General features: G+C 44.0%; 1 protein-coding gene across 8 annotated transcripts; it reads left to right on the forward strand.

Annotated features, from left to right (window-relative positions):
• The first annotated feature begins 1,965 nt into the window (after positions 1–1,965).
• Positions 1,966–78,939, forward strand: ACSL3 (acyl-CoA synthetase long chain family member 3). Of its 8 annotated transcripts, none has more exons than XM_045481448.1 (17): positions 1,966–2,075; positions 22,340–22,397; positions 35,871–35,975; positions 42,296–42,713; positions 51,649–51,826; positions 53,315–53,424; positions 55,188–55,326; positions 57,546–57,696; positions 58,948–59,071; positions 59,300–59,371; positions 61,616–61,755; positions 64,538–64,710; positions 66,357–66,431; positions 67,996–68,187; positions 69,730–69,844; positions 71,444–71,601; positions 76,794–78,939. In XM_045481448.1, the coding sequence occupies exons 4-17, from the start codon at positions 42,336–42,338 to the stop codon at positions 76,949–76,951; spliced, it is 2,163 nt and encodes a 720-aa protein (XP_045337404.1). In that variant the 5' UTR covers positions 1,966–2,075; positions 22,340–22,397; positions 35,871–35,975; positions 42,296–42,335; the 3' UTR covers positions 76,952–78,939. The 8 variants fall into 8 exon arrangements, 7 of the variants coding, with proteins under 7 accessions (XP_045337404.1, XP_045337402.1, XP_045337407.1 ...); XM_045481446.1 differs by having other exon boundaries at positions 35,871–35,940; XM_045481451.1 differs by lacking the exon at positions 35,871–35,975 and adding an exon at positions 50,555–50,615.
• Positions 78,940–144,179: the final 65,240 nt, after the last annotated feature.

A 144,179-nucleotide genomic window follows, 5' to 3' on the forward strand; every position in this document is an offset into this window, starting at 1 on the left:
CACTTTTGAACATCAGCTGGCCCTGGTTTTACATTATAATGATTATGGAAAATGTTAGCAGTAGTTAGCCAGGCGGTCACAGACTATTTCTGCGACCCTTCAAATAAAACAGATCATTAAGTGTTCTTGAGAATTACAAAGACATTTCCCTGAATTCCCCTGTAATTTGGAAAAATAACAAAGCTATAAAAGGTACTGTTGGATGCTTTCATTTCGTTGGCCGTTATAGTTTCTGAATTGAATTTTTCTGAAAGGAAGGAGAGCGAAGGCAAATCCTATAACTCTCAAAAGCTCTAGATAAAAATAAAAACATACTGAAAACTTTTTTTAAAATAACTATTTTTAAGTTTGTTTTGAGAGAGACAGAGAGAGTAAGAGCAGGGGAAGGAGGGAGAGACAGAGAGAGAGCCTGAGGTGGGGCTCGAACCCATGAAACTGTGAGATCATGACCTGAGTCGAAGTCGGACGCTTAACCGACTGAGCCACGCAGGCGTCCCCAGAGTCCATCCTTTGATAGCATTTCTATAGACTAGCAGCAACTGAACATATTTCCTAGTGGAAGAACAGGTTGCCTGAGTCAGGTAGCCATTCCTTTAGGTAGCTAAATTGGCCTGGGGCCCAAGGTGAGAGAGCTTTCTTTGCTGTGTGCATCAACGCTCCACCGAGTTCAAGTTCAGACTGCTTCGCTGATTTTAGAGATTCTCTTGGGAAGTGCGCCCTTGCTTTTAGCCTCCGGCTGGCTCAGAAACGTCACCTTTCACCTACTTAAAGAAAAGTTTTGCATAGCGGGGAGATTTACTATTCAAGTAGCTATTTCTAGCTCCTTCACTAAAAAAAAAAAAAAAAAAAACAAAAAACCCTCCAAATCAGTTTTATTTCCTGTGGTATCACATATGACTTATCGTTATAACTTTGTTCCCAGACCAATTAAATATTTTGTTGGGTTTGAAAAAAAAAAAAAAGCCCAACCCTCCTACTAGTGGGTAACGAAAGGCATCTTTTTTTTCAGAGCACTGTAGTTTTTGTGTTAGTCATTTGTGTTTTGGTTTGCATTTGTTTGCTTGTGGGGAGGCAGTGTACCTGCACTCCTGTCCTTTTTGCTTTGCAGTGTTTAAAATGAGATATAACGACAAACTCTTTAAAATACAGAAACACTTCTGGATGCAGAAGAAGAATGTCTAAAAACAATAATGTGGAATAAACTTTATCCCTTGAAAACAATCAAATCTTGATGGGCTATTTACCGGGTTAAGTGGGGCCAAAACAAGAGAAATAATAAAGGAGCCCCTCTCGCTTCCGATTATTTCCGAAAATCATTTTATTTTACAAAATTTGCCAAAAACGTGTGCAAGAAGAAAAGGATAGTGATGCGCTTAAGCATGAAAAGAATACGCGTATTAACGCATGGTCGATGTTAAGATTTAAACACCACAGCAGCAACAGTGCATTTCCAGTTCTTTTCTTGGGGAGGGGCGGTCTTTTCCCCCTGAGGGGGCGGCCCTACTGCAGACCCCGCTGGACCCGCCTGTCCTCCGCCCACGTCTCGGCCGCAGAGCCCGCCTCCCCTCCCCCCGCCGCTGCGGTCCGATCCCTCCCGCCGACCGGGTCCCCGCCCCGCGCCGGTGGCGGCTGGGTCCCGTCCGCGGCGGCTCCGCCGAATGACCCGTAGTAACCCCGTCCCGCCCCGGGCCGACCGCGCCGCGCTCCCCGGCCGGAATTCGATAGGCCCAGCCCCGCACGCGCCACCGCCCGCGGGCCAATGGGCGGCGGCCTCTCTGCATATGCAACGAGCGCCGGCCGGGGGTGCGCGTCCCGGGCGGTTCGGCTCAACAGACGCTGGTCTGCCGGCGCCTGCGAGCGACGCTGCGTGTGTCGCCGCGGCCGGGGCTGGGACGAGGCGGTGGCGGCGGCGGCGGCGGCGGCTGCGGCCGGGGTAGCAGAAGGTCGTCCTGTCGCAGTGCAGGCGCGGCGGCTGCGTCGGGGTCCCCAGGAGGCGGCACGGGGCGTGAATTCTCTGGGGCGCAGCCAGGCCTGCGCGGGCCCGAGGCTGGAAGGACGGGGGCTCCTGCGTCGCGGTGAGTGCGGCGCCCGTTGTGGGCGCGGCGGGGGCCGGTCGGCGGCGCGGCCTCGGCGTGCGGCCGGGCTGGGCCCGAGAGCCTCCCGGGCTTGGAGGTGGGACGCGAGCGGCCCGGGGGGCCCCGGGTGCCCGACGAGGCCGCGGAGCCGGGCCCCGGGGGTGGGCGCGCAGGCGGCCGCGGGGTCGCGTGGCGGCCCGCGGCGTAGTGGGGGAGGCAGCCGGGCAGGGTGGGAGGCGCCGCCGTGGGGTCCGGGAAGCGGGTGACGTGGGGCCTGGGCCGAAGGGCTCACGTGAGCTGGGGGAACCGCAGCGCGGGCGTCCGCGCAGTCCGGGGGAGGAAGGATGCCCTGGGTCCTTCCCGGCTCTGTACGGGCGGGCGGCTTGGCGGGCAGTGGGGGGTGTGGGGGGGTGCTGGCATCTTCCTTTGGGTGGGCCTTGACGCGGTCCCTGCGAGGATGTAGCCCTGCGATTGCGGGAAACCCTGCTGGAGGGACGCGCGGGGGTGTCTGTTGCTGCCGGCTGGGGGGCAGAAATTGGGTGGGTGAGCGGGGTCGACCTTGGTATTTGTTCTGGCCCCCTGGCTGGTGGGGCCACGGTTGGCCGATGGTTGGGGTTGAGAGTTGCAGGTTTACTTTTCCGTAAGTGCGTTTTAATTACACATCCAATAATAGAATGTGTAACGCTGAGGTGGTGCTCGCTATCAGCAGTCCTGCGGGGGAGTAGTTATCGGGCCCGCTCCATAGGTGAGCCACCTGAGACGCAGCGACATTTAACTGGTTCCCCCGGTCTGGATTTAGAAAATGTGCTCTAAGCTATTGTATGTATGGCCCCTCCAACATGGAAAGGGTAGAACAACGTCTTTAAAATTATATGGCAGCTAGAGAGGGAATAGGCCTTGCGAAAGCGATTACGGCTGAATACAGTGACAAATAGTTGACATTTATTGAGAGTTTATTACATGCCGGGCTCTGTACAAAGTGCATTATACGTGATGTCTTCACACAGTTAACAGCCCTCTGTTGTGGTGCTCATTCCCATTTTACAGCTAGAGAAACCGCAGTTTGGACACATAACTTGCCCCAGATCACAGCAAGTAAGAGAAGCTGGGATTCAGACTAGGCTGTCTAAAACTCCAGAGCTCTTGAATCTAACCACTATATTATGCTGCCTCTCTTTGGTGGCTGGCTGAATTGTTGCCACGGTGGATTTTGGGGGGGGGGGGGGGGGCGGGCCCTGGAGAGCTGTAGTTTGAAGACCTTTCATGACCACTGCAACCTTGTTTGTTTCCCCAGATTAGTCCTGGGAGGTGAAGGTTGTCGCTGAGTTGGCTCCTGAAGCGAATTAGAAGGTTATTACAGGGAAGAGGTGTGGTGACGTGGTAGTCAGTTGCACAGACTTCATCCTTTTGTTTTCTGGCATCTTCTTGCACAGTTCTGACCCTTAGGGATGACTAAGACTTCTGTAGTCACTGTGGCTTGTTCTTTAGGCTTTTCGTGCTGTCTCTTCTTTTATGAGCAGGGTCCAGGTGACAGGTCACCTGGTGTCTTTGGGTCTCAGTTACTGGATTTATTAAGATGTCTGGTCGGGATTCAAAGCTGAAATATTTTTTCAGTCTAAAATGTCCTTGAAGGGAGGAAGGAAGGAAGGAAGGAAAGAAGGAAGGAAGGAAAGAAGGAAGGAAGGAAGGAAGGAAGGAAGGAAGGAAGGAAAAGGGGATGGAGAAACGAAGGATGGATAAATTATGAGCGGAAAATCATGCCCACTGGTTTGGGGGGTCAGATTTTAGAGCCTCAGGATCTTTCTCATTGCTTATGTGCTTTCCTGCTTAAATGACTACTTCTGTTCCTCATTCAATTAATTGCTCAGCTACAGCCTTTTAACTCCTGTTATATTTTAGGCACCATGTAAGTGCTGGAAATATAGCAATGAACAGAATTGAGGTGATCCTTGCCCTCATGGAGGAAACGTATGAAGCAAATCATCCTACAGATAAATATATAATTACAGGTTATGAGAAGTGCAGTGAAGGAAAAGTGCTGTGTGAATGAAGAGTATAATGAGGATTGTGATTGAGATGGAAATGAGGGAGTTTTTTGAACTGATGTGGTGAGATTTTACAGTCTTGCGTTCTGAGTCTGTAATCAAATGTACATAAAGCGAGAGTTTGAGAACTTTTGAACGATAACATTCTTTTCATTTCACGGTGTTGGTTCCTACCCAGAGTACTCTAGCTCACATTGCAAGATAGAAAAATGAGATGGGGAACTTTTTGAAGCATTCTGCCTCCCGGCCTAAATGTTCCTGTAACACTTAAAATTTCCCCTCCCAACATGAACGTTTGGGAACCAAGGATCTTTAGGTGAGCTTTGGACTTGATGGGATTTGGGTGTTGTCAGGAACGCCAGGCCAAAAAAGGTGACAGGGTTTTCTCACTTTAGATAAGCCAGCATCATAATGATCGAAGGTAACCAGAGTAGTTTACGCTTAAAATTCTCACCTCTTAGGAGACAAAATAATAATGTGGTTTGGGAAATACAAGCTGTTAAGTATATGAATATTTCAGTTGAATGTGTATTAAGCCAATGCAAATAATGCATTGCCGTACGCTTACTCATTGCCATCTGCCTGCACAGCACCGTTGGTGTGCCGTGTGGAATAAATAAAAAGATGAATTTGATAAAGGCCCTGTTTTCAAGGAGATTTAAATTTAATGAATACTAATACTCAGATTTAAGTCCCCCTGTCTCCCTTCAAAGTACTATCACGTTAGCCCGTTTGATCCTCTTAAGAGCCTCATATCATGAGCAGAAATACTGAGAAAAAGGAAATTTGGAGGTAGAATTGCCAGACATGGTGATTAATAGTGTACAGGTTGAGAGAAGGAGATGTCCAGCGATTACTAGTTTTACTGTTTTGGAGCCATCAGTGTGGAGGTGGTGGGTGAACCCTCTGGCCTGGGTGAGATTGCCTGTGAAGAGACTAGAATACGACCTGGCGGAGGCCTGGGATAGAGCTGGGTAGAGGAGGCACCGCAGATGGGAGGAGTGGCCAGGGAAGTGCGGGCAGAGTCGGAAGCAGTGTGCCTGCAGGGGTGGGGGCTCCGATGAGAGGGGAATTGAGTATTGTTTAAATTTAAAAGCCGATGGGAAGGTGTTCCTTGGAAGGGAGAGGTTGAATACAGATGAGAAAAGTGCTAGCTTCTTTGTGCAAAGTTCCTGAGAACTTGGGAGGGGGTGGGGTCCAAGTGAGGCCAGCCCCTTAGCTGGGAGGAGGGACACCCCTTCTGTAGTAGCCCGAGGAAGGCCTGGAATTGATTTTTTGCGAATCAGTACCTTCTAGTGGAGCCCTGGCAATTTCCAAAAAATTGCCAAGAATTGTTAAGTTAAAAATCAGCCCATCTTTAGCTGGCTGATAGGGTCTTTACAAAACCTCACTATAGAAGCATCATGTGAAATTGATTTAATACATGGTTTAGTTTTGATTTTATCCACTTTAATAGGGAAAATCCTTTCATCTGACTTGTGATTAGTTCTCTTCTGAAAAAGGAGAAAAGGAGAAGATATAAACATTAAATCTTGTGATATCTTCTCGTACATGCTATTTTTAGTTTCATAAGAAAGTTTTTAGACTACTTTTGTTTCCTTGACATTTTAAATGCCTTAAGTTCTTTTAATTTCAAGTTTAGCTTCTGTTTTCACTGGAGTATACCTCCATACTTCTAATGTTTCCCACTTTAAGGCATAAAGAATTGGTAGATAATGGGGCACCTAGGTGGCTCAGTCAGTTAAGTGTCCGACTTTGGCTCAGGTCATGATCGCATGGTTTCATGAGTTCGAGCTCCGCATCTGGCTCTCTGCTGACCGCTTAGAGCTTGGAGCCTGCTTGGGATTTTGTGTCTCCCCCTCTCTCTGCTCCTCCCCTGCTCACACTCTGTCTGTCTGTCTCTCAAAAATAATAAATAAACATTAAAAAAAATTAAAAAAAAAAAGAACTGGTAGATGATTCAGTGGTTTCAACTGATCTGCTAATTCTTAAATAGAACTGAAGATACCTAAATAATCTTTTGGATAAACCACCTCCAAATACAGGTTTCTACTTGTTTCTGAAGGTATTTGTTATAAGAGAATATAGTGGAATTGATTTATTCATTCACGTGCGTATTTAGTGCCTATCTGGCGACACACTGGGCATTTGAAAATGATTGCTGGTCTCTGTTCTCAAAGAGGTCCTCGTGGTTCACAAAAAGAATGAGGTGTATGGACATTATATGGTGTAGGCGAAGAAGGTAAGCGCAGATGGATTGCAGTATGGTACGGTACAGATGGAGCAGAGGAGGGGAAGGGGGAATCTCACGGTGGAGGTGATAGCCTGGTTTTCTTTTCTTTTTTTTTTTTTTTTTTTTAAATTTTTTTTTTTCAACGTTTATTTATTTTTGGGACAGAGAGAGAGACAGAGCATGAACGGGGGAGGGGCAGAGAGAGAGGGAGACACAGAATCGGAAACAGGCTCCAGGCTCTGAGCCATCAGCCCAGAGCCCGATGCGGGGCTCGAACTCCCGGACCGCGAGATCGTGACCTGGCTGAAGTCGGACGCTTAACCGACTGCGCCACCCAGGCGCCCCAAGCCTGGTTTTCTAAGATGAATTGGGCTGACAGGTGAACAAGGGAGCCAGGGAATAGCGTTTTACCTTGAATTTAGTCCAGGTGTGTATGTGTGCAAATATGTACACACTGGAGATGTTATAATGATACCAAAGACTATTAGAAAAATAAAACGCTTCCCCTGCTACCCTAACACTGACTGCGTGGGAGGTGAAAGAGCTGTCCATTTTCCTGTCCTGTCGTGGTCAGCTTTGTTATCCCCTACTTGATTTAGAAAGTAACCACAATTATATTTTTCTGGTACAAATCCTGGTTTTTCTTCTAAACTAACGGTCTTTGGAAGAAGGCTAATAGCCGACACCTTTACAATAATTAATACTCCCTCTGGTCAGATGCTCGTTCTGTTTTCTTCTCAATTTTAATAGTTTTTTTTTTTTTTTTTTTTTTTTTTAAATCCTTTTTATTTCACAGATGAGGAAATTGAGGCCCAGGGGATCTAAAGTGACTTGCTTAAGGTGTGCTGGATCTCCTGTCAGGCAGTTTGGTCCCAGAGTCTGTGTTATTAGCCCAGGCACTGGACCTCCTCTGGGGCTCTTCCCTCTGAAGACACCATTATATCCAGGAAAGGAGCCGTGATGACATTCAGGACAATATTTATTTTGATTACACATAGTTTTACTGCCCTTCCCCAGCCCCCACAGCCCTGTTTTTACAGGGAGAGCATAAATAAAGAGAAATGAACTGAATTGAGAGAATTTAACTAGAATTTTCTTCTTGTACTTGAATGTGAATACTTAAGGATATATCCTCCTGTTCAGGAATCATTATCATTGCCCTTTTGGAATTTTTTGGATCAGGAATATAATGCAGTTTGGAATGCCATAATCTAATTATCATGTTCCTTTTTTATTTTCTTTCTGTTAAAAAAAAAGAAGTGCTCTCTGTATGTCTGAAAAGTATTTTATAATGTTTAATCCAAAGAAAGAGACCTGTTTCCCTCCCTCAAATCCTCCAGTTAACCACTGACATGAACTTGGTGATCTGAATTTTATTATTTGTCTGCATTTCTGTACAGTTTTACTATCCCCCAACAGTGTATAGTATTATGTGTTTTTAAACTGCAGATAGTATTGTATGTATTTTGCAACGTACCCTTTTTCACTCCTTATCACTTAATCATTGTGGTTTCCTCTGTTGGATTTCATCAGAGTAGGTATGTACATATCTGTGTAGTTCATTTCTTTTCACGGTGACGTGCTCTGACATTTCAGGGCTAGACCACATTTTATTTCCCCTTTGCTCTGTTGCTAGACCTTTAGGTTGTTTCCTTTTTTCCTTCGTTTGTCCTTCCAAATATTAGCGTAAGTGTTCCTGACCATCATCCCTTGTGTCCTTCCATTGTTGACACTGTAGTCATCCTTGCTCTCCTTTTTCTTTGTTCTGTATATTTTTCCTAGCTCCGCTTTCCTCCAGTCTTGTCATTGTTTGACTTAAGTTGTAGTGCAAAACCACAGTGGATGCTTTTCCTTTAAAGTTCTTTTTAGTAACTTTTAAAAAAAAATTTTTTTTTTAACGTTTTTATTTATTTTTGAGACAGAGAGAGACAGAGCATGAACAGGGGAGGGTCAGAGAGAGAGGGGGACACAGAATCTGAAACAGGCTCCAGGCTCTGAGCTGTCAGCACAGAGCCCGACGCGGGGCCTTAACTCACGGACCGCGAGATCATGACCTGAGCCGAAGTCGGATGCTTAACCGACCAAGCCACCCAGGTGCCCCTCTTTTTAGTAACTTTTAATCAACCTTGTTTGACTTTCTTCGCTTTTCTTTTTTTGTTCCTAGGCAGTTTTGCACATATTATACCTAATATTTCATTGTAAGTTTCATAAATGACTGTAGGGATAATTCATATGTGCCCTTCCCCTTGGGAAATTTTTGTGAATCTACTTTTGATTTGGCCAGTTCTGCATTTTAGTGCTTGTTTAAATCATTTTTCTCTAAAATGTGCTCGTTTCCATTGTAATTTGGTGTGTCGGAATATGGACTCGGAGTTAAGATTGCTTGGATTTGAGTCCCGGCTCTACTTCTTATTAGCTGTATGACCTTGGGCAGCTTGTTTAACCTCTCTGTGACTCCATTGCTTCTTCTGTAAAATAGGGATCATAATAGAACCTACCTGTAGGTTGTTATAAGGATTTATATGAGGTAAGTGTCTGCACACAGTCAGCACTTCATAAATGTTAACTATTTTAACTGTATTTAGAGTATGCAATATATTCTAAGTTATCCACTTTTTTTTTTTTTAATTTTTTTTTTTTTTTCAACGTTTATTTATTTTTGGGACAGAGAGAGACAGAGCATGAATGGGGGAGGGGCAGAGAGAGAGGGAGACACAGAATCGGAAACAGGCTCCAGGCTCTGAGCCATCAGCCCAGAGCCCGACGCGGGGCTCGAACTCACGGACCACGAGATCGTGACCTGGCTGAAGTCGGACGCTTAACCGACTGCGCCACCCAGGCGCCCTAGTTATCCACTTTTTAAAAAATGTTTTTAATTACTTTTGAGGCCGAGAGAGACAGAGCATGAGCAGGGGAGGGGCAGAGAGAGAGAGAGAGAGAGAGAGAGAGAGACAGAATCCGAAGCAGGCTCCAGGTTCTGAGCTGTCAGCACAGAGCCCGATACGGGGCTCGAACTCGTGGACTGTGCCTGTGAGATCATGACCTGAGCTGAAGTCGGCCGCCCAACCGACTGAGCCACCCAGGCGCCCCTATCCACTTTTTATTATTGCCTTCTCTTCTGAAGCAGCATTATTATCTTTGCATATACAAATAATACTTCAAAGAAATGTCTAATGTATTGTAACCTTTAGTTAGGGAAGACTGAAAAGAGATATTGTAAGTAGGAGAAAATTGAGAGGGACATTACCTAGTTTATTGTATTTTAACACTAGTAATTTAGGATTTATCTTGTGCTTTCATTTTCCAGAAATGTATATAAAGCACATTGAAATAGGTTGACATAGTATACTTCTCATTCAAGTAACTTGTTAACAAGAGTCCCCTCTTGTTTTAAATACCTTTTGTGATATGACCTTGATAATGATTCAGGTGGCATTCCTAAATACATTAATTATCCTATATCATCAACTCTGCTGTGGAGTGGAGAAGGAATCATTGCCAACCATGTGTATAAAACTTGCTATGTAAATTTGAGCTGGTTCCTTAACCTTTCTAAGCCTTTCATTTCAGTTTCTTTAACATAAATATTTTAATTAACATAAATATTTTAATTCTCCCTCACGGAGTTATCGTGAGCATTAAGGGAGACAACAGATGGTAGTTCAGGGCACACAGTTGACCTCCTGTGTTAGTTGCTTGCCTTTTTCTCCGTCTTCTCGTTTTCTTCAGTTTTTTCTTCTTTGTTCTTCCACCTTCCTTTCTCTGCTTTTTAATTGATATACAGAAATCTGCATATATTTAATGTATACAGTTGGAGTTTGTACATACATACACCTATGTACCCGTCACCACAGTCAAGGTAATTAATATACTTATCACTTCCAAAAGTTTCCTTGTACCTCTTTGTCTTTTGTTTGTTTTGTTTTTCTGTGTCCTTCAGGAGTAGTTTTTTGGTAAGCAATAACGAGGTATTATGAATCCAGTATGTGAGAGAATCCGTCATATAATAAAAGTGTACGTCATTTAAAGAGGAGTAGGAACTTTTTCTTAAAGACAAGAATGTTCAAGCTGTAGGAAGATACGCACGAGATGTGGTTATGTTGAGTGAGCCATGCAGAGGTCAGAATGGTTGTGTTTGGCCAGGGCATCCAGGGAAAGGTCAGCTGAGCAAAAGGAGACATAAGTTGGATTTGAAGAAAGAGTTGAGTTTGAGTTGGGTGCACAGATGGGATGTCCAAGGCAGTTGGGGAGGAGCAGGGCTGGCAGATAGAGAGGGAACTAGGAGAGCTGTGTGGATAAATCACAGCCCCGGGGGAAGCACAAAACAGAGGGTGGGAAAACAAAACAATTAAGAGCTTGTGAAACTTTATTCATTGATTCTTTCAATTGAGACAATAATTGCTGAATGAATGGAAGGTTCTAGGAGTAGGAGGGAGACTGTACAACCAGCAAATGAGGAGGCTCATGTGGGCTCTGAGTTGTTGCAGAAGAGCATTGGGGGTCTGGCCCAAGGTGTTTCTAACCCTGTCACCATGGCTGCTGATGTGCACTGGCCATATCGTGCCTGGCGGTGTGGTGTTTTCCACACCAGTTAGCCTTTCTGGAGTTCAGTTTCCTTGTTTGTAATCCTTTCATGCTCAGTAGTGTCATGATCTTCTCCATGAGCGTTCTTTTTCTTCACCTTCCTTTCCTCTTCCTCTTGTCTCAGAATTTTTGTTATCTGTGCCCTGTTTCTTTCTTTGGTTTCTTTGAAATTTTATTAGTTTGCTTTGTGCATTTCTCTGTGTGTTCATTTTATGTGTTTACTACTCGGAATTCGCTGGGGTATTTGCATGGGTTTTATTAGATAGTAACTATGCTGATTGCTGCAATAGATAGCTCTTAACCTTTGAATATTATTTCAGTTCTAAATTGATTTTGTGGAAATGTAATAGAGCTCATTTTTCTTCATTGATGTTTCTGTAAAATATTCAGTATCATTTTGGCCAGGATCTTCAACCATATAGGTTTCTTATTCTGGACCTTGTAGTAATCCTCATTCTGGACCTTGACTTTTTTTTTTTTTTTTTTTTTTTTTTTTACTGTAACAGTGAAACAACCAGAAATTCCTCTCTTCCCATTCGGGACCGTTGAACTCTGGACTTGAAACCTCCTGTTGAGTTAAAAAAAAAAAAAAAAATTTTTTTTAATGTTTATTTTTGAGAGAGAGAGAGAGTGAGTGAGCAGGGGAAGGGCAGAGAGAGGGAGACACAAAATCCAAAGCAGGCTCCGGGGTCTGAGCTATCAGCAGAGCCCTATGTGGGGCTTGAACCCATGAACCACAAGATCATGACCCGAGCCGAAGTCAGACACTTAATCTAACTGACTAAGCCACCCAGGCACCCCTGAGTTATTTCTAAGATGAAGCATGGAGTTTATTTTAGTTCATAGACGACCAGAATAAACCACAATTAATCTTAGAACTGTATTTGACATAATTTTAATGTAAACAGAATTAACATTAATTGAAATTATACCACATGGACCATAAAACGTGTGTCATTATTTTTTTACATATCCATAGTGAATATTTTCTTAAGTCATTTTCCTTTTGAATTGTAACTCCTGGTGTTGCTGACATGCTAGAGTTTAAGAATTTGTATTCATCATTTACCCTGAAACTAAGCCTCTCTTTGTAGACTGTATGCTTTTTTAGACAGCATAGCACTCTCTTTAGAAATTCATAGTGTTTGGTTTGTGTGTCATTTACTGAGGCATAAAAGGAATTCCTGTTTTATCTAGTAGCATCTTGAGGTGGGAGCATTGTGAGAAGTGGCAGCCGGCTAGGAGCTTGGTGTGAGGTCAGGGAGGGAGCTCATGGGACCCCAGGTGTAAGGAAGGAGATTGGCCTGGGAGAAAAGGGTGATGAAAAGCTTGAGCTTTGGGACCACACTGTTACTTGAATCCCCAAATCTAGTTTTGTCTCATTTTTATGAGCACAGCAAACTCCTTAACCTCTGAGCTTCAGTTTCTTTCGGATAAGGATGAGCCTTTCCTGTCGGGTCCTTGTGTTCCAGGTGTGTATGCAACCCATCGCTAGGGTGCAGGAAGAAAAGGTTAGAAACTTTACTTCTTTTTAAGAATTTCTATGTTTTATGCATGATTTGTAGTATTTACAGTATGCTAGGACAGTAGTACATATACACAGCATTAAAGGTACACGTGTTTGGAATACCAGTAGTTTTTACCAAAAGGGGCTTGTTGTGATCCTTCAAGTTTAGAGACTGAACTCTTAGACTGAAGCTAGGTCGGTGCTTGGAGGCTTATTAGTTTGAGGCGGCTTCAGAGATGAATCGAGTTTGGGAAGAGTTTCAGGAGCTTTGGTTAATGGGCTCTGGGAAATGAATTGAAGGGTATTGGATTTAGGGAGCATGTCTCTGCAAGTTCATTTGAAAAGTGGTGCACATAGTAAAACTGGCATGTGTGATGATTTGAGTTAGTTTATGAGGTCTTAAAACTGTATATTTTCACACTATATCGTGTTAGAAGACTACATGGTAGAAGTTTGGATGGGATATAACCCAGAAACATGAGTCACTATTAAGGAATTGCTCTTGATGCATTGATAGTTTACCCAGGTAACTGAGAGCTGACTGCATGTGTGTTTAAGTTAATAGTGTTTGTTTGTATTGTATGATTTCAGTGGACAGGCAGGTTCACTGTAGGTGATTAATTATAGCTTTGTATTTCTTGTTACTGATTGATTTCACATTGGCTTCATGAAATAATCAATGTGTTTGTTATCTTGCTAGGTAAGTCTGGAACATGATGTGTTTCTTTGGGGCTCCTTAGGGGACAGTAGCTGTGTTTAATGTATCCCTGTGCTAGAAAGAAAGCTCTGTGAGGACAGGTATATTTTTGTGTTTTATCTACTGATGCACACCCAGTGCCCAGCATATAGAAGTAACTCATATTTTGTTGCATGAATTAGTGTTTGCATCCCGGCACAGTAAAGGGTGTGAGATAGGCTCTATTAAATTGAGTTGAGAGACTTGAACATAACACCAGAAAAATTTTGGAAGGCCAACAACCTGACCCAAAATGACCAGTATATGCTTATTAGTGGGAGCTCAGGAATTCTGAAAGAGCGGACTTACTGTTGATAAAATATGCATTTGAATAGCTAGCTGGTTGAGTAATATGTACAGATTATAATTTAGAAATTTCCTGATAAGGAAGGTGAGAAAGTGTGATAGATTGTCTCAGGCGAGGCCAAGTACTTGAGCATTAATATTATATCTACTTGTTGCCTTCTCTGTAGCCTTTGACACTCCTGACAGTGTCCTTACTGACCTTCATTGTCTGCCCTTGGTTTGTAGAACAGTGTTCTTATTTTTTTTTTTTTAATTAATTTATTGTTTAATTTACATCCAGTTAGCATACAGTGCAACAAATGATTTCAGGAGTAGATTTCTTTTTTTTTTTAATTTTTAAAAATTTTTTTAACGTTTATTTATTTTTGAGACAGAGAGAGACAGAGCCTGAATGGGGGAGGGTCAGAGAGAGGGAGACAGAATTGAAACAGGCTCCAGGCTCTGAGCTGTCAGCACAGAGCCCGACGCGGGGCTCGAACTCACGGACTGCGAGATCATGACCTGAGCCGAAGTCGGCTGCTTAACCGACTGAGCCACCCAGGAGTAGATTTCTTAATGCCCCTTCCCCATTTAGCCCATCCCCCCTCCCACAGCCCCTCCAGCCATCCTGTTTGTTCTTTATATTTGAGTCTCTTCTGTTTTGTCCCCCTTCCTGTTTTTTATATTCTTTTTGCTTCCCTTCCCTTATGTTCATCTGTTTAGTATCTTAAATTCCTCATATGAGTGAAGTCATATGATATTTGTCTTTCTCTGACTTGACTAATTTCCCTTAGCATAATGCCCTCCAGTTCTATGCATGTAGTTGCAAATGGCAAGATTTCATTATTTTTGATTGCTGAGTAATACTCCATTGTGTGTGTGTGTGTGTGTGTGTGTGTGCGCGCGCGCGCGCGTACATCACATCTTCTTTATCCATTCATCTGGACATGTGGGCTCTTTCCATACTTTGGCTATTGTCAATAGTGTTGCTATAAGCATTGGGGTGCATGTGCCCCTTCGAAACAGCACACCTGTATCCCCCTAGTAGTGCAATTTCTGGGTTGTGGGGTAGTTCTATTTTTAGTTTTTTGAGGAACCTCCATACTGTTTTCCAGAGTGGCTGCACCAGTTTGCATTCCCACCAGTAGTGCAAAACTGTTCCCCTTTCTCCACATCCTCCTCAACATCTGTTGTTGCCTGAGTTGTTAATTTTTAGCCATTCTGATAGGTGTGAGGTGGTATCTCATTGTGGTTTTGATTTGTATTTCCCTGATGATGCATGATATAGAGCATTTTTTCATGTGTCTGTTCGCCATCTGAATGTCTTTGGAGAAGTGTCTATTTTTGTCTTTTGCCCATTTCTTCACTGGGTTTATTAAGTGTCTGGGTGTTGAAATTGATAAGTTCTTTATAGATTTTAGATACTAACCCTTTATGTGATATGTCATTTGCAGTTATCTTCTCCCATTCCATCGGTTGCCTTTTAGTTTTGCTGATTGTTTCCTTCGCTGTGCAGAAGCTTTTTATTTTGATGAGGTCCCGGTAGTTCATTTTTGCTTTTGTTTCCCTTGCTTCCGGAGACGTGTTGAGTAAGAAGTTGCTGTGGCCGAGGTCACAGAGGTTGTTGCCTGCTTTCTCCTCGAGGATTTTGATGGCTTCTTGTCTTATGTTTAGGTCTTTCATCCATTTTGAGTTTATTTTTGTGTATGGTGTAAGAAAGTGGTCCGGGTTCATTTTTCTGCATGTCGCTGTCCAGTTTTCCCAGCACCACTTGCTGAAGAGTCTGTCTTATTCTATTGGATATTCTTTCCTGCTTTGTCAAAGATTGGTTGGCCATATGTTTGTGGGTCCATTTCTGGGTTCTCTATTCTGTTCCATTGATCTGAGTGTCTGTTCTTGTGCCAGTACCATACTGTCTTGATGATTACAGCTTTGTAATAGGTCTTGAAGTCTGAGATTGTGATGCCTCCAGCTGCGGTTTTCTTTTTCACGATTGCTTTGGCTATTCGGGGTCTTTTCTGGTTCCATACAAATTTTAGGATTGTTTGTTCTAGCTCTGTGAAGAATGCTGGTGTTATTTTGGTAGGGATTGCTTTTTTTTTTTTTTTTTTTTTTTTAACCTTTCTAACTGGCTTTTGTGGCGTCTGTCCTTATAGGTGAATATACTATTTTTGAGGGATTTCATGGTTTGGACTCTAATGCGGGTAGGGTCAGTGATGACTCTAAAATCCACATCTACACCTACAGCTCTGTTGGAAGCCCCAGTCCTATGTTTCTGACAAAAATTTTGAATATCTCTCCTGGTCATTCCCACACACTTAGTATCCAGCCCTGTCCTCGTGCAGTCTCCCATGTGGCTGCTTTTCCTCTCATTTCCTCATGTCTAGTACAAGTCACCCAACGTTCTAGAAGTGTTGATGCTAATCTTCCACGATTAATCTTCACATCCCCCATATCCTATTGGCTTTACTTGAGAAAAATCTCTACAGTTAATCCTTCTTCTGTAACTATTGCCCTAAACTTTGGACCTCTTTGTCTTTCACTTGGGCTATTCCAGTAACTACATACCTGGAATCCTTTATGGTTTCTTTTCTGTGATAGCCCAAGGAATCATGATAAAACAAATTGGATCAACCAACTGCTTTGCTTAAAAAACCCATCTCATTCTATCTGCTACCTGTTTCTATATTTCATTTTCACTTCTGACTTCCCTCATTTTCTGTGTTGCATCTGTCAAGCCACTTGGGATTACTCATTGTGTATTTGTTCATGCCTCTGTGTGTTAGACAGGAAGGGAGGGGGGATGAGTCAGCACAGAGGGGTCAGTGTAGCTCTGTCTGTGGGACCGAGGAGGACCTCACAGAGAGGCTTCAACTCAATCTTGAAGGACAAGTTTACTTTGGCAGGCTTTTTAGCATCTCTTAATTCTTGCAAATTCTCTTAATTCGACTCCAGTTTTAAGTTCTGGAGAGAATATTCTCGGATCAACACGTCCATGTGTTTGATACGGGCCTCCTAGCTCATAGGCTGCTGGGTCTCTGTGAATGTCACGTTTGCTGTGGTTCTCTGGGGTAGAGACGGGAGCGGAGCGGTGTCACACACTTTGGACAGAAGCAGTGTTTCTCTTCGCAAAAGTTGCAGGCCAGGCACTGGGCTGTGCAGGCTGCATTGCTAGCACGGGAGAGGATTCCGTAATCAGAAAAAAGACTTAGAAACAAATCCTTTTTGGGACGTGGGAACTGTGGAGGAGAGGGATTGCCTGGCTGATTGTTTGCTTCTCGGATCTGCCCCTCAGCTTTCTAGGACTTAAATCCAGCCATTGGCTCAGTTCTGAGTTTTCTTTAATGCTGCTTAATTTATTGAATAATCTTTTAACCACTGCTCTGAAATACTGCCATTGTCAAATATCAAAATCCAGTGACTGTTTCTGGTCTTAAAATTCTGTGCCAGAATAGTTAGCGTTCCTTTTGACGTCTAACAGGGCAAGTATGTACCAAGTATTCTTGTTCTCACGTTTTATTAGCAAATCTTTTTTTTTTTTTTTTAATTTTTTTTTTCAACGTTTATTTATTTTTGGGACAGAGAGAGACAGAGCATGAACGGGGGAGGGGCAGAGAGAGAGGGAGACACAGAATCGGAAACAGGCTCCAGGCTCTGAGCCATCAGCCCAGAGCCTGATGCGGGGCTCGAACTCACGGACCGCGAGATCGTGACCTGGCTGAAGTCGGACGCTTAACCGACTGCGCCACCCAGGCGCCCCTATAGGTTAGTTTTGGCAGAATTAAAATGATCTTTGCTACCCAGGAACTAACTGGTCTGTTTTTGAATTTAGTGTCCATCAGTAGCATTTTATACCTGTGTGCATGCAGACACTCATACGTTTAAGTAAGGTGTTGTGTGCATGAGGTATTTTAAAGTTGCTTTATTGTTGTGGCTAAGATCTTTTCTCTTTTCATGATCTTCTTTTTTTAAGTAAACTCTACCCCCAACCTGGGGCTTGAACTCATGACTCCAAGATCAAGTGTTGCATGGCGTACCGTCTGAGCCAGCAGGTGCTTCCCTCTTTCCATTTTCTCACTGGTTACTAGAGGTATATAGAAAAACCACAGACTTTTGTTATTTACCTAGTGTCCAGATATCTGAGTGAATTCTGTCTGGATAGTTTTCGAATGATTCTTCTGGATTTTCTTGTCAGACCGGCAATGATGTACAAACAGTGAAGGTTCTGTTCTCCTTTTCCAGTACTCCTGCTCCTCATTTCTTTTTTTCACCATTGCACTGGCTAAGCTGCAGTGCTGGGCTCAGAGAAAGGCAGTGAGAGCCACAAATATGAGCCACATACATGACTTTAAATTTCCGGTAGACATAGTAAATAGAGTAAAAAGAAGCAAGTAATTTTAATATGTTTTATCTAATCAGTGTATAGTCGTGCCCCCTGAGCTGAGTTTCGCTGTCCATGGTTGTAGTTACTCGTAGTCAACCATGGGATGCTCCTGCCCCTGACCTGTCCTCGGAGGGCAGTGGGAGCTGGAGGCTGCCTCTCTTCCACACCTCTCTTCATCTGATCCCTTAGGCATTTGATCGTCTCGCATCATCACAAGAAGGGGGAGTGCAGTATAGTGAGATGTTTTGAGAAAGATTACATTCACATAGCTTTTGAAAATTAAGTTTTTAAATCTTAATTCCAATATGGTCAACGTAACTTTCATTACAGCATGTTGTTGTAATTGTTCTATTTTATTCGTTGTTGTTAAAGAAGACGGTTCAACCATTTGAGTTGAAGACCTAATTCGTTTTATTAAATGATTCACAAATCAGGCAGCATCCCCCCTAGCAAGGAGCGGGGAGCGCCAGGGAGTTGTACCTAATGGAAGATTTGTTTTTAACGTGACTGACATGATCGCACTTTTACCTCCTACTTAAACTGCTAATGTAGGGGCACTGGGTGGCTCTCAGGTCATGATCTCACTGTTTGTGAGATCGAGCCCTATGTTGGGGCTCCATGCTAACAGTGCAGAGCCTGCTTGGGATTCTCTGTCACTAGTCTCTCTGCCCCTCATCTCTCTCTGTCTGGAAAAATAAATACATAAACTTAAGTAAAAATAAAAATAAGCTGCTAGTCTAGAGAATGATAACAGAATTCTGCTGTGTAATACAAAAGTATGTTTGGTCTTTGTCCCCACTGCTGGTACCCAGCTCCTAAGACCCTTAAAGTTTCCCTGAATGATAGGAATCTTTTGTTATTCATAAACACTCCCTTTGATCACACCTGAGTTTATGCTAATGAAATGACTTAGGGCGTGGGGGGGGGGGTCTCTAGATAGCCTCAGGATGGGGCTGGTCACCCCAGAGACCCAGTGATTAGAGGGTTTAAACCTATAGACCCACACGTTGACCTCTGAGGAGGAGTGAGGGGCCGGAGATAAAAACTCTTGAACAATGAAATTGGTTACGCTTCCGGGTTCACCGGGTTGGTGAAGAGCCGGTGCTGGGAAGGTGGCGCACCTGGGGAGGGTTTGGAAGTTTCCTGTGTCTCTCCCTCCCCCATACCTTGCTATATGTACCTCCCATTTAGCTGCTTCTGAGCTGTTATTCTTTATAATAAACCACTAAACATAAGTAATGGGTGTTCCTGAGTTCTGTGAGCCATTCTAGCAAATTATTGAACCTGAAGAGGGCATTGTGGGAATCCCTGATTTATAACCAGCTGGTGACTCATGACTAGCAAGTGGGGAATACTCTTGTGAGACTAAGCCCTTAACCTGTGGGATGTAGCTCTTGCAAAATAGTACAAAACCATCGGTCAATTCTAGCTTTAATAAAATTGTCTTTAAAACTACTATCAAGGGGCACCTGGGGGGCTCAGTTGGTTAAGCATCCAACTGCGGCTCAGGTCATGATCTCATGGTTTGTGGGTTCGAGCCCCGCGTCAGGCTCTGTGCTGACAGCTAGGGCCTGGAGCCTGCTTCGGTTTCTGTGTCTCCTTCTCTCTCTGCCTCTCTCCAGCTTGCACTTTTGTCTCTGTCTCTCTCTCAAAAATGAATAACACATTAAAGAAAAAAAAACTATCAAAATAGTATATGCACATGGTGGAGGACTTTTTAAAGTAATTTCTTAGCAGAGTTTGTTTGCAGAATAAGTTTCTTAAGTCTTTGCCTGTCTGAAAATTTCTTTATTCTAAATGCAGCTAATGAGGAATTTAGCTAGGAGTACAACTCTAGATTTAAAATTCATTTCCCTCAAAACTTTGAGGGCATCCTTGACAGCATTTAAGGCCCGTCTCATAATCCCAGGCTGCTCCCTCTTCTCCAAACCCTTAATTTAATCACGTCTACAAAGATGCTTTTCCTAAATAAGGGAACATTTACAGGTTCCAGGGATTAGGGGCTGATACCTGTGGGGTCATTTATCAGCCTGCTTTTATAGGTACTTAGGAGTTCCTGAATACCTCTGCGCTTCTGTAGATGCTGTTACTACAGCCTGTCATGTCCTCTCTCGCCTCCTTTGCCAAAGATAATGTGGATCAACTATGTTCTTAGCCAGCCTTCCTTGACCTTTTCCCCCTCCTGGACAGAGGACTGCATTTGTCTGTTCTCTTAATACAGCCTGTGGACTTACCCAGCAGTTTTTGCCACGTCAGGCCTGTTTGTCGTTTCTGCCTCTGCCACAGGAGTGGGAACTTTCTGAGTACCGTGGGCACATTTCCAGAATGGGAAGCATTAGGTATGGAGCCGAGTAGGCATTCACTAAATATTTGTCGAGGAGATTCAACATTTATTAAGGGCCAATTAAATACTGTGACCTGTCACGTTGGACCATTTAATTAACAAAACAAAATAGGGTAAAGTAAGTGTGCACATGTGCCAGGATTTCTCCAGGGCAAATTTTTCTAGAAGGGATTTGCTAGGTCATAGGAACTTACATCTTCAGCTTTGTCTGGGTGCTGCCAAGTTGCTCTCCAAAGTGGCTGCACTTCCCCCAACGAAGCCAAGAGAAGCTTGTTTCCTATATCCTTGCCAAGGCTTGTGATGTGTTTTTTTTAATTAAAAAAATTCAATAGGGGGAAATGATAATGTTTTTATTTGTGTTTCTTTGATAACTAGTGGGGCTGACTATTTCATATTTGATGGGCATTGAGGTTTTTTTTTCATGGCTATTAATAGCCTGTGTTTTCTGCTGAGTTGTCCTGTATTTATAGAAATCCAAATATTGTGGATATGAATTGTTTATATGTTGTTGTCCTTATTTGCATAGGGATAAACTGGCACAAGAACTAGCAGGTAGATTTATAAGATTCCCCCCCAACCCCCGAAGGATAGATGGGTGAGTAAATGAATGACTTGTCTAAAGTCATAGCTAATGAGGAACAGAGTGGGGATTTTGGACCCAGGGATATCTGGTTTTAAGACCTATTCCTTTTTTTAGTATATCTGGCTGCCTTACAGGGAATGAGGAAATTAATTAACTGTTAGTTAGCTCTTACAGGCTCTGTGAGTTTGGGCTGATGTTAAAATATTTCTTTAATGACTGTGATGACTGCAAATCTATTTGCTTCACAAGCAATTGAGCAAATCATTGAAATAATGGATAAAAGTGTTGTATACACAGTGAAATACTGTTTATAAGTTTATTTTTGCAGAGAGATGGAGAGACAGAGCGTGAGCAGGGGAGGGGCAGAGAGAGAGGGAGACACAGAATCTGAAGCAGGCTCCAGGCTCCGAGCTGTCAGCACAGAGCCCAACTTGGGGCTCGAACCCACGAGCCTTGAGATCATGACCTGAGCTGAAGTTGGATGCTAAAACGACGGAGCCACCCAGGCGCCCCGAGACTTTATTTTTTTTGAGCAGTTTCAGATTTACTGCAAAATTGAGCAGAGGGTTCAGAGATTTTCCTGTAAACCCCCAGCCCTCACGTATGCACGGCCTTCCCCATTATGAGTAATCCCACACCAGCATAGTACATTTATTGTAGTCAGCGAACCTAGACTGATAAATCGTTGTCAAAGACCTTATTTTACACTGGGGCTCTCCCTTGGTGCTGTACATTGCATGATGTTTTGACAAATATGTAATGATACGTGTCTATCTGCTGTTATAGCATACAGAGTGGTTCCACCACCGTAAAAATCCTCAGTGCTCTGCCTCTTCATGCTGCCTTCCTTTCGGCAACCTTTTAGTGTCCCAGTAGCTTTTCCTTTCCCAGAATGTCATAAATTTGGAATCCTACAGTATGTAGCTTTTTGAGATTGACGTCGTTCACTTAGTAATATGCATTTAAATTTCCTCTGTGGCTTTTCATGGCTTGATAGCTTATTTCTTTTTAGTGCTGAGTAATATTCCATTGTCTGGATGGACCACAGTTTATCCATTCACCTACTGAAGGACATCTTGCTTACTTCCAGGTTTGGCAATTATGAATAAGGCTGCTATAAATGTTTGTTTTTTGTCTTTTGTTTTTCTTTGACACATAAGCTTTCAACTCATGTGGGTAAATATCAAGGAGGCTCAGTTGCTGGATCATATTGTAAAGAATATGTTTACTTTTGTAAGAAACTGCCAAACTTGTCTTCCAGAGTGGCCGTTCATTTTGCATTCCCACCAGCAGTGAACGAGTTCCTCTTGCACCGTATTGCCAACATTCGGTGACGTTAGTATTTTGGATTTTGGCCATTATGATAGGTGTATAGTAATAAACCATATGCTTTTTTCAGTGATAAAATGTCATTTGCTAGTGTGATAGATGGTGTTTTCAGAAAAAACCCACAAATTTTTCTGTGGGTTTTTGGAAGTAAAAATATTTCTAGGAAAAGGCTGGTATTTGGCTCCGATTAACTAGACCACAAGTAGTAATGTTTGTCTCTGTGTGTTTTGACAGATCTTGAAGGAAAGGCGCATACCTTGAAGGCACTAACACGTCCTACCGTTGTCAACTGGTAAAATGTTAATTTTTTAATTATAAAATATTTCTCTTAGGCATAAAATGTATTAAGTTAAAATCAAGTGTGTAGAAACGGTCTAAGAGAAAAATGTTTATTAATTCTTCCCATTTTGTGATTGTAGAATAATGAAAGTTAGAAGGTAGCTTTCCTACTAATTTTAAGTCAGTACAAACCCATTGGAATATTAAGCCATGTTATTCACCGATATTACTGATTTTCCTTTTCTCAGTTTAATTTCATTTAAGTATCTGTGTGAATTTGAACTCAGTAGCCTCTTTATTTTGTGAAGTTTAGCACTGATTAGAGTGGTATTATTTCAACATGTGGTAGTCATTTTTTTATTATTTTTAAATTTTTTAATATTTGCTTTTGAGGGACATAGAGCGTGCAAGTGGGGTAGGGGCAGAGGGGGACAGAGAATCTGAAGCAAAATCACAAACCATGAGATCATGACCTGAGCCGAAGTTGGACGCTTAACCAACTGAACCACCAGCCAGGTGCCCCATGATGGTCATTTTAAATTTGTGTTAGTGTCATTTTAAATTTCTAAATGGATATTTTAACAGAAGTTGTAGGTGCTAGGCCAGGAAAATGGCTGTGGGCTTTTTGTTAACCTGCAGTTAAGTTCTGCACGTCACTTATAGTTGTGATGGGATAGAATGTAGAATGTTTTATTTTTTTCCTTACTGTGGCTTCTGAAGTGAATTAGTGTTTTGAAATTTTGGGGCAAGAATTTGGGGATCCAGTGAACTGAAAATTTTCATTGTAAAAGTAAAATTGGATAGAACTGTTAAAAGGAATAGTCTGTGTTGATAAAATGCTTTGAGAATATAAAAGCAATAAGCATTTTTATCAATTAGAATCATGCTGGTTGATATTTATTTATCTTGTTTCAGAAGATCATTTCAGAGTCTTTGCTCCTTCCCCCCACAATCTTTGTCCATATCGGCCAAATTTACTGATTTTTATGTTATCTACTGATTTTAAAAAGAATCCAAACAGGGCACCTGGGCGGCTCAGTCAGTAAAGTGTCCTACTTCAGCTCAGGTCATGATACCACAGCTCGTGAGGTCGAGCCCCACGTCGGGCTCTGTGCTGACAGCTCAGAGCCTGAACCTGCTTTGCATTCTATGTCTGTCTCTCTGATCTTCCCCTGCTCGCACTCTGTCTGAAAAATAAATAAATGCTAACAATAATTTTAAAAAAGAATTCAAACAAATATTATGTCTGTTATTAAAAGCTAAACAGTATAGGAGTGTGTAAGTAGCAGATAACTTTGCTGTTCCCATGGTTCTTTTGCAAGGGTGTTATCCCTTACCAATTTGGAGTGTGTCCTTCTAGACCTTTCATGTGCATATCCAAGATTAGCATCTTTTAATGAAGCAGGTGTGATGGAAAAAGGAATATTCCATGCCCATTGATGTGCCTTCACTTTATTTTAGACCTTTCTTTGCCTACAGTTTCTTGAGTGGTGTACGTGGCCGCATGAGGGGTGCTTTGAACTAAGTAAATGTCAGAACACGGTAGGAATCTCTGCAGGTTCCTTTTAGTGATTAGTGGGTTTTGGAAACTCCAAACTTTGAATTTCTAGCTAAGAATGGGTCAACAGAATTCAGATTTACAATGAAATTGAAATCGCACATACAATTCACTGTGTATTAAGCAATGGGTATTAAATAGTAAGGCATTTATATAAATGACTACAGTTAGTATTGCCTTTATAGAGGCTCAGCTGGATGGGGTCAATGGGGAAGTGGTTTTAGAGTTTAAGTATCTATTTGGGAGATAGGAAAAAAATGCTGTGGCAAAGGGACAAAAGTAATTTTGTCTCTCATAATGTTGCCTAGACTTGATCAGGTACCCAAAAAGGGAAAGGACATTTGCCATTGTATACAGGTTAAGTATATTGTGAAGTAAAAGGAACGTCCCAGACGGTTTTGGGGAACCCAGTGTCTTGAATTCTAAAACTTAGAACTCCTCCATGTCACATTGGCAACTGCACATATTCAGAAGGCCTGTGACTTCAGAAATGGTGTTAAAATTGAACTGATTCACATGCAGAGATGTCCATAGTGTAGTTGTTAGATTGCAGTGTTTTATTTATACTCCTTAAAAAATCTGGAAGAGCAGAGTTTGATTACAGAGTTTTATCTTAATGCTATTTATTGGTTAGGGACACCTGGGTGGCTCACTCGGTTTAGCATCAGACTTTGGCTCCGGTCATGATGTCATGATCTCGAGGCTTGTTAGTTCGAGCCCCTCATCAGGCTCTGTGCTGACAGCGTGGAGCCTGGAGCCTGCTTCGGAAGTCTGTGTCTCCCTCTCTCTCTGCCCCTCCCCCACTTGTGCTCAGTGTCTGTCTGTCTCTCTCTCTCAAAAATAAACATTAAAACATTTTTTTAAATTAAAAGATAAAAAGGACATGTAGAATTTGAAAGAGAACATTAACATAGAATTGGGCAAAAATAAATTTAGAGCCATTACTGTAGCTATTATCTAGTGTTTTAAATCTATTATAGATGCTCAGCAAGTTCATTATTCTTATTTATTTATTTTTTTAATGTGAAATTTATTATCAAATTGGTTTCCATAAAACACCCAGGGCTCATCCCAACAGGTGCACTCCTCAATGCCCATCACCCACTTTCTCCTCCCTCCCACCCCCACCAACTGTCAGTTTATTCTCAGTTTTTAAGAGTCTCTTATGGTTTGGCTCCCTCCCTCTCTAACTTTTTTTTTTCCTTCCCCTCCCCCGTGGGTTTCTGTTAAGTTTCTCAGGATCCATATGAGAGTGAAAACATATGGTATCTGTCTTTCTCTGTATGGCTTATTTCACTTAGCATCACACTCTCCAGCTCCATCCACGTTGCTACAAAAGGCCTATTTCATTCTTTCTCCTTGCCAAGTAGTACATATATTGATTTTAAAAAGTGTATTCTGTCAGTGATTCTAGTAATTTACATTTAAATACTTTCTGGTAATTTATATTTAAAAATTTTCTTTTTTTTAGTGTTTGTTTTTGAGAGTGAGAGCCTGAGCGGGGGAGGGGCAGAGTGAGCGGGGTCAGAGGATGTGAAGTGGGCTCCGTGCTGATGGCAGTGAGCCTGATGCGGGGCTCAAACTCATGAACCTTGGTATCATGACCTGAGCTGGAGTCGGACGCTCAACCAGCTGAGCCACCCAGGTGCCCCTCTTTAAATATTTCCTAGACTAGACAAGTTCTGATGGACTTCAGGACTTCATCTCTCATCCTAATGATCCAGTGTTACCCGTTCAGATGGTAGCAGAGAGAGTTATCTGCGTGTAGCCATGCAGTAGGGAGGAATCATTCAGAATAGTGTCACTTGTACGTGAAGGTGATCTAGATTTGAAGGTTGGAAGGAGGTGCGGACAGCAGCAGGTGTGCGGCTTGTTGTGGCTTAGCAGGAAAAGGCTTCTTTGAGTTAGGCCAAATATTTCTCTTAACGGTTGAAGGTAGATTCCTTTTTCTTGTGCCTTCTATTTTTGTTGTTGTTTTATTTTTTATTTTTTTAAATTTGCATCTAAATTAGTTAGCATCTAGTGCACCAATGATTTCAGGAGTAGATTCCTTAGTGCCCCTTCCCCATTTAGCCCATCCCCCCTCCCACAACCCCTCCAGCAACCCTCAGTGTGTCCTCTGTATTTAAGAGTCTCTTCTGGTTTGTCCCCCTCCCTGTTTGTATATTATTCTTGTTTCCCTTCCTTTATGTTCATCTGTTTTGTTTCTTAAAGTCCTCATAGGAGTGAAGTCATATGATTTTTGTCTTTCTCTGACTGACTAATTTCAATTAGCATAATCCTTCCAGTTCCATCCACGTAGTTGCCAATGGCAAGATTGCATTCTTTTGGATTGCCGAGTAATACTCCATTGTATATATATACCACGTCTTCTTTATCCGTTCAACCATCGGTGGACATTTGGGCTCTTTGCATACTCTGGCTACTGTTAATAGTGCTGCTATAAACATGAGGGGGGGGGGTGCATGTGTCCCTTCGAAACAGAACAGCTGTATCCCGTGGATAAATGCCCAGTAGTGCAATTGCTGGGTCGCAGGGTAGTTCTATTTTTAGTTTTTTGAGGAACCTCCATACTGTTTTCCAGAGTGGCTGCACCAGCTTGCATTCCCACGTGCCTTCTATTTTTAAAACAACAGTTTAGGTTTTGACCACGTGTGGAAAAGCTGCAGAGGCCAGAAAGCTGGGCACACTGGCGAATGGAGGAGAGGGAAGACTACTCTTTATCTTCATAGCTTTAATTTTGAAACTACTTGTTTGAGAAAAGCTTCCTTAGGGGTAAAATAGGCCGTTTATAGGAAGAACATTTATGTAAAGAGCTAAAAAAGGAAACATAGAATGAGATCATATGAATAAAATGAAATATAGTGAAAACTAAGTATTGACTATAGGAAGTATTGCATATTTAAACCTTATTCTTAGCTCTTTAATGTTTAGATAGTACAAATAATGAAGTTGATCTAATGTTGGTTGGTGTAATGCAGGTTATTTATCCTGTAGTTCCATATTTCCACGACTTATAGGTTCTTCTTAGTATTATTTGCTTTTTCTTAAGTTTGTTTTTAACTGATATGGCAAGATAAGGGCTTTTGGGTTGAGGGGAATGAAGGAAAAGATAAGCAAATAGGTAAAGAATCTTACTGAATCATTTATAAATCTTTGAAATTAAAATGTATAGATTGGGTAGACTTAGTGTAGATTAAAATTATCTTGAAAATCTTAATTTTGACACTTTAATATCTTGACATTCTCAAAGGCTAAACTTTCCTGAGCTGCCTCTTCTCAAACACGCATACTTTATTTTGCTGATTTTATGCACATTTGCTTTTGCTGACATATTTCACATGCTTGCAACTATTTAGCCTCTGGCTTTTGAATTTTCTTTAATTTTGTGTTCTATTCTTACTGTAGGGAAGAAAATAGTTAAGTTCAAAAGTGAAGTTGTTAATTGAACCAGCAACCAATCCACTCGCTCAGATTTAGGTTAATGTAATACTCAGTGAAGTGCTTAGCTGGATTGGGTTGAAATTGCTAAGACCCTCAAGTACCGACCAGCCGAGCTGATGTTATTATATAATCTAATAGTTTAGGGTCTCCTGAAATATTTATATAGGTGGCTCTCATTAACCATTTTGGAGATAATTGGAATAAGTAAGGAATTAGCACTGAAAGGAGTACATGGTCCTATTTAATATTGTTCTAATATGGTCCGGGCATTTAAGTCTTGGCTGTTTAGGACACACTGGTGAATTTGTCAAAACAGTGCTGTGAAGTAGGGCTCCAGGGTTTAAGTTCTCTGCCCTAACATGTGGATAATATAAGAATGACTGAACATGCCATTCTCCCCATTTCCCTTCACTGCATCAACCGTGAACAAAATTATCTGATACAACAAGGTGTACTTCTATATAGAGAATCTCAGATTACCTCTTCTGGGTACAATCATTAGAGGGGAGTTACATGGCTTGGAAGACGAATAGAAAGCACAGTAGGAATAGGTTTTCCCTTAGATGAGGAAGTTGAGGCAAAATGATTCAGAACCCTGAGCTGGGGTGTGTGTGTGTGTGTGTATGCTGTCTGGCTGGAGGGTGGTTGGGGATTGTCACATGACAAGATTGATGAAGGAACAACAGAACCACTTCTGAGTACTCTCCTGTGTATTGCTGAGTTCTGGCATGAGGTTGTTAAGGGTAGACGGGAGACTCTAAAAATCCTGACAGGGAAGTTTGTTGAGGATCATCTTTTATAGATGTATGGAGGCCAGATAAGTTGAGTTGGTTAAACAGAGTTGGCCCTGAATTATATTCTATGTGTATTCTTTACCTTTGGAACTGGAGTGGGATCCACAGAGTGGGATCCAATAGTTCTGTGTCCAAGGATATTTACACTTCACATGGAGTACTAGACATGAGAAAAAATGTTCATTTTTGTTTGTTTTCTTTTTTTTATTAAACAAAATTTTATTAATGTTTATTTTTGAGAGAGATAGAGTATGAGCTGGGAGGGGCAGAGAGAGTTGGGAGACCCAGAATCTGAAGAAGGCTCCAGGCTCTGAGCTTTCAGCACAGTAAAACCAAGTAATGGTCTGCTTTGAAACTCTGCATAAAGAGAACCCAAACCAACTATACTAATAAGTGGCATTTATAATGCCTTTGCATTTTCCAAAGTCCTTTATTATTTGCTGCATTCCATTTTATCCAAATGATGACACATATAGGAAAATGAAGTATAGAAAAGTTGTTTCATAAACAAAAGATCAAACTTAACTAGTGGTGGAATCGAGGCTATAATTTGTTTGCTTATTCCTTGAGATGGTTAATTGTAGAGTGACCAGCTTGTCCAGGTTTGCCTAAAACTTTCCTGGCTTTATTCATTTTTTATTAAAACAATTTTTTATGTTTATTTTTGAGAGGTAGGGAGGAAAAGAGAGAGAAAGAGAGAGACAGAGTATGAATGTGGGAGGGACAGAGAGAGGAAGACACAGAATCCGAAGCAGGGTCCAGGCTGTGAGATGGCAGCATTTAGCCCGATGTGGGGCTCGAACCCACAAACTTTGAGATCATGACCTGAGCCAAAGTTGGACACTTAATTGACTGAGCCACCCAGGCACCCCATATTTTTTATTTATATTCTAAAGTTTATTTATTTTTGAAAGAGAGAGTGAGCGTGCATGGGTATGTGCAAGTCAGGGAGGGACAGAGTGAGAGGGAGAGAGAGAATCCAAACTGCCAGCACAGAGCCTGACTTGGGGCTTGATCTCACGAACCTTAAGATCAGAGATCATGACCTGAGCCAAAATCAAGAGTTGGATGCTTAACTTACTGAGCCACCCAGGGACCCCCAAACTTTCCCAGTTTTAGCACTGACAGTCCTGTGTCCTGGGAAACCCCAAAGTCTGGGCAACTCAGAGTGGTTGGTCATCCTAATTAATTGTCACACTTTGTGGTCACCTGGGGATGGGAGTACAGTTGTCAAATAAAACAGAAGAAGGCACTCAGTTAAATCTGAATTTCAGATAAAAAACAATTAAAAATTTTTTTTAAAGTTTATTATTGTTGAGAGAGAGAGAGAGAGAGAGTGTGCATAAATGAGGGAGGGAGAGCGAATTCCAAGCAGGCTCTTGCACTGTTAGTGCAGAGCCCGACATGGGGCTTGAACCCATGAACTGTGAAATTATGCCTTGAGCCAAAATCAAGAGTCGGATGTTCAACCAACTGAGCCACCCAGGCGCCCTCGACTGAATTTTTACTACGTGATCCAGATCCTGCATGAGACATATGTACACTAAAATTTGTTCATTGTTTTTCTGAAATTCAAATTTAACCGGCTGTCTTCTGTTTTTGTTTGTTAAATCTGACAGCCTTAAGTAAGAGTAAAGGGATGTTCTGATATGTAAAAAGATCACTTAGCTGCTTTTGTGTGTAGACCTTAGGTTTTATACACTTATTTGCTTAAATAAATGCAGCATCTGGTAGTATTTGACTCTTGTTCTTTTAACTTTGTGGCTAGAGATGCCAGAGTTCAGGATGAATATATGGAACCGTATTGTGCTCAGTGCGTCGAAACGTGTGTGTGTGTGTGTGTGTGTGTGTGTGTGTGTGTGTGTGTGTGGGTGGGTTGGTTTGAAGTGGTTCTTCACTTGGGAGGAAATTTAGCCAAGACGGATCGAGCCTTATCCCATCTTTGCTGGATCAGCCTGTCAAACACGGCACCTTCTCACAGACTGCCCATATTGCCTCTAGACTATGTTAAAAACCGCTGTTGTTAAGATAGTGCATTCACGTGATTCAACATGAGAAGGAAGTAAAGGCTTTCCTTACTCGCTTCTCGGACCTCTTCATTTGCCCGCCATGGAGATAGTCTGATCTGATTGGAAAAAATTAGAATTTTGGAAATAGACCTTAGAAATCTTGTTGAGTGGTCTTGCTTTTTTTTTTTTTTTTTTTTAAAGCAAGGGAACGCTTGCTCTACACCCCCCCCCCCCCCACCAAGGGGGAAGAGTACCTTATGTAGAAGACAGAAATAGAATTGGGCTCCTCCTACATCTTCAATGTTTGATGGTTGTCACTGCTCTGAAATTGATTTGGGAGCCCTTAGCATCAGTACAGTTTAGTCTTACAGTAGATTTATTTGAATCCCATCAACATTTATGGTGAGAAGATTACAATTTGTTGACTTGGACAGGGTGTCGTGGTAAGTGGTGGCAGAGCTGGGACTAGTATACTTGTGTGTGTGTGTGTGTGTGTGTGTGTGTGTGTGTGTGTGAGAGAGAGAAATCCCCGTTCTATATCAAGCTGAGAGAGGTATAATAAGTTCCTTTGCCTAATTTCTATTTCCTATTTGATTCATTCAAGGTTCAACACTTTTCTTTTTTTAAAAAACATCTGGCTCAGACGTTAGAAAAGGAAGATAGGATAAAAGTAGATTGAAAAAAAAATGTGTCTTAGCCAGTTAGGGGAGTCAGGGGACTATATTTGTGGTTCAAAGAGAATATTTGAGGCCTACTGTTATTTCAACTATTATGATAAAAGGATTGAAAAAGCTTAAAAATTACAGTGAATAACTGAAGATTATGTAAAGTTAGTTGACTCTGGTCAGCTGCTTTTTAATTTTTAATGTAAATATGTTTATGGCAAAGACTTGCTGAATTTTCCTCCCTCTCTCCCTCTTTCTTCCCTTTTCCCCTTCCCTCCCATTTCTTCCTCCTTACCCCCCTCCCTTCCAGTGTCTTCAGGGCCAGAATTTCATTTCCTGTGGTTAGAATAAACACAAGTTTAGGAGTTGTCTTAAAAAGAAAAGGACACAATTCTTATTTCCTCATAAAATTTTCTAGTTGTGAATTTGGAAGTTAATCTAATTCAGATGAAAATATGACTCAAACCTCTAATAATGCTTTTAGTAGACTTCCTGGTACAGAATTTCTTCACTTTTTTATTTGTTGTATTAAGGGAGTACTTAAATGGATTAATGGCCTCGATTTTTCAGCTATACAATCTAATAATCCATAGACCAGTAACAACTGTGGAGTCAGAGTTGAAATTTTCCTAGTTATTAATCACTGTATTAATATTGGAAGTTTTAGGAGAAATCCTTTGTGTTTCTTTCATTAAAAGGAAGGGTGAGGGGCACGTGGTGGCTCAGTCGGTTGGATGTCTGTCTGATTTCGGCTCAGGTCATGATCTCGCAGTCTGTGGGTTCGAGCCCCGTGTCAGGCCCTGCACTGACAACTCATAGCCTGGAGCCTGCTTCTGATTCTGTGTCTTCCTCTTTCTCTGCCACTCCCCTGCTCGTGCTCTGTCTCTCTCAAAAATAAAGAAAACATTAAATAAAAAAAAAAAATTAAATGGCAGAAGCTTTGAGGAAAAACATGTTAAAAACAACAACAACAACAACACATCCTCCTGAGCCAGAGATGCATTTTGTCATATTATTTCTATTACGGTTTTAGCCTGGGGAAGCAGAGAAGCAAGCGTCCTCCTCAGAGCCAGGGTCCTGCCTCTAAAGAAACTTTTTCCTGAGAGCAAGTCATTGCTGGTTGCATTTCTCATTACAACTCCTTAGAGCCTCGCTCTGGGAAGGAAATCTTTCTTTCTGCCCTTCTTGACCCAGTTTCTTATTTCAAAACAAATAATTTAGATAATTTTTCAGGGACTTTTTTGGTTTATGTAAAATGTGACTTTTGTGCAAAGGAGTGTCTCTAAAGTAGCGAAGGACTCCACTTTTTTCCCTTTTATTATTATTAGTTTTTAAGTGTATTTATTTTGAGAGAGAGAGTGAGAGAACGCGCGCGAGCATGAGTGGAGGAGGGGCAGAGAGATGGGGGAGAGAGAATCCCAAGCAGACAGCATACAGAGCCCCACTTGGGGCTTGATCTCAGGAACCTCGAGATCAGGACCTGAGTGGAGATCTAGAGATGCTTAACTGACTGAGTGACCGAGGCGCCCCGTCCCTGTTTTGTTTTTAACAATAAAGTATTAAGCCTAGAGTTCAGGGAGTGTGGAGGAATTAAAAAGCTTGGGTGGGAGTCAAACATACAGGTTAAAATTCTACTTCATCTGTTAGTTGTAAGTGCCTCTGGGCATGATCTATTTGAAATTGGGTTTTTGTAACAATTCAGTGAGATGATATAAAGCTCCCCACACGGTGCTTGCGTTATTGGTACTCAGAATTGCTCATTTATTTCAAGTTTGGTGAAAAATTCAAGGCATATTTCACGCCAGCAAACACAGATACCTTGATATCCATTGGTGTACAATCCCCTTATTTATATACTATCTTAGAGATAACATGCTAAGCTGTACTTTTTTTTCCAGATATAAATATTTCTGGAGTGTCGATGCATGTTTGGGTTTTGTTGGCTATAAGGAAAATCCAGGTGGAAATAAGATTGGGTAATGGGCAGGATTAACCAAGAAATTGTGGAGAATCAAGATACCCTTCTGGAGCATTGTCTCGTTGCCTCCCCTCTTTCCTGGGGTGTTCTCTCTGCTCCCAGTGGGTTTGTAGGAGAATTTCTAAGCGTTGGGCTTTTGCCCCTGCTCTGGGAGTTGGAGCTTGCGGGTGGTGTTTTGGAGGGAGGTGGTAGTGAGCAGACAGACGCGCTGTATTAGCGGAGTAACGTAATGGTGTTACTGGCCGCTTCCCTCCCGTGAACACTGGAAGTCGTGGATTCTGAGCCAGACTCCTATTTCCGTTGGTCAGTCCTGCGGCGCATGGAGATGAATGGCTTGAGATACTACTGTGCCCTCTCTCTCCTGTGCCTCAGAGGTTCTTGAAGTCTCTGTAGGCAGTTGCAACCAGATCTAAGCAGGCAAAGCCATTTAATATGTGCGTATGAACGTGATCCTTGTGGCAACCTACTTATTGGTTTTCCCTTCCCCCACAATACAGGCATTTACAGGTTTTTTCCTATTACTAAAGCACATGGTGTCTGTGGAAGCTTTTCATATGACTTGTAGCTTTTTTTTTTTTTTTTGGCTTTTAAAGAAAATTGGGGAGTTAATACAGGTTGTAGGACTATGATAATATTCCTTAACAATTTAAAACATAAAATTTTACCTTTTTTTTAAAGTTTATTTTATTATTTATTTTGAGAAAGAGAGAGGAAGAGAGAGAATCCCAAGCAGGCTCTGTGCTGTGTGCCTGGAGCCCGGCGTGGGCCTTGATCCCACAAGTGGTGAGATCGTGACCCGAACCAAAGTCAAGAGTCGGACACTTAACCGACTGAGCCACCCAGGCGCCCCAAAATTTTATCTTAACATCAGAATTTCATATGTCTCCTGAGTGTATTATTTGAGGGTGATTTTGTAGGTGGGTGTTAATCTCCATTACCTGATGCACAGTTATTTTCAGAACCCCAGCTGCTCTGTCCTCAGCTTTCTGACAGTTACACAAAATCCTATATGCCCTTCCTCCTCCTCCTCCTCCTCCTCCTCCTCCTCCTCCTCCTCCTCCTCCACCTCCACCTCCACACTTCCCAGGTCTCCTGTGTTCTTCCTCTCAAGTGGTAGAAGCCACACAGAGAAGGAATTTTCTTAAACTTGATCGTTAGGATGATTTAAAGCAACTAACTGCTAAGGTGATGCAAGATGTGAGTGAATAACTTCTTTTGATGTAACAATCTCATTTTACGATTGTATTTGCTAAAAAAAAAAAAAAAGATTGTATTTGATGGGTCATTTTCTTTTAATGTTGTTAAACTTGAGTCAGCTTGTTATTTTAATTAGCAGTTCTGGGAGTATAGTAAAGATGGAAGTTTTTATATTCTTTATGGTGGGAAATTAATGTACTTTGACCCAAAATAGCTTCCTTTAAAATTTATAAGTAATTGCTTAAAAACCTTGACCTGTCCATACTGTTGTCAGACATAAACCATGCAGGCCCGTATATACCTTTTTTTTAAGAACTAGCAAGGTGCATGGAAGTCCCTTCAGGTCAACTGCAAGTACATATAACTAGTTTTAATGGCTGCCTCATCGTTCATACTGCGGATGTATATGTTCTTCAGCTTTTCCTTTGATTGATTTAGATCATTTTGTTTTCAGTTGTTTAGAGAAAATTTTCCACGAACAATTTACTGATACAGTAATTCATTCATCAGGCAGCATCCAATGAGTAGATAGAAAGGAGCTCCAAAGAGCTCTGAAAGGTGAGGTTTCTATAGATCAAAGGGAGCAGAAATACGGAAGGTATACTGGGCATTTGCTGATTGTTTAAGGCAGGGTTACTTTTCTCATGTGGAGCAAAGGAACGTCTTGGAGCCAGTTCAGGTAACTTGCTGAGAGGGCAAGTGCCGACTGGTTGACCCAAGTCTTCTATTTCTCTGTGAGCTAACGGTGGAAGCTTAAGTTTTGGGTTGCTGACTTGGGTTTAGCCTGAGTGACTCCATCTTGGGCCTAATCTGGTTACTTTAACACAGTTTTTTGCCTCTGAAGTGATAGTGGCATGTCCTCCAAGCTTTGCCTTTAAATTGTACTGCTTACTGTTCCTTCTTGTTGCAGTCATCTATCCCCTTATTCCTGAAATACTTGAACATCAAGCTATGACTCTGCTTCTATCCTGTCATGATTCTTAGTGGTTTCAATATCTTCCCAGTTGAATTTCTTGACCTCCTGTCCTTAAATGATCTCATACTCTGCCTTTGCTGTCCCTTTGTTATCACAACCTAGTCCTCTTCATGAACAATAACTGTATGCCTTCTACACTGTTGGTTTCAAGCATTCGATTCAGACCATCACCTCCTTTTAGTAAGACAGTTCCATCTTGCTCTCTCTTAGTACCTCAATGCCAACAGTTCTGTAACCCAACGCAGGACCTGATTGCCTTGATCTTGTCTCTTTTTCACAAACCCTTTACCTCCTTAGGGGCTATCCTTCCCTTGGCTTAAAACTCCCTGATTAGTCATTGTAGCCACTGCCTTGGAAATAGCCTTCATTCTCTTGTCTTCCTCCCCTTCCCCACGTTTTGTTCTGGTACTTGCTGGTAAAACCCTCTCCTGGGTTAATGCAGCTCTCTGTCTGATTCACGTTTGTGCTCCACCAGCCGAACTTGGCTGGGAAGCACACAACAGCTGGGTGGGTCTCTCTTTACATCAGGACTCAGACCTCAGGCGGGCTTTAGGCGCTGCCAAGGGAGCCTACTGGCTCCTGCTCCGTCTATTTTCCTGTTCTCCTAGATGATTATTTGATACTTTACTTCTCCTTAATTTTAACTTTCTTTATTTTGAGAGGAGAGAGAAGGACGGAGAGAGAGAGAGAGAGACCCAAGCAGGCTCCGTGCTGTCAGTGCAGAGCCCAACATGGGGCTCGAACCCATGAACTGCGAGATCATGACCCCAGCCAAAATCAAGAGTCGGATGCTTAACTGACTGAGCCACTTGGGTGCCCCTTTCTCCTTAATTTTCTAATACCTTTCTTTCTTCCTCCCTTTCAGCCAGTGATTTTGCTTCCTATTACTCTGAGAAGATAGAAGCACTCAGAAAAGAATCTTCTACTAGCTCCTGGTACCGCCCACATGCATCTGTGCCCCTGTTCCTCTGTAAGGCCAGCCTCTTCCACTTGTGTGCTGTGTCTCACTCTCCGTTCTGCTTAATCTTCTTCTTCCTCTACTGGGTCATAGCCCTCAGTATGAAGACAAGCTATAACTATCTCTTATCTTTAAAACAAAAGAGTCTGCTTTGTCCTGTCCTAGTATCCGCTTCTCTGTTCCTCTTTAAAGTGCTCCACCTCTTCTTTCCTAAACTCTCTCCAGTTGGGCTTTGATCCTTAACACAGCTATTTTCAAGGTCAACAGTGACCTTCACACCTGTATGCATTTTTTCTTTTGTTTTCCTCTACGACGCATGACTCTTTTTTCTTTTTAATTTATAACAGCTCTGTATATTTTGTCATGTGTTTTTTCCTTTTGATTTTCAAATAGTTTCACCAGACAAATGTTAAATCTATAAAATTTATGTAGAAGAGTAAATCTGTAAGAATTGATAAGAAAGTTTTGAAGCACATGCAGAGTGTGAGTCTTACTAGATATTTAAAATAGTAGTTCTCAAACAGTGCACATAAAACTTACATGGTGGTTGTTTAAAAGTGAGTCTGCCAGTAGAGTTTTCAACTTATAGGGTAGGGAGGAAAGAATGGGAAGACCTGTCTGAGGAGCCTTCTGTTTAAATACACTCTAAGCAATTCTGGTATGATTGGTCCATGTATCACAGTTGAGAATCACTGTTGTAAATCTACTGTATTTGGAGGCATGACAAAGCAGTAGACAGGTCCAAGGAGCAGAGTAATGTCTAGACACAGATCTGGTTGTGAACAAGAACTCACTGTTGAAGATGACGTTTTGGTCATTGAGAAAAATGGGGTTGATTTAATAAGCAGTTCAGGTAATTCATCTGAAAGAAGAAGTTGGCTTTCTCCCTTGTACAATGTGGAAAAACAAACTCCATGATGATTAAAGGTCTAAATGTAAAAATTATGTAAATCCTGGAAAAAATACAGGAGGACAGTAGTTTAACCCTGGGATGGACGAGGCCTTCTTAAAGTGGATTGGAAATCTAAAAGTTGTGAAGGAAATGAACAGATTTAATTGTTCAGGTTTGTTTTCTGAAAGGTGATACTCATTCTAAGACGAGGCAACATAAGAGGGTACCTGTGCCTGCTTTCCTAGTTCTAGATTTTCCACAGCCCCTTCAGCAAATAGGATGCAGTTGGCCAAAGGTTTGTTACTTTACCTTGTTTGTCTAAAACATTTTAGAAAAATTAAATGTCTTAATTGCATGTGGCTGGTACATGTAGGCTGCGTGTGATGCTACTGAACGCTTCCTCCTCGGCTCTCCCAACCCTTGGCTTTCACGGTCCTGCCCTCTCCAGGTTCTGCTTTTATTGGTCTCGCCAGTGGGATTTTGCTCTTCAGTCTTGGCTTTGGTTTCCCTACAGAGTTTTCTGTCCTTGAACTTGATCTCGGAGCTTTCCTACCTTGTCCTCCTCCATCTGATTATGGCTCTAAAAGGTGTGCTTCCAGCTCTGATCCCTCTTAACTCCCATAGTTTCTATGTTTGGAGGACTCACAGGCATCTTAAACTCCTTAGTGTCAAGACTTGCATTCGTCTCCTTCCCACCAGCCATCCAACTGCTGACCAGCTACTTCTCGTGTCTCTGTCTCACTTGAAGGCACCCAAGCCATTTCCCTTCTTTCACTGCAGCTCCTCTCATTCGGGACTTTCCTCTCTAGGATTCTGATCCACCTGCACTGTGTTAAGAAAGATTTCAGTTGTTGGGAAGGCCTGGAGGAACAGTGGCTGCTGCCACCCTCTGGGCAGTTGGGCAATTGGGAGCTGGGAATCCTAGCTGCTGGCTTCCCGTCACACACGTTAGTCGCCCTACTCCCAGGAGCAGAGGGTTATTTTCAACTCTGGTTCATCTGATCGCCTCGCCTCATGTTTCTGCTGCCTTTAGCTGACAGCCGATTTTCTTTCTTTTTTTAATAATTTTTTTAATGTTTATTCATTTTTGAGAGAGAGAGAGAGAGAGATGGAGGGAGAGAGAGGGAGAGAGAGAGAAAGATAAAGCATGAATGGGGGAGGGGTAGAGAGAGAGGTAGACAGAATCCGAAGCAGGCTCCAGGCTCTGAGCTGTAGCTGTCAGCACAGAGCCCGACGTGGGGCTCAAACCCACAAACTGTGAGATCATGACCTAAGCCGAAGTCAGACGCTGAACCGACTGAGCCACGTAGGCGCCCCATGGTTAACTAATTTTCTAAAACACCGGAATGCAATGTACAATGGAACGCCCATGAAGTTTCTTCTCAGCATTAAAGGACCTAAGGATTTGACTTTAATGCCCTGCCCCTGTCTCCTCACCCCCACCCTGCTCCACTGGAACTCCTGCTGCTTCTGGTGCTTATTCAAATTATGTGGTGTCCTTTGTTTAAAAATCTCTATCCCCCCACCCCTCAATCCCTTTGCTAGTAGTACTACCCTGTCTTGATCACTATTGCTTTGTGCTGAGTTTTGGAATTGAGATGTATGACCCCTCCAGCGGTGTTCTTTTTCAAGGTTGTTTTGGCTGTTCTGGCTACTTTGAATTTCCATGCAAATTTTAGCTTGAAAGATTCTGTATCAAAGCCAGTAGAGATTTTGATAAGGATTGTGTTGAATCTGTGCACCAGTTTGGAGAATGTTGTCGTTTTAACAGTAGTAAGTCTTACAGTCCATATATAGCAGATGTTTTTCCATTTATTTAGTCTTTTAATATCTTTAAACAGTGTTTTCTGGTTTTCATAGTAAACTTCTTGTTATATCTTATCCTAAGTATTATTTCTGATAAATATAATTGCTTTAGCCTAATTTTCTGATTGTTCATTGCTACTGTATAGAAATACAATTGATCTGTATGTATTCATCGTCCACGCTGCGACTTTTGCTGAGCTGCTTATTAGTTCTATTAGTTTTTTAATGGATTAGTTAGGATTTTCTGTACAGTCATCATACAGTCATTATCTGCACATAAGATTTTTTTCATTAAAGTGTTATTTTTTAATTCAAAACACAGACATGTGAAATAAAATTTCAGGGAGAATACTTAGGTAACATCCTTCCCCTGGATTATTGAGATACATTTTATTCTTTGCAGCTCTGATGTCCTGGAAGTAGTAGGACCATTTGTCTTTTTGTTTTGTTTTTAAATGTTTATTTATTTTGAGATTGAGAGAGAGAGAGAGAAAGAGAGAGAGAGAGAGAATCCAAAGCAAGCTCCACATTGTCAGCACAGAGCCCAACATGACACGGGGCTCAATCTCATGAACTGTAAGATCAAGACCTGAGCCAAAATCAGGAGTCAGAAGCTTAACTGACTGAGTCTCCCAGGTACCCCAGGACCGTTTATTTTTTATTGTGACGTTTTCCTAAATAGAGACTTTCAATGGGTCCCCATTAATGGCATAAATCTAGATTCTCTGGACTCTTCCTCCAGATGACTTGTCAAAGAAAACAGTGTGGAACAGTGAACAGAGCCTGGGGACTATTTGAGGGTCGTGACTTCTCACCAGCTTTGTGTGGGCAAATTTGGAGGTGTTCTGTATCTTGTAAAATTGCAGAGTTGGACATCTACTTTATTTTTGAAGGTTTTATTTATTAAAAAAATTTTTTTTTAATGTTTTTATTTTTGAGAGAGAGGCAGAGTGTGAGCCGGGGAGGGGCAGAGAGAGGGAGACACAGAATCTGAAGCAGGCTCCAGGCTCTGAGCTGTCAGTACAGAGCCCGACACGGGGCTCGAACTCACGGACTGTGAGATCATGCCCTGAGCCAAAGTCGGACGCTTAACTGACTGAGCCACCCAGGCACCCCTTTAGGGTTTTATTTTTTAAGTAATCTCTGTACCCAGCGTGGGACTTGAACCCACAACCCTGAGATCAAGAGTCGTTTGCTCTATTGACCAAGCCAGCCAGGCATCTCTGGACTTTTAATTTTTTCCCTTAGTTCTTTGAACGTGTTTATGATAGCTGCTTTGATGTCTTGTCTGAGTCTGACATTTGGGCCCTCTTGTGGACAGTTTCTGTTGCCTGCTTTCTCCCACTGTGTTTGGGTCTTCCTTTGCTGTCTGTTTGTATGCCCCATAATTTTTTGCTGTAAGTTGCACATTTCAGCATTTCTGAATGCTGACTCCCCTCCCCCTTTCCCCTGGCTTCTTGCTGTTGTGCTGCTTGCTTGCCTATTTGTTTAGTGACTTGGCTGGCTTATTTCACTGCAGTTCCCACCCCCCACCCCCCTCTTGGGAGCACACAGAGTGCCCTTGAAGTGCCCTCTTTAGGGGATGACAGCATGGTTTTAGTAGGACGCTCTTTAACTATTTTCTTTCTCTGATCTCCTTGTTAAACTTCTGCCACGTTCACGCCCAGCAGTTATTCTCCGCTGATAGCTAGCTGATTGCCTTATTGGACAGAGCCCTGGGCCGTAAATTGCCTCACCGTGTGATCCAGTCAAGTTATATGGCCTTTGTAAAGGGGCTGTGTTTGAGGCCACTCTTTGAGCTGTCCTGACTCCAGAAGGGCTCTTCTTAGGTTCTCTTTTCCCTGATTCCGTGAAACTGCTATTTACTCTACTCCTTCCTTGCTCTCTTGGAACTACCAGCTTCGGCCGAATCGCTCCTCACCAAGGTCTCCATTGTTTTCCTCAGCGCCACTAGGCCGGAGCTCCCTGTTCTCTGTTCTGACGAAAGTCAGCCCACTTGGGGGTTGCTAAGGGGCTCTCTGTCCTTACAGCCTGCTTTGGCCTGAGCGGAACGCGTGTGCCATTGCTCCAGAGCCAGGGGCAGGGACAGCAGCCTGGCCTGTGTTCTGGGAGTGAGGTGCTGGGCTGCGGCTGTCGCCACTGGTCTTCTCTGGAGTTTTGCTCTCTGTCTGGACGTTATCGACAGGCTGAGGCAAGGGTAACTGGTGCCCAGCGTTCTTGGCCTGCTGTGCCCGCAGTAAAGCTTCCTCACATTTCTTGGCCACATTTGCCTGGAATAGAATTTCTACAGCATGGAGTTGGGGAGAGGAGCTGAGCATGCTAGAAATCATAACCCCTGGGTTTGAAGCTGGATGGAGTCAGTAGTTTGCTTCAGTTTCGTTTCTTCAAAAATGATGTTGTTACCTACCTACCACACAAAGGAGTGTTTCCTCTCGAGTGCTCAGTTTCCCTCCGATAGGCATGTGGCCCACTCTCTCTTCCTTGTAAGCCTCTGCTCGGATATCACTGGCCCTAGAACAGGGTTCTCCTACAGAGAAACGGGACACCGGGGCTTTCTTTGTCCAGGAAGCAACTTTGTTCGTCGTGCCGGCACGGGCTCAGTGGGTTCGTGCCTGAAAAACTGAGCCCCGAGTACAACGGGTTGTAGCCTTTTATGCAATTTCTACTTCTTTGTGTCCCACATATGGTGACGCATATAGTCCGATTGGACATAGTCCAAGTTACAGAGTTGTGTCAGAGCTATGCATATGTGTAGAGAAGTTGATTGGGCCACACTGCACGTTGCCTTCCTTTGTTCTGAGAAGGCCTTACCGCGTTCCTTAGAGAGGGACCCTGCCACAGCCCGGGTGGCTCTTGTGGGCCCCTCATAGAGCGTCTCTCCAGCCTTGCCCATTCACCTCGTGTTTCCCTTCCCTGGTTCATTTTTCCTCCAGGGATTTGCCGACACTTGGCATGCGTACGTGTATTTGTTCGTCCGCTGCTCCCAGCGACTGCGTGGACTCCATGAGAGGAGGTTCACTGTTGTATTTCCTGTACTTAGGACAGTATCTGACACATAGTAGATTGTCAACAACTCTGATGATATAAGTATAAAGACCAAGGTTTACAGCCTCCTTGCTTCACCATCCAACCTGCCTAAATTGGAAAATATCACACAAGAAGTGGATTCTGTGTTGTTTGCCAACTCCAGTTGCTTGTTGCTGCCTAGAGAGAGGGAATGGGGCCCACTGGGAAAGAATGCAGTGATTATTTAATAGTGGCTGCCGAGCCACGAGGGAGGAAATGGTGTATACCGTTGCGTTCCCTAGGGAAGTAAGGAGATTGCCAGGAAGAGGAAATCGGTACGTTTTTGGTGTGGATTCTGATGTAGGTCTTCTGGCTTGCTCCTTCTTCACCACTTGGGGTTAGGTTGGAAAAGCCACCTGTTTATAGAATGATGTGGAAAGAGATACAAGACACTTGGAAGACACTCACATGTACTGTATCGGGTGGACAGAACATTGCTGGAGGCCAATACTTGCTGCTGCTTGATTGGAAAAAAATATCTTCATTTGCCCACCTAATATGAAAGATTTTTCTTTAAAGTTACTTAAAAATGATGTTGAACTAATACCTTTCTTTCTCTTCCTTCTAGATTCTTATGGAAATCTGTTAATTCTACTTTTTGAGCACTTATGAATAACCACGTATCTTCAAAACCATCTACCATGAAGCTAAAACAGACCATCAACCCCATTCTTTTGTATTTCATACATTTTATAATATCACTTTATACTGTTATAACATACATTCCATATTATTTTTTGTTTGAGACAAGACAAGAAAAATCAAACCGAATTAAAGCAAAGCCTGTGAATTCAAAACCTGAGTCTGCATACAGATCTGTTAACAGTTTGGATGGTTTGGCCTCCGTATTATACCCCGGATGTGATACACTAGATAAAGTCTTTATGTATGCAAAAAACAAATTTAAGGACAAAAGACTCTTGGGGACACGTGAAATTTTAAATGAGGAAGATGAAGTACAACCAAATGGAAAAATTTTTAAAAAGGTAAGATGATCTTTCATTGCCTTTTGTTTTTCCTCTGAGTAAAGTGTGCTTGTAGAAATGGCGGCAAGGGACAGGTACAGCCTGCTTCTCTTGGACGTTGCTGATGTGGCGGGAGGAGCAGGGTAGGAAGGGGACCTGACTGTGCCCTGATCTCCTTCTGTACTCTCTTGCACAGATTGGTCTGAGTTTTCACAAACCATTGAGACTGCCCACTGAGCCTGAATGTCTAACGTGGCTTGGAATAGAATGTCTAGAGCAGTTTTGGGTCTGAAACCATATTCCTGGGTAGTTACACAAGCGCTTGTGTGTGCTTGAGATGGTTCTGGGTTTTGGGATGTGGGGCCTGCTGTTTCTGATTTTAATGTAGGTTCTGTTGGGGGCTTTATGTCTTGGTACTTTGACAGTGGCACTTGCGTGTTTTGTAAAGAATTTTTTTTGGGACGCCTGGGTGTCTCGGTTGAGCATCTGACTTCGGCTCAGGTCATGATTTCATGGCCCGTGAGTTCGAGCCCTGCATCAGGCTCTGTGCTGACTCTTTCAAAAATAAACATTAAAAAAAAATTAGAAAAAGAAAAAATTTCCATAAATATAGACAAGCCTGCCATTGTTGATTTGAAACAGGATAAAATATCCTTAGAGAAAATATAAAGATAGTGGTTAAGAACCTGGATTCCAGATCCACACTGTGGGTTTGGATCTCAGCTTTGCCACTTAACTAGCTGCGTGACTTTGTAAAAGTTATTTAACAAATCGGCCTCAGTTTCTTTATCTGAACGTGAAGATAATGATTATTGCTGATATTTATTAGCATTTCGTAGCAGTCAGGCTATTTTAAGTGTTTTACATATATCAAGTTATTTAAGACTTAAAATAGCCGTATGAGTTAGTGTTATCCTTGTTATTTGACAGATGACAGCACAGAGGCATAGATGGAGAATGTACACGGGGACATTTCAGTTAGCAAGTAGTAAAGTGAAGATTAGAACCTGCTCCATACTTCGTAAATGCCAGCTCTCAGACTTATCAAGAGGATAAATTGAATGTGTGTGCACATATAAACACATGTGTGTAGATAGCTTGTGGCATCTGGGGTAAATGCCCTAGATTGCATTAGTACTATTGTCTTGAGAATTTGGTGGACAAAATTATATGAATGAATATAGTACATATCACCAAGCAGTACAACACTCTGAAGGGTAGGGAGTACAGAAAGGGCATGAAAATGCTGGTTTTGAATTTGGATACAGGATTTTTTTTTTTTTTTTTTTTAATGTTTATTTTTGAGAGAGAGAGAGAGAGAGAATGTGAAGCCCAATGCTGGGCTTGAACTCACAAACGGAACCGTGAGATCATGATCTGAGCTGAAGTCAGACGCTTAACCCACTGAGCCACCCAGGTGCCCCGACACATGACTTTCTTATAAGCAGTTCTTAAAGTTCCAGTAGGTAAAAACTGAAGATAATTTTTTTTATTGTTTTAAAGTTTATTTTGAGAGAGCACACGAAAGCAGGAGAGGGGCAGGGAGAGAAAGAGCGTGAGAGAGAATATCCCAAGCAGGCTTATCACCACCACCAGTGCAGAGCCCAACAACAGGGCTCGATCTCACAAACCCGTGAGAGCTGAAACTAAGAGTCGGCTGTTTAACCAACTGAGTCACCCAGGCGCCCCAAGATACACAATTTTTTTAGAAGCAGTAAGATGATCTGTAGCTGTTTGACAATTTGGTCAGGTTATATGTTTAGTACGTATGTAGGCGAAGTTGTTCTTTCCTCTTACTCTTTTTTCCATCCACATCCTGATTCCAGCTGCTTTTTTTTTTTTCTGTTAGTCACGAAGGAACCTCTCAGGTTTGGGGGAGAGTTCAAATAATCACACCATGGAATGAAATACTCAGAGCTTCTCCTGGGATGTTCCTTAACTTACCAGCCTGTTAATTTCGGCACTTATCCATACAAATTCTGTAGTCCTTTTCTTCTAAACATGAAGGAGGTGGCAAGCAAGTTAACATCAGTAACTCCTAGAAATAAAAACATGATTTTAAGTCTAGACAACAGAACCTGTAAGTGTTCATCCCCTCTAAGCAGAGTGATCTTTTATCTTGTTTTGCCTGGAGCCGTCCTTGTTTTATCTTGCTTAGCCTGTCACGTTAACGGTGTAGTGGCTTGGGGAAATGATAGGGTCACTCTACTTTTAAGGCATATTCGCTCTTCTGCTGACTTAGATGAATTGTTTTCTATTAAGTTCACTTAAGGTCTATCTGGAGTTAATAGCACATTTCTTGAAACGGAAATCATAAAGTTACCTATGTTTGTTTATTCTTCTAGCCTATAGATTTTAACTTATAAAACATATTTTATCATAATGGTATCTGATATTTAGTTGCCATATTTACTTTTTATGAAATACCATCCTTGATTTTGTCTTTGAGAGATCTGGCAGTTATACAGGGTACCAAAAACACTTAACACTTTTTTAGGTGCTAAAGTTTTCCACTCCTCTGCCTTCTCTTAAAAACATTCATTTTGTTTGTTGATCTAATGCTATTTGAATTCAAAGATTGGTTCTTTTGTTTTTAATCTCAGCATATGTAGCAGAAGTCCTCCTTTAGCAGGAGGGTTAATTTTTTTCTCCAGAATTGCACATGTGTTATAGTCATTTTATAAGACTGGCACTATTTTTCAGTCCTCACAGTAGCAAACTAGCTTCCAAGTATGTGAACAGGAAATCAGTATGGTAGACGTGAGATTCCTTCTTACTTCAGGTATCAGTGTAATTAGGACAAAATAAAATCCTAGAGCTATCAAAGTTTCTCCTTCAACGTGGCCAGATAACAACACAACAGATGCAAGGAAAGTTTTTCCCTGTCGTGTGTGTGTGTGTGTGTGTGTGTGTGTGTGTAGCCTTTTCCTCCCTGTCCTGCCTGCGGTGTCTTTGTTGTCCTCATTTACTCAACAAAGAAATATTTGAACTCAGATAGGAGAGTTGAAAAGGAAAACACTTGTAGTCAGCTGCCTTCTCTGTCTGTATCATGTTACTGTCAGGTCTGTCTGCCATGTGATGGGCATTTGTGATTCATTGGACTTTTTCGGGAGGGCTCTATGTAAATAAACTCTGATATAGAAAATGTCGTATTTGAAATGAGGCTAATTGGGAAAAAATTAATTTTTAGGTTTCGTGTGTAGTAAACGAATCACATGTTTTCTCTTAGCCTTACTCAAGAAGAAAGTGCCACACCACTGATTAGCTAAGACTCTGGTTTTCTCGGTCTGTGTTGTAACTCTAACATTGGATTGTGGGTATCTCAACTGGGTGTTATAAACATGCTGGGGTTTTTTTCACGTTTTGGTTTCTTGTTTACACCCACTGTATTGCAGCAGAAGCAGCCTCTGCTCTGACAGAGTAAAAGGGGGACATTTCACAACAGGTGTTTAGGTAGATGTAAGAGTGGAGTTGCTTAGGGTAATGTGGCTTCTGCTCGGAATGCTTCCCAACTAGAGCGCAGACGTGTTTGTAATGGAACGTACCGTCATTCAGTAGTTTCCCTATTTGACAGTAATCTTGAATTGGGAAAGCCAGCCAATGATGTAGCAGTATCTCTACGTTTCCTTCCTTCTTGTTTTGGGGGCTGAGCTTTGGGGATTAACCCTAGAATGTATCTGATATAGTTGAAACAAAGATACCCAGACCTTTATTTCAAATAAATGAACTCTGAAGCTTTGTTTCCATCATATCCTAAGTCAGTTTTGAGCTCCCAAGGGAAGATAAGCAGAGAAGTCAGTGGTGATGATTCTACTCTGATTATGCCCATGGTAGTGTGGCCTTCTGCTTCACTAAGACCAGTCTCTTTGGGGGGCACAAAGAGAAAAACAAAAGGCAGAGAAGCAGAGGCTGCTATGTTCTTGAGGCTTGGCAAGCTTTTCCAGAAGTCTCCTCTGGCTGTATGAAACTACGGCGGGGCTCTGAGCACCTGGGACCTGTGTCAGCCTCTCCCAACACCAGCCTTCCTGGCCGCGAATGCATCGAATGCATCGTACTAAGGTCTTTGGAAATTAAGAACAGTGAAGGATTGATTTCCAGAGTGTCTTTAAAATACATGTACCTGAAATAGAACAAAGTTGCAAAGAAAAAAAATAATTTTACAGTGAAATAAAAAGGAGCATGAGGCCAGCTCATTTAGTAATCTACCCACCAGAAACACTGTATTTTACACACATTAGAGAGAAGAAAGTAAAAGAGATCATATAATCATAGTGCTTAGAAAGAGAAGATTTCACTATGCTATCCTATTCTTTGTAAATTGATCCAAAAAGATCATAGAAATACTCGTTTCTGCTCTTGGAAATTGACTTAGCTTGCCTCTTCCGCAGTGCCTACTTTTGTGTTATTGCTTATTCCAGAGTCATTCATATATATATATGAATATATATATATAAATCTATTTGCATATGTGTATGGTATTTATTTTCTGACCCGTTAGGACATTTACATCCTAATTTATAGAAAAAACAATGGGCAGTCTCTTGGCCAGGGTTCGTGTTTCGGTTGTTAGAGTGCTCTCCCCAGCCAGAACCTTGGCTTTCCTTTCCATGCTTGTTTCTCTCCTGGTCAGCCCGTTTGTGAGAGGCACCGCCGGGTAACAAATGGCTCGAGCCAAAGAACCAGGAGTCTGATTTTTTTCCCCCCTTAATAGTTCCCCCATCCCCCTTTCTACGGGTCTTCTGCTTCCACGCTTGCCCCTACTCTAACCCACGCACACTCAGCAGTTGAAAGGATCTTTTACAAATGTCAATCAGGCCACTGTTCTCACCTGCACAGTGACAGCCGCCTCCTTCTGTAGCATCCTCGGAGCGCTGTAATTTAGTCCTTAGATTCCGGAATGAGCCTGTCCGGGTTCGCATTCCGGTCCTACGTAGGCTGTGTGATTTTTGAGCAAGTTATGCTTACTCTCTCTACGCCTCGGTGTTCTCATTGGTAAAATAGGGCTAATAATACTGTTTCTCAAGAGTTAGTGTGAGAGTCTTACAAGCTGCTGCTGCAGTGTGCTTTGCACGGCGTGAACACTGGCAAAGGTTGGCCACCCTCCTCCTCATCGTCGTTCTCCTCATGATCATCACCCATCATCCAGACCTGCTGAATATTTTCACCCTCTGGCCCCTTCACAATAAATTGTCATAATCTTCATTCGCACAGAGTAGGGCTAAATGAAACCAGGTGTACTTTGTGGAGGAAGGCAGGAAAGTGTTCATTTTGAAGTACTTCTCTTCTAAATGGCTAAAGTAGGGGCGCCTGGGTGGCTCGGTCGGTTGGGCGTCCGACTTCAGCTCAGGGCATGATCTCACGGTCCGTGAGTTCAAGCCCCGCGTCAGACTCTGTGCTGACAGCTCAGAGCCTGGGGCCTGTTTCGGATTCTGTGTCTCCCTCTCTCTCTGACCCTCCCCCGTTCATGCTCTGTCTCTCTCTGTCTCAAAAATAAATAAACGTTAAAAAAAAATAAAAATAAATAAATAAAATAAATGGCTAAAGTAAAAGAAAAGTTGGTACTTCAACTGGTCAAACCCTTAGCTACCGGAAAACTTGACCTTTATTTGGTTGTGTCATTTGTCAGGGTCCTGAATAGTTAAGTATTGTGTGCTTTTATTTTACAGAATTTTCTGTATGTTACCTCCACTTTATTTTTATAGTTTATCTTTTGAGATAAGAGGCCCTCATCTTAGCATCATCAATATGTTCCTGAACAAAGTCAATTATTAAGTTTCTCTGTTCTGGGCAGTGTTAGTCTGAGTGATAACACTGATATTTACACATGTGTATGTCACACCTGTCACAGAATAAAGATAAGCCAATTAAATGTGAGAGAGGAAACCACCCGAGGAAAGCAGCCGTAGGGCCTATCTTAACGTTCCCCCTAACTTTACAAATTAGGAAACTGCTCAAAGGCTCCATGGTAGACGTTTACCTATCCAGACTAGTCATTCCTTTTCCTGACTCAGAGTCGGGAAAATTGAACAGATTAGTGTCTCAGGGGTCATGGATAAGAATATATGGTGTGTGTAGATGAGTGGGGGAGGGGGAGAGAAGGAGAGAGAGAATCCCAAGCAGGCTCCAAGCTGTCAGCACAGAGCCCGACGTGGGGCTCGATCTCATGAACCCTGAGATCGTGACCTGGGCTGAAATCAGGAGTCGGATGCTTAACTGACTGAGCCAACCAGGCGCCCCATGGATAAGAATAGTTGAGAGGTGGCAGGCAAAGGATGTGCACAATGGAAGGGTGGCCAGAACAAAAGTAGCTCGAGGGGTTAAATGATCAGGTGGATGTGGATGTTTTTAAAAGCAGTTTTTTCAAAAATGAGGCTTCTAGAGGAGACAGGGGTCAGAAGACTCTCTGAAGGCCCAGAGTGAATTGAAATTGTGTTTAATTAACACTGCTCATTCTATGCGTATAGGAAGTAATGACTGAGTGCCAGCTATACGCCATTAGGGAGACAGTAATGAACAGGACACACAGGTTACCCTTCTCAGGGCTCTTACATTTGTATTGGAGGAAGAGCGACAATAAGTAGTAAGTTAAAGATTTAATATCTACTGTGAAGACATAATGCTAATTGGAGATCAGGCTTAGCCTCTCTTAGTGGAGGTCTGAACAACAGAAGAGCCACCTTTGCGAAGATCTGGGTAATGAACCTTCCGTGTAGTGGGACGGGGTAGTGCACTCACTGACTCTAAAACTGGAATGCAGCCTGTTGGGTGAGGCATTTGGGGTGCAAAATGGAAGGAAGGTATTCTGACCCTGAGAACGAGCACCTCTCTAAATTTTGTGCCCATGGCACCCATCTTGCCTCATCTTAGCTCCTTCCCTGGCCCAGCCTGTTTGAAGGACGGAAAGGGCAAAGCATTTACAGGAAGTATTGAGTTAGAGGAAGAGGGTTTGATATGAGCACAGAGACGCTGGCAATGGCTAGGTCCTAGGGCTTTGTAGGCCAGGGTAAGGTTTTTGAACTTGGCTATGCAAGTAGAGGTGGTTAAGGTTGGAGATAGAAGTTTGGGAAGCGCCTTGAAGTAAAGTCTTTGTAAGTTTGGCTTTTGCTAGGGGTGCTTCAACCATTGTGATACGATGAGATTCTGCAGAGACCAAGGACACAGATGTATGTAGGCTGTTAAACTTGGTGGTAGGAAGATAAGGTCATTCCTGTTGCATTTCTAATTTCTCAGTGATCTATGAGATCGTACCGTCAGCTGGAAGTGGAGAAGCGAGGGAGAGAGGGTGGGGCAGAGGATATTTGAGTGGAGAGAAGGTTTCAAGTAGCCATTTCAGAGGGAGTGAAAATGAATACAGCAGGGAAGCATAATAGGATTGCTGGGTCTATGATCCTGGATAGAATGAGGTTGGGTGTTCTTTTTAGCAGTGTGGGCAGGGAGTAAATAAATGAATTTAATCTCAGGTTTGAGCTAACCATAGGGACAAAGTTAGAATTGGAAATTTTTTCCAGTAAAAGACAAAATTGCAGGGTGGGTAGGGGCCTTTAAATGGAATCTTGATGGGAAAGATAGAAGATTCAGTGGTTTCAAGAATTTAGTGAAATTCAGTATGGTTACACTTCAGTTAAATTTGTGATTTGATTTCTTTGCCATATGGTGGCCCCATTATATGGATTTAAATACTTGGATTATACAGGTAATACCTTTCAGAACACACACATTCTCTGAAACTTACAAAGCTCATCATTTAGATTCTGGAATCTAAGAGGTAGCTCATGCTTATCTTTGGAGTATAAAATTCTTAATAATTGTAATCCAGTTTGCACATTTTGGCCAAATTCTCATCTGTCTTCTCACCCCCACAGAGCTCCTTTTGAAGTCATTGGAGCTCCCCGTGCTGAGCATTTCATGGGGGTGCAGAGCAAGGTGAGAGTTTGGAACCACTGAAGTTAAATAAATATTTTAAATCCAGTTGCCTTAACCATCAAAATTAAGAATTTATTTCTTAAGTACATTGTGGAATAGGACACTAGAGGGCAGTATTTACCCCCCCTTTTTTTTCCTTTTTGTATCTTCGCCCAGCCTCTTATTTCTAGAACTGTCTTAAATGTATGCATTTTTGAAAATGAATGTGGTTAGATGGTTTTAAGGTGTGTGAGAGATGTATTAGTGAAACAGCCATGTTTGGGAACTATATGTATATATTTGTAGTGTGAGGAGGTTTTTATCCAATCTATAGGTAATTGGGGATTTATGGTATGATAATAAGTTGGAGAAAATTCCTAAAGAAAAGTGTTAGCCAGTTCTAAAAGAGGATTATTACTAACGTAGACTTATGGTAAACACAGATAAAACGTTGAAAGCCCAGTGGTGCCAGTTGGTACTTAAGGCTTAGATGAATAACGTAACTAGTCCTGGTTGGATACAGCAATTCAAATTGAACAGCCATAAATATGTCTATTTTCTTGGGTCTGTCCAGTTTCTGTTTGTGAATCATATTGTATCATTTGATATTAAAATCTGGGAATTCATAAATAGAAGGAAAGGAAAATATTGGTACCCTTAGTACTTGATATTAGGCTAAATTTTAAGCTAACATCTATATTGTTTAAGTTAATGATCTATAAGTGAATTAATAATGTAGGATCCTTTGGTCAAAAAAATTGATCTTTAAAATCCTGTCAAACTCTGAAGATTTTTGAAAATAACCCCCCCCCCCCGCCATTACAGTGAAGGATTTAGCATGCGATTTGTCATAGAAAATGTCACAAAATAGCTAATTTTCAAAAAGGTTTTTTTCACTTGAAACACACTGCCTAACTTTTGTTAGAAAGAAATAGTTAAATTACATGCAGACGTAACTCTGGTTTGTCCTAGAACTTGGAGCAACTCTTGGCTTCTTTCTAGAAAACAGTATTTTGGTTACATTAAAGATATTTATATGTTTTTTGTTTATCAGGTTATTCTCGGACACTATAATTGGCTCTCCTATGAAGATGTCTTCGTTAGAGCTCTTAATTTTGGAAATGGCTTACAGATGTTGGGTCAGAAACCAAAGACCAACATCGCCATCTTCTGTGAAACCAGGGCCGAATGGATGATTGCTGCACAGGCGTGCTTTATGTATAATTTTCAGCGTACGTAGGCTTTCTGATCTTCTGGAAGAGCAGACTTGACTTACTGTGGGACAGAGGATATTGTTTGTTTATAAATATTTCATTCTTAAGAAATTAAAATCCGGAAGTTAATTTCACCTTGCATCTAATCAGGGGAGAATTCTGTTACAACTTCGAGTTGTGGGTCTACTTTGGAAAAGGAATCAAGTGTGGAACAGTTGGGGGGCCGGTGTGGTAAGGGGACTGGAACGTATGACTGCGGGGCTCGGGGCCTAGCGAGTGAGGCCTACGCCTGTGGGTCAGGGAAGGCTCGGCCGGTCCTCTCAGGAGCTCTCTTGTGAAGTTAGTGTCACTTTGTTGTGCCATTTCTGTTAGCAGTGACAGGTGACGTCAGTACTCGAACCCAACTGCAAGTTCATTGATAGGGAGTTTTTATATTGTAGTAATTCAAGTGGCAACCCTGAGGCCCCAGCCCGTGAGGTCGTCCCGGGAGCTTAGCTCAGAGGCCTTGGTGCCAAAACGTGACGTGACGTCTGGACGTTGACTTACCTTTCAGATGAAACAGAAAAGATGACGCTTTTATCAGGTTTCCTGCTGTAGATATTTTTTTTAAAAAACTGACATACCCTTTGGCTTTCATAGGTTCGGGTTTATGGTATGCTTCTTTTGAGAAGCTTTAAAATAATTAGCTTTCAAAGTCACTTTAAGTCTAGCTTCTGTCAGTTAGGCAGAAAGCAAATAAAAGCCCACAGGATCATCATTAAATGTCAGCGTTTCTAGAATGTTTTTCTTTAGTTTTCTACTTTAGAGTAAGTAGTACTGCCATTTGTTCATGTTAACATATCACACCATCAACCCGGTACTCAGTGCGTCTTACTGGTTTATTTTCTTTTTTCTTATTTTCGTACCAAGTAGTTAACTAGGGCTTTGACGTTTTAGGAGTCAAATATAATCCCTTCCATTGTGGCATCCCAGAGCAACATCTGTAGGGGAAACAAAACTTAAAAAAATTAAAGAAAAAAATTTTTTTAAATTATATTTGAGAGAGAGAGAGAGAGAGAGACAGACAGAGAGGGAGGGAGAGAGATACCAAGCAGGGGAGGGGCAGGAAGAGAGGGAGAGACAGAATCCGAAGCAGGCTCCAGGCTCTGAGCTGTCAGCATAGAACCCGATGTAGGGTTTGAACTCGTGAACCATGAGATCATGATCTGAGCCAAAGTCAGATGCTCAAATGACTGAGCCACCCAGGCACCCCTCAAATTTTTTTGTTATAAAATATTGGAAATCTTGGGGGAGCAATTAGGTAGGAAAGGGTGAGTGAGTGGGCATGTTTATTAGTATATTGAAATAATTTAGAAAATCGTAGCACAGTTATGTGATAAGCCGTGGATTGTTACATTTAGGGCTCAGTATACCACTATGATTCATGACCACTTTCAGAGACTTTGTTTATATTTGGTACTTCCATGAAATGTTCAAACACTTGACTTGCCCTTCTTTTCCCTGTAGTTGTTACATTGTATGCTACTCTAGGAGGTCCGGCTATTGTTCATGGATTGAATGAAACAGAGGTGACCAACATCATTACCAGTAAAGAACTCTTGCAAACAAAGTTGAAGGTGAGGACTGCAGTTATTTTGTAACTGTCCGAAACCTGAGAATTTTCAGTGTCTTGGGCTCTAATGCTGATGCTGTTATGACCTTTCAAATCCTGAATATCTTTGTAAACTTTTAGGAATATCATACTTTATTCCTTTCCTTTAGAAAAAGTAGATTTTGCCTGTATTTATGTATAAGTAGTGCATAGAGTTTCAGAGTGATTGGTAAGTATAATATATATGCCCGTGTCTAAGGGGAAGGGGTCATAACTTTCATTGTGTTCCTTTGTGTTCTAGTCTATTTTCAGTAAATTTCTAATTTTGAAAGGTTGTTTCTAAACTAGTAACTCGTTTTATATCGGAAGCATTGGGTCATTATGAGGTTTTAGAATTTTTTTAAGGAAAAAGACTTTATGAAACTATAGGAGAAAAGGGGTTTAAGTCTCTAGATGACTTCCTGTGAAAACAGTAATGTCTGCCCTTTTTTTTTTTTAAGTTTATTTATTTATTTTGAGAGAGAGAGAGAGAGCACTCTCAAGAATATGAACGGGGTAGGGGCAGAGAGAGAGAGAGAGAGAGAGAGAGAGAGAGAAGATCCCAAGCAGGCTCCATGCTGTCAGCACAGAGCCCGATGTGGGGCTCAGTCTTCTGACCCCGAGATCATGACCTGAACCCATGTCAAGAGTCAGACAGTTAACCGACGCCCCTGGTGATTTTTTTTTTTAAAATTTATTTATTTATTTTGAAAGAGAAAGAGAAAACCAGTGGGGGAGGGGCAGAGTGAGAAGGGGACAGAGGATCTGAAGCCGGCTCTGAGCCCGATGTGGGGCTCAACCTCACGAACTGAACCGTGAGATCATGACCTGTGCCCAGAAGTCAGATGCTTAACCACCTGAGCCACCCAGGCGCCCTTTTTTTTTTTTTTTTTTTATTTAAAAAAAAAAAATTTTTTTTTTTTAACGTTTATTTATTTTTGAGACAGAGAGAGACAGAGAATGAACAGGGGAGGGGCAGAGAGAGAGGGACACAGAATCTGAAGCAGGCTCCAGGCTCTGAGCTGTCAGCACAGAGCCCAACGCAGGGCTCGAACTCACGGACCGTGAGATCATGACCTGAGCTGAAGTCAGACGCCCAACTGACCAAGCCACCCAGGTGCCCCAGGCGCCCTTTTTATATGCAGGTTTGTAAGTGAATCCCCCCATCTTTGTTAGCCTCTTGAAAACATGCGGGGCGGTGGCTGCTCCATTGTTCCCGAGGCCTGTGTTTACACGCCTATTTTGTAAGGAAATGACTTTGTTGATTAGGATTGTACCAAAGAACAGGGTACACAGTAAGTCTAATGCCATAAAATAGCAATGTAAATTTCCGACCGGTATTTCTCCATCTGAAGGAAGTGGTATTCATACCAGTGCACCCCCTCACCCTTTTTAACGTTTATTTATTTTTGAGACAGAGAGAGGTAGAGCATGAACGGGGGAGGGTCAGAGAGAGAGGGAGACACAGAATCGGAAGCAGGCTCCAGGCTCTGGGCCATCATCAGCCCAGAGCCCGACGCGGGGCTTGAACTCACGGACCGTGAGATCGTGACCTGAGCTGAAGTCGGACGCTTAACCGACTGAGCCACCCAGGTGCCCCCCCCCCCCCCCCCCCCGCCACCCTTTTTTGGAGGCAAGAAATGAATAATTCTGTGACTGCGGTGAACTACTTTTCTCGTGTCCTGGACTGGCTCTAAGCTGTTTGCTGACGAACAGTGAAGAACGTGAGGCACGTTTGTGTTTTTCCAGGATATAGTTTCTTTAGTCCCACGCCTGCGGCACATCATCACCGTGGACGGGAAGCCACCGACCTGGTCCGAATTCCCCAAGGGCGTCATCGTGCACACCATGGCCGCGGTGCAGGCCCTCGGAGCCAAGGCGAGCGCAGGTACGGCACACCCCCGCCAGGTCCCTCCCGGGGTTCTGCAGCGGCTGTGCTCTCCTGAGTCGTTCCAGACCCTGAAGTCAGGTCAGGGACAAACCCACTTCCTAAACTGTCACTTTGGGAAGTACGGCCACTCTACATCTACTGTTTTCTGCCCTTTGAAGAAAGGTTTCAGGAAGAACCCACACATTAATTTATTTGTATTCTAAAAAGTAGTACGTATTTGAGATTAGTTGGAAAGACTTTTATGTTCTACAGGTTTCCCGTTTCTTTTTTCTGATAGTTTTGAGTGGTTTGAAGTTAGTTTCGTAAATAGTGGCGTCAAACCAGTGCTATGTGAATTATGTGTAAGTATGAGCAGATGGCTGGAGTGGCTAATCCTGGATTCCCCGCTTTCTTTCCCGGCTCAGACTCTCCCTCTTCCTTGCAGAGGGAATGTCTTCTCATCCTCTAGCTGGAACACGTGGGCATGGTGATGCTGGAGGTTCCCACTCTCAGTGTCAGAAAGTGTTAGCGTATTGGGATTTGGGAATATCACAGAAGCTGCTACGATGCCGGGACTGGATTTCCTTTGTAGCTGGAAACATAGTGCTTATTTAGATGTAAGCACTCAGCTGTGGAATGGGAATAGGGCTGTGCTGACATTAGTGTTGAGCATATGGAATTTTCAGTGCTAGTGGGACATTCAGTGTAGCACTTTTTTTAAATCTTTATTTTTGAGAGAGAGAGACAGAGTGGGAGCAGGGAGGGGGCAGAGAGAGGGAGAGACACAGAATCCGAAGCAGGCTCCAGGCTCTGAGCTGTCAGCACAGAGCCCATCGCGAGGCTTGAACTCACAGACCACGAGATCATGACCTGAGCCGAAGTTGGATGCTTAACCTACTGAGCCACCCGGGCGCCCCTCAGTGTCGATCTTTAGTGGGGGTATGGCATATACTCTGGAGCTAAGTTTGGAGTTAAGAGATTCAGAGGCCAGAAGCACTTAGGTTTTAATCGTAGCTGTGGAAGTACGTGAGGTCACCCACAGAGAATGGTGCCTCTGAAAGCAGCAGAGCGTTGGTCAGAGAAGAGGGAAGAAACCATGCTGTGTGGTTCCTGGAATCCAAGCGAAAGGAGCCCATCCTTTCGGAGTCGCCAGCGGGAGTCAGCGGGAGTCAGGTGACACTGGGGGACTGCAGGAGGACCGCCTCACAGCAGTTCGTAGGACGCGGTGGTGATGGAGGACGGTGCCTGGGATGAAGGGCTGAGTGGCAGGCTAGGAAGGTGGGACTGGAACGAAGACCGTTGTCATGAGATCTGTGTGCGCATGTTGGAGAGGAAGGGTTCACTGGTGAACACGTTTAAAATCGCTTCCCCCCCACTCACTGAAGAGGTCCACCTGTCGGGGGCTTCCAGGATTAACCCAGGCAGTGCCATCCGTGACCCGCTTCTCGTTGTCTTTCTGCTGTCTGCTCTGCTGGACGTTGGCTGCTGTCCTTAGCTTGTGCCCAAGGAGGACACGGTCTCTTAATCCAGGACTCGGACTGTAGCCAAGTCAGCTTGGCTTCACCATGTGAGGCCGAGAACATTGTTTAGCAACCACCCTTATTTCTTAGTTGAATTGCTGGAATAGCCGTTTGTGTCCCTACTGCCCTTCGTCCCTTTCTCAAGTTGGGTAGCCGCGTAGCAGCCACAGGTGATGACGAACTGCTGTTTGAAACGTCATTGTTTTCTACGCCGGAGTGAAATCCAAAGTCTTGAGTGAGGCCTTGAAGGCTTTGCATGATATGGTCCTGGCTGTGACTTCAGCTTCCTTTCCTGCTGTTTTTCCTCTTACTCACTGGTCTTTACATATGCCAATCACATTGCTACCTCAGGGCCTTCGCTCTTGCCTGTTTTCTGCTTGAAACATTCTTCTCCCAATTCCAGGGTTTCCATGGCTCCCTTCCTCACTGCACTCAAGTCTTTACTAAAATGCCAACTTGACAGGAAAGTTTTTCTTGACTTTTCCATCTAAATTGCTTCTCCTGTCATCTCACCTAGTCTTGCTGTGTTTTTCTTTGTAGCTCTTATGACATTATAGATTTATGATTTGTTTATATTCTATATTTCCTTTATGTGAGGGGACTTGATCTGTTTTGCTGACCTAGTTGTTGAATCGAGTTGACAAACATGATTATGGAAAAAATTGGTTAATATGGCTAAATTTCTCAGAAGTGTGTGTTTTTTTTCCTCCAATGCAGAAAACAAACCTCATAGCAAACCAGGGCCCTTAGATATTGCAGTAATCATGTATACAAGTGGATCCACGGGACTTCCAAAGGGAGTCATGATCTCCCACAGCAACATTATTGCTGGTATAACTGGGATGGCGGAAAGGATTCCAAGGCTGGGGTAAGTCATAGTAAATGTGGTTGTACCTGTTGTTAAATTAACATTTGTGTCGTTTAGCAGTATATGGTAGTAGTAGTTCTTTTAGTCTCTCAGAGTCTGTTCACAGTTGGCATTTCCTTCAAAAAAAAAAAAAAAAAAAGGCAGGACACTTAATTACAAAACAGTTACAATTGTGAGGTTTAAAATACAGTTTTACATACAATATCCTTGTTAATATTTACTTTTCACTTTAAAAGTGTGAATTTTAAGTGACTCAAATCCGTTCATGTGAATTATCTTAATCCGTTGATAGTATTGCCACTAGAGTCATTTTTATACCTAAACAGGTGTGATTCAGGTGGACAGATAACTTCATAGATTCCAGGAAATGTTTATTGAGCTTCATTCAGCCTCTGATTTTTCTTCTTAAGAGCAATTCCAGCACTAACGGGCAGGGTGGGCGTGCCGTGGGAAGAGACTGGCGGAGGAGCCCAGATGGGACCGTGAGGGCTTGTCTGGCAGTGGGCGAACGACTGATCTGGTGTGTAGTCATGGCTGGATGTTTCTGATGCCCTTGTGCACAGAAATTACGCTCATGCCAGTTACTGTGGAATTGAATTTAGGGATGGAGAGAGAAGTTTCTCTTATGAATGGATCCCTTTTAGAAAGAATTCAGAGCAGCAGTTCTCTGGGTTAGTCTTAGTTTGCCCTTCATGTTTTTGGAGGTGGGGGCAGTTCTTGAAATAGATACACATACGTACACGTTTTCTTGTGCATGGTAGAATTTCTTATTTGTAAATAACTCGCAAAACAGGAGTCTCTTCTGTAAAACTGCTGGCCAACAGCTGTGGATTCTGTTTGAACTCTTCCGTTTGGGAGCCCACCAGCTTTAAAGACCATTTCCTTTTCGGATGATTTCCCCGGCCCTTCGAGAGAACCCTTCTTTTGGCCCCAGCCTTCATTTCTTCTCTCCTAGCATGTGGCTCCTGCAGCACTCCTAATTAGTGAGTGCCTTCAAGTAGGACCCGAGACGAGCCTCCTCCTTAGTGTCTGCCTCCTGGGGTTTAGGCTGAGCTGTGGTTCTCCCCCTCTGCGCCCCCGCCCTCCCTGCACACCCCGCACACCCCAAGTGTGTGTCTGCCGCCCCCCTCCCCCGCATGTACACACGCACACATTCTCACTCTCCCTTTCTCCGCACACAGGCTCCCTTTTGCAGTCGCTTCCTGCAGAGCTGGCCTCTGACGGTTGCTTTTATATCCCCTTGTCTTTCAGAGAGGAAGATGTTTACATTGGGTATCTGCCCCTGGCCCACGTGTTAGAATTAAGTGCCGAGCTTGTGTGTCTTTCTCACGGATGCCGCATCGGCTACTCTTCACCACAGACGTTAGCAGATCAGGTAATTTAAATGTCGGTGACTTTAGATACTAACAAATTTCTTGAACACATTTCCTCCCATCCTTGTGACAGTATGTTGCAAAGGTGACAGTTAATCAGTTAATCACTTGCCTTTTAAGTTCTTTATACAATGAATGAGTTAAAATGGTGAATTTATAATAATTGACTTTTTGGTCTGAGAATTCCACTGTAAGGATCACTTTATAGAGATCGCTTTTTCTTTCTGTAGTCTTCAAAAATAAAGAAAGGAAGCAAAGGGGATACAACCATGTTGAAACCAACACTGATGGCGGCTGTTCCGGTAAGAATTGACCATTAATCAACGTTGAGCACTGAACAAGCGTCCTCTGCTACAGAATGTAAATGCTACTGGGAAAGACACTGTTGACGAGGCAGTTTCTGTGCGACTCATTACTTCTTGATTATTTACGTCGCCTTATGCGCTACAGGATTTATTCTGTAGTCTTTTTTTTTTTTTTTTAGCTTTATTCATTGATTTAAATTTACTAAACACTCAACTTAGTTCCAGCTTCCCTATGATATTATCAGCTCCTTTTCCTAAATAAGCTTCTTACTCAGATCATTTTCATGATATGTCTGCTATGAGTAGAAACCTGAAGCCCAGTGGGAGATAGGGGGGAAGGTGTGATATCCTTCTCCTCAAAGCCAATTGTGTCATTGCCTTCCTGAGACAGGAGGTCTGGCCTAGTCACTGGAAAAAGGGACAAAGAAGTTGGTGCAACTTTGAATTAATTACCTGAGAAGCGCTTTGCATCCCAATATACCAGGCATGGGGAGGGGTCTGGGAATGAGAGGAGTAGAAATGGGTAGCAAGGAATTTTCTGTCTCCTTAATGTAAGATTTATGTGGCTTCTGATTTTGTCTCAAAGTGTTGGGATTGTTCCAAACACTTGAGTGCTCCCAGCCAGCAAAGTTAACATAGTTACCACGGTATAAATGACCAGTAGTTTGATAGTCTCTAGAGGTGAGGGGTTTCCTTGGTGTAGTATTTTACTTTTTAGTTCATGTATTAGTTCATATAAAATTAAATATAATTTAAAACTGTAGAGGAAAAGCCATTTCAAGTCATTACAGTATACTGCATAGTGATAGGCCTAGCGAGCAAAATGCAGTGCAGAGAAGGAAAATTTCCTGCGTGTAGCATTAAAAGACAATCAACTGGGACGCCTGGGTGGCTCAGTTGGGTAAGCGTCTGACTCTTGGTTTCGGCTCAGGTCATGATCTCACGGTTCACAGGGAGAGCCCTGTGTCGGGCTCTGCACTCACAGCACAGAGCCTGCTTGGGATTCTCTCCCTATCTTTCTCTGCCCCTCCCCTCCCCTCTCTCTTTCTAATAAATAAACTTAAAAAAAAAAAAAAAAAAAAAGGGACCATCAACCAACCAAAATAACCCTATGGTCCCCCCCTTTTTTAAAAATTTTTAACTTTTATTTATTTTTGAGAGAGCGTACAAGTGAGGGAGGGGCAGAGCGAGGGGGAGACACAGAATCTGAAGCAGGCTCCAGGCTCTGAGCCATCAGCACAGAGCCTGACGCAGGATTCGAACCCACGAACCGTAGGATCATGACCTGAGCTGAAGTTGGACACTTAACTGACTTGAGCCAGCCAGGCACCCCAACCCTATGATCCTTTTATCAGCAAAGTGAGGCTGTATTTTTATAAGTTAAGGTATGAGAATTTAAGAAACCATTTCATATAGTTGTTCATTTATTTAGTTCGTTTATTTTCCAAAATAAGACAGTTGCTTATTTTATTTATTTATTAAAAAAATTTTTTTTTAATGTTTATTTATTTTTGAGAGAGACAGAGACAGAATGTGAGTGGGCTAGGGGCACAGAGAGAGGGAGATGCAGAATCCAAAGCAAGCTCCAGGCTCCGAGCTGTCAACACAGAGCCTGACGCAGCGCTTGAACTCATAAGCTGTGAGATCGTGACCTGAGCCGAAGTTGGACGCTCAACCGACTGGGCCACCCAGGTGCCCTGACAGTTGCTTATTTTATAAGCAAGGCAATATAAAAATCAGTAATGATAACATTACTGCCCTAAGGCTTTTCTTTTTTCTTTTAACTACTCCTATGAGCATCTAGGTATATTTGTGCTATGAAAAATTATTTTTATAGAAACCTAAGTTTTAAACTAGTTGTGGCTCTATTTTAAAAGTTTGTTCCTCTTAGAATATAGGTTTTTTTTTTTTCTTTTTTTTTTTTTTTCTTTATTTTTGGGACAGAGAGAGACAGAGCATGAACGGGGGAGGGGCAGAGAGAGAGGGAGACACAGAATCGGAAACAGGCTCCAGGCTCTGAGCCATCAGCCCAGAGCCCGACGCGGGGCTCGAACTCACGGACCGCAAGATCGTGACCTGGCTGAAGTCGGACGCTTAACCGACTGCGCCACCCAGGCGCCCCTAGAATATAGGTTTTAAAATGCCTCAGTACTGATAGAAATATTTATCTGTTGTGAAGATGTAATATATAAGACACCTGATAGCATTATTGATTATATTAACTCATTTTTATATATCTAGGAAATCATGGATCGGATTTACAAAAATGTCATGAATAAAGTGAATGAAATGAGTAGTTTCCAGCGCAATCTGTTTATTCTGGCCTATAATTACAAAATGGAGCAGATTTCAAAAGGGCATGGCACCCCTCTGTGTGACAGGTAAGTAGACTCCCCCTCTCTTTGGTAACTTATCATTTTTTCTTATTACTAGCCCAGTTAATTGAGACAGTTGTAAGAAATTTGTTTTAAAAAGTCAAAGGGACTATAAAACACCATCTTGCATAAGAATATGAGCAATTAAAAATATTGCAATATTATTTGAAAAAATGTTTCATTTACAGTTTTCCTGTGTTTAATAGCGTGCTTCTGCAGCGCCTGGGAGGCTCAGTCACTTTAGCATCTGACTCTTGAGTTTGGCTCAGGTCATGATCTCTTGGTTCAGGAGATCGAGCCCCGTGTCCAGCTCTGCGCTGGCTGTGGAGCCTGCTTGGGATTCTCTCTCTGCCTCTGTCCTCTCTCTGTCTCTGTCCCTCTCTCTCTGCCTCTGTCCTCTCTCTGTCTCTGTCCCTCTCTCTCTGCCTCTCCCCCATTCTCCCTCCCTCCCTCCCTCTGTCCTTTTCTCTTTGCCTCTCTCCCATTGTCTGTCCCTCTCTCTCCCTCCCTCCCTCCACACGCCCCTCCCCCTGCCTCTCCCCCATTCTCTCTCTCTAAGTAAATAAACTTAAAAAAAAATGTGTGCTTTTATTTGTTGTTGACACATTATGTGGTATGTGATTTTAGTTGAGAAATAGTTTCTCTTTGCTTTTAAATTTATTTCAATGTGAATATAAAATGGCAACCAAATATGAGTAAATGTTTTGTGTTTAAAGTGTTAAATGACAGGTTTTACCACCAGCCTTATTATTTGTTATTTTGTTTTTGTAGTGCTAATAGATTTAAGTAGATTTAATTGTAAATAATTTAGAAATTAGAACACAAAGGATGACATTTAACTTTTTAAAATCTATTTATTTTTTATTTTTATTTGAGAGAGAGAGAGAGAGAGAGCAAGCAGTGGAGGAGGAGAGAGAGAGAGAGACAATCTTATGCAGGCCCAACACTCAGAGTGGAGCCTGTTATGGGACTTGATCCCATGACCCTGGGATCATGAACTGAGCTGAAATCAAGAGTCAGACGTTTAACTGACTGAGCCACCCATGCGCCCCAACATTTAATTTGTTTTTATGAGAATATTAATATAGTTTTCAGATACTCCACCTTATTTAAAACTTTGGCTTTTTTTCCTGCCTTATTTTAGCTTTTTTCTTAGTGGGATATATAACCTACTTTGTAAAGCCTGTTAACATACATATGTGTATGTATGTATATGTATGTATATATATATATATATATATATATATATATATATATATATATATATGTATATACACATGTATACATGTATAACATAACTGGAAATTTTATTTATTATTATTTTTTAATGTTTATTATTGAAGGAGAGAGAGCATGAGCTGGGGAGGGGCAGAGAGAGAGGGAGATACAGAATTCAAAGCAGGCTCTAGGCTCTGGGCTGTCAGCACAGAGCCCGATGTGGGGCTCGAACTCACGAACTGTGAGATCATGACCTGAGCCGAAGTTGGACACTCAAGTGACTGAGCCCCCCAGGTGCCCCAAAGCCTGTTAATACTTTTTAAATGATTGCTGCTTAGTCTTCACCTTTTCCAGAGTTATATTTAAAAAAAAAAAAAAAAAAAAAAGCCCTTCTCTTTTTCTGATAAAGATTAGCAAGTAATCTTTTTATTAGTATCTTTCCAGAAATATTTTAATTAGATATTTGAATTTTATTTTTTTTAATTTAGCAGACATTTTTTTTTTCATTCATTCATTCATTGTAGACAGCACGCAGTTGGGGGAGAAGGTCAGAGACAGTGAGCAAGAAAGAATCTTAAGCAGACTCCATGCTCAGCATGGAGCCTGGAGCCCGACACGTGGCTGGACCCCATGACCGTGGGATTGTGACCTGAGCCAAAATCAAGAGACACTCAACCAACTGAGCCTCCCAGGCGTGCCCCATTAATTTAGCAGACATCTTAAAAACAATAAACACTTCAGAATCCAGTGAAATTTTTAAAAAGAGTTAGGTCATTCAAATATGTACACATTTCTAATGAAAAGCAAAAAATAATTTGCTTTTTTAAAAAATTTTTTTAAAGTTTATTTTTGAGAGAGAGAGCACGGGCAGGGGAGGGGCAGAGAGAGGGACACAGAATCGGAAGCAGGCTCCAGGCTCTGAGCTGTCAGCACTGAGCCCAAGGTGGGGCTCGAACCCACAAACCGCGAGATCAAGACCTGAGCCGAAGTCGGATGCTTAACCAACTGCACCTGGGTGGCTCCGTTGGTTAAGCATCTGACTTCGGCTCAGGTCTTCATCTCCCTGTTCGTGGGTTCGATCCCCACATCGGGCTCTGTGCTGACAGCTCAGAGCCTGGAGCCTGCTTCCGATTCTGTGTCCCCCTCTCTTTCTGCCCCTCCTCTGCTCACACTCTGTCTCTCAAAAATAAACTAAATGTGAATGCTAAATTAAAAGCATTGTGTTAAGATCCAACAGGATTATTCAGTATTAATATATATATTATAGAATATAAAACTAATTGCTCTGGCCATAAGCAAGGGTTTGCCATCACTATACAAAGTTAAACCTGACAATTTTGAATTCAAACATTACTTGAAAAGTTAAGAGAAAAGTCATTATGTTCTTTACTTGGTGGTTGAACTTACAAGAGTTAGGATTTAGGTAGTGGGTCAGAGAATCTCCCGAATGGGTGGTGTGGCCTTGGGTGAGCCTGACTCTCAGAGTCAGGAGATCACTTTGGAAAATCCCGCTCAGCTTTAAAATCCTGTGATTCTCTGCTTATTTATTTTTATTTTTATTTGTTGCAAGGTTTATTTTTCGAAAAGTTCGAGGCTTGCTAGGTGGAAACATTCGGCTTCTGTTGTGTGGAGGCGCTCCACTTTCTGCAACCACACAGCGGTTCATGAACATCTGTTTCTGCTGTCCCGTGGGGCAGGGGTACGGACTCACCGAATCTTCTGGTGCAGGAACGATTACGGAAGGTTGGTGTTATCAATGCCTGGTGTGGCCGGCAGAGGCTGGGTGCAGCCCCAGGCACCATGTGGTGGGGGTTGTTTTGGGCAGTGTATCCGATGAGAGCGGTTAAGGTATCTGTGTGCAGGACGATGGTGATTATTGATACGGTATTCAGACTGTATCAGCTACACCTAGTAGTCAGTAGTTGAAGGAATTTTTCCTGTTAGACTACAATGTGTCCTTTAAAAACTACTTAGCGTTCTGGAAAAGAAGTTGTAGTAACAAGCATTGTCTTTATTATATACATTTATTTTCTTATAGCAGGCAAGAAGTTTCTTTTTGTGTAGAAAAATTGCCATGTTTTGTAGAGTTGTTTAGGTGTGTATATTAAGGCTTAAACTCAGAAGTGGTTTATGGGCGTGGTCTGTGTGAGAGGGAAACTAGATTCAGTTCTAGAAAATATAATTTCCAGGGTATGAGAATATAAATTCCAGGGTAATTTCTGTGTCCTGGTGACGTGGTTGAAGAGGTGATCCACTATCCAAGTAGGTGATGAATCCCAAAGTGCTTTATGTGTCTGTCCCTTTTATGGAGGGAAGTTACTTTGCTTCTCACTACTAGCAAAAGCTGCTTTGCATTTTCTAGGTGCTCACAGATACTCAAGCTTTTAACTGATCATTTTCCCCTACTTAGCTGAGTTGTTTCAGTGGTCCATTCTTATGGCAGGTTTATCTGGCATTACTTCTGTATTTTCCTGTTTTCAGTGATATTTTCTGTATTTTGGAAGCTACTTCTAAGTCTCATTTTGCAGGAAATAAACAAGCAACCTTAAATATGTGCATATATGCTTCCTTTCTTCTGAGGATCCTTACGTCTTCTGTTTTTAAGATTCACGTTGAATGTGATTAATTGGTTACAGTTTATGGTGTAAAGAAAACAACCTGTAAAGTATTAAAGATAAGCCTTTTATTTCTGATATTTGCCCCTGAGAAGGGCACATAACACAGTAGCAATTCACAGTAATGGTGTGTGCTTTTCCCAGATCCTTGCAAGCCAACCTCGATCTCCAGCCTGGTCTCTGAACTCTCACTGCATGAATTTAAACAGATGATAGCGTATGCTGATTCGGGGAGGCTCTCTCTGAAATAGTGATGGGTGGGAGGGAGAAGGTAGGAGAGGTTATTTGTACTACAAAGCCATCAGGTCTAATAAGAAAGCAGAATAGGTGTAAACCATCGTGAGCCATCATCCTTTACAGAGCGGGGCTCTAGACTCAGGAAGCAGACAGCCACTGCGGGGAGTGGAGTGAGCCCCGAGGTAAGAGAATACACGATGGGTGTAAGGAAGGAGTCTGGGGGACCTGGATCAGGCGTGGCCGTCTCAAGGGGCCACACTTGCTGCTGGGGATGTGGACCCTGTTTCTCCTGGAGATCCCACACTTCTGTGTAAAATGTCCTGGATTTTCAAATGTCCATAACCAGTTCAGAATCAAAACACAGAACAAGGCCACACGGCTTGTGGTTTACCAGTTCGTGACTCCTGCTTTTAAAGAGTCCCTGGGGATGTGAAAGCTTTGGGATAAGTCATCACTTTTGGTAATTCAGAAAAATGAAACTGTTTATTTACCACTGTAGTCAAATACTTTTTTTTTTTTTTTCATTTGTGTCTTTAGTATGGGACTACAATACTGGCCGAGTGGGAGCACCATTAGTTTGCTGTGAAATCAAACTGAAGAACTGGGAGGAAGGTAAATAGTCTGTTGTCCCCACAGAGCGTTCGCTGGTGTCATTTTCGACTTTAAAATGGGAATTGTGCATCATTTTCGTCCTTATTCTAGAATATAAAAGTATCCACGAGTGCTCGTGTCTTTTGTGATAGAACTGCTCTATCGGGATCCATGCAAATGTGTTTCTTTTTCTTGTTTCAAGGATGATTCTGAAGGAATAGAATTGTTTTCATTTTGCTTATTGTCTTACTGCATAAATGCAAATAAGAATTATAGCAAAAACTTGAGAAATCTGCTTAATGAATAATGTCCATAAATTAGGAATGATCATAAGTGTATTGTATGGAAGCAAAATCATGAAGTGTAGTCTATGAAACGGAAGATTTGTACATTTTTTTTTTCTTCCTTTTCCCCTGAGGACTTCAATCTAGAGTCATCAGAAGGAAAGTTTTACTGTAATTTCATAAAAATCTGTTGCTTATACCATTTAAATACTAATCACTTTTTATTTTTTATTTATTAAAAAAAATTTTTTTTCAATGTTTATTTTTGACAGAGAGAGAGAGACAGAGCTTGAGCAGGGGAGGGACAGAGAGACAGGGAGACTCAGAATCCGAAGCAGGCTCCAGGCTGTCAGCACAGAGCCCTATGTGGGTCTTGAACTCACGAACTGTGAGATCGTGACCTGAGCCAAAGTTGAATGCTTAACCGACAGAGCCACCCAGGCACCCCAATACTAGTCACTTTTTAAAAAAATTATTTGTTTCAGTTAATGTGTATACATTTTCACTGATTGGATTAGATGCACTTTTCTTTTATTCAAAGTAAAGATTCTGAGGGTTAGATGCCATTATCCGATTATCTTTTAGCAGAATTAGTGAAAATGTTCAATAAATTTAAACTTGGAATCATTCTGAAATTATCTGTAAGGCATAAATCTTTTTTTTTTTTTAATTTTTTTTTTCAACGTTTATTTATTTTTGGGACAGAGAGAGACAGAGCATGAATGGGCGAGGGGCAGAGAGAGAGGGAGACACAGAATTGGAAACAGGCTCCAGGCTCTGAGCCACCAGCCCAGAGCCCGATGCGGGGCTCGAACTCACGGACCACGAGATCGTGACCTGGCTGAAGTCGGACGCTTAACCGACTGCGCCACCGAGGCGCCCCAGGCATAAATCTTTTAAATACAGTGTAATTTTGATTTTATACAGAGAGATATTTATTAAATATGTGATTTAATACTTTCATCAGATGTATAAGAATCTCTACAGAATCCCTAAAGGATTTACCTGTGTAGTCTAGGTAATTATTTAATACCGCAAGTGTTGGATTTTTCGGTGTAATTTTTTTTCTTGGACCAGTGGTTTTAAGTGCAGAAGTGCTTATGGTTAAGCAACTGAAAATTTGTACCTAGTTCTGTATTAATGGGTTTTGCTCATTCATGCTGTCTGCCTTACTTCTTTTGGGAAACTCTTTGGATTGAAATCAGATGTTCCCCATTTAGACACTCATAGTTTCAAATTTTCACATGATGGGCATAGGGATAAAAATGTTGAATTAACTCTAAATTATTTGTGTTTTCTAGGTGGATACTTTAATACCGATAAACCACACCCCAGGGGTGAAATTCTTATTGGCGGTCAAAATGTCACAATGGGATACTACAAAAATGAAGCAAAAACAAAAGCTGATTTCTTTGAGGATGAAAATGGACAGAGGTGGCTCTGTACTGGAGATGTTGGGGAGTTTGACCCTGATGGTTGTTTAAAGATTATTGGTGAGCTATCTCATTTTTTTTTTTTTTTCCCCCTGATAGTGGACGTTTTGGAAATGGTTTTACAAAAGAGATAACTGTTTATTTAGGGAAGCTGTTCAATAATACAAGAATGTATCTTTCTGCAGTGTTGATACGGTCTATTGTATCATCCCTGGAATATAAAATTTTATACTAGGGACTGTGTGGGAGTTTTAAGGCTTGACATTTTAGAAGGTCTCAGTCTGTTCAATAGCAGTGGTATTTTGAATTATTAGATAACTCTCAAAGAATCAAATTCTTAGTAGGAAATATTTATTTTTTGTGCATTCTTTGCTGTTTAGAGGTTATTGGACAGGGCTCTCTCCTGTTGGAATGGTGTCATGGCCTTGCCTGTGAGGAAGGCCTGGCAGTTCGAGTATTGACCCCCCCCCCGGGGCAAAAAATAGCTCCCCGTCTTTCCTCTTACATTCTTTTTCTCTTTTTTTTTTTTTTTTTCAACGTTTATTTATTTTTGGGACAGAGAGAGATAGAGCATGAACGGGGGAGGGTCAGAGAGAGGGAGACACAGAATCGGAAGCAGGCTCCAGGCTCTGAGCTGCCAGCACAGAGCCCGACGCGGGGCTCGAACTCACGGACCGCGAGATCGTGACCTGGCTGAAGTCGGACGCTTAACCGACTGTGCCACCCAGGCGCCCCACATTCTTTTTCTCTTAATAGCATTTCTGTTCCAGTCATGCTACCTAGAAACCTGGGAGGAGATGAGACTCTTCAGTCAACTCCTCGTATCTTACCCACACCCTACTGATGTGTCATGTGAAACATGCCTCAAGACCATTCTCTTCGTTCTCTGTGCCCTCTTCCTATGATCAGGCTTACACCTTCTGTCACCTCGTTGTAAGAAATTCCTCTCTGTTGACGTTGACATCCCTCCTGAAACGCACCCTCTCACACACACACACATACTGTGTGATTCCTCAGCACTGATCTCACTGGGCCACATTGCTGCTAGGGGCTCAGTTCGGTGTACCTCTGTTAACGGAGCCCCAGTTCGCCTCCACCTCCATCACTGGCTGTGTCCGCCCCGTCTGTGTTCTTTACCAGTGCTCTTCTACTTGGTGACCGTCCGGTCTTCCCTCAGGACTCCGCTCAGGCCTCACTTGTAGGCATTCTTTCCAAAGCAGCAGGTTGGGGAGGCTTGACACTTCACCACTGCCATACTGTCCTGACGTGATGTGTCCCTGCTCACGCTGCTCTCCAGACCAGTGTGTGAGCCTTCAGATGGCGCTGAGAAGTCTTTACCTTCCTGGTGTTAACTGGTCCCAGACACATGCCTGTTCGGCAGAACTTACCTGAGGCCCTGATGACGGGGTCCCTTGTCAGAAGCTGATTTTCTTTTTTGGAAGAATTTATTTAAAACTACAAACATGAAGGTCTAATTTTACTATGTACCTTTAATTTTAGCGTAACTTATTGTAATGACCTTAATTGATAGCACATGACTTCGGGAATGGCCAGTATTCATAGGTATGACTGTTACTATCTCTCATGTGCTCCCCTCCCCAGATCGTAAAAAGGACCTTGTGAAACTCCAGGCAGGAGAATATGTTTCTCTTGGGAAGGTAGAGGCAGCTTTGAAGAATCTCTCACTCATAGATAACATTTGTGCATACGCAAACAGGTAAGAAAGTAGAACTCCTGCTACTTTTGCTCAAAACGTTTGTGTGCCTTTGGCATTTCCTTCCTCGATGAATCTTCTTTGCCAGATTATACTAAGAACTCTCCCTTCTTATCTGTTGTCTCTGGGAAAGGCCTCTTCTCAGCGCAATGTAGACACTAACTGATCCCTCCCTTGTGGTGCGTCTCCTCCTCGTCTTTCTCTGTGTCCCTGTTTCCTGCTCTGTACCTCACTGCGGTGTCCTGGCTGGTAGGGAGGTGAGGAAAATCACGTCCTCCTTCCTGCCACCTTGGTACCCCCAGCTACCTGTCCCCGGCACAGGGAAGCTTCCCAGAACCAGTCAGAGGAAAGGGGGGTGAAGAAGGAAGTTGGAGGAACAGAGTCATCAAGCCACACTCCGCTCAGCACTTACAATCCTGCTCTAAACCTGGGCCTGCTTGGGACCCGGGCCGGGCCGAGGGCTTCTGCCTTAAGCTATGTTAAGCTGTGGCTGAACACATAGCATCTCTAGTCCGTGATGATAATAGAGGCAGCTGGGAAGGAGAGCTTAAAGTTAAAAATCCCAGAAGTGTATTCTTGGGAAATGTGCCGGAATCTCAGACTGGCACTGCGGTGTTCTGGGGGAAAATTATTCTCCGCTGTTCGCGATCAGCTACTTTGCGGGCAGCCTAGGAACCACACCACAGCAGTTGATAAAGTGGTGATTATGAAAAAATTAAAATCTGCTGTCAGAAGAACCAACTTAGAAACTTTAGAGATTTTAAAGATTTACTTCACTGAATTATAAATTATTCTGCCCTTTAATTAGCTATGAGGTAACTTCTTTAGCCATGCTACAGTTCTGGATTTTATGTGTGTGATAGTAATCAGACCGCCCTTCTCTCCCTGGCACACTGCTTGCCATTCCGTAGTGCCATGGGCAGGCCACCTAAGGCTCTGTCACCAAATGCTCATGATAACAAAAGAAAAAAATACAACCACATTACTTTGATTTGCTCCCAGATTTCTTTAGACACAACTTTTTTTTTTAATGTTTATTTTTGAGAGCGAGCACAAGTGGGGGAGGGGCAGAGAGAGAGGGAGACACAGAATCTGAAACAGGCTCCAGGCTCCGAGCTGGCAGCACAGAGCCTGATGCGGGGCTTGAACTCACGAACTGCAAGGTCATGACCTGAGCCGAAGTCGGACGATGAACCCACTGAGCCACCCAGACGCCCCATCTTTAGATCTAACTTCAAATTTACATTAGCTTTTATTTTTGTTTAGCCAGTTGATGTGAATGACAAACTTTTTTAAAAGCAGATTTTTCTAATACTTGTAATTTTCTTTTAAGAGATGTATCCACAGAACTATTGGTAACAGTTACACATATTTGAAATTTGTCATCAAGTGTCAGATTAAGGTGTGCTTAGCAGTGAGCTCTGTCAGAGCCTGGAGCCCATGGCGAATCAGGCAGTCGCGGTGGCCGTCGCTTGAAACGAGTGGGCTAGTACCAAACACGCCTCGTGTGTGTCCTTTGGAGTAGTCCCGGGCTGATTGCAGCCACGTCTGTGTCGTTGGTAAGCACGGTGCCTCAGCCACGTTGTCCTTCGTGTATCGCAGTTACCATTCCTACGTCATTGGATTTGTCGTGCCAAATCAAAAGGAACTAACGGAACTCGCCCGGAAGAAGGGACTTCAGGGGACGTGGGAGGAGCTGTGCAACAGCTGTGAAATGGAGAACGAGGTGCTCAAAGTGCTTTCCGAAGCTGCTGTTTCAGGTGAGTGAGTGGTAGCCGGACCCTGAGGCCTGAGAGGAGAGAGCGCTTGAATTTATTACGTAGGCTCTTGTATCGCAGGCCCGGTGATGGACGCCGATTCCTGGTGTTTCCCTGCCGTTGGGTGGAGGCACATGCTGGTCAGGCCTGCATCCAGGCGTGTCCACAGGGCTCGCGTCACCTGCTCCCGTGGCTCGTGTGCATGAGTCGGAATGTCCTGGCCTCTGCAGCTTCTGTCTTCTGGGTTGGCCCTTGCTCTCTTACCTCAGCTGTTTCCTGGCCACCCTGGCCCACCCTGAACTGTCCAAGGCTCTCTTCTTGCATTTTCTACACTGTTAGTGTACTGGGAGCTGCTGATACGGATAGGTCCTGTACCATGTGTGTGTGTGTGTGTGTGTGTGTGTGTGTGTGTGTGTGTGTGTGTGTTGGGGGGCTGCAACGAGACTGGGACATCTGGGTTGTTCTGCTTTGGGTTGGTAATGAATAATGCTGCTCTGAACATTCAGGTGCAGGTTTTGTGTGGCCATGCTCCCTTCTGGGAAGATACATCGGGGTGGAGTTGCTAGGCCTGTGTTAACTTTATGTTGAACCTTTTGAGGAAGTACCAGACTGTTTACCAGAATACTTTTTTCCAAGTATTTCCCAAACCGTTTTCTAAAATGGTGACATCCTCTCACCATTCCCATCAGTGTCGGCTTCCGGTTTCCCCACAGCCTCGCAACACTTGTTAGTTACTGTTCATCCTTTGGCTTCTAGCCATCCTACTGGGTATGAAGTATGGGGTCTTGTGGTTTTGATTTATATTTTCCTGGTGGCTAATGATGTTGAGCATCTTTTCTTGTATTTAGTAGCCATTGTATATCTTCTAGAGAAATATCTATTCAGATCCTTTGCCCATTTAAAAAAAAATTTTTTTTAAGTTTATTTATTCTTGAGAGAGAGAGACAGAGCATGAGTGGGGGAGGGGCAGAGAGAGAGGAGGAGACACAGAATCCAAAGCAGGCTCCAGGCTCCGCCCTGTCAGCACAGAGCCCGACTCAGGGCTTGAACTCACAAACTGCGAGATCATGACCTGAGCCGAAGCTGGACTTTGCCCATTTTTTAAATAGGATTGCCTTTTTATTATTGAGTTGTACAAGTTCTTTATATATTCCAGACACAACGCTGTAACCTGATAAGAAATTTGTAAATATTTTTTCCCATTCTGTGGGCTGTATTTTTACTTTTTTTAATGTTAATTTATTTTGAGAGAGAGACAGAGACAGAGACAGAGAAAACAAGTGGAGGAGGGGCAAAGAGAGGGAGACAGAGAATACAAAGCAGGCTCCAGGCTCTGAGCTGTCAGCACAGAGCCCGACGTGGAGCTTCAACCCACAAATTGTGAGATCATGACCTGAGCCGAAATCAAGAGTAGGACGCTTAAGGGACTGAGCTACCCAGGCATCCGTCCCTGTGTTTTTACTTTCTTTCATGGTATCCTTTGAAGTAGAAGAGCTTTAATGTTGAAGGATACATTTTCCCCCCTTCTGTTGCTTGTGCTTCTGGTGCCACATGTGAGAAACCACTGCCTAACTCAAATGACAGTCCCGTGTTTCATTCTAAGAGCTTTAGTTTCAGCTCTTACTTTTAGCTCTTACTGGATCCACCTGAGTTCATTTTTATGTGATGTGAAGAAGGGATCCAACCTCATTCTTAAGTAAAATGCTCTGTCTTCTGAATTAGTAGGTTATAGAGACAGAGACTTACTGTGGAGACTTGGTTTCTGAGATCTTTGGGGGCCGACGAGGCAAAGCTGGGAATCCATAAGGGCAGACTGCCTCAGCTCTGCTCCTACGGCCTTTCAGTGGACCGAATTAGACCCACTGTTTATCTGGGACAGTTTTCCTCCCATAAAGCAGGCTGATTATGGACTTAATCATATGTACAAAACATCTTCAACCCGTAGACTAGCGTTCAACTGAATAACTGGGAACTCGGATGTAGCCTGGTCGATACATAAAATGGACCTTCCCAGTCCGCGACTTGTCAGCCTGGCCCCCGTGTACATCTCCTTAGAGCTTAGTTGATTTCTAAGCAAGGACAGTAACAAAGAGTCCCCCCTGATGTGCTACGTCCGCCCTGCACACAACTGAAAACATCAGCCTTTTCTGCAGAAGAGGGTACACACTGTGTGAGTGATTTTTACTCTTCTTGTCTTCTGTGATATCCTGTCACTTAAATTTTTTTAATGTTTTTACTTATTTTTGAGAGAGAGAGAGAGAGAGACAGAGCACGAGTGGGGGAGGGGCAGAGAGAGAGGGAGACAGAATCCCAAGCAGGCTCCAGGCTCTAAGCTGTCAGCACAGAGCCCGACACGGGGTCTGAACCCACAAACCACAAGATTGTGACTTGAGCCGAAGTGGGACGCTCAACCAACTGAGTCACCCAGGGGCCCCTCCTGTAACTTAAATACAATGATACAAAGTTTTTTAATGTCTGTTATGACAGAGAATAAGAAGGAAGAAAATATAAATAGTTGCTTTAACATATGTACAGACACAAAATAAAAAAGGACTATTCGCATTACAGCGCTTGTTCCTCCGACGGGTCACGTAGCTGTAGCTGCATTTATTTTCCTGAGTGGAGGCTATCACTACACATGACATAATCTCGAGTCAAGGCACAGAGTCCAGTACCGAGCATTTCGAGATTGAAAAGCTTAAACGTGGTCTCCAGTGTGTGCTTTTTAGTCTCTCCCACATCTCCGGAGTGCCAGACTCCTCTGCCCCTTGAGTCCTGAGGTCTGGGCCCGGCTGCTTTTGCTAACAGTGGTTTTCCCTCTAGCAAAGCACTCTTGAAATAGTTGGTTTTTTTTTTTTTTTTTTACTTTAAAGTTTTTTTTTAAGTTTATTTATTTATTTTGACAGAAAGAGAGAGGGAGAGAGAGAGAGAGAGAGAGAGAGAGAGAGAGCAAACAGAGGAGGGACAGAGAGAGAGGGAGAGAGAACCCCAGGCAGGTTCTGCCCTGTTAGCGCAGAGCCTGATGTGGGGCTTGAACTCAAACTGCGAGATCATGACCTAAGCTGAAATTAAGAGTCGGACACTTAACTGACTGAGCCACCCAAGTGCCCCACTGTTGTAGGACTTTTACCTCAATGCCCGAGGTTCGTTGTCCCGCTGCTTTGAAGAATGAAGAAGTGGGCACTGAATGAGCAGCAGGAGGAAGTTGACTGGGGGTGAGATCAGAAAGGAAGAATGGCAGGAAAGCCGCCTTCACAGAGAGGACATCGGAAAGTGAATGGCCGCGACTGTCGGCGAGGGTCCTCGTTTTATAACGTTCTGGTCACCGCCCCCCTCTCAGGTCCTACCCTTGCTGGCTGGATAAGTCAAGGTGCTGCATTGTCCAGTTCTGATTGGCCCGATTCCACTGTGTGAGGGGTGGTCTGTGGGCACATCTTTTCCTTACGGGTCATACCTAAAAGTAAGTCTGCTACTTACTTTTTAGTCAGGTCTTGAGTCGGATTCCTGAGGGGAACCTGAGGGGGAGCCGGTGGGGTCTGTTACATTCTTAAGCGGAACCTTAACGCCTGAGGGGGTTTGCTGTGTTCAGACACTCCCAACATTGTTCCAGAAGATGTGTTTTCTTCCCTACTGGGGGACCTCAGGTCCTAATCTTTCCTTCTCTGCCTACTGAATCCTACCCAGCTTCTCCTGTTGTACCACTCCTGAAATAGTTGTAATCTTCCAAGAAGAAAACCTTGGTATGTCAGTGTTTATGTTTACAAGTTAAAATGAGTATCTCTTTTGCTCCCAAGGCACTTACCCGTCTTCAATTTAGTGAGCGAGTAAGCGTGTATTTACCCGTTTACCTCTTTATCCTTGTTAGATTGTAATACCACTTGAGAACAGAAACTATCTTTGTATTAAAAAAAAAATTTTTTTTTTCAACGTTTATTTATTATTGAGAGACAGAGACAGAGCATGAGCAGGGCAGGGGCACAGAGGGGGGAGACACAGAATGTGAAGCAGGCTCCAGGCTCCGAGCTGTCGGCACAGAACCCTACACGGGGCTCCAACCCATGAACTGTGAGATCATGACCTGAGCTGTTAGCACAGAGCCCGACCCACAAAGTGCAAGATCATGAACTGAACAGAAGTCAGATGCTTAACTGACTGAGCCACCCACGCACCCCGTTTTTTGTATTTTTTAAAGCGTGCTTAGTAAAGCGCTTTACGCGGTATTTTTTCAATGGATATTTATTTGTTGAATGAATGCTGAAAAATAAACCCTTCTTATTAAAGAGACATATTCCTTCAAAACAACATCTCCCTGATTTCCCTCCCTGTCCCCATCCCTCCCTTTCCTTCCCCATCCCTCTCTCCCTCTCCAGCCCTCTGCTATTGAGACTCTCCTGGGTATCCAACAGTGTGTTAGGAACACGATAGCGAGCAGACATTGTGTCCTCATAGCTGCTGCTGAATATGCTGACAAGGTTCAATGACAGGGTCCTCTTCAAACTTTATTAGTTAAAGTGATTATGCTCTTCACAGTAAACTCGAAACAAATAGGTGTGCGACGTTTGCTTTTTTCCTTAATCCTCCATCTTAGGCCCCAGAGGTGCCCATTTTATGGTTTGGTGTGTATCCTTCTCGTCCTGAATATCTACCTGTGTAACATTTGTCTAGTATTAAAAAAAAATTACCTATTTTTAGCCTAACGATATATTGCACGTATCTTTACACACCCATGCCATATAGATCTAACTCATTTTTAATGACTGAATTATATTCCATTTTATTCCATTTTATGCCTATTATATTCCATTTTTTGTTTTTGTTTTTGACGTGGGGCTTGATCTCATGATTGTGAGTTGTGAGATCCTGACCTAAGCTGAAATCCGACGGTTAACTGACTGAGCCACCCAGGCGCCCAATGTGCCTATATCTTAACTTAATCCAACTCGTTCTGTTGGCGGTCAGGTAGATTTTTTAAATGGCTTTTTGCTATTACAGTTCTCGTTCGTATCTATTTTTTGTTTATTTGTTTCTTTGTACTTCTAGCCTTTTTTGAGGCATGGATTATCACGAGCGAGGTTCGTGGGATGTTGGGTGTTCACCAAAGATTGGGGAAGTTACACTGTTCGCTAAGAATCATAATTGCACATTTTTCATGCCTTTGCATTTATGTTTTATTTTTTTCTTTTCCACCATCTCAGCAAGTCTAGAAAAATTTGAAATTCCAGTAAAAATTCGTTTGAGCCCTGAACCGTGGACCCCCGAAACTGGCCTGGTGACAGACGCCTTCAAGCTGAAACGCAAAGAGCTTAAAACACATTACCAGGCGGACATTGAGCGAATGTATGGAAGAAAGTAGTTCTTCTCTCTCAGCACGGTTTGCTACAGGGAGCTCAGATCAAATAGGAAAATACTTGAAGCGCGTGTCTCCAGCTGTGAGGCAAACCCCATTCTTCGTATTAAAGCCTAAACTGTTACTTCTCATGACGTCGCCATTTTTACTGACAGGATTAGTAAAACATTGAGACAGCAAACTGGTGTCTGCCTCTTCTTTCTTGCCCCTTTCCAACTTACCACCTAGGACTGCACTTGTCAGCATGAGGACTTTCCGAATCATTTTGGGGAACGGTGATTTTAAAACCTCAAGTTTTTAAACATGATTTATATGTTCTGTATAATGTTGAGTTTGTAACTTTTTAAAGTTTGGATGTATAGAGGGATAAATAGGAAATATAAGAATTGGTTATTTGGGGGGCTTTTTTACTTACAGTATTTAAAAATGCAAGGGTATGGATGTGAAATTATGTAAATTCAGACGCTTATGAATCAAATCATTGTTGAACAAAAGATTTGTTGCTGTGTAATTATTGTCTTGTATGCATTTGAGAGAAATAAATATACCCACGCTTATGTTTTGAGAAATTGAGACCTTGTGAATATGTGCCTGGCAGCGTCTTCTTTATGTATTTATTTTTTATTAGGGAAACAATGCAGTTTGGTTGGTGCTGCATGAAACGAAATAGCACTAGGGCGTTAGGTTCAGTAGCAAAGAAGAAAACACGGCAGATGTAGCACCAGTGGATAATTAGCGTCCAGTAGCTTATGCTCAGAATGTTCGGGGTCTTCTAGGTAGCTTCGAAAATAGGAAGATATCTTAGCTGGGTTTTTTTGTTTTTGTTTTTTTTTAAGAGTTGGAAGCAATCCTAGAAATTGGGGTGGAATTTAAAACACAAAGCATAGAAACCTATTCTTTATTTCATCGACCATATGTACGCTGAGTTGTCTGTATTTACAGCACATCAATCCTGGGAGATTATTCTGTCCACTTCTGGACTTTGAGTCGAGATGTGTAATCCTGTCTCATTGCAAAATTAGGATGTTTTTTCTCTTGATAGTTTGCACTGGTTGTGTGTGTGTGTGTGTGTGTGTGTGTGTGTGTGTGTGTGTGTGTGTCTGTCTGTCTGTCGGCAGCTTATTAAAAAAGCACCTTACCCTTCCTGTGAGACAGAAACTGAGAACATGTGGAATGCTTCTGATCCTGGCATTCGGACTAAGATACAGGAGAATTTAATTCACTTTATACCGAGGTGACTTAAGATTTAATTTGTAGGTGTTTTATGTTACTGTAGGAGTTATTTATGATTCCAAAAACACTGCTTGTATGATAACATAGTAAGTCTTTTCGTGTGTGTTGCTTGCCTAGTGTTATTTGAGCATTTATCAAGAGTAATATTGCACCCACAAAGGAAGAGGTGTTCAAGACTTAAAAAAAACATAGGTACCATGTTTTTGTTTTTTTTTTTTAATGTTATATTGGTTATTTTCTTGTTTCTCAGTTACTTTAGGCATCAAAGACCAAGAAAAAAGAAGAAAAAGTTCTGAACGTAGATCTGTGTAGCATAGTGGGAGTGTTGAGACCCAGGGCCATGTAGCTTTTGGTCATGTCACATACACGTCATGTTTGGAGATACTGCAATACGGTGTTGTGTTTTGAACTTTTTTCTTGTATTTGTGTCTATTTGTATTATGTTTGGAGTGCATTTCTCCTTGTCATAGTTTAAATTTTCATAAAGTTTGGGAAAATTGCCAAGAAGTTAAACCATGAAAGAAATGAAATGGAACATATCAGGATGTTGGGAATCTAAAAATGAAAGGGTGGGTGGAGAATTTTTTTCTGATGCTTGATCTTTAGTATTATTGTTTGCTTTCAAATGACTTGAAGTTGTATTTAGAAAAAAAGGTTCAGTGCTTCAAAGGAGAGAGAACAATATAATTGTGACTTGAAACAGCTTCAGGTGAATGTGCAGCTTACCCCTGATTCAGAATAAAAGTTGTTTCTTTTCGGAAGCATCGATGAAGCCTGGTTTAATCTGCATCTACTTCCATTTTTCTTCCGTTTTTTGTGATTCCTTTGAATCCTAAAATCCCAGATGCCGGGTGTCATGCCACAGCAGAATGTGAAATTAAGTGAGGAGAATCCACTTTCAAACAAATGACTCTGTGATATATTTTAAAAATGATATATTTTAATATCACCCTTTCAAAAAGAAGCAGTTGGTGTAAAAACCAAAACAAAAACCCAACAACGAAAATTTTGTTACAGAAAATACCGGCTTAGCCAAAAGATGCCTGGGGAGAAAAACTTTGAAGAATTTCAAAATAAGTTGCTAAATCCAATACATCTGAAAATAGACCATAGACCCTAAAAGAATGATTCCAAAGAACTTGTTTTCTGGAAGGAAGTTACAACAGAATTCTTCAGCCTTTCCTGTTACAGTAAGTGGAGGGGTTTCTAGAGGGCAGATTTGTGGCTAACTCCACTCTTCTCTGGCCCGGCCTCCGCAACCTCTCCTGCTGGGATTTTTCAGCTGCAATTCAACAGGTTTTTACTGACAACAGAACAAAACTGAAAGTGGCCTCTACTTTATGAGTACTGCTTGTTTTTAAATAATGGATCTGATACCCATGGTGTTCTCTAAAGCTTGCAATTTTTCCAGCCATGTTTAAAAAAAAGATTATCCTGGGATAACTTTTTGCTGGTCAAATCACAACATTTTACAGTTTTTAAGCAGTTACTCCCTGTGATCCAACTTTAAAACGACAAAAAAAAATCTCTGTGTGAGTTCTTTCTTTTGTAAGAGTATTAGGTACATCGGTGATGTTTTAAAGGGGATTCACTTTTAACAGTATACGTATTGGGCCACACTGAAATGTAATGTGTCCTTTCTCTATACTTAACAGTTGGTTCTTCACTGCGAGTTCATTTTCTGTGTATTCTTGGTTATTGCTGTTTTCCGCCCGGGGAAGTGTACATCATAAGCAACATAGCTTCATGGTACAGACTATTCATTTGTAACTTGATACGAAGTTTGAAGAATAAAGATAAGTAAAAACTTTCTGATATTAAAACTCAATATTTTGTTTTATTCAAAAAAACTATAATAAAGTCAAACGTTAATTGACAGTCCTGAAATACTTGTTGAAAAAGAAGTTTGGAGAATTTTCTTTCTTGGCCTAGCCAATCCATTTGAAGGGAACTAAGAAACATTTTTTTTTTTTTTTAAATGTTTGTTTTTGAGAAAGAGTGTGAGCGGGAGAGGGTCAGAGAGTGAGAGGGAGACACAGAATCTGAAGCAGCTCCAGAATCCGAGCTGTCAGCACAGAGCCCAACGCAGGGCTCGGACCCACAGACCGGCAAGATCATGACCTGAGCCGAAGTCGGACGCTGAACCCACTGAGCCACCCAGGTGCCCTGGGAATTTTTTAATCTTAGAAATTCTGCTCTTAATTGACTTTGTTTCCTATAGCATTCTTCTGTTCTCCCCTTCTCTCACCCTTCCTGATGCCTCCTTTCCATTATGGTTTTGACTCTGCAGAAGGCGGTACTGATAAAATGTGTTCTACACTTAGAATATTCACATAACATGACGTGTGGAATTAGAGATGATAAAATTTGTGTGTGTGGGGTGGGGATTAAAAGCAATGTGGCATAAATCAAGGTTTTATGCCAACATTTAATCCTGTAATTGTGGAAGAATTCCATCCTGCCATGATGTCTCAGAGACCAACCCCTCCCTGTCTTCAGCGGCCACTTGATGTTTGTTTCTGATGAAACCCCAGGTATGTGGACCTTTAGGCTAACATAGCACTTCTTAAAAGCAGGTGGTTGTATGGAATCCTGCCACTGTAACAAAAAGGATCTAGCAGCTTCATTGTGTTTTGCATCAACTTAGATATCATGGTGCCTCATTTCTCTGTCATCAACTTGGCTCATCTTGTTATTTTAAACATTAGTCGCTTAATACTTGTACCACACTAAGTAACACCTATAACTTTAGGATAAGGTAGGTTGATATTGTCATGGAAAGATTCTTCTGATTACCATCTAGGTACACATGTACAGTCTGACTTAAGTGATACGTTATCAGTCTGACCGCCTCCCGCCCCCCAAACAAAACCAAAACTTGTCTCTGGTTCTAATCTGTCTACTTACAAGCATGTATGCTCCAAGGGCACTTCTGTTTGGAAATCCCCTCTAGCTGCAGGCTCTTAATAATGGTCCATGGTTCCCTGAGTGGGCATTCTGTAACTTTTCTTGAGGGAATCAAATGTTAACAAAATTATAACCACAATGTGTGTCTGTGTCTGCGTCTAATGTTACATGCATTTTGCTAGTTCTGACTTTTCAAAACACTTTCCAGCAAACTCCCATATTAACATCCTTGTTTACGGATACCTTTGAATAATACTGTTGACTTGGTGGGATTCATAAGGAAGCAACTTTTCCATTTGGCGATGCCTTGTTAAGTTAATCCTCGTTTCTTTGTGGAGAAAAATGACTCTCCTGCGTGAGTTCTAGGTTATGCAATAAGATGTGTCCAATTGGAGCTTTTCCTGAACGGATTACTGTACAGAAATAAGGTATCATTTCCAATAGTTTTTCGATGCTGAAAGTTCTGCAGTGAGTGCTTCTTAAGATTCTCTCTTTAGAACGTGTCCTCTGGAAAGAGAGGGTTGAGTTGCAAGTTTACCCCACTGCCTGCCCTCACAGGGTTTCTTCATAGAAATCTCCGTGTGAGCTTTTCTGTTTAATCAAAGGCAAGACACAAGTGAAGATTTTCCTACGATTTCCTACATTTGTGGAGTCTCTCCAGTGTAAATGCTTTGATGTTGACTAAAAGACGCCTTATAGCTAAAGATTTCCCCAGTTTTTCACATTTTTTTAACTTGCATGAATGCTCACATGTTGGGCGAGGAAGGGGCAGTCCCTAAAGACTATCGTATTTTACAACCCGAGGATTTCCTACCTGTTTAATTTTCCACATGGTAAGCCAGGAGTACTCTAACTTTTTGATCTCAGGACCTCTTTACAATCTGAAAGAAATTACAAAATTATCGAGGACCCTGGGAAACTGACTTATGTGGCTTACATCTCAGTATTTTAAAATCACAGACTTTTTCTTTCAAAAGTGTCTGTGCTTTACTATGAAGCCTGGAGAGTTTTAAAATCCTTCACTTTAGGGGCGCCTGGGTGGCTCAGTCAGTTAAGCATCTGACTTCGGCTCAGGTCGTGACCTCGCGGTTCCTGGGTTCAGGCCCTGCGTTGGGCTCTGTGCCGACAGCCTGGAGCCTGCTTTGAATTCTCTCTCTCTCTCTCTCTCTCTCTCTGCCCCTCCCCCACTCATGCTGTGTCTCTCTCAAAAATAAACATTAACATTATTAATATTAAAAAATTTAAAAAAAAATTATTCACTTTAGTTTTCCCGAATGACCATAGTCCTGTTAAGAATTTTTTTTTTTTTTTTCAACGTTTATTTATTTTTGGGACAGAGAGAGAGCATGAACGGGGGAGGGGCAGAGAGAGAGGGAGACACAGAATTGGAAACAGGCTCCAGGCTCTGAGCCATCGCCCAGAGCCCGACGCGGGGCTCGAACTCACGGACCGCGAGATCGTGACCTGGCTGAAGTCGGACGCTTAACCGACTGCGCCACCCAGGCGCCCCCTGTTAAGAATTTTTAAGTGCGAGGCAGGAGTCAGGGGGTCATGGGGAGGGGTGTATATGTACCTCCTCCCATCCCTGACCCGACTTCCCACTGGGGAGAAACATCGTAGCTGTGAAATATTTGCTCTGGGATAGCACACAGTTCCCTGGCCTTCATCAACACAGGAATGAAAAAACCTACCACTCTGTGGCCCAAATCATTTGATGCCCCAGATTTCCAAATTTTATTTATAAAAGCCTATAGTTCCAATGCCCTTAATGCTTTGTTTACTCTCATGGCCGTATTCTGGATGTTGTCAGCCCTCAGAAGGACCCAGTGTCTGAAATGAAGACTGAAGGTCAGAGGAGATGAGCGAATGGCTTTAACAGGAGGTCTGGTGGGGATCAGGGGATGGGCACTCAGGCTGGGTTGGACAAAGACTGTGAAGTTGTTTATAGTAACCGTCAATGGGAAACACCCTGACTGCCCTAATTCTAAACAGCTAAATACCATGGAACACGCATTTGATTGATCATACAGGCAACTTCTTATATCATGAGGATTATTTCCTATTATGAATTATTTGGGGGAAGAAAGTTGGAATCAAAATTAAGAGGCACTTCAGGTCAAAATTGTGTGTGTGTGTGTGTGTGTGTGTGTGTGTGTGTGTGTGTGTGCAAGAAATGCACCAACTTGGTGGTTGTGAAATTGCAGCTAACTTGTTTTTCTCCTTATGTGTTTCTTCACTAATTTTTTTTACAATGGCATTACTACTATCATAAAAAATCCAAATTTGTGCGAATAGTTTAAACCTTCTTTATTTTTTCTTATCCCAGCAAAATCAATAATTTTTAAAGCTTTTTATTGTAATTACTTTTAAGTTTATTTTGAGAAAGAGAGAAAATCCCAAGTAGGCTCTGCACTGTCAGTGCTGAGCCTGACGTGGGGCTCGATCCCATGATTGTGAGATCGTGACCTGAGCTGAAATCAAGAGTCAGATACTGAACCAACTGAGCCACCCAGGTGCCCCTATATATAATTTTTTTTAATTTAGAGAGTGTGTGTGTGTGGGGGGGAGAGAGAGAGAGAGAGAGAGAGAACCCAAGTAGACTCATGCTCTGCATGGACTCAGGGTTCCATCCCATGACCCTGGGATCACATGACCTGAGCCAAAATCAAAGAGTCAGATGCTCAACCCATTGAGCCACCTAAGGAGCCCCCCAAATCAATGATTTTTCAGAAAAAATGTCTTGAAATTGTCTCATGTTTTGGCAAAACCCAGAAACTTCTTTATTTTGTAATCTCATTGTGTCCATATCAGTGTACCGGTTTCCTGGGGCTGCCGTCACAGAATACCACAAAGTGGGTGACTTACGACAAGAGAATCTGTTCCCTCCCGGTTCTGGAGGCCAGAACTCTGAAGCCAAGGTATGCTGGCCTGGCCATGTTCCTTCTGGAACCTGTCAGAGAATTCTTCCTTGCCTCTTTCCAGCCGCTGGTGGCTGGCCATGACATTTGGCCTTCTCTGGCGTGTAGATTCATCTCTCCAAACCTGCACATGTCATTTTGTCTGTCTTCACACCGTCCTCCTTCTGTGTGCATCTGTACGTCCAAATGTCTCCTGTCTGTAAGGACATGGTCAGATTCGGGCCCACCCGAGTGACCTTATCTTAACCTGATCATCTGCAAAAACCCTCCCTCCAAATAAGGTCCCATGCTGAGCTGCGAGGAGTTAGGACTTCAAGATATGTTTTATTTATTTATTTTTATTTATTTTTACGGGGGGAGGACCCAATTCAACTCATAACCCATTTTTTTGAAAGCGTTCTTCAAATTATACTCTTGCTTATCAAATTTGTTCTCTTTGTTCTATCTTTATAATACCCTATTTGAGTATCACTTTATCTTCTTGCATCAAAAGTCTTTCCTTCCCTGTTTTGTATCTTTATTTCCACATTATCCATCCTCTCGGTGACTGCTTTAATATTCAATTTGAATTTGCCTATTTACGTGGAACTTTTGTTTCCATACAGCTCTTTTCAAACATTTTTACGTATATTTAATAGATGTGTCCCCTTTTTAATATGGCACTTTATCAGTATCTGGTCAGATGGTATACATTTTTTCAGACCACTCATTTACAAAAATGTAGATAATTGACTAATCTTTTGAAACAGCTTTCTTGAGAAATGGCAAATTCAGAGAGGCACTTGCCTCTGATTTTTTTTTTAAGTTTTTTTAATTTATTTTGAGAGAGAGAGAGAGAGAGAGCAAGCAGGGGAGAGGCAGTGAGAGGGAGGGAGAGAGAATCTGAAGCAGGCTCCATGCTGTCAGCACAGAGCCTGAGGTGGGGCTCGAACTCACGAACCATGAGATCATGACCTGCTCAGCCACCCAGGCACCCCCTTTCCTCTGATCTCTTCCTGAAAGCTGCTCAGTTTATCTTTGCCTTTTTGTGTTGTTTTTGGACGATTTTCTGATTCTGGTTCTTGCCACGGGGTGCCATGCCTGTCACCCCTCCTCTCTGCTTCAAGGCAGTGTCATCCCTCTGGGAGGATTGCACCAATGTCCTTTAGAGACATGGCCTGTGGCTCTGTCCCTGTTGGCACACGCTTTAAAAACCAAAACAAAATTTGTATTTGGAAGCAACTTCAGTCATAAAGATTGATATCCTAGGTGTTAAAGAATTGCTTAGTTAACATAGGGAATGGGCGCTCGTTATAAAATTTCTAGCAATTCAGAAAAATACACTAAAAATGAAAATCCTTCTTATATAGAGTTTTTAGGGAGCTTGTTATGGGCTGAGTTACACCTGCCCACAATCCATGCACAGAAGCCCTGAACTGATCTCAGGACCTCAGAGACAGGTATTTGGAGACAGGGCTTTTAATTTTTTTTTTTTTTCAACGTTTATTTATTTTTGGGACAGAGAGAGACAGAGCATGAACGGGGAAGGGGCAGAGAGAGAGGGAGACACAGAATCGGAAACAGGCTCCAGGCTCTGAGCCATCAGCCCAGAGCCCGACGCGGGGCTCGAACTCCCGGACCGCGAGATCGTGACCTACAGGGCTTTTAAAGATGTGACTCAATGAGGGGGCACCTGGTGGCTCAGTCGGTTGAGCGTCCGACTTCGGCTCAGGTCATGGACCTTGTGGCTCGTGAGTTCAAGCCCCGTGTCGGGCTCTGTGCCGACAGCTTGGAGCCTGGAGCCTGCTTCGGATTCTGTGTCCCCCTCTCTCTCTGCCCTTCCCCCGCTCACACTCTGTCTAAAATAAACATTTAAAAAAATTAAAAATAAATAAATAAAAATGGAATTCAATGAAAACAAGGCCCTTAGAGGGAGCACTAACCCAAAATGGATTAGTTGCCCTTGTAAGAAAGGGATTGGGACAGAGACGCACAAAGAACCCGTGACAAGACAAGCAGAAGGAGAAACTAACACGGCCAACACATTCATCTCAGCCTTCCAGGGGCGCCTGGGCGGCTCAGTCAGTTAAGCGTCCGACTTCCGCTCAGGTCATGATCTCACTGTCCGTGAGTTTGAGCCCCGCGTCGGGCTCTGTGCTGACAGCTCAGAGCCTGGAGCCTGTTTCAGATTCTGTGTCTCCCTCTCTCTCTGCCCCTCCCCTGCTCATGCTCTGTCTCTCTCTCTCTCTCTCTCTCTGTCAAAAATAAACATTAAAAAAAATTAAAAAAAAAAATCTCAGCCTTCCATCCTCCAGAATTGGGACAAAACGGATTTTTATTGTGTAAGCATCCCAGTGTGTGGTATGTGTTGTAACAGTCCTAGCAGACAATACACAACAGAGTTGGACCATGGTGTTTATTGTGTAACTCGCCTTTTTTTTCATTGATACATTGGGTATCTTCCTGTGTCAGAATGCAGAAATTGACCTAAAAAACTGATCTTTTTAATGGCTACACAGTTTTCCGTAGTATGGTTGTATTAATCGTATCAATGTACTTCATCATGCTTTCATTACAAGGCATCTAGGTTACTCCAGTGTTTGCCACTAGATTCAATGTGACCACAAAGAGCCCTTCGTAACAATTTTGGGCATACGTGGAACCCGCTAGAGCAAACCTTGGAAGTTTTGCAAGCTATCCAACTGTTACTTTGTTTTGAACGTATCTATCTGGACTCCTGGGGTAAATTTCAGTTCCCGAGGACACAGGGGGTTTTGGCAATTCTTATATTCCACAAGTCTAGCATACTATTCTTTCTTCTAGGAGGTTCTGAGTAAGTGTTGGCTATAGTATCATTTTCACGAATTAGCCTTGAGTCCAGGTTAAAATGCAGGGAACAAGGAGAAAGATGGCGTGCAATGCGATCTGTTGGGATTTGGGTCACACGTTCCCTCCCTCCCTCCCTTTTCTCCTTGTTTATAAATAATAATTTCATATGCCTCTTGAGTTACTTGTGAAATTCTTTTGCTCTGTCCTTTCCCAGGGATACACTAATAATGAACGAAATAAAAATGAAAACAGTCCCATTTATCAAACAGACGTGTAGGCGTTTCCTGGGGGCCTCACGGCAGCCTTGCCTTTGTGGATCTTGCCTCCCTCCTCCGCATCGTTGACAGGAAGCAGCAGGGGCTGTGGGGGGGGTAATTGATGCCGTGTCTGTGACAATGGTCTGCCACCCATTCCCCTCCTGTGAATCACCAGCCCTGTGATGCCGTCCACTGTGTATGCTGACGCGCCCCAGCCCCGCGGCTTCCTGTCTTCCCAAAGTGACGATGGACCCTTTCTCCTAAAGAACCCTGGGAACCTGGTCGATCAGGACATGCTATGTTCACAGGTGGAGGAAGTGACGGACCCAGACTCACCGAAGCAAGATACCCACGGACAACGGTCACTGGTGCGCCCTTGATGTCAAAATTGACTATGGATATGGGAAGAAGAAGATGGCTTTTGGAGGTCAATAGTGGGAACGAGAATTGCTTTTTTGAATTTCCTGATGGGTCTCCTTTTACCCCCCCCCCCCCCCCCCCCCCGCCAAGTCCTTCCTCTTTATTTCTTCTGCTTTAAAGATACAGGAACACGATGTCCCTTTTTATTAGAAAAACCTCTTGAGAAACCATGCTCTGGAAGACGCTAACGATTCTCACGCTTGTGAGTCCTGGAAAAATAATTCTCCTATTAGTTAACACTGAGAACTTGCCACGTGTGGGGTGCATGTTACCTCCACGACTCCCCATGACAGTGCCACAAAGACGGGTGTCCCTAGTCGCCCTGAGGCTTCCACCGGTTAAATGAGCGACAGACGTGCGTCAGGAACCCAGGCGGTCTGAGGCACAGTGCAAACTGCTGTGTCGATTCCGATCTCCTGGACGCCAGACTCGCTTGGTTTGTGCCTGCAGGGTCGTTCCGAGCTGTCCTGCTGGTCCTGCCTTGTCGACCGGCTATCCTTACCCCAACCTCTCATCCCTCCCTGCCCCACTACCTTAGTGGCTCCCGCAGCTCACCTGGGCTCCCACCCTCGCCTGTCTGAGTCTGCGCTGGAGTCCGAGCATAGCACTGTCTGCTCTGGACAGTCAGTGAAGTGAGGACAACTCAGCGGATAGCTTACTGCGCGCCTGGCTCTGTACCGGGTGCTTTATACGTGCCCAGGTGGAAATGACCATGCTGGATGTGTGCCAGCAGGGACATTGCCATATGCCTCGGACGGAGTTTTGTTAACTCTGGCTGAGAGTAGGCAACCTAGGTATCCTGTTCCTGACATGGAAGTCATGCCATTCATTTCTCTTTCCCTTTGCGTGTGAAAATTACAACCCTATTTTCCATCCAACAGTTTCCTTTTTCTCTTTCTTTTTAAAAAAAAAAATTTTTTTTTAATGTTTGTTTATTTTTGAGACAGAGAGAGACAGAGCATGAACGGGGGAGGGCCAGAGAGAGAGGGAGACACAGAATCCGAAACAGGCTCCAGGCTCTGAGCCGTCAGCACAGAGCCTGACGCGGGGCTCGAACTCACGGACCGCGAGATCGTGACCTGAGCCGGAGTTGGCCGCTCAACCGACTGAGCCACCCAGGCGCCCCTCCTTTTTCCTTTTAAAAATAGCTTTATTGAAGTATCATTTATACACCAGAGAATTCACTTATGTTAAGTGTGTCATTTAGTGACTTTTAGTGAATTCATAGAGTTGGGCAACTATTGCCAGCCACAGTCCAGTTCTCGAACATTTCCTTTACCCCCCCCCAAGGGTGCCTCAGGTCCACTTAAAAATCACTCTGGGGGTTCCTCTTGCCCCCTCCTGCCCTCTGCTCTGGACTTTTAAACGGTTTCCCAGGGAGGGAGGAGAATTTTCCCTGTGGACCCCCGGGGCCTTCTTTCTCTGTTAGCTCTAGCCGGGGTGTGTGACATATCTGCTCGGGGCCCGGATGTTGGTTCTGCTAAGCAGGTGGCTTCTGATTGATGTCGGCTCCCCCAGGGGACCCTCAGACGCCTGCAGCCACTCCCCTGACAGCCTCGTCCACAGCCTCCAATACGGGGGCTCCTATGGGAACAAGGACCCCCGCCATAGCCCCAGCGGGAATACCACCCTCTCTCCCTGGCCTCTCTGTGAGGCCTTTCCACCTCGATGGGGAGATCCTGGGGGAGGAGAAGAGGGCTGGCATGTCCTCAGCTACTCCTGGCAGCCTTCCCCGGACCCACAGTTAGCCCAGACCTCCCCACCCTGCCCATCTCCGCAGGGGGGTAACGGTGGTAGGTGGGGTTGCTTCCATGGCTTCTCCTGACTCAAGAGGTGGTATTGTCATCTTCCTGCTGTCCCTCTTCAGGTCGCAGTGCCCTGGAGTGCTTTGCCACTCCGGCTGCTGAGTGGGGGTGCTGGTGAGGTATCAGGGCACCGGCCACCTCGTCTCGGGGGACAGTCTAGCGACGGCTTGCCGGGTTCCTCCCTCTCTTCATGAGGACCCTCAGCCCCAGTGGGATGAGGGAGTGACGGATTCGGGGACCAAGGGCGCTGTGAACGAACTGGGCCCCAGCACCAACCAGCCGTGTCATACATGGCTTCTCTCTCCCAGGCTGACTTTCCTGGGCATACTAAGAGCAGAGCACTGCTTGTGAGGACTCCATCAGGCACCACATAGAGGGATTTCTAGCAGCGTCTGGAAGACATCCGTGCTAGAGACACGGTAGTTGGACCTGAATCTATGCAGTTCGCACAGCCCTCTTCCGGGCTGGATTCTGTCCTAGAGCCTTGCTTCTCTCCCCATTGGTCAGAATCCTACACATCTTCCAAGGCGGAATTGAAAACTCTCCTCACTCCCCGAACCTTCATTCCCACCTCTGCCTTCCCACCGGCTTGTCCTCCTTCTTTGACCCTTTTTTCGCTTCCCATTTCTCTTTTGCCAAAAGTCCTATTACCTGCTCCTGGATCCGTGGATGAGACCTGTTCTCGTCTCTTTTCTGTCTTTTTTGTTTTGTTTTGCTTTTAATCTCTTGAGTTTGGGACCTGACTTTTGGGAAGTCCTGTGGATTTTCTTTTCCGAACCGTCTAATGAACTTTCTGTTGGCAATCGTTTACAAGTTCTCGATAGCTCTTATTTTGGTCTATGATTTCCTTCTTTCTTCACATAGCATCCTATTTTTGTTGTCTGGGTACAGTTGCTAATTGGAGTTTTCGTTTTTTGAGTTCTTGTCTCTAACCCAATTTTTCTTTACAGTGGTGGGAGTCATTTAAAAAATGGTCTCCGGGGGCACCTGGCCGGCTTAGTTGGTGGAGCATGTGACTCTTGATCTCAGGGTATGGGTTCAAGCCCCACGTTAGGGGTAGAGATAACTGAAAAAAAATAATCATAAAAAAAAAGGTCTTAAAATAAAGTTGTCTTTATCCTGAAATGTCATCCTTGTGCCCATTCAGATTGGAGTGTGAGTCAATAAAAAGGTCCTGTATGTGGGCAGGACCCGTCAACTGGAGGGGCTTGCCTCTGCAAGGTTGAAGGCATCTTAAATGCTGGAATGCAGATATGTTTCTAGTGGTGCCATTTGGTTTGTTTTGAGGAGTCCCCTCTAATGATTAAGTTGGGGCATGGGGAGGGTGGGGGCTATGTTTGGAGTGAGCACAGTGGGCAGACCAGCTGTTCCTTGTACGCACCTTCATTTCACTACCTCATCATCCTTGCTGTGTCTGAGTCCTGAACCACATCAGAGGGTTTGGCTTTTTTTCTGGAATGTATTCCACATAGACTCTAGGTTGTGATTTCCTTTGATATTCATTTTAACAGCACCCCCAACCAGCCTCTGTTTTCCAGACATTTGTTGAATTCATCTCAACAATAGCCCTTCTTGCATTTTCTTTACTGTCGTGGGCTTATGTTCTTTAAAATTCTCTTGCTACCATTGAACGGGAACTCAGGAGAGGGAGGCATTAAACACACATATTCAATCCTCCATCGAGATGGGAATTCCTACTTTCTCTCCTCGCTGTTTAACTATTCAAATCAGGATGGTTTTCTGTTTGTGGGACTAAATTTCTAAAAATGTAAAACTGGATTATAATCTAGAATGGGGAGGGGCGCCTGGGTGGCTCAGTGGCTTAAGCATCTGGCTCTTGGTTTCGGCTCAGGTCACGATCTCATGGTCCATGAGTTCAAGGCCCACATGGGACTCTGGGCTGACAGTGCAGAGACTGCTTGGAATTGTCTCTCTCTCCTTCTCTCTCTCTCTCCCTCCCTCTCTCAAAATAAATAAACTTAAAAAAAAAACAGAATGGGGAGGGATCATGTTTGATTCTTTATTTCATGGAGCCTAGCCCAGTATCTTTTATGTGATATGTGCTTAACATGTATTTATTGATCGCATCAGCTTTAACATGGAAACCTGCCACTTTTCTGCCTGTTTCACATTTTTATCTGTCCTTATTAGTGTAATTTCGCATAGAATGGACTCACAGATCTGGGGAGCCATTTGGATCTCCCTTTTATGGCCTTTTATATTTTTAGTCTTGACTCTGCTCTTTTGCCAGCTTTGAAAGTGATAAGAAAATATAGTAAGTGCCCTATGTGGAGAGATTCATATTCTGTAACATGTCTTCAAAGTTATTGTCCTCTTAGCTTACTTTCCTTCCAGGGAAAAGCATCTAATTATCCCTTAATCTCTCGCTCTTGTTTTGTTACTGGGGACAGTAGGTTATTTCCTCCATAAGTTCCAGAGTTTTCCGAGTTGGGGGGGGGGCACCCTTCCCTCCTTCTGCATGGCTGTGAACGAGTGTGTCCCCTCTACACGCCCTGGCTTACTCTGGACATTTTTCCGCTCAAAAGAAAACTAAACTGGTGGTTTAATCTCATCCAAATAAAGACCATCAAGCGGAGCAGTGTGATAGGGTCCTTAAATCCCACAGGTCATGTTTCTGGCAAAGAGCCGTGTCCTGCAACCATCATTCCCATGATGTCCAGCTTACGCATCATCTAATGCATGCCATTCTCTTGGTCTTGGAATGTTCCAGCTTAATTAACATTGGAGGCAAAACAGTCTTTCTTCTACATCGCAAAGAGTTTTAAAGTACATCATGGAGACTTTTTCTCATCAAGGCTGTAGAGGAAGAGAAATGGCCTGCCCTGCCCTCCCACCTCCTGCCCCCAGGGGGAGACAGCTGGTCCAGGATGGAATCAGCTCAGGAGGAAAGCTGGAAGTGATGTTTCATACTTGGGAAAATTCACTGCAATATTTTGCCCCTTTGTGCTTCCGTGACCAGTAAAACGACCCCGTTAATTTACAACAGCAATTCCCACCTTTTGCAGAGACCATCACTTAACCCACCATTCAACACATTTGGAATGAGACAGCACAGTGGAAAAGACGTCGATTTGGGGGGGGGCTGAGAAGGTCTTGGCTTTGAATAGTAGCTCAGCACCATTTTCTGTCCATCTCTTAGTGTGGTAAAATACACATCAAATTTAGCATGTTAACCACTTTTACGTGTGCGGTTCGGTGGCACGAAGCGTGTTCCCAACGGGCCTCCTTCACCGCCACCCATTTCCAGAAGGCTTACATCTTCCCAAACTAAACTCTGTCCCTGTTGAACACTAACTCCCCATCTTCCCTCCCCCAGCTCCTAGCAACCTCTCTTCTATCTTTTGTCTCAATGCCTCGAATTTGCCTGCTCTCAGTACCTCATTTAAACCGGATCATATATATTTACCCTTCTGCGTCTGCCTTATTTCACTCAGCATCACGCTTTCAAGGTTCACCATTCTGTAGCTTTGTATCAGAATTCCATTCCCCTTTAAGGCTGAATAAGAACCCATTTTACCTTTATAACACGTTTTGTTTCTTCAGTCAGCTCTTGATGAGCATTTGGGTTGTTTCCCCTGTTTTGTTATGGTGAAAAATGCTGCTCTGCACATCGGTGGACAAATGTCTCTTTGAGTTCCTGCTTTCACGTCTTTTGCGTGCATTCCCAGAGGTGGAATTGCCAGATCCTGTGATAATTTTGTATTTAACTTTTTGAGGAACCGTCAAACTGTTTTTCACGGCATCAGCGTCATTTTACAGATGAGAAGACTTAGGCTCAGAGAGGTTAAGTGACGAGCCCAAGGTCACAGAGCTGGCTGCCGAATTTAGCTGAATGTGTCTGTAATGTGCCCGGATAGTGCTTTCCATAAATAGGCTCTTGATGATGTTTGATCTCTTCCTTTCTCCTTCTGATGGTAATTCAGGTCTAACTGTATTTGAAACCGCCCCCCCGCCCCCCCCCCCCCCCCCCCCCCCCCCCCCCCGCACTCTTTCTTTCATTTCTTTATTGATATCAGGAAAACAAACAATCCCCCTAATCTTGGCCAAAGGGATTCAAGAGCCTTTTCAGACCTCAGAAGTGCAAAGCCCCTTTCAAACAACACACGTGCTGATTTCATTCAAATCATTGTTCTTTGTTGACAGTCTTTTCCCTGGCAGACTCTGATGGCTATTGTTAGTGGATCCTGAGAAACTTAACAGAAACCCATGGGGGAGGGGAAGGAAAAAAAAAAAAAAAAAAAGAGGTTAGAGTGGGAGAGAGCCAAAGCATAAGAGACTCTTAAAAACTGAGAACAAACTGAGGGTTGATGGGGGGTGGGAGGGAGGGGAGGGTGGGTGATGGGTATTGAGGAGGGCACCTTTTGGGATGAGCACTGGGTGTTGTATGGAAACCAATCTGACAATAAATTTCATATATTGAAAAAAAAATAAAAAAAAATAGTGTTTGGGGTTCTGGGGCACCTGGGTGGCTCAGTCCGTTAAGCATCCTGCCTTTGATCTCAGCCCAGGTCAGGATCTCACCCTTCTGGTTTGTGAGATCGGGCCCCACATCATACTCTGCGCTGACCCCGTATGAGATTGGGATTCCCTTGTCCCTCCCCTGCTCACGCTCTCGTGCTCTCTCTCTCTCTCTCAAAAGAAACAAACTTAAAAAGATATTGTTTGGGGTTCTTGATTCCCTTTGTCCCTTGGGATTCCCTTTGTCCCTCCCCTGCTTGGGATTCCCTTTGTCCCTCCCCTGCTCACGCTCTCGTGCTCTCTCTCTCTCTCAAAAGAAACAAACTTAAAAAGATATTGTTTGGGGTTCTTGAGCGTAATTGAATTGCTCTATAGATTATTTAACGTGGAGTTTTCCCCAGTGATGATAGATCTGCCCCCTTTCCCCTCTCTAATCCCAAATACCCAGAATGGAAGCAGTGACATCATGGAAGGTGTAGGCAGGTATGGGAGGCAAACTGAAAGCGTGTGGAGTGGAATTTAGAGGCCTCGTTGGCTTTCTTTGTCACAGGCCTTGCTGCTTGGTGTCCATATTTAGACCTTACTTGGTGGGGGGTGGGGGGTGGCAAATGGCCTTTCCCTTCCGTCCCAACCTTTCAACACCTGTCTGTAGGTTGGCTACCACTAATTTAGGTTGGAAACCAAGCTGTTACCTCTCCCGGGGCTATTTATGCCTAAAACCAGAATAAAAAGCACACGTTAGAACTCCCAACAGCCGAATTTTGGGAGCCAAAGGTGGGACGGCCTCCCATCATGCCCCTGAGATCCCGCCTCGTCGTTCAGTCACTTTGGAGAGTAGCGACTGATGTCACCCACAGTGTTTCCGGACAGAGGGACTTGAATCGGATAAAGCTGCTGATTAAGAACAACTTGGGAGGTCTCAAAGTCCGAGCAGCCCCCAGTTCTCTGCTTTTTGGGCCACAAGGAAATTCACTTTTCTTTTTTTTCCTGAAAAAGAGTGGGAATCACCAACCCAAGGCACTCCCAAACCAAAGAGAGTTTGGAAAGTTCAGGACGGGGGAGGAGTGGAGACAACACGGTCTTGCTTTTGGGCTGGGAGACAGGGAAACAGAGGCGGTTCACGCACAGGGACACAGGGCGCTTTCGGTAGGTGCAGTTCCCAGACTGTCCACAAGATGGTGCAGAAAGTCTGCTCACTGCCCGTCCTGGGCGATTTGCAGCCTCTGCCAGGCTCCGGGTGGATTGGTAAACTGGCGAGGAAGGCACGAGGAAGCCTTCACCGTGGCGAAGATGCTTTTTGACATTTGCAGCATTCAGACTGAAAATCTGATTCAAAATAGAGTGAGTTCCTGATACATTGCAGGCAATTAGCAATTTCATTCCATTTGTACAAAAGCTCCTATTTCAGGGCCTGGCCTATGCACGGGGGTGTCAGAGAAGAAAAAGGAGGCGTGACCACGACATTGTGCAGGGAGATGCAAGGCGCCCCCGTTGCCAGAGAATCTTTATGAGGAGCCAGGGACTCGCTCGTTCACCCCTTTGGGCATTTGCTACGGACCGCACTACCCTGCGTGCTGTGGAGACAGCAGTGAAAAAAATCCCAGCCCTCGGCCAGCCAGCTTGCATCGTGTTGGGAGAACCGGATAACGAGTTAGCGAAGAAAAAGAAATCGCGTGCCAGACGGTGTCACACAACTGTGGAAAAAATATTGAAACCAATACGTGGAGTCGGGGGGGTGGGCTGCGAGGTTCAATGGCGCGGCCACGCGAGGCCCCTCTGAGAAGGTGACATCTCAGTAAGACCTGAAGGGTTGACGGGGCAAGTTATGGGGATCTTGGGGGGAAGATCATTTTAGGCAGACGGCACAGCAAAGGAGCAGGTCCAGAGGTGGCACTGTGTCTGGAAAACTCAAGGGAGAGCAAGAAGCCAGTGTAGATGCCGAGGGAAGGGGGAGAGTGGTAGGATGTGAACTGCAGAGACACTGTTGGGGATTTGGAAGCAGACGGATTTTATAAACCCTTGAAAGGCATTGTAAGAACTTTGGCCTTCACCCTGGGATTGGTAGGAGCCGTTGGGGAATTCTAAGTACAGAAGTGACATGATCTGACTCGCATTTTGAAAGGATCACGCTGGCTCCTGTACTGAGAAGGTGGAAGGTAGGAGGTGAAAGCAGGGAGACCAGGGAGGGGACTGGTGTGAGGTTCCAGGCGAGAGACGATGGCAGCTTGGGCCACCAGTGGTGACAGCGGTGGGAGTGCCGAGAAGTGGTCACATTTGGACGTGTTTTGAGTCAACAGGATCTGATGGTAGATTGGATGAGTGTTTGAGAGAGAGAGAGAGAGAGAGGTCAAGGATGACGACAAGGTTATTTCCCTGAGCAACTAGGCGTTAACAGCGATGAGTTGGGAGAGCAGGTGTCTTGGGGGAAGATGGGGAACTCGGTTCTGGATTTGCTGACTTTGAGATGCCCTGGTGATGTCCAAGTGGAATTCAGGGAAGGGGTCCGGGCAGAGATATAAATTCAGGGGAGGGGGCCTGTGGATCTACAGGTATTTAAGGGCGGGGATTGGAGCGAGAATGGAGTCCAAGGACCAAGCCCAGGCACACGCTACCATTCAGAAGTTGGGGAGATGAGAAGTAACGAGAGAACGGACCTGAGGTTGGAGGAAACTTGGAGAGTATGGCGTCCTGGAAGCCAAGGAGGAAAACAGCCAAGGAGGAGGGACATCGACGGTGTCTGCTGCTGGGGCATCGACTGCGGCTGCTGGGCCAGCATGCACATCACTGCCAAACGTGGTTTCTCAACCTCAGTGCTGCAGATGCGTGGGACTGGGTCATCTCGTTTTTGTGGGGGTCACCCGGTACACTGCAGGATGTGTAGCAGCACCCGTGGCCCCTACCTACCAAATGCCAGAAGTACCTCCCTCTCACTTGTGCCGAAAGTGCCACCGCTCTGTGGAGAACTGTGGTTCAAGGTCTGAAGAGCTAACGTTCGGGAGAAGAAAGAGGTCTTCTAGCAGAGGGGAGAGAAAGCTTCTGGAGAATTTGACTTGAAAGCTCGGGTAGAATAACACAGAGGGACCGGGGCAGAATGGGCACGGGCATGTGAGCCGGGGGAAAGTTCCCGATGCTTGATAAAACGCCTCTGTGTAGAGACCAACATGTCCTTTTGGAGTCATGGAAACAGTTATATATCATTTTCACCACGTCTTGTTTTAGGCACATGGTCACAGTTCCCATGACATCTTTCTTCCCCACAAAGGAAGACTGGAGATTACAGGACTTTTTTTTTTCCCCTGAAAAATGATTTCTGGAGGTTTAGGTATGACAGTACATGGTATACCATTTTAAAACCCGTGATTAAAAAAGAAAAACTACCCCCCTGCCCTCCTCACCTCTCCTGCCTCCCCACCTCTGGCATCTTTCCAAAATGATAAAAGAGAAGCTCGTCTTTCCCCCCAGCTTCCAGATACAAGGTCAGAGTGTTTTTCCCCTGTTGGAATAAAAGATTAATTTATTGCTTTGCGTAAATCGGACTCAAAATCTCTCCTCCCCTACAACACACACACACACACACACACACTCACAGAGTTGAAATATAGCACTCGCTATTTGTTTTTGTTTTTTTTTTTTTTGTTTGAAAGCAATACTTCACGGGCTCATTAGGAATTTTGCTGAGCACCGATGGGAGTGATTCTTTTTCTGGACATTTAGCCACTATGTTCAGAAGACAAATGCAATGTTGCATTTACAGGAATCTCACCGGGAAAAATGTTCATCATGAGAAGGGATAATTGGATTCCACTTTGAGAGGGGGGGGAAGTCCAGATACAGTTCAAGGTAAAAGACAGTTTGAGTGGGAGGTGTTAGGACTTTGGGAAGGGCTTTTTTTTTTTTTTTTTTCAACGTTTATTTATTTTTGGGACAGAGAGAGACAGAGCATGAACGGGGGAGGGGCAGAGAGAGAGGGAGACACAGAATCGGAAACAGGCTCCAGGCTCTGAGCCATCAGCCCAGAGCCCGACGCGGGGCTCGAACTCACGGACCGCGAGATCGTGACCTGGCTGAAGTCGGACGCTTAACCGACTGCGCCACCCAGGCGCCCCGGGAAGGGCTTTTTTTAAAAAAAGTTTTTATTTAAATTCTACTTAGTTCACATACAGTGTAATATTATGTTCTTGTGTGCAATATAGTGACTCAACACTTCCACACTTTACCCGGTGCTCATCACAAGAAATGCACTCCTTAGTCCCCGTCACCTGTTTATTTATTTTTTAAAAAAAATGTTTATTTATTTACTTTTGGGGGGAGGGGCAGAGTGAGAGGGAGAGAGAGAATCCCAAGCAGGCTCTGTGCTGTCAGCGCAGAGCCTAACGTGCGGCTCAGTCTCCCGAACCGTGTGATCGTTACCTGACCCAAAATCAAGAGTCGACAGCCTAACCAACTGAGCCACCCAGGTGCCCTGCCCCACCACCTATTTAAACCCATCCCACCGCCCCATCTCCCTGCTGGGAACCATCAGTTTGTTCTCTATACTTAAGAGTCTATTTCTTGGCTTCTCTCTCTCTCTCTTTTCTCTCTTTGCTCCTTTGTTTTGTTTCTCAAGTTCCACATGTGAGTCAAATCATTTGGTATTTGTCTTTCTCCAATTGACTTCTTTCACTTGGCGTAAGTTCTATCTACATCATTGCAAATGGCAAGATTTCATTCTTTTTGATGGCTCAGTAATATTTCAGTGTGTGTGTGTGTGTGTGTGTGTGTGTGTGTGTATACACCACATCTTCTTTATCCATTCATGGACACTTGGACTGTTTCCATACTTTGGCTGTGGCAGATAATGCTGCTATAAACATCAGGGCGCATGTGTCCCTTTGATTTAGTATTTTTGTATTTTGGGGGTAAGTACCCAGTACTGCAATTGCTGGGTGGTAAGGTGGTTCTATTTTTAACTTTCTGAGGAACCTCCCTACTGCTTTCCAGAATGACTGCACCAGTTTGCATTCCCACCAACAGGGCAAGAGGGTTCCTTTATCTCTACATCCTCACCAACACCTGTTGTTTCCTGTGGTGTTGAGTTTAGCCATTGTGACAGGTATAAGGTGGTATCTCACTGTAGGTTTGATTTGCATTTCCCTGGTGATGAGTGATTTTCAGCATCTTTTCATGTGTCTGTTGGCCAGCTGGATGTCTTCTTCGGAAAAATGTCTATTCATGCCTTCTACCTACTTTTTAGTTGGATTATTTGTTTTGGGGTGTTGCGTTTTTAAGTTCTTTATACATTTTGGATACTAACTCTTTAGCAGATATGTCATTTGGAAATACCATTTCCCATTCTGTAGGTTGCCTTTTAGTTTTGTTGATTGTTGGAAGGGACTTTTTGCAGCAGGGGAGCAGGAGAACCTCTGGATAAGTAGAAGTGACTGGCTATTGGTGTTACATTATCTTCCTGGAACACGCTGGGCGAGCTTCCCATGGTGGATTATAAGGACGACCATTCACGAGGAGATGGTGTTCAGGTGTAGACTCTGTAAAGCTGGGCATGGAAATGGACTTTTCCAGGGATTCGCAAGGTTGGTCACCCATCACGGTCACCACGTGCTGAAATCAATGGGCCAACCCCTAGGCTTCTAGATCAGTCTACATGGGATAATCTCCTAGCATCTGTAATTTGTAAATGTTCCCCAGGTGATTCTGACCAGCCCTGGATTCCACTTGGCATCTGGGAATTATTTGTCCAATTTTAATAGAACTGAAGGAATTCTAGGCCTCAGACAAGGAAGAGGTTCTATGACTTGGTGATGAGGACTTCTCCTTTTTTAATTATTATTATTATTTATTTATTTTTATTTACATCAACGAATTGGTTTCTAAATGAAGATGATAACATGGGAGCAGATACACAGCTGAGAAAAATGATTTGGGGGATTTTTGTTTTTAATTTTTTTAATGTTTATTTATTTTTGAGAGAGACAGAGACAGAGTGCAAGCAGGGGAGAGGCAGAGAGAGACGGAGACACAGAATCCAAAGCAGGCTCCAGGCTCTGAGCTGTCAGCACTGAGCCCAACGCGGCGCTTGAACTCGAGATCATGTCCTGAGGTGAAGTTGGACACTCAACCGACTGAGCCACCCCGGCGCCCCCGGACTTTTTGTTTTAAGCTGACATGACTTCTGTTGAGCGTGTGGCGAACTTTTGCCTTCCTCTTTTTTTTTATTTTTACACTTTATCTTGGCCGTGAACACTAGGCGTCTAGCAGTATTTGTGCTTTGGTCCGTGATTCTCTGTCAGATGACGCTGGCGTCTAGGTCAGAACCAGTCACTGGGACTTGGCTTACCGAAGTGTTTATATATATTGTGCATCTGTCATTCACCGGAAGTGATGTGACTTCATGCCTTCTGTCTTTTGAGGTCTATCTGCTTCAAAGAAATGTCCATCTCTCATATCGTACCTTTCAGAGTGTCCCTGGTAAGCAGGGCTAGATAACTCCATTCATCAGGGATGGGAAGAACCAAGAGTTTCCCCATGGATGGCCACTGCTGCTCCATAGCATTTTCATTAACGATTATGTGAGCTTTGTAAATCCCACTTAGTTTGGAGGGTGTTCCTTGAACGCCTTGTGTCTGCTGTTATCTATTTTTATGGCAACATGCCAGCAGCAGTCTGAGAGATTCTTCTCCATTAGCAGTAGAAGGAACAAGACTTATGGAAGACCACTCTTCAAAGATCTTGGTTTACTTTGGAGCTACAAACATACGATGGTGTGCAATATTTATTTTTTAATTTTATTTTTAATTTTTAAAAATTTACATCCAAATTAGTTAGCATCTAGGGCAACAGTGATTTCAGGAGTAGATTCCTTAGTGCCCCTGACCCATTTAGCCCATCCCCCCTCCCACAGCCCCTCCCATAACCCTCAGTTTGTTCTCCATATTTATGAGTCTCTTCTGTTTTGTCCCCCTCCCTGTTTTTATATTATTTTTGTTTCCCTTCCCTTATGTTCATCTGTTTTGTCTCTTAAAGTCCTCATAGGCGTGAAGTCATATGATTTTTGTCTTTCTCTGACTAATTTCGCTTAGCATAATACCCTCCAGTTCCATCCACGTAGTTGCAAATGGCAAGATTTCATTCTTTTTGATTGGCGAGTGATACTCCATTGTATATATAGACCACATCTTCTTTATCCATTCATCTATTGATGGACATTTGGGCTCTTCCCATACTTTGGCTATTGTTGATAGTGTTCTGTGTAGGGCCTCAAAGACTCCCTGTGAAATCCTAAGTAACCTTCATCAAAGAGCTGTCTTCTAAGCTTGAAGGTAGAAATCTGTACATACGACCATCTCATTTGTAGTTTCCTCCATAAGCAGAGATCCCTTTTTTTTCTCCACGGATGATGTAATGACTCCAAAGTGGTTTATGCTGTGTAAGGAAAGAGGGTGAACTTACAGGACATTTTCAGAGAACAATAAAAAGCATATTGCTTCCATTCGCACTTATCCTCCCAGACTCTAAAATGTGCATTCTCAAAACATCTTTGCTACACTGCACTGTATGAACTTTCGACATGATCATGACCGTAAAGGCGGTGGGTCCACAGGCAGCCTGGCTCTGTGATTCCTGCACATCCTACCGAGAATACCCATCCGTATGTGGAGACTGCTGACCTCAAATGGTGACTGTTGGGCCGGGGTGGAGGGAGAATTATTCCTCTCGCTCAACTGTGTCCTCTGTGTACCCATATAAAGGCTCTATCAAGAATTACATGCCCGTTTTCTCTGCTCGTGTCTAGTTTAATCCCCTCAGGAAGCCAAGTTAAAGATTAAGCCCAGAGAATACACCAGTGTTATTAGTCATCGCCATCAACGGCTTCCGCCCATTAGGCAACTGGTGCCCCTGACACGTAGCAGATTTGTTAATTAGCAGCTAAAGAAGGGAAGAAAGCTCCATGACCCCACATCGTCCTACCATTCCAGTCGCTCTGTGGGAGGGCTCTGGGTACATTGAAAACCTCACACTGCCATCAGCCCTTTCAGGATCACCCAGGAAACTTCCAAACGTCTTTAAAAGATGTGACTTTTCCGGGACGTTTTATTTCCACTAACGAGACCCAAGGGCAAGGCGACCTTGCCGCTCTCTCCTTTCGCGCTCCGTCTCCATCCTTCGCTGTCTGCAATTTACATCGCCACGAGGGCTGTCTGCACCGAGTCTCCTCCGCTTTGCTGAAGTGTCCCCTTGAATTTCAAACACTTTAGTTTTGCTTCCCCCGGAGAGGCAGCGATGCCTCAGGCTCCAGACCGCGAGTCGGCCCCGGATGTCCGCGAGGCGGTGTCTCCGCCAGGGGGCGTCCTGCCGCAGAGGCGCCGCTGGGGGTCCCGTGACACCTGCTGCATCCCTGGCTCGGGACGTCCGGGTGGGCGCGGCCACCCGGCGGGTGCGGGGGCACGGACAAGACTACCAGGCCTGGTTTCTGTCCGCAGGGAGCTTACGGTGCAACATGGAGGAAGAGGAAGCTGTAGGCCACTGGCCCTGAAAACCCGCCTGCAATTCTTGGCTAGGAGGGATGGATGGTTGAGAACGCAGCCATTTCCCTTAACTTAATTTCATTTCGGTATTCCTTTCCCTCCGTTCAGCAACTTTCTTCTCTGCGTGTTGCCCCGGTGCCCCTGAAGGCCCCCCGCCCACGTTGTCGGGGTCAGGGGACCACACGGCCAGGCGGAAACGGGGCCTTGGGTGGCTGTTCCCGAAGGGCCTGGAAGAAGGAATCCCCAGCTCGCCCTGGCTGCTGAGCGCGCTCGGTGGAGACTCGGTGCTTCTCCAGCCGGTTTTAGAACTCCTGCGTACCTTCTAACCCCCAGGAGGAGACCTGACTTTGAAGGTTACATCCCCTGGTGGGGCTGGAGGGTTCTTTCCCCCTCGTCCTGTGGTCATCCCTCTTCAGCGAAAGTCGTTAGGAGCTACAGCTGGTCTCTCCCCGCCCCCTCTCCCCATATTGCTTGCTCCCCCCACCCCCACCCTGTTGTTTTTCGCACCCACTCTCCTTCGTGGGTCACCCCATCCGCCCCCCACGCCCAGCCCTAAGTGCCGGCGTCACAGGACTCGGTCCTAGACTCCCTCCCTGCTTCTGTCTTTGAACCCACCTGTCCCTTTGAGCCACCGGATCCATTCACCTCATTTGTAGGGACTGAGGGGTACTTTACTGGCCCGGAATTGCGCACATCTTTGCTCTGCAGTGCGATGAACTGTTAACTCCGGCGTGCACGCGCTCCCAGGCCCCAGCAAAGCTCCCGCCTGAGCCCTTCCTTCCGTCCGTGCCCCACAGGGGAGCCTCTGTCCTGACCTCTATCACCACCGATTAGCTTTGCTTGTGTTTGAACTTCATGTGGATGAGATCACACAGTACATTCTCTTTTCTGTTTGACTCAACATTTATTTGACCCAACATTGCGCCTGTGAGATTTACCCACGTTGTATCATCAGCTTGTTCTGTCCATTAAGGTGTACAATTCTATTCTAACAATATTTCAAAATTTATTTATCCACTCTAGGGTGGATGGGCATTTAGGTGGTTCTGTGTTTGGGCCCATTCTGCCCGGAACATTCCTTTGGGGGACGCGAGCATCCTTGGGTGTGTGTTCAGCAGTAGGTCACGGTGTATGCATTTAGCCCTGTGAAGGATTGCCAGGTGTTTTTCCAAAGTGATTGTGCAAATTTACACACCTACCTGGTGCGTAAGAGAATTCCAGTTGCCTTTTATTTTCTTTTGGAGTTGTATTTTTTAAATATGTATTTTGGATATGAGTGTCTTGTTGCTTTAAAAAAATTTTTTTTTAAAGTTTATTTTTGAGAGAGAGAGAGAGAGATAGAGCGTGAGCGGGGGTAGGAGGCAGAGAGAGAGGGAGACACAGAATCCGAAGCAGCTCCAGGCTCCGAGCTGTCAGCATGGAGCCCGATGCGGGGCTCGAACCCATGAACTGTGAGATCATGACCTGAGTCAAAGTCTGATGCTTAACCCACTGAGCCACCCACGTTCCTCTTCACTTTTTTTTTTTTTTTAATCTTTATTTATTTTGAGAGAGAGAGACAGAGTGTGAGCAGGGGAGGAACAGAGAGAGAGGGGGAGACACAATCTGAAGCAGGCTCCAGGCTCTGAGCTGTCAGCATGGAGCCCTATGTGGGGCTCGAACTCATGAACTGTGAGATCATGACCTGAGCTGAAGTCCGACGCTTAATCAGCTGAGCCACCCCGGCACCCCTGAGTGTCCTGTTGCTTTTAAAGTAAAATCCTAAATCACCAAAATGATGGCACGCAGGCACTGCCCATGACCTGACTTCAGCCTGGTCCTGTACCACTCACCCTCTCTGTGTCCTCTGTCCCTCTTCCATATTCTTCCCTGCCTCAGGGCCTTTGCCTCTTCTGTTCTCTCTGGTTCATTCTACTATTTAGGTTCTTTCCCTAAACAACCAGTTTTTTTCTGCTCTTGTTACCCAGCCAGCTTGTACTCACCCCTCACCCTCGGGGTCTCAACTTACACTTTACCCCGTCCCCTCCCCCCCCCCCGACTATGTTAAATCTTTCTGTTAAATGTTCTTATCCCACCTGTATATAATCTTCATGCTATTTATCTCAAGTTTCAACAATTATTTGTAAGATTCTTTGGTAGATCTGCCTCCTCAATCCCACCAGAAACTTCCGGAGGGTTTGGAGTGAGTCTGTGTTGCCCCCGGTTGTGCCCTCACTGCTTAAAACAAGACGTGATGTGTAAAACTTGCTCAACAAATACTTTTGAAAACATAGAAGGGTGATGACATGAACAAAGCAATATATTGTGCTCAGCTCTGTCTGGTTCTACAGTTGGGGTTATTTATTTCTATTACCAAGAAGCTTGCATTGCTGTTGGAAACTATACAGGGAGAAAAATCTCGAGCCTTCTGTAGGGGTCAGAAGCCTTTGATCCTGCATGTGAGACCCTGTGCGCCGTGGTTTGGTGCTATCAGCAGATTCAGGGCCTGGAAGAATGGCAAAGGGGGGGGCGTGAGACTAGGGAGACGGCAGTGTGGCTGGAGAGACTTGGAGGGCAGGTGGAAAGGAGACAAGGTGTCAGGGAGAGGGGAAAGGGAGAGGTGGGGGGGAACATTAAAGCTAGATGGAAAATTGCAGAAACAATGGCCCACACATGGCCGTGTCTCATGAGCGCGAGGTCTGCAACAGAGGGGAGGAGAGAAGTTACGGGCCAATTGCACTCAGCTAGAAATAAAAATAACACCAAATTTGCTGACTCTTACGGCTTGGGAATTCCAAGATATTTTAAAGATTTTAAGACTATCTCAGGTAGTGATGAGTCTTTGGGGGTTAAAATAGAGTCCAGGACTGTTTCCAGCCAGATGGCCCTTTGAGTCCAGTGGTGTTTCGACATTGGGGAGAGTGCCTCCTGGGGGAGGGACAGTGTCCCTGTCACAGTGTCAGGCTGTCCAGTGCTTTGGTGTGATGTGGCTGAGCTGTTGGATGTCTGGACCGACAGAACGTGTTTTGAGCAGAGCTTGGACCTTATGGTCCCGGGAACTTCAAATCCCTGTGAGGAAACAGGTCAGTCTGTGTACCAGGCACTAGACTCATGAATACTGCATCTTGCAGATGTGTTTACTTTTCTGGTCTATGTAGATGATCTTCTAGTTGGTAAATATACATCTTTTTAAAAAATATTTTTTAAATCTTTATCTTTGAGAGAGAGAGAGACAGAGTGTGAGCAAGGGAGGAACAGAGAGAGAGGGAGACACAGAATCCGAAGCAGGTTCCAGGCTCTGAGCTGTCAGCACAGAGCTGGATGTGGGGCTCGAACTCACGAACCGTGAGATCATGACCTGAGCCAAAGTCAGACACTCAACCGACTAAGCCACTGGGGCGCCCCAATATACATCTTTTTAAAAAGATGTTTTTATTTATTTTTGAGAGACAGAGAGACAGAGACAGAGACAGAGAGAGAACGAGTGGGGGAGGAGCAGAGAGCAAGGGAGACATAGGATCCGAAGCAGGCTCCAGGCTCCAGGCTCCAAGCTGTCAGCACAGAGCCCGATGTAGGGCTCTAACCGGTGAACTGCGAGATCATGACCTGAGCTGAAGTCGGATGCTTACCCAGGCACTCCAGTAAATATACATCCTAAGAGTACTTTTGAGCCCATTGCTTTCTACCACTTAGTTTTAAAAATGAAGCACTAGGAAATGTACAGTGACATTCATGTCGAAGCGTTTTGAAAATTTTCTGGTGTTAAGCGAGATGATCTTTTATGCCTGAAAAGGTTGGAAGCCATCTTGTCCTGTTGAACCTGGAAAATGGTTAAGGCTCCAGATGTGCCTTTGGATGTTGGACAGATGAGGAGGTGCTGCCCCCAGGACAGGCAGTGGCTGAACTAAGGTCTGGTGGCACCTGGTGGAGAAACTGCCCAAGACGCCAGGTCTCAGGACTCCCAGAAAGGTCTAGATTTTACCCCTAAGGTTCTGCGTGGAGAGTAGTTCCTGGGGAACACCCCCTACCCCATTATATGTCCTGGTCTTTGTCATGAAGCTTTCTCCCTTGGACACCAAAGTCTCCAATAAACCACTGAAGATTGTAGACTTTACACTGAAAACAAGATGGCACCATTTTGTCATAGTGCAGAAGTTAGAACTTAGGAGCAAATGCTATGCTTTCACTAGAATGGTGTGATTGCTTTTTAGTGATGTGATTTGAGACACTTGGAGGTTTATTTGTGCAGAGGCAGCTCAACCCTGCCTAACTGAGCTCCGAAGAGCATGCTGGGTCCCACCTGGAGTAGTAAGGGTGCCCACTCTCTCTCTTGTCTCTCTCCTTTCTGTCTCCTTCCTCCTTGGGTGCCTAAGGGTGTGGTGAGGTGGCCTGAGCCCCCTACCCCCCCCCTTCTCTTTTTCACAGTAACGATTGTTTTCTCATAGCTTTATTGGTAAACAAGAAATTACACGGATTCAAGGCATGCAATTCGATGTGATCGGATATATGTGTTCGGAGGTGTCAAACCCACTTTATAAAGGTAAATATAAAGACAGATGCAAAATATGGTACTAGTGTAATAGTTGTATGTCAATTTTAGTGTAAAAGTTAGAAGACAAGGTGTTAAGAACATCTCTGATTTCAAAATTGGTTCATGGAAAGACAATATGAAAAGGTGTAAATTATGACATCAGTTACCCCCTCCCTTTGGTATTCAGGTCGGCTCAGCGTGTGTTCAGAGAGCGAGGACACACTCTTCCTGGAGGAAAAGAATCTTCTCTCAGCCTCATCTGTATAGAAGTGGGCTGCTTTCATCTTTCACTAAACAGATTGCAAATCAAAGTTGCCTGGAAAGAGATTTGGAAAGGGGGGGGGAGGGGAACACAAAGCCAAAACAAGCAAAAGAAAACAAGACAAGACAACACGAGGCAAATCCACGATCATTTCTCGAACGGGGCATGTTTCTATTTCGGGTCCTATGGCTCAAATATTAATTTAAGGGATTTTCAAAAGATTAAAAAGAAATCTCTTTGTTGTCAGATTAAAGAGCATTTCCCACGTAAAGTAAAATAAAAAACTCAGATTAAAGAAAGCGACATTGCCAACCAGCTTTCTCCCATCGGCTGTGACGTGGACCCCGGGGTCTGAGATGGAACGGCTTCAGAAAACTCTTGTCTTTTGAAGTCCTGTTCCTGCCGCGAGGCCGAGGGCACCGGGGAATCCAGAGGCCGCCTGTTGGGCCGGTGGAGGGCACGTAAGCCTCTTGCACGGGGAGCGATCACTTTGACTTTCACACGCGATCCAGGAGAACCGAGCACGGCCCCGTGCCTCACACGAACAACTCCCGCTGCAACACAACGCCCGTGTTTCCCGTCTCTTGCTTTTTCTTCTCCTCTTCGAGAGTAGACTGGCCTGTTTGGAGACCTGACATCTGTGCTTTGACGTCCAGGGGAGCGAAGGAGCCTCGAAGCCCTGACTCGACAGCCTTCGAAGGAATCGGGCTGTATTTGGACTAGAGGGAAGATTTTAAGATTTTGTAGCCTTGTTTATCTACTAGGGCTCCAGTGTGAAAACTGTGACAGTCAGTAGGCATCTTCTGATCTCAAGAAGCACATATGATGAGTGCTGGGTCACTCACCTTCCCACGCGTCCTCAGTTTTCCCAGAACCTTTTGTTGCTCTTAGCGAGCCTTACCATCTTCGCTGACCCATTATACTGCTTTCTTGTTAGTCGTTGTCCCCACCACTTGCTTCTTTCTCTACCTGCTCCCTTAGTGACTTGACCTTGCCCCGTGTCCTTTTAAGGGGAAAGAACAGAGGTGAAGAAATACTCATGTCAGTCACGACTCTTTTGGGATGTCCATTAGCTCTGAGCGCCTCGCTTGAGGAGCTTTGGTTTTCCCTCCCTCTGCAAAGCGCTATAGAATTTTTTTTTAATGTTTATTTTTGAGAGAGAGAGAGAGAGAGACAGAGAGAGCAGGGAAGGGAGACACAGAATCCAAAGCAGGCTCCAGGCTCTGAGCTGTCAGCCCGGAGCCCCATGTGGGGCTCAAACTCATGAACCGTGAGACCGTGACCTGAGCCGAAGTTGGATGCTTAACCGACTGAGCCACCCAGGCGCCCCATCAGCAAAGTGCTTTAAATAGCAGACTTTCTCACACGGCTCCAGCCCCCGTGCGTCCCAGCCTGGGAGCCATTTCTGTGTGGCCAAGAGAACCTCCACCCCGTAACACTGACCTTCTCTTGTGAAGCTAATATGTGCCTCTGACTTTCTGCAACCTTGAACTTTCCTCGTTACGCATCGTTACTTGGCTGGCCATCCTACAGCTTCATTGTCTGACTACGGATGTGTGTAAAGGTTCAGTTCCTACTTCTGTCCCCCCGGAGGAGAAGTGGTGTTCATATTGAGGAAAAGAGGGAGAGCTCTGGGGTGGACAGGCTTGCAGGGAAACATGGATTACTAGCTGTGTGGCCTTGAGCAAGTTAATGAATGACTCTGTGTCTCAGCATCCACCTCTGCAAAATGGGGGTTGTCATAGAATCTACTACTCATAGATCATCAAAAAGATCCTATGAGATAGGGCGTATGAAGAGCCTAACGTAGTTTGTGACATATCGGGAATGGTCAAAGGTGTTAGCTGGTAGTCAAAACAGACGTAGAGGGAGATTCAATTGTATTGATAGAAACCAGTTAAGTCTGCAAACTCCCAGGCCGTCTGAGAGAGGCGTAGTGTTATCACTGCCAAATCTCCTTCTTGCTGTATCAGGTCCACGTCGGGGCTTGTAGCTCTGTCCTTCTTGTGTCCATCTGCAGGACATCTTTTTTTTTTTTAATTTTTTTTTTCAACGTTTATTTTATTTATTTTTGGGACAGAGAGAGACAGAGCATGAACGGGGGAGGGGCAGAGAGAGAGGGAGACACAGAATCGGAAACAGGCTCCAGGCTCTGAGCCATCAGCCCAGAGCCCGACGCGGGGCTCGAACTCACGGACCGCGAGATCGTGACCTGGCTGAAGTCGGACGCTTAACCGACTGTGCCACCCAGGCGCCCCTCCATCTGCAGGACATCTTAATTGAAAGCGAGAATAGCCTCAACCAGCAACGGTGACTTTATCTCTGAAGATATAACCTCAAACTGAAAGAGCAGACCTAGGCCGGCTGACTAGTGACTATGTCCCCAACATGGCCGCAGAAAGAAGTTCCTGCTCCAACCTCAGACCACACCTCCTCCCCTTGAGTAACTTATGTTTTCTAAGAAAGCAGGCTACCGATTGATGCATTCTTCCAAAGTCTGAGGTGGGAGGAAGGGGAGTGTGAGGGGCGTGGAAAGAATGAGTAGAAGAGGGAGGGCTTCTCTCAGGTAGGGGCCAGAGGCAGGAGTCCTCAACCCTGTCCAGGCTTAGAATGACCTGGAAGCATTTTACCCCTCCCCAAACCAATTCATCAGAGTCTCTGGGGGTGGTGTTTGGTGCTAGGTATTTATATAGCACAGCAAGGCTGACAGCCAATGGTTCATAGGTGCCCAGTGAGAAACGTTCTGTATACACTGAGGCCAAACATGTTAGAGATCCTCAGACACAGTGGTTCTTAAACTTCAGGTGCATCAGAATCTCCTGGAAGACTTGTTCAAACACAGATTGCTGAGCCCCACCCCCGGAGTTTCTGATTCAGTGGGTCTGTGACCACCAGGCCCAACATTTGCATTTTTAACAAGTTCCAGGTGATGCTGATAATTGCTGACCTGGGACCACACCTTGGCAGCCATTGTTCTATCCTTCCCCAGCCAATCGGCTGAGTCCATGACCCTTCCCCAGCCAATCGGCTGAGGCCATGATCCCTCTAAAACCTTTGTGCTTTTGAAACTCGCTCTCTCTCTCCGGTATCTCACTGCTGCGTTGGTGCAGGTAGGAGACTGAGTTCGAGCTAGCTCGAATAAAGGCTCTTTTGCTTTTGCATCGGACTCGGCTCCCTGGTGGTCTTTGGGGATCACGAATTCTGGGCATAACAAAATCTTTCGAGAGGCTAATTGGTGTGCGAGCTTGATTCAGGATGCTTTGAAGTTCGATCTCCTGTCCTGCATGGATGGTCACTATCATCGTCACCATCACCCTCGTCATCACCGTCATCACCATCCGCAGCAGCGATGACAAACCACCACACCACTTGCTTGGCGTGGCAGAGCTTCGTTCAGGCTGGGGACAAGACAATTTTTAATAAAGGTAAACAAAGGAAACACACAGTCCTTGACTTAGGATGTAGGTACTCTCCATTCTACTTTACAATATTAGGGGAAAAGGTTACCTTGGGAACTGAGCGGCAAAAAAAAAAATGAAGCCCTTTTCTCCAAACTCACGCCACTGCCTTGCAGACCCTCCCTATCTCTGGCCTGGACCTCACTAGTTTCCCTGCCTCTGGTCTTGTCTTGACTGCATTCTACCCAGCACCATAGCCAGAGACAGATCTTTTTGTAAATTTATTATTATTTTTTAATGTTTATTCATTTTTGAGAGACAGAGAGGGACAGACTGTGAGCAGGGGAGGGGCAGACAGGGAGACACAGAATTCAAAGGTGGCTCCAGGCTCTGAGCTGTCAGCACAGAGCCCAACGCGGGGCTCGAACTCAAGAACTGTGAGATTGTGACTGAGCTGAAGCCAGATGCTTAACCGACCGGGCCACCCAGGCGCCCCAAGAGAGGGATCTTCTATAAAAAAATTATTTTTAATGTTTGTTTTTGAGACGGGGGAGGGGCAGAAAGAGATGGGAACTGAGGGTCTGAAGCAGACTCCTAGCTGACAGCAGAGAGCCTGATGGGGGCTCGAACTCACAACCCACTAGACCATGACCTGAGCCAAAGTCAGATTGACTGAGCCCCCGGGGAGGGATCTTTTTAAAATGCAAGTTTGATCAAGCTGCTTTGTAACCTAAAAACTTCCGTTTCCCTAATTTCCATGAGACAGTGTCCAAACCTCTGAATAGAGGTCTCATCTCTTATACTGCTATTGAAAGCAGTGTCTCGAATACACAAGTTATTTTTCATCTTCTCTTGTTTTAGGATGATTTTACATTAGCCTCATAAGCTCTTTCTTTTTGCGACTACATAGAGTATTACTATTCATCCCTAAAGAACCAGCTCAAATGTCACCTCTTCTAGGAAAATGTCCTCGATATTCTGGGGACAATTAGGCGTTTATTTCACTTATTCCCACAATGCCTTGCTCCCATCTGTATTAAAACGTTAAGGCGCAGAAACAAATTATTATAACACTGGGATTCCAAAGATAGCAGGAGCTGTGCTCTGTCCACCTTGATGTCTGCCTCACAGGTCTGGGTACAAGGTTGGTATTTACTACTTATTGAGGGAGTAAAAACACATATGTTATTTAAGATAAGACCTAAGGATAGACACCAAAAGTTTATTTTTGTGATGAGAAAGTTATACTTTTTTCCCTCCTGAGAATTCTTTTCCCATCTTTGGTGCTAATGGGATGGAGGGCTAGGCAGAGCTATGAAAACTAGAGAGAGGGAGGGAATTAGACGAAATGCAAGTGTAGAGAGTGACAATTGAGACAGAAGGGAAGGGAAAACAAGGCCATCCGTCTTGATTAGTGTATCAGGTTCAGGACCAGAGAGAAGAATCTCCATGGATTTCCAAGAAGAAAGCTGGAGTCCGCAGTCTGGCCTCAGTCAGGGCCATGTGTCCATCTGTCCCTGCTTCCGAGGGAAGAGAACTTGTGAGGTCTCCCTGTACAAAGTTCAGAAGGAACTCGGGCGTCCGCACTCCAGCTGTCTCTCCATTCTGTTTATTTTCCTTTTCAAACTCCCTCCCAGCACTTAGGAACCTTCCCTTTCGGCCTGTTCCGCTGAAGATTGCTGGAAAACATAACCTTAGCAACGCGAAGGGCCTTTGGGGCCCATTCAGCCTTCCATTACTCCCAATCCAAGAGCTAGGATTTAATTGTCTTCCACTGACGACTCATTTTGCCTGAGAACAAAGTGTCCTATGCCTTGGCTGAGCTCAATAGCCATATGGAAATATACTGGCTTCTCGAGTGGAAGGATTGGGTGGCCATCCACGTGGGTGAAAGGGGGTCAGCACAGCCAATCTGCCGAAACTGGGGAAGCAGGTTTAGGTGGAGAATCTTTCGCTCTGTGCTCCTTTGCCTTTTATGTGTGAACACAGTCTGGAAAAGGAATTCTTGGAACACTGTACATCATGAAAAAGAGAAGGTCGCAGTGGAGGCAGGGGTGCTTGAAGCCGGTAGATTGCCCATAGATTGACAAAGGTCTTTCCAGGAAGCTGTGCTACCGGGTTTAGCTCTGAAAGTAGAAGGTACCCCACTCCCAGTAGATTCTGCTTGGGAAGGGGCTAAAGACGGACAGTGGTTCCTCTTTTCCTGGAATAACTGCCCTCATTGCCCTCCTTTCAGGGCCATAGACCCAAAGTGCTTGAAGTTCCTGAAATTGGAATATGGACAAAAACTGGGTCTATTTCACCAAGTAGCTGATCATTGCCTGCTTCCCTCATTCCACTGTGCCTTAAGATTCCACCCCCCCAGAGTGTGGATCTGGGTGCCATTTGTCATATTTTCCCTTTCCTAGGGGTGGCTCCGGGTCCTACCCACAAAGGGAAGGTAAGAATTACATAGTAAAGTATTCAAATGTATGACCTATTCATGGAGTTGATAGACTCAAAAATTCCCAATTAGTAGAACGTTTTCATCAGATCGTAGTCTAAGTTCATGGTCCAATGAGTGATGTGTAGACAAAGATCATATTTTTTTCCTCCAGGCTTTAACACACACACACACACAGACACACACACACACACACACATCCCACATGCATGCACATTCAGCTTTTTTATGATTTGGGTTCATTTCATCATGGTGGAAAAGTAAGCAATGCCTCATTCATTCATTTGTGTATTCATTCATTCACATAATATATTTTGGGCACATTTATGAGCCAGTTTCTCTACTTGGAGCTAGAATGTAGTAGGGGATAAGTCAGAGGGTCTTTACCAGCATAAGGCTAATAACTAATGTAATATCAGACAATAGAATGAGATCTCTATGATCTCTGGAGTACACTATTTCTTTTTTTAAGCTTATCTGTTTTTGAGAGAGACAGAGAAAGAGAGAGAGAACGAGCTAGGGAGGGGCAGAGAGAGAGGGAGACACAGAATCCGAAGCAGGCTCCGCGCTCTGAGCTGGCAGCACAGAAGCGGCTGTGGGACTCGAACTTACAAACTGTGAGATCATGACCTGAGCCGAAGTCGGACGCTCTACCGACTGAGCCACGCAGGTGTCCCTGGAGGACACTATTTCAATGGACTTTTATTTGTCCTTTTTTCTCGGTCATGGCGAATCCTGTGGGTGCCAGCAGCTGTGTGATTCCAGAGGAGACGTGTCGGGGATCGTAACACCTCGACACTGTCTCATGTCAACTGGCTAAGCCACCAGGTTTCCTGGGGACGCCGATTTCCACAACTCTGTTATGAACAAGTCAGCGCCCACCCACGCCACGAGGGCCTCTCTGTTGACTTCCAGCGTGACAGCTGTTCTAGGAAGCATCTGCAGGGCTTTTGCCCGGGAGTATCTCACGCCGTCTGTCCAGTGTCCGTGGGGAGACCACCTGCCCAGAGGTGTTGTGCTTGGCCTCCGGGTGGAATCCGGGCTTCTCTCCGCTGTCTTGTTTATCAAGCCCGGTCAGCTCGGTCTCACGTGGAGAGGAGAACACCAGGAGGTACACTCAGCCCTCTGCAGACAGCTCTGGTAATTTTCCTCTGCGAGAAAAGGGGCCGGCGGCCAGCCTTGGCCTGTGATCCGCGGCTGTCCCCTCCAGTGGCAGCTGATGCAATTAGGGCTTTTGGTTTCCTTTTCCGATATTTTCTCTGACACTGAACCACTAGGGAAAAGAGGCTAGGAACTTTCAGGTTATCCCAGGCAGCTGAGAAATATTCACAGAAACAAAAATATTAGGCTCACTAAATCCCGGGACCCGAATCGCAGCGGTATACGAATGCTTCTGAATATATTGCGCAGGTGTAGGTTTGTGTGTATGCTTGCGAATGGGCATTTTTCTCCCCCAAAGGTGGCATCAGATAGGAAAGAATAATAGTCCTTTTGCATTATCTTTGTTTTTGTTTTGTTTTACATAAAAAGCAGAAACACAGCTCTTGGCCGAAAAAGGGCTTTTCTGCCAAACATTTTTGGGGCAGGGTTTAGTGGGGAATGTGGGCCTTCCATCTTTGATATATTCCTATATTCCAATTTTTGGAGGGACCCTTTCTCTCGGACGTTGTGGTGGGATTAGGGTAGCACTGCACATGTTGGCTGGAGCACTATACTCCAACTTTCTAGTGCGTTTCATTGCCTTCTAGTATATTCCACCACAGAAAGTGTGTGTGTTTCTTTTTAACAACACAGTCTAGTTTTCTCTCGGGAGAACATTATTTCTATCATTAAGACTTTGGGGTGCCTGGCTGGCTCAGTTGGGAGAGCATATGACTCTCGATCTTGGGGTTGTGCATTTGAGCCCCATGTTGGGTATGGAGATTACTTAAGTAAATAACTCTTTTTATTTTTAATTTTTATGTTTTTAGGTTTATTTATTTGAGAGAGAGAGCGAGCGTGGGAAGGCCAGAGAGAGAATCCCAAGCAGGCTCCACACTGTCAGCGCAGAGCCTGATGTGGGGCTTGAACTCATGAACTTCGAGATCATGACCTGAGCCCAAATCAAGAGTTGGACATTTTTTGTTTAGAGAGACTTTAACTCCTTCTCTGCTTGCTATATAATAGAGTTAACGTTATTTCTCTAAAGAGATTTGATTCTTGTGCCCCTGTACCTTACAAAAGCCCCCAAGGAGCTGAGAACGGCTCTGTGAGCCATCTCAAACAAGCTGGACCAACCTTCCGGAGATTATTTGTGACTCCCATTTTCTCCTTTGATGGAAGGCGGCTTTGGGGCTCCGTAAACACTACCAAGAATCTTTAAATTGTGGACACATTTACATGGATAAATGGCTTAAACAGATTCATCAATTTGATTTACGTTGGTAAAATATACACTTAGGTAAGAAAATATTCACTTTGATTCCCTCCACAATCGTTTTGGAATTCAACCATTGAAGGGAGGAGATTAATTCGGTTGCTTGTCATCGTGCAGATAGGACAAGTCGTTGATGAACTCTGCTCTTCCCTCTCTGCCCGTGTCTGCAGCTGGTATTACACAGTCTAAGGTGATTCACGTGGTCAATTATCGTGACGTTCCTTCTCTAAACCGTTGAAAAAGCGAAGGTTGAAAAATTGCTCTCAAGAATTATTAAGGGATCATTTTACCGGTCTGTTGGGATCTAGAAGAAAAAGCCCTGAGAAAACTCAGTCTCACAGAGGTCATTTCACTCGAACGTTAGCTCCACCTGAAGGAATATAGATCCTTCTCTGATAATCAGCTAAGGCGCCATGTGGGATCATTTAGCTAAGTGATATGCAGTCACTCTCCTTTCTGTGACACATTAATTTCTGGAGCTCCATTTGTTGTCTTACCTTACACGTAACTATGGCAACGGACACCCTGCTGACAAGCTCTGTGCCTACCGTTATTAGAGATGCTACCCTCTCTCTGTCAACTTCAATTAACTGGCATTCTTTTCCCCCGGCTTTGTAAGGCAGTTGACGTCAGCATTTCCAAGGTGCAAATGAAGACATTTTAGATATGGGGGAAAAAAAAACCCAGACTTCATTTGAAAATCATGGCATTTACTCGGGCAGCTCAGAGAGGGAAAATGTAAATGAGGAGGCATCGGTCGGGTCCGCCTTCTTTTTCCGAGAGGGACCTTGTCAGTGCTTCCGTGTGTGAAATTTGAGCCTATGGCCTTACACACATCCAGGTGTAGGACCGCTATTTTTTTTTCTTGCAATATTTAGAGAGAAAGCATCCTAGAGAAAAGGTTAAATAGTGATATAGTATTTTGGACAGCCCTCAAGATGGCTTTTCCTCAACCTTTCTAATGAGTTATTTGCAGTTTTATTTCTCCAGGGTTTGTGGTGGAAAGTAGTCTGGTTGTTTTGACTTGGAAACTCGACTTAATGGTATTTTGATGTGTCAGAAATCCATAGGCAAGGGACTAGGGCTTTGAAAGAGCTCTGCATCGTGTGTATATTTAGTACCAAGGTAGGGTTAGGAGACATGGTGCCATGTTGTGAGACCCTCAACGGCCCCTGGAAAGAAATTTCAGCAGATTCCAGGTTAGTTAAGCATTTATTGAGTGGCCATATGTGCCTTGAAGAGTGCTAGGTTTCACATTGATTTCCTCACTTAAGAACTTAGTATCTTTATTAAGGTGAAAAGAACTCCTAAAATTTTTAAAAAATATTTATTTATTTTTGACAGAGAGATAGAGTCGAGAGGCAGAGGGGCAGAGAGAGAGGGAGACACAGAATCCAAAGCAGGCTCCAGGCTCCGAGCTGTCAGTACAGAGCCCGATGTGGGGCTCGAACCCACAAACTGTGAGGTCATGACCTGAGCCAAAGTGTCAGATGCTTAACCAACTGAGCCACTCAGGTGCCCCAAAGAAAAAGAACCCTTACCATTACAATTGAATACTTATACATGTAAAACATACTCTTATACTTTTTGACCCAAGGAGATAATTAACAAAGGATTAGAAAAGAAAATGACATTACCACATTAAAGCCAAATATAATTTGATGCAGAAAAAAAGCCATGGAAGCAGAGCCCAGCAGATGGTCGGATCATCTGCGCTAGTCCACCCTGGGTCTGTCGCATCTGGGGCTTTTATTTTCTCTACTAATGCGACGGGCTATTTCACCACTTCTTCAAGGTGGGAGTTTCTCCAATGATGTTTATTTCCTGGTGAATGGACTTCATTCAAGTCCAAGGAGCCAAATGGTTGGTATTGGAGTAAATTTCTTTGCGACACATTCTTGGGCAAGCCACAAGCAATGAAGACAGAGCGTATCAGCCTTATTCCACATTCTGCCAGTTGGCGTTTGGGGGAGGTGTTTGAGAAGAAGGATAGAAGGATGCGTATCGTTGGGAAGGTTTTAATACATTTTGATATTTTTGGCACAAAGGCATCTTGGGTGGAGTCATGTAGCTCTCCAGGTTGGGCAAAAGGAATGATAATGACGCTGCCATTTTCTGAGCACCTACTGTGTGATAGGCACAGTGAAAAATGCTTTACAAACATTCCCTTGTTTGTGACAGGAAATCTGCATAGATGAACTCTTACTACTCTAGTCTATATGTGAGGAAACCGATGTACAAAGAACTTAACTTGCTCAAGTTCATCTGGAGAAAGCAGTAGAACTAGAACTGAAGCCCACAAAGGAACCCTGACCCACCAGCTCTTCCCACGCACATACTCTGAATTGACTTGAATGGAGTAAAATTATAACTGGACTCAGAGAAGATAAAGGATGTACTTATTATTTATGCATCCACTAATGATAATTTCTGCAAGTTTCTGTGCTAGGGCCTGGGGATATAGAAGCGAGCCTCTTGGCTACCTGCAGCTTCTGGTCTACCAGAAAAGACTGATAAATATGAAATAAATCCTAATATGAGTTGATTAATTTTTTTGATTAAGTGTAGTAAGTGTTGTACAAGAGAGCATGTAGAGAGGGCAGTAACATGGCCAAAGGGATGATCCTCAAGCCAGAAAGTGACACTACAAAGGATGCTTGGATTGGAAGGGCAGGATGAGTGCACACACACACACACACACACACACACACACACAGTCCTTCCTTCTCCCCATGGCCACACCTTATTAATAATTCTTCACATCTCAGCCCCAGTGCTCCTTCCTCAGTGCTCTCCCAGCTGCACACCATTTCCTCCTCTGGAGTCCAATAATTACCTTATTAATCATAAACATTTATTGTGTAGCGGCCATGTGCCGAATATCCTAAATGCTTTCAGTGGGTAACTCATCTGACTCTCACAACAGCCGCTAGATAGTTACTATTATTGTCCCCATTTTGCAGATGAGAAAACTGAGGGACCTAAGTAACCTGCCAGCAGGTCACACCGAACAAGATTTAAATTTAGACAGCATTGTGCAACCCAAGAGAAAATGGTTGTAATGCTCATCTATGTAGGTTCTAGCTTTGCCTCTTGTGGGACTTAGGCATTCTAGCAAATATTACACGAATTTTTGGAGGTGTTATCTTCCTTAGTGGACCTGAAGCTGTTTTTTAAAAAAATATTTTTAATGTTTTTATTTACTTTTGAGACAGAGAAAGACAGAGCATGAGCAGGGGAAGGGCAGAGAGAGAGGGAGACACAGAATCCGAAGCAGGCTCCAGGCTCTGGGCTGTCAGCACAGAGCCCAACATGGGGCTCGAACTCACAGACTGTGAGATCATGACCTGAGCCGAAACCAAGAGCCGGACGATCAATCGACTGAACCACCCCGGTGCCCCTCAACATAATGTTTTTAAGATTCATTTGCTTTGTTCCTTTTTACTGCTAGTAGTACTCTTCCTGCAAGTTCTTTAAAGACAAGGCCTGCCCATCTTTCTATTGTCCTTAGAACCAGGGTGATAGTAGAAATATTTATCAACAGGGGTAGCGTGGGTACCTACCAAAACAGAGCATCCCTTCTTCTGACTTCCACAGGACTCAACTACACTTTCTGATTTGCTTTCAGGCTTGGATGACTGCCAATCAAGGAACCTTGTCTTCCCTCGACAAGAAGTGGATGGGTGATTCAAGCTACACTGATACAAAGCTTCTCCCCTAGAATGTGGATATCACATAAAGGGATGCAGAGGATTATGGGTTGAACTGATGGATCCTGATGTTAGCGCCCTGAACAGATGGTCCTTTGGTTCCTGCTGCCTAGTTACCCAGAGCTTCCCAGATTTCCAGCTAGTCTGAAACTAGATCTCTCTGCTTTTCCTTCATTTCTGTGAGTTACTCAGTAGACTTTCAGTATTTTTCTTCTTCTTTTTTTTTTTAACTTGATGTAGCCAGAGTTAGTTTCTGTTGCTTGCAACCAACAAACTCTGATTTAGACAGCTTCCATCTTGCCAGCCCCCACCAGTATTTAGGATATCTTAAATATCCTAAATAGTTAGGATATTTGGTCACTGAGTGGATGATCAGTCACTGAGTACAGAATACTTTTGAGGGGCGCCTGGGTGGCTCAGTCGGTTAAGCGGCCGACTCTTGATTTCAGTTCAGGTCATGATCTCACGGTTTGTGAGTTGAAGCCCCACATCGGGCTCTCCACTGACCGTGCAGAGCCTGCTTGGAATTTGCTCTCTCCCCTCTCTGCCCCGTACCACGCTTGCTGTCTCTCTCTCAAAATACAAATAAACAAATAAATAAATAAATAAAAACTTAAAAAAAAAAAAAAGAATACTTTTGAGTGTTTACTTTAGAGAATGGAATGCCCTACAGTTTCTTATGAACGGATCATGTGGTCTCGCCACTTGAGTCATAGACTGGGATGTCTGGAAATCCAATGTTTCACTTTATGAGTCAGTTTCACGTTTTGTTACACATGACTCTCTAAGGGGTTCCATTCAGAAAGCCGCTGTGAAGATTTGAAAATAATACCAATCATTCCATACTCTTGAGAACAAAGACATATATTGATTAAAAAAACGAAGATTCTTATTTTTATGGCTATATCTGGTGGCTGTCATGTGTGTGTGTCTGGGGCGGGGTATGCACATGTGTGTGTATTTTAATCACATTTCTTTCCCAATCAAATTAAATATTTCACTTTCTCTTTCCAGCTCTCTTTACTAGGCTAAACTATTGCTGTAATGTGCCCTTCACCTTCCTTTCTCAACTTCTACTAACTTTTCTGCTAGCTTTATCTCTTGCTACTTACTTGGAACACTCCAACGTTTGCTGCTGATGAGTGCTAATTGAACTGTACTCCTCGTTTTTTCTCATGAATCCCGGGGAGAGTCACATTTTTCTCCCCAAGGGAAAATGGAAACACGACAGAAGACTGAAGTAGCTGTTATGTAAACAGGAGAGGAATGAAAGAACAGATTTCAGCGGCCTTTGTGCAAAAGGAAAGTGGAAGGACAGCAATTCAAGTCCAGGGCTGGCCACGCAGACTAGCCTTTTGCAACAATAGCACGGCATGAGAAAAAAGGAGGGCCTGTCTCAAGAGGAAGTGCCCCATGTGGAATGGCTGAGCAGGAAGTTGCTGTTATAGTCCTCCGTAGACTCAGGATGAATGAGAAGAAAGCCCTAAAGAACCTAGAGATGGTACAATTCAAGAGAATCTGTCTGAAAATCAATATGATTCTCAACAGACAAATTTTGTCCTCTCTCATTGGTTGACAATGAGAATAAGTGCCTTTAGCAGACAGAAAATAAACAGAAGCTTGGAGGGTAAAATCTGTCCTTCTGACTTCAAGGTAAGTGCCTGTATCCTTTGGTGCTTTGAGAATTATCTACCATGTCTCACTCACGTTTGCTCTTACTATCGTTACTCTTACTCAAGATCTCATCATTCCTGGTAGGATTTCCTAATGGTCTCTCTTCTCCTGGTTTCTCCCCTCTTCACCCTCTTCTGTCTGCTTCTAGAATAAGCAAGACCTCTTTATGTCGATCACCTGCTAAAGACCTTTGCCGATGCTCCTTAGTTCAATGGATCAAGCTGGCTCTGTGTTAAGACAAGGAAGACCCTACCTGTGTGGGTCTCCATATGCTTTCTGGCCTTGTCCTTGGTTACCAGCTTCCCTTCGTCTCCCACACGGGTCTAGTTGCTGTTTCATAGACCCCCCAAGTATATTAAGGCCTCTGTGACTCTGCCCAAAATCCTTCCATTTTGGTTTTCTCTTCAAACTTCTTTTAAAGTAATCCTTTAAAGACTAACATTAAATTACAAAATCTCTGCCCAGCAGAATCTATTGCCTTTTTCTCTGTGCGCGAGTGTTTTTCTATACATGCCACACCTGTAGCCCATACACTGTATCAGCGTAGTCCAATGGAAATATAACCTGAGCCAGATATATGTTGCAAGGGCTCATTGTGATGTTTGCTGGGCTATCATAATGAACAGTCAGCATTAGGTTATAGGTCATTGTACACTGTCTCTCTTTTGGTTCCACAGTGTGTTTCTTGAGGAGTATGCCTTATTCATCTTTTGATGTCTGATTTATTGCCCCATGCAGGGAACATAGCAACTGAGTAAATGTGTGCTGCGTGGAAGAATAATTTTTAAAAGTCTTAGGAATCTGGGGCACCTGAGTGGCTCAGTCGGTTGAAATTCTGACTCTTGATTTTAGTTCAAATCATGATCCCAGGGTCATGGGATCAAGCCCCCGCGTCAGGCTATCAGGCTCCATGCTAAGGCTCTCTCTCTCTCTTTTTCCCTCCCTCTGCCCTGCTCCCTTGCTTGCGCTCTGTCTTCTCTCTTTCTCAAAAAAAAAAAAAAAAAAAAAGAGTCTCAGAAATCTATGGATGTTAGGCCCACAAATGAGTCATTATATTTCCATTTTTGTCAAATTCCCATGCTGGTCTCAGGGCAGGCTATAAAATAATGTTTAATAATTCCCTGAAATCAATTGCCAGATGGTCAGTGGGGTAGTGCATAATAGGAATGACATGAAAGGAAGATTAGTTGTGCTGTTCAAATTCCATTTAGCTGTTGTAAAATGATCATAACAGTTTGAATACGTTATGACTACAATGATTGCATTGTAACTGTGTACCTCTTGGGTGTTTTTCTCATGCCGTTGACCTAGAGAAATCCACCTTGCACACGTGGTCCCGTCAGTCATGGAAGGCATCCCTGAATGTGTTCAGGGGAGATAAAAGTGGAAGGAGAAAAGGGCTGAGTTAAATCCAACGTTATTTGATAATCGTCTTTTCTCAATTCCTGTGGATTGACAACCCACATGGAGTAACGTGCACTGGGTGATCCTGTGGGTGTAAGTCACAAGGAAAATCTGCGGGGTCTCTGGTAGCAGCGGTTACACACCATTGGAAGAGTCTGTTCTTTAATCCCACACTGTTACAACCTTCTCGAGACTACAGGGAAAGGGTCTCTGGTGAGGAATCTTGGGATTTCAGGATAAAAGTACAGAACACAAAGCACTGAGACACGCATCTAATATATTATAAACAACGTCTCTTCTTGCCAGAATGAAGTCCTTGAGAATCATTCAAGGACTTAACATACAAATAGCGATTGCATCTAAGGAGATTATCCAAAACACATGGTTTTAGATGCCTTTGCTAAAGCAAAATCTTGTTTCCGTCCCTTAGAAGATGGCATTCCGATGGGACTCTTGCCATGTCTGTTACCATATTTGCCCTTCCAGGTCATTTCGACTTTTCCAGTGTTTTTACATGCTTTAATCCATCATACTGTCCATTCGTTAATTAAAAAAAAATACGTATCAGACTATTGTCATCACGTGCACTATGGTTCACATTGGCTATGGAAATTATTAAAACTATCCTAGCTCATATTTTAGAAGGTGTCCGTTATTTTTCAACCTATAGACATGACCACAAACAATTACTCTTGTGCCATAAAAGAATCAGTGGTTGTAATCCAAGGCAACTTCATTAAAAAGAGACAACAACATGAAGACTTTGGCTTCCTTCTCTCTTCTCTCTGTGGAAGAAGCTCCTGAATGTTGATAACAGGAACCCACTGGGTCTCAGTGGACGATACCTACTCATGTCTAGTCTCCAGCTGTGCAAAAGTATAATCACCTTGGCACGTCTCAAAGGACCCAATAGAGCAACCTCTTACGTGTGCTGGAGAAGGGAATCGCCACACGTGGAATAATAATGTCAATTGTTCAGGCCATTGAAAGTCTAACCATGAAAGCAATAGTGTATTTCAACACTGAGGCATTTTTTAATTCAGGTTCAGCCCAATTACTTGAAGCACGTATGTTTTAGAATGTCTTTTTTACCTTCGACTTAGACATTGAATGTCTGAGTGACATTTGGGTCTTGTCCAAAGATAAACAAAAATCTTTTTTTTTCTTTTAATGTTTATTTATTTCTGAGACAGAGAGAGACAGAGCATGAGTCAGGGAGGGGCAGAGAGAGGGAGACACAGAATCCGAAGCAGGCTCCAGGCTCTGAGCTGTCAGCGCAGAGCCTGACGCAGGGCTCGAACTCACAGACCACGAGATCATGACCTGAGCCGAAATTGGTCGCTCAACTGACTGAGCCACCCAGACACCCCAAGATAAACAAAAATCTAAAAGTGATGGATCTAATAATTAGATAGATCTAAAAATCTAAAGATGAAGTGCTTTAAGGGAGCATCCCACATGCTCCACCTGCCAGCAAAGCTCTCTTGATTTGTTGGAGAAATGCTGCACATGCCACGGTTGTTTTTGTCCTTCTCCCGAATGGCCCATCCAAGTCATATCCAGTGGGGGTGGAGAATAGGGCTGTGGTGTCAGACAGACCTGGGCTGGATCTCTGGCTTCACCACCTGCAGACTCTGGGATTCTGGGCACACTATTACTACTCGTGAAACAATGATGCCTTTTCTTTATATTGTTCTTTATTCTTTTTTAATGGTGTCTACCCACACCACCTCAAATTCAAAGTAAACATTCAAAACCTTGAAACCTTTTTAGAAAATTTGCTCAATGGCAAATTTAGTTTTTTTTGCCGAGAATGTAACAAGGGGAAAAACTCCCACTTTGTTATTGCATGCTATCAACTTTGGACTATTTATTAGACCAACTGATGGCATCATTGCTGTGGCTAGTTTGGAATAGCCTAAAACCAAAACAACTTTTGTTTGGGATTTCCTTTGACTTGGGTAATTTCCACTGGGTAATGTCACATAGCCCTGCGGTTAAGCTCAAGTATTGAACACAGTAATAGTTTGTCTCCAATTTTAGAAATGCTAATGACAAAACTTGCCAAGCAAATAAAATTGGGGATGGTAGTCTTCACTGACAAGAGAAATATTTAGACTATGATTTATCCATGGATTCCTTTAAATCAAACGTCCTCAATGGAACCAGTTCTGGCCTCTAGGGGACATTCTGAGCATCACAATAATTGAAGCAGTGTTACTGGCATTTAGTAGAGGGACGCTGGTGGTGCCTGACTGTGTCAAAACCCAAGAGTCCTGCACAGATGAATGGTCTCTTAGCCTCTGTAATTGCCAAATGCCCAATGGGACATCCACGCAGCTATAAAACTTGTTTTTAATGAACGGAGCCTAGAATCGAACTCTCTTTTACATATAGGCTTTTTTAAAAAAATGTTTGTTTGTGTATTTATTTATTTTGAGAGTGGGGGAGGGGCAGAGAGAGGGGGAGAGAGAGAGAGAGAGAGAGAGAGAGAGAGAATCCCAAGCAGGCTCCACGCTATCGGCACGGAGGCTGACACAGGGCTCGGTCTCACAAATCATGAGATCATGACCTGGGCCGAAATCAAGAGCCCAACGCTTAACCCACTGACCCACCAGCGCGCCCCAAAGTTTACACATAAACTTCATGTTGGTTTTGTGGTTGGTGGCACGGTTTTAGTAATATACAATACGTCTTGTGGGAACACAATTACTTTGAAAACTGAGGGAAGATTATACTACTTTGTTTTGTTTAGAACCTTACCAAGAACTGGTCACGACTATGGACTGAATTGTGTCTCCCCCCAATTCATATGTTGAAGCCCCAGCCCCAAGTACCTCAGAATATGACTATGTACACATAGGGCCTGTAATGAGGTAATTAAGTTCAAGATGGGGTCATTAAGGTGGGCCCAATATGGTGTCCTTATAAGAAGAGGAGATCAGGGCACAGATACACAGAGCAAAGACCGGGTGAAGAAGGCCATGTGTCAGCCAAGGAGAGGGGCCTCAGAAGAGACCAAACGTGTCTACGCTTTGATCTTGGACTTCTCTTTTCTCCAGAACTGTGAGAAAGTACATTTCTGTTGTTTTTAAGTCATCTGGTCTGTGGTGTTTTATTATGGAAGCCCAAGTGAACTAATAGAGTTGTTTTATTTTTGGAGAAATCATACCAACGGCATTAAAGCTGCTCACTGCATCTGAGTCCCCAGCACAACACATCCATGCCAGTCTTGAGCAGAGCAGGACTGCCCAGTGGGGCCCATGCAACCGTGAGAGAGAGCCATATGTGCTGGTTATTGTACAGGCCACAGTTTGGGATGGTTTGTTACACAGCAACAGATAACTGGAACAAACACGGCTGGTGTTTGCAAAACCCTTTCTCTGATGGAATTAAAGAATCTCTCTGTGCCCCGCCTTGCTCTCCAGATCACGTTAGGATGGGACATACCCTCTCTTCGCTCTGGTAAGACTACACGAGTCTACTGGACTCCCTAGGGGTTCTGTTCCTCAGGCCTCAATTGTTTCTAACTCGTTACTGGGGGCAGGGATAGGCAATTGTTAGTCTAATACAGAAAAATGCTCACCAACCCCAGTGGAAAGGCCACGCCGTACGTTGGTTGAAATGATGTAGGAATAGAGACACTTGTTTTTGCTTTGCTGCCTGATTAGTTCATAAGGTAGACTCTGCATTTCCAAGAAGTGTCTTAAAACAATTATCCTTCTCCCACACATTTTTGGCACATTTGGGTGAATGCCAACTGGTCCAATTCTAGGCCGGTAAGGACTGGAATTCATCTCTCCTCCAGTGATCTTGCTGCAAAGTTCCCAGCTCTGGCACAAGCAAAAGGTAACAGTATAGTCCCATGTACGGTCCTAGTTCACAGGGAGGCCCTCAGGGCCTTGGATGAATCCTGTCAGAAGAAACCGGGCAATACAACAAACGTTGTAAATACTTTATGTGGCTTTCTCCTGAACGCTCAACCCAGAAGGCAGAATGAATAACTGACGTCAATAATGATGCATCTTGTCTTTTGTGAAAGCACTTTCCTGTCCCAGCTTCTATGGATTTCCTTCCCAAATGGTGGCCTTGTGCAGCGATCTCTTCCTCACCAAGAGTTTAGTCAGAACCCAGGTGAGTAGGGGGTTGGGGGGTCATGGACTGTGAGAGTTGTGGTTTTTCTAAAAAATGTTGAGTCCTTTTGATTTAATCTTTGAAACTCTAGGATTCAGGTTCACTTACATCATTTCTGGGTTGTTTAGGGTCTCCTACAAGCCATCCCCAAATAGTGTTTTCCCACAGAAGTTAATCTTCTGGGGAACCTAGGTATTGAAAACAAGTAGGGTCACCCAGACTAAGAGACTGCCTGGCTGTCCAAGGTTGCCAGTCTTCTGGGGGGGGGGGGAACATTTCAAATGTTTGTTTATTTTTGAGAGACAGAGGGAAACAGAGCATGAGCGGGGGAGGGGCAGAGAGGGAGGGAGACACAGAATGGGAAGCAGCCTCCAGGCTTCGAGCTGTCCGCACAGAGCCTGATGCGGGGCTCCAACCCATGAACTGTGAGATCATGACCTGAGCTGAAGTCGGCACTCAGCCAATAGAGCCACCCAGGGGTCCCTGGGGGGGCATTTTTAGAAGGTAATGGAGGGACGTGACCATCTTTGTAAGGGACTGAAATGTCTTTCTCTGGTCCGAGTGTGAATCAGGGTTGCTGAGGAATTAATACATAATTACAGGTGAAGGAAACTAATGATTGATGAAGGATGGGAGCTGCAGGGGAAAAAACGAACATTTGCATGGAGCTTTGGGGCGGGGGGGGGGGGGGAAGAACTGGGCTCCAGTGACATTTGCCTGAGATGCAGTTACTGAAATCCATCAGGGTAGCCAGCCGTGGCTCTGAGCTGTGCCCGATGACAGGGTCGGGCCCTCGGACAAAATCGTGTTAGAGATAGAAAGAGACACGACCAATCAGATGATAGAAGGGTTGACGGGAGAGGGCAAGCAGGCTCTGGGGTGCGTCGGGTGAATCCCGGACTCACCCTGGGAGATGAGAGGTAGGACTGAGGAACGCATTGCCTGCTAATGCCTATGGGGAGGAGCGAGGCCCTTATTTGCATCCCCAGCAGAGAACCAGGACAGGGACACGTTCACATTTGTATAGTACTTGGAATTTACACAGCGAGTTTGCTTCTATTTAAAAAAAAAAAAAAATGTTTATTTATTTTTGAGAGAGAGAGCACGGAGGAGGGACGGAGGATCTGAAGCCGGCTCTGTGCTGATAGACACAGCCTGATACGGGGCTTGAACTCACAAACCATGAGCTCATGACCTGGGCCGAAGTCGGACGCTTAACTGACTGAGCCACCCAGGCGCCCCTACCCGGCCATGTTGAATCCATGATTCCCCCTACGTCCCCCAAAAATTTCCTGATGCTGGAAGAGTAGGTACGACACATTGTTCCCATTTTACAGATCAGAAAACCGATCAAGGTCACCCAGGGAGAAAGCAGTTTGCCACCCGCTGATAATGGCTGTCACTGAACACTTATTATGTGCCAGGCACTGCTGCAAACATCTTACTTGTGTTCGTGTTATTATTTCCCCTGCTTTACGGAGCGGGGCTGGCAGTCCCGAGGGGAGTGTCGGAGAGCCCCGATTTGAGGGCCTGGTCGGGGAATAAGGGATCCCGCTCCTTATTCTGAGAGTTGGGCTCTGCTGACTGCCCTTGGGAATCCTGCATCGCAGCTGTTATTTATGCATAAGTGTGACCCAGGACAGGATGCCCTAGGTTACTGAGGGAAATGGGGGGGCGGTGGGGGGGGGGCGAAGGCCACGTTCACTGACAGCTGACTGTGCCATTTCTCAAATATTTAGAACGTGAATTTGAATAAAGAAGGGATGCGTCAGGCTGAAAGCCTGGGAATCATTTCTGCTGTTTCCAGCTTCACGATGAGCTGCATGAATAGCCTGGTAATTTCACAGGAGAGGGGCTTGATTGCGTTTAGTCCCAGTCCCTTTTTTGCCAGACAGAACACGCTGGGCTCAGCATGACAAAGGAGGTTATAATGAGCGTTTTCAGGGTGTCTAGACCAAGGAGGGAGCTGTCAGGCCTCCTGGGATAAAAGGACGGGATGAAAAGACGGAACGTTAGTTCTGGGCTTCAGCCTACTGACCTGCATGTTTGGCTCCGAGCCAAAAATCTAGGGTCCAAATGAAGGCAAGTTAACGAAACTCTACGCCAGCCTCAGTTTCCTCATCGGCAAAGTGGGGATCGTGGCATCACATCCTGTAGGACCTGGGGAGGATGAAGTGAGTTGAGGCAGAGTCTGAGTGCCTGACACGCGGGAAACTATTTCGTGGTATTTAACTACGTCAGGGTTTCTCAGCCTTGGCTCTGTTGACGTTTGGGCCTGGATAATTCTGGCGTGGGGGGCAATCCCGCCCATTGTTGGATGTTTAGCGGCACCCTGGACTCTTCCCACTAGGTGAGAGTAGGGGCCCTGCCCCCGGGTTGTGACACCCCAAAATGTCTCCTCTTCCAGGGGCAGAATTGTCCCCAACCGAGGATCATAGATTTATACACTTTCACATGAATATATTCGTTTTCTAAGGCCGTCAAACAAAGTATCACAAACGGAGTGACGTGATCATTTATTGTCTCCCAGCCCTGGAGGCCAGAAGTGTGAGAACCAGGTGTTGGTGGGGCTGGTTCTTTCTGAGGCTCTGAGGGAGAAGCCGTTCCCTGTCTCTTCCCGGCTTCTGGTGCTTTGCTGGCAATCCTGGTGTTCCTGGGCCTGTAGACACGTCGCCCTCATCTCTGCCTTTGTATCCACATGGCATTCACCTATGTGTGGCTCTGTGTCCATATTTTTATCTAAATTTCCCCTTTATTTATTTTTTTAAATACTAAAAAATTTTTTTAACGTGTATTCATTTTTGAGAGACAGAGAGAGACAGATGTGAGCGGGGATGGGGGGGCAGAGAGAGAGGGAGGCACAGAATCTGAAGCAGGTTCCAGGCTCCGAGCTGTCCGCACAGAGCCCGACGCGGGGCTCGAACCCATGAATTGTGAGATCATGACCTGGGCTGAAGACGGACGCTTAACTGACTGAGCCCCCCGGGCGCCCCCAAATCCCCCTTTGTATGAGGACACCAGTCTTGTTGGATTAGAGGCCCACCCTAATGACCTTCTCTCAACTAATCATATTCACAGTGGTCCTATTTCCAAATAAGCTTATATTCTAAAGTACTGGGGTCAGGCCTTCAACACGTGAATTTTGGGGGGACACGATTCAACCCATGGTAAATATACATAAATTTACATAAATGTAGAGACCACAGACTCAAAAGCCTATGTGGCAGGGCTGTGTCAAACCCAAAAGCCTGGGACAGGCAATTGCTGTTGGGGGGGAAATGTGGTCTCTGTGATGCAGAACTTTTCAAGGGAGGCCCGGCAATTCAGGCTTTTAGGTGGAATTTCTCAAATTGAAAATGCCAAATAACCACTAAGATCATTTTAAAAAAGTGTCAGGTTCCCTGAATGCATTCTGAGCAGTGTCGGGCCTGCAGATAGCCAGTTTTCGAGCCCTGTGCAAAGAAGTCGTTAAATTTCATGAAAGGAATTGTGAAGGATCAGAAACAGATTAATTTTTCCCACTGACAGAGAATGGGAAGAATTGTAAGCAGATCTGCAAGCTTTGGGTGACCAAGTAATGTAATGTTTAAATTGGGACACTTTTGGGGCTCCTGGGTGGCTTAGTTGGTTGAGGGTCCGACTCTTGATTTGGACTCGGGTCATGATTCCAGGGATGTGGGATTGAGCCTCCTGTCGGACTCTGTGCTGAACGTGGAGCCTGCTTAAGATTCTCTCTCTCTCTCTCTCTCTCTCTCTCTCTCTCTCTCTCTCTCCCTCTCTTCCCCCCCCTCCCCCACCTCTGCCCCTCTCCCCTGCTGGTGCTCTCTCTCTCTCTCAAATAAAAAAATGAAAACATAAAAAAATAAATTGGGACGCTTTGGACAATGAAAGGCTATGTTGTTGACAATCACTCAGCCATAAAAAAGAATAAAAGCTTGCCATTTGCAACAACGTGGACGGAACTGGAGTGTATTATGCTAAGCTAAATAAGTCAGTCAGAGAGGGGAGCCTGGGTGGCTCAGTCGGTTAAGTGTCCAACCTCAGCTCAGGTCATGATCTCATGGTTAGTGGGTTTGAACCCAGCGTCGGGCTCTGTGCTGACAGCTCAGGGCCTGGAGCCTACTTTGGATTCTGTCTCCCTCTCTCTCTGTTCCTCCCCTGCTCATTCTCTCTCTCAGAAATAAACATGAAAAAAAAAAAAAAGAAAAAATAAGTCAGTCAGAGAAAGATAAATATCAAATGATTTCTCTCATATGTGGAATTGGGGAAGAGAAGGAAAATAAGATAAAAACTGAGAGGCAAACCATAAGAGACTCTCAAACACAGAGAACAAACAGGGTTGCTGGAGGGGAGGTGGGTGGGTGGGGATGGGCTAAATGGGGGATGGGCATTAAGGAGGGCGCTTGTTGGGATGAGCGCTGGGTGTCATATGTAAGTGATCAATCAATACATCCGACTCCTGAAACCATTATGACACTGTATGTTCACTAATTTGGATTTATTTATTTATTTATTTATTTTTTATTTATTTAAAAAAAAATTTTTTTTTAACGTTTATTTATTTTTGAGACAGAGAGAGACAGAGCATGAATGGGGGAGGGTCAGAGAGAGGGAGACACAGAATCTGAAACAGGCTCCAGGCTCTGAGTGGTCAGCACAGAGCCCGACGCGGGGTTCGAACTCATGGACCACGAGATCATGACCTGAGCCGAAGTCGGATGCTTAACCTGCTGAGCCACCCAGGCGCCCCACTAATTTGGATTTAAATAAAATTTGAAAAAAAAATCCCTGCAAAAGAGGAGATTCGGATATGACTTACAGATAATAACTTAGGACAAGAGATACCGGTGTGTATTTTTAAGTGCTTAAAGGCAATATGCTGAGGAAGAGCATCATTTAAATTGAAGAACTAGGCTATGCATGAACCGATGCTTGAGACCATTTAATGCCTACATTTGTGTCTTTTTCTTTTTTTTCCCCCTACATTTGTTTCTTTACCAATCATGTTCACTTACCTCAAATATTTAATGTATCTGTGTAGGTATGTTTTATATCATTGTGTGTGTGTGTGTGTGTGCGCGCGCGCATATTTCTTTTTTTCCCCTACCCACGCTTGTTATAGGCATATGTTGTTGGGCGCATTGGCTCAATGCCACAGTGGCTATTGACCTTGAAATGTGGGTCGTCCAAGTTGAGGATGTGTTTCGAGTGTAAAATACACACAGGAATTCAAACCTTTTAGTACAAATGTATAAAATACTTCAATAATTTGTATACTGATTGCATGTTAAGATGATAATATTTTGATAATCTGTCTAAATAAAATACATGAAATTAAAATTAAAAACTAATTACATCTAAATGAAAACATCTCATTCAGCTGGGTCGTATGTTCATACTACCTAAATTGCGCCTTAACGGAGATCAACTTGTTTTGACCTGGATGATCTCAGCGGTTAGGGAGGGGCACGGGGCGGGGGGGGGGTGGCGGTGGGGACCCCGTGCCCCTCCCTAACAGTGCGACAAGGGCACCAGGCTGTGGTGACACCCCGCAGGTGCCCCTCCGGGCTCTACCAGTTATTAGGTGGGGAGACCTTGGGCAAGTAAACTTCCAGGTTTCCATTTCTCATGTTAAAAGAGACACCAGACTCCAATGGGTCTCTCAGCTCCCTTCAGCTTTGGTCCTGCAAACAGCAAATAAAAGGCAACTAAGATCCCATGAATGATTTAACTCCTTGAATATCTTGTTTCGTTGGACAAGCGCGCAAGGAAAAGGTTTCCTGGGAGGTTTTGCAGGTGGAGATATATATATGGCTTACAATTTAGATGCTTCAGCCTCTAAGGTGGTGGGTGGGTCCTTACTCTCTACGGGTCATATATCTGAGGAAAATGAGAAATCTTCCTGGAAAGATCTGTACATCCACACAAAAAAATTACATTCAGTTTCAGGGAGGTCATGGGTCCTCTGAAGTCCGTTTATAAAGTCCCCAGTGCTCCATAGATACATCCCAGGATGAGAACCACTGCTTTAAGGGAATTTTTTTTTTTTTTTAGAAGACCCTCCAGAATATTGTTTCATGTTCTCAGCCAATTCGTTCATGTGACGGCACCGACAGACTTCTAGCTGTGTTGTGCACGCACATGTTGCACATGTTGGTGACTGTGCTAGGGGCCCGGCATATGGCAGTGTTTCTTAAAGTTTGAGCTTCCTTGTATTTTAACACATGGGTGCTTTTAATAATTGCAGATTTTTGATGGAAGAAAAGCAGAGCATCTGGGGATATGGGCTAAGAGCCTGCCTTTTAAAATATTGTTCCCCTCCCCCTGACTGTGCTTAGATACACCAAATTTGTGAACCATTAGTGAATGGGATCTACTGGCTTGGCTCCTGCAGATAGGGGGTAGCCTGTCCACAGAACTGCTGCGTGAACATCCTTTATCATGTGCCACTTCATTCACAGCCCTCCGTGAGCTGACAGGGAGCCCTTGAGTTACTATATTCCATCGGAATCCTGGGCTAATATATTGCCAGGGGAAGAGGAGGAAGAGTCCCCACTGCCATCCCCAAACAGCACAAATATTTGGAGAACCCCGGAGACGAAATGAAAAGATGACCGAAAAACAACACAACTCTCCAACCAGCACACTCAAACTTTTGTTCCCATAGTTTTGATTTCAAGGAGACGCCATGTTTGAGTTCAACTTCCTATGGATCCTCCATTGCCTGTAGGTTGAAATACCTACTGATGGGGATGTTCGCCAGCGCCCCCATCACTCCCCCTGGCAGCACCATCACTTTTCTGTTTTATACATAAGGAAGCAGAGGCTTGCTGGGGCTGGGTGCCTGCTCACCCCTCAGAGTGCCACTCTACCTCCGTGATCTTGACCCACCCTCTCCACCAAACATGCTTCACATCATTCCTCCCCAGATGTGCACCATTTCTTTCTTCCTTCCTTCTTTCCTTCCTTCCTTCTATTTTATTTATTCTATTTATTTCCTTCATTTATTGATTTTAAGAGAGAGCACAAGCGGGGGAGGAACAGGAAGAGAGGGAGAGAGAGAATCCCAAGCAGGCTCTGTGCTGACAGTGTAGAGCCTGATGCAGGGCTTGAACTCACAGACCATGAGATCATGACCCGCGTCAAAATCAAGAGTTGGTCGCTTAACCGAATGAGCCACCCTGGAGCCCCAACCATTGGTCACTTTCAGGTGGGGCCTCTTCACTGGCTTTGGTTCTGTAATAGACTGAATGTTCGTGTCTCCCCCAAATTCACATGTTGAAACCCTAACCGTCCATGTGATGGTATTAGGAAGTGAGGCCTTTGGGAGGTGATTATTAGGTCATGAGGGTGGCACCGACTGTGGGGTTGACAGAGGAGGCGGGTGCTGTTCTGGGGTCCCCACCATGCTATGGCAAGGACTTGTCCCAGAGGTCTGAACTGGCTGACTCAGTGTATTTGGGAAGGGGCCGGAAACCCCCCTAGCAGGTACAGAAGCTTCTTCTAGCTCAGTATTTTAGTAGACGTCTGCCCACCACTACCTCCGCTACTCCCACGGGAGACAAGAGAGATTGAGTGGTTCTGTCCAACATACCCCTTGGGAGACTGAGGAGCTGGATTGTGAACACAAGTCCACTTGCCTCTTTCCACTACCAGTGGTATATGCAGAAGCTTCCTCTGGGATGGTTGGTAAAAATGCAGATTCATGGTCTGTCCAGGAATCTATGTTTTCACTAAGCACCCTAAGTGGTTCCAGTAGAAGTGATACATACATCATCCTCACATTCAGAAGCTCCTTTCTAGTCCAAGTTGCCTCACAGACGTGGCTATTTAGATTTCTGAAATACTCTCCAGTTCCTAAAATGCCAGGATGTACATTGTCTCATTTGTAAAATGAGGCAGCTGGTGGCGACTCTGGGTGATCCCCAGGAGCCCTTCCATCTCCAAGAACAGGTCCTTCTTTGCTTGTAGGACCAGCATGAGAGCTCCCAGGGGGCACACACGGACCACTGTCACAGGAAGACGGTAAGGGAGGAGTGGGAGGTAGAGTGTGCAGACTGGGGTCACCTCATGTGGAGAGGTCTCCCTCCAAGGACCCGATGGACACCCCCGTATGAGACTTCTGTGCACTAGGACCCTGGTGTTTATGGCAGATGTGGCTGCATGAATTGAACTCAGAGCCAGAAGACGAGGGTCCATGGAAATGCTCCCAATTGAGGCAGGAGACTCATAGACACAGAGACTGTGTGAAGATATTTCGAGAAGAAGCACTGTCACCAGTCACCCGTGGTATGGAAACGGCATTGGGCTGCGAGTCAAGATGGCTTCCAGTCCTCACCCAGCCGCTAACTTGCCAAGTGGATATGGCCATGTTACGGTGCCTCAGTTTCTTTCTCGGTAACAGAAAGGGATTGAATTGGATCTTTGGAATCTAAGTGTTCGGCAGAAGAGCCCCAGGGATGTCAGAGAGAAAGGGGGGAACGTGAGTGAACGGGCTTTAATTACGGCAGCTCACAATTTGCCTGCTTGGTTTATTTGGGTTCTGTGTAAGCTCTCTTGGGAAATATGGTCTCCAGGACTAACAACAACAAAAAATGTTTGAAAAGCACTGGGGTTTGCTTCAAGGCACGCTGAGGCTTCAAGTCACCGAGGCTAGTGTCTCTGGAACGATGTTTGGCCATTTACCTGAATTCAGGTGAAAGTAAGCACATCATAAGCATTTCATTTCTTGGTCCTACATCTCTGTTACCAAGAACCCCGAATTCAGGTGAGCAGAATGGAGGTTAAATGGTAAATATTGGACCTAGTTAGGGCTAATATTTAATTTAAATAAACACAGCTGAGCAAACAGAAGGCTTTAAGCTAGGGTTGTATTTACGTAGCCATTTCCTTAGTGGGCAATGGCTTTTTGACTTTTTTCCTTCTGATCTTAATTGTGACCTGTTTGACTAAGTTGATGGGACAGATTGAAGAGCCCAGACATAAAAAAGCTGGGGAACCTTTCCGTAAAGGGCGTTTTTATCTAAGCCTTTCATTATTTAAGCCTCTGTGAAACAGAGGGCCTAAGGGACTTCTGGAAATTTAAAACACAATGATCTGTGTGTCTTAATATTCTTTACATTCCTTATTCTACTTAAGAAAAGGAAGAAATCATTTTGGGGTTGTTCTTCTGACACACTCTGGGTGCTTGATCTTGGGTGACTCAGCAGAGCCGTCCAAAATGGCTACTGCGGGGTTCTCCAGGGGCTGATCTGAGTTGGATCGTTGCTATTTCTTAGGCGAGGGGACACTGACGTCACAGCCTTGGGATCTCATCATTTAATTAACAAGCAGAGCATGTAGCCTGGGTGTCTAGGAAATTTACTGGCTTGGGATATATTTTTATGTTTTGAGATGCTTCTCACTTGATCCATGTGATAATACGAGTTGTTTAAAAGAAAGTTTTTTTTTTTTTTAATCATCCATTTTTGAGAGAGAGAGAGAGAGAGACGATGTGAGCAAGGGAGGAGCAGAGAGCCACAGAATGTAAAGCAGGCTCCAGGCTCCAAGCTGTCAGCACAGAGCCCGATGCAGGGCTTGAGCTCATGATCTGCCAGATCATGACCTGAACTGAAGTCGGACACCCAGCTGACTGAGCCACCCAGGCGCCCCCATGATAATATGTGTTGTTTTAAAGCTAAACTCCCAAACTTCGGTGGCTTAACCCAAAAGAAGTCACTGCTCACTCATATAAAGTCCAAAGTGGCTTTAGGCACCCTGCCTTCCATGCAGTGATTTAGGAACCCAGCTCCCTTCCACCTTGTGGATGACACACACCGGCTTCTTACCCATTGTTACTGGAGATCTGTACTCATCGTTTTGTTCATGCTCCATTGATGAGAACTGACCCCACCAAGCCTAAAGGGACTGGGAATATCATTCTGGGTTGATAACCATTTTCTCCACAGAATCTTTGTCTAATACAAGGAGAGCACAAGTCTTGGGTGGACAACTAGTTATCTTTGCCACAACTAGCAATCGCAAACCTTTACTTGTTGGATAATCATCAACTAAGCATGCAGATTGGACTGCTTAAATCCCAAATAGTCAAGCTGATGGCATTTTTACTTTAGTCAAAGCAAGAGGAGAAAAATGCCCAAGGAAATGACACATGTTGATGCTTGTAGAAATGTCCCATCCAGGGGCGCCTGGGTGGCGCAGTCAGTTGAGCTTCCGACTTCAGCCAGGTCACGATCTTGCGGTCCGTGAGTTCGAGCCCCGCGTCGGGCTCTGGGCTGATGGCTCAGAGCCTGGAGCCTGTTTCCGATTCTGTGTCTCCCTCTCTCTCTGCCCCTCCCCTGTTCATGCTCTGTCTCTCTCTGTCCCAAAAATAAATAAACGTTGAAAAAAAAAAAAAAAAAAAAAGAAATGTCCCATCCAGGGGCACTTGGGTGGCTCAGTCGGTTGGGTGTCTGACTTTGGCTCAGGTCACGATCTCACGATTCGTGAGTTCAAGCCCCAAGTCAGGCTCTGTGCTGACAGCTCAGAGCCTGGAGCCTCCTTCAAATTCTGTGTCTCCCTCTCTCTCTCTGTCCCTCCCCTGCTCACACTCTGTCTCTCTCAGTCTCTTAAAAATTAATGAACATTAAAAACAAAAACAAACAAACAAACAAAAAAAGGAATGTCCCATCCATCCAACCAGGCATTACAGGGAAAACTTGTTCTGAGAGTCCTACAGGAGAATAAACGCGCACAAGCAAACTCAGCTTCTTCCATGTGGGTCCAGAGAATGACTTCCTTTTTCTGTGTCCCAGAGATCATCTGTAACACCTATACTCCGGCATTATGAGTTTCATTTCTTACGTTATTGAAATCATTGAAATGAACATGTCTGTCTTTGGTGATGAAGGGTTGTTCTCCAGGAAAGGCATGGACAACAGTGTTCTGAAAAATTAGTCAGAGGAAATGGGGAGCTAAATGTTTGCTTTTCTTAATGAATCTTGGCCATATTTCCAAATATTTAAATGTAAAATATGTATCATTTAACCACAACTTCAGTGCTAAAAACAAACACAACGCAGATGGTTAAAGGGCATGTGGTTTAAAGTATTAATCCCAAAACAATCTCCACATGCAGTTTTCAAATAAGAATAAGCCTGTTGAATCTCCACAGATATGAATTTTTAAGCAGTACAGTAAACCCTTACGTTGAGAGTAACTTGTTCAGCGAGAGTTCTACCAGACAAGCAAACATTTCTAATAAATTTTAACTTGATGAAGAGCGATGTCTTGCAATACGAGTAGTACGTGATGCTGAATGTCACATGATCACAGCTGAGCCAATAGTTCATGGTCCTTCTCTCTCTCTCTCTCTGTGGGATTGTGGGTGATCATCTCCCATGCTCGGATGCTTGGTCTCAGGCTGTGGTGTTTGGCAGAAGTCAGTGATTTTTCAGAATGTTGAAAGGTGCCCACAATAGGCACTAGTGTAGTTTTTGTCACTTCAAGGCACCTCTGGACAGTCCTTTGCTTTTCCATACACAAGTACGCTTAAGAATGCTTTGCTTCATTCTAGGTCAGTCTGCCTGCACATATAGACCCTTCCCTCTACTACCTTATTGCCAGTTACATTAAATACAGTATATGATGAGAGTTTATTAATACTGTACTTTAGTCAATATCCACGCGAGCGTATACCATGACCCCTATGCAGAAAAAGATTCCACTGAGTCAATAGATCACAGTGATTCCATTAATGATAGTGAAAGTTGTCCTACACAATAACCCTCCTCTCTCTTGTCTCCCTCACATCAGCCATGAAGGTTTTCAAAGGTAAGTGAATGTTAATTTGTGTGTTTTCTTTGTATTTTTGTATTTTCATTATTATTTTGTATTATATTACAGTATTGTAATCATTGTTCTAGGAATGTGTTTGTGTTGTGGAGTGAATCATCTGAGTGTCCATTATTTCTTATGGGGAAATTCGCTTTGATATACAGATGCTTTGGATTACAAGCATGTTTCTGGAACGATTATGCTCGCCAACCAACGTTTTACTGTATTATTTGAATGTCAGTTTCAGATCAAGTTTTTCCAAGGATTAAGATATGTCACTGTTGGTTTTTAAAAAGATAAATAGTGGCAAAGGTACCAGGATGATGAGGTTCTCTGCTCATGATGGGGTTTGATCCTGAGCCTTTGGGGCAATGCAGTTAATTATTCGTTCTGGCACCGAGAAAGCAGCTTGTCCTCAAAGAAGGCCTCTCCAGCTTGCCTCATCACTGTTCACAAAACTTTGGGTTTGGAAATGCAGAAAAGCATCGCTATTTTGGTGCTGAAGTGTAAACTGATGTGAGTTAAACAAGAGAGAAGATTTGTAGTGCACAACTGTTGACAAATAAGATGCTTCTGTGGTTATTTGTGTGTCGGGATAGATATGGTCTCTTCCTTAGCATGTCTCTTCCTTGGCACAACGAAGAGGAAGGCTGGACCTCATTCAGCTGAGGCCAGAAATCAGGAGGACAGAGCATGGATCCTGGGGGACAGTTTCCCCATCTGCCCTAAGAACAGCTTGTTTTGTCCTTTTACTGTTTGCTTTTGAATTTTATTATTATTTATTTTTATTTACTTGTGGTGGTTGTTGTTTTTTAATTTCTCAAGTTCTTCTCTCTCATTTCTAGAGGAAGCACTGGAACCCTTGAACGTCCCTGGCCCCTTTAAGTTCAAGTGGCATCATGGTGCAGGAAATCAGCAGGTGCTGGGATCAGACTCCTGTGGGCTTGATGTGGGGTCAGCTACCTGAAAGCTTTGTGAGCCTGCATTCTCTGTGCCTCAGTTATCTCATCTGGGAGATGGGCCGTTGTCAGGATTCAATAAGATATGGTTCATGAAGAACACTTGGCATAAAATAATGGGCCTACCCATCCATATCTTTCTATCTATTGATCTATCATTTATCTATTTAACTGTCTATCATCGATCACCTGTCTTATCTGCCTACTTATTCTCTCCTCTGTCTATTATATACGTATGTAAACTATGTATTATATAATCAATAGATAGTGAGAAAGAAAGAGGAGAGATGGAGAAGAAAGAAAGAGGCAGTGGAAGAGGGAATCCAATTTTTTGGGGGGTAACTTTAACTTAGTTCTTTCAGTTATGAAATACTTTAGGCATACAAAATGTTATAATAATAATATAGCAAATGCATGTATATTCACCATATAGCGTAAGAAGCTGAACCATGTACGTGGGTTTGGGCTCTGACCTGATAGCTCAGAGTCTGCTTGGGATCCTCTCTTTGCTCCTCCCCCACTCATGCTCTCTCTGTCTTTCTCAAAATAAATAAATAAATAAATAAATAAATAAATAAATTTAAAAAAAGAGAAAGAAAGAAGCAGAACGACGTAGAGTCAACTGAAACTACCCTCCTACTCTTTTCTAGTCTCCTTTTCTGTCTTTCTCCTCTTTTCTCCTGCCCAGAAGTAACCACTCGTGTGCAGTTTTTTCCACTTGCACTATTATGTTTGAACTCATCCCAAACAACTTGTTTTGCATACTTTTAAACTTTGGTGCAATAATGCATTCTATGTACCTTTCTGCAATTTCCTTGTAATGTATAACATGTCTTTTTACTTTAAACATTTATTTATTTATTTATTCATTTTCTAATATTGTATTTTTGACATATGTATGTTGATACACATACACCCAGTGTGTTCATTTTTTTTTAAATTTGTTTTAATGTTTATTTTTGAGAGAGAGAGACAGAGAGACAGAGAGACAGAGAGACAGAGGGTGAGCAGGGGAGGGGCAGAGAGAGAGGGAGACACAGAATCCGAAGCAGGCTCCAGCCTCCGTACTGTCAGCACAGAGCCCAATGCGGGGCTTGAACTCATGAACCGCAAAATCATGACCTGAGCTGAAATCAAGCGTTGGACGCTTAACCGACTGAGCCACCCAGGCGCCCTGACACATATTTTAATATGTTATAAATTAACATAATCGGCATTCACGAAACCACGTGTCAACCTGAGACCTTGATCGTAATGACAACCTGCATCACCTAGAGGCTCCACATGACATCCTGGAGTTGAAGACATCGCTTAACGCATTTGTTAGCTCTGGTTTGGAGCATCTGTGCTTTGGCGAGGCCGTGAAGTATCAGGGAACAGGTGGAGAAGCCATTCTATTTTCACCTGAAATTGTAACTGCAGAGGATAGAAGTGACCCGGTTAATGACATTGGAAACCTAGCTCTGAGAACGTACGTTTAGGTAAGTGTTTAATTCATTTGCTCTCTTTGGGCCTCAGTTTCCTTGTCTGCAAATAGAAAGAGATTCATTCGATGATCCCTAGGTTCCCTTAGTCCCTTGGGTAAAACATAAGCTTCTATTAGGTTTCCATGGTTCCATGAAGGTGGCATTGGTCTGCAGCAAAACTACACTCAGGTGCCGGGGAGCTGAAAGCATCCCCTGACCACTGTGTCCAGTTAGAACCTGTCCTCCCTGGAGTGCCCTTTGAGGTGGTGACAGAATTCCACCATTTTCCCTGAGCATTCCAGGCCCATGTGTCTTTCTTCCCTGAGAATGAATCATGGAACTGGGAAGCTGGATCTCATCCAAACCTCAAACCAAAACAAGTCACCCTCTGTCTTTGAACTTAGTTTTTCCTGTTCTCTCTCTAATGTCTAGTTACGTTATGGCCCCTTTCAGACTATGAGTATGTTTACGAACAGAAAGAAGAGCTTTGGTGGGGGTGGGCAAGAGACGAATAGTGACTTCAAATATCTGTTGGCTACCATGTAGAAGATGGAGGAAAATATTCTCAGAGTCACAACGGGGGAAGCAATGGCTGATGGGGAGAGCAATGACAAGCTACAGGGAAGCAGTTTTGGGTGGCTACAAGTACTTTCTGACCATTCGAGCCATCTTGTGGGGGAGATCTTTGTACAGAAAGGTGTCAAACGCTAAGTAATTGATTAGGTCAATGTATAACATAAATATATGCAGGCCCTGGGCTGGGTTCTGGGGGAGGGGGGAACAAACACGAAGAAGATATCATCCCCGGAGCCAGGAACGTACAGTCTGCTGGACACAACCATGTTCTGCTTTGCAAGATAATTAGATACCCATCTGCAGAGCCATAAATTGACCACAAGCAAAGCACTTGGGAGTGTGGAGTGGGGAGATATCTCCTCAGGCTGAGGGAAGAGGGAAGTGGCTGTGTGTGTGTGTGTGGTGGGGGGGGGGGTGGTACAGGGTCCTGGCTCTTGAATTAGGTCTTGAAGGTAGACGGAAGGTGAAGATGTGGGGGGGGGGGTGGGGGGCAGAGACAGCCTGCGCCTGAGCCATTATGGTGTCAGGTCAACCTGCGGTGCCCCAGCTCCTTGAGTTTGCCCTCATGTGGCAGGCTGACTCTTCAACCGCTCTTCACGGAGGTTTGGTCTTCCCCTCAGACACTTTCTAAGACGTTGACCGTGGCCCCAGTGTGGGAGAGGGTTACCTGGAGCCCAGACTTCCAGACCCTGTCTCCTTCATTTCCCAAAGCCTGCCCTCCTCCCTAAGCCTGAATGCTACAGGCCACATTAGTCCTCGCCCATCTCTGGGAAGCTTACCTTCCGTGCCCTGAAGGCGATGCTCTCATGCCCCATGCGTGCCCACTTGAGGAGGTGGAGTGCAGTGGGTGGTAAGTAGGAAGTGACTGCCGGGGGTTGGATTCAGGGAAAGAAAGAACCAAAGTGCCGTTGGATCTGCGTCTGGCACATCCCCATGAAGTCATTTGCATCCAGCTCTTTTCCTTTCTTGCTGTTGCCACCCCTGTTCTCTTCCCGGGAGTATGGCGATAGTCTCCCAGCCTCTTTCTCTTCTCCATCCTTCGCTGGTGGGGCCACACTCTCTGCCCATGACTGAATAGCCGAAGCATCCCGCCCGTGCCAGCTCCAGAATGACCCCTGGACCATTCCTACTAGGTTTCCTAACTGTCCATGCTCTAAGAGCATTTTGGCCCATGAAGGGTGAGGGGCTAAGGATGCCTGAGTGTGGGTGACCCATCCAGTCTCGCCTCTGTAGGAAGGCGTGTCCAGCCTCCGCAGCCATGCTGCACTCTGGGGAAGTCAACCCCCTCCAGCTCCTCCTTCAAAACCCTGCTCTGTTAGTTAATCTGCATCCCACACTTGACCGTGGGGTTCCCCTTTTCCAGTTTCTCAGAGGCTCTCCTTACTCACACTCGTATCGTGCCCACATTCTTGGGTATGTATGGCATGAGGGTCCTGCACACTCTGACTCCCACTCTCTTGCCTTGTTTTTATACTTGGCACTTGGCTTCTTGAAGCTAGAGACTGCTTCTTATTTTTGGACTCCCCCCCCCCCCCCCCAACACCAAGAGCCCCTCACCCACCATGGCATGGTGTTCTTTGCCCAGAGAGGATGCTCGACATTTTTTATTATTTAAAGTTTTAAAAAAAAATTAATGGTTTTTTACAATTTATTTTTGAGAGAGAGGGAGAGAGAGAGAGTGAGGGAGAGAACGAGTGGGGGAGGGGCAGACAGAGAGGGATTCACAGAGTTGGAAGCAGGTTCCAGGCTCTGAGCAGTCAGCACAGAGCCGGATGCAGGGATCGAACTCATGAATTGCGAGATCATGACCTGAGTCGAAGTCGATGCTTAACCGACTGAGCCACCCGGGAGCCCCAAAGATGTTCAATAGTTGTCTGATAGATGCGATTGCCGAGGGCAGGTGGCAGGAGGCTGCAAGTATTGGGAGTTGGCCTGCAGGGGTGCAGTGGGAGTCTCTGGTCCCCAGGGGGTCCGTGTTCACAGGCGCGGAGCTCAGCATCTGTTGCATTTGCCTCCGCGCCCTGACTTCTTTGACGGTTGGGTCAGTGGCATAAGAAGCGTGACCTTGGAGGTCACCTTGCATCCTGGTTTGTAGCAGAGCCATCAGGACTACCAGCTATGTGACCCCTAGCCATTTCCCTCAACTTTCTCTGGTCCCCTTTCTCCATTTGTCCAGTGGAGAGAATAATCACCCTTCCCTTAGCAATGCAGCTCCAATAATGGCACCAATGAGCTGTTACTACGTGCTGGGTGCCATACTGGACTTTCTTCATGTGTTGATTCTGAATTTTTAGGACTCTCCTATGCACTCAATACTATTATTATAGCTCTGCCTTCTAGACAAGGAAAATGGGGCACAGGGAAGTTGAGGAACTTGCCTAAGGTGACACAGCCAATAACCGGTTGAGCTGGTATTTGAACCCAGACAGCCTGACTGCTGGAACCCCAATGCTGACCACGATGCTACATCGCATTTAGAACGCTAGGTCAAAGCGACCTCGGTGAAAAATGGCAGAGTAAGAACTTCTGAAAATTCTCTCCTCCATAAAAGCAACAACAACAACAACAACAACAACAAAAACCCTGGCAAAAAATGTCAGACTTGACTTTTTCAGAACCCTGGAAATTAACCAAAGGCTGGCAACAATCCAGGGAGTGTTTATTCAGGAAAAATGACAGAATTTCAGGAAGAACAAGAAGCTTTATGGTGTTTTAAGTTTCTTATTCCTATTCTCCCTTTCAGCTCTGCAGTGGCCAGAAAAATTAACAGCCTGAAAATGAAATCACACTGAAATCTACTAGTCTGGCGGCCACCGGAGGGAGAATGACACGGGAACTCCTTCAAAACCCCATCTTAGAGAATTGCTATTGCTTTACCTTTCTGGGCTATTCCCTGGGAGACACTCTTTGCAAAGTTGTCTTTATTTGCTTAACTCTGAGTCTGTCGAGTGAGGAAAATCAGTGTTGAAACAATTAGAGGCAATGGATGAACTTTGTGATTGCCTGAGGCTGTGAATAATGGTTGGGGTCACCAAGACACTTCAGGGAAAACAAAAATGAAAACTTAAAAAACTGAGGAATGAGATACTCACAGAGGCTTTGAAAAGCTCTGACATATT

Source organism: Leopardus geoffroyi, chromosome C1 (assembly GCF_018350155.1).
Source record: "Leopardus geoffroyi isolate Oge1 chromosome C1, O.geoffroyi_Oge1_pat1.0, whole genome shotgun sequence".
Lineage (NCBI taxonomy): Eukaryota > Metazoa > Chordata > Mammalia > Carnivora > Felidae > Leopardus > Leopardus geoffroyi.

Bases quoted from the DNA above. Each gene is read 5' to 3' on its own strand.
- ACSL3 (XM_045481448.1), top strand. From the start codon at position 42,336: ATGAATAACCACGTATCTTCAAAACCATCTACCATGAAGCTAAAACAG. The intron at 59,072-59,299 runs GTAATTTAAATG...TTCTTTCTGTAG, and splicing joins CACAGACGTTAGCAGATCAG to TCTTCAAAAATAAAGAAAGG. The intron at 59,372-61,615 runs GTAAGAATTGAC...TTATATATCTAG, and splicing joins CACTGATGGCGGCTGTTCCG to GAAATCATGGATCGGATTTA.